Source organism: Melospiza georgiana, chromosome 15, assembly GCF_028018845.1.
Source record: "Melospiza georgiana isolate bMelGeo1 chromosome 15, bMelGeo1.pri, whole genome shotgun sequence".
In the NCBI taxonomy this organism is placed as follows: domain Eukaryota; kingdom Metazoa; phylum Chordata; class Aves; order Passeriformes; family Passerellidae; genus Melospiza; species Melospiza georgiana.
The window spans coordinates 683,890-824,837 of NC_080444.1; the positions used below are offsets into that span (position 1 = coordinate 683,890).

The following is a 140,948-nucleotide window of genomic DNA, read 5'->3' on the forward strand; positions in this document are numbered from 1 at the left end:
CTGGGCACAGCCCTGGCATCTGGATACAGCCCCTGGCACCTGGGCACAGCCCTGGCATCCTGGGCACTGCCATCCCCTCCTGCAGCTCCTCTGCATCACCAGGCTCTCCCATGTCCTGCTGTCCCCCTGTCCTGCTGTCTGTGGGCTCTATTGTCCATGGGTTTTGCTGTTCCCCTGTCCTGCTGTCTGTAGGTTCAGCTGTCCCCATGCCCCGCTGTCCCCCTGTCCTGCCTGTCCTGCTGTCCCCATGTCCTGCTCTCCATGGGTTCAGCTGTCCCCCTGTCCTGCTGTCCCCCTGTCCTGCTGTCCGTGGGCTCTGCTGCCCCTGAGCCAGCAGCAGGTGGGATGCGAGTCCTCAGATGCTTCCTGGCATTACTCATTCATTATTCATTGCCTTTTGGAGTTCCATGACTACAGAAAGAAACGAGAACTATTTGGAGGTTCTTCCTTTCTCGCTGTGTTACCAAAGATACCAGATTTTCTCTCAAGCACTCCAAACACATCGTCTCACATTTGCTTCCCAAATGAGCACCGACTGTAATCCCTCATCTTCTCATCCCTGATTTACTTGGGGTCCTAATATTTCACCTCCCTCTGCTATTGAATTCTCACCCCTTGTCATTGAGAGGAATAGTTCTGTTATTTGCTAATGGTGACTCATGTTGTACCTCATGAACTTTAACTGCTCTCAGGGTCATTCTCCTGACAAATTGCTCCAGGCTGTTGCAGTAATTATTTGTCCTTGGGAAGATGCATGTCCTGTATGGAAGGTACCCTAAGAATAAAACAATCTTCAGTATTAAAATGTCTGCTGTGCCACAGGGAGATTAAATGCTCATCCTTTTGACCCGTTCGTGGCAGTCCTTGAGAAGCAGAGACCCAGCACTAAACTGACTCCGTGAAAGGCTGGGAGAGAAGGTGTGTAATTAACATGAATGCATATAATTAGTTGTGCTACATTCCTATTTCCATTTCAGCTGTGTGTTTCAGATGTGACAGCGATCACCAAGGAAACTGAGACCTGCTGGTGCCTGTTCCGAGCCCAGCCAAGGCAGAGCTGCTCCTCTCTGGGCCAGGGCAGCTCAGATGCTCCCCCCCGGGCTTTGCCTGCTGCCTTTGCAGCCCCCGAGCCCCCTGGGATCAATGGGGACTCCCAGCACCTCCAGGCTGGCGCTGAACAGGCAGGGCAGGGATCCAGGTCCTCTCCTGGCCCAGGGACCTGCACGGGCTGAGGGTGTCCAGCACGGGGGAGCAGCTCTGCTGCTGCCTTGGGGGCTGCACAAGGGCTGGGGGGGACAGCAAACCCCACTTCCATCAAAAGCAGAGGGAAACTGAAGCAAAGTCACGGCCTGGGGTCTGGCCCAAGCTGGGCAGAGAAGGAGCTGTGCCCTGGCACATGCCAGCTCCTGCACCCCCAGGGAAGGAGCCAGAGCCTTCCCCTGCCTGTGCTGGCCAAGCCCTGGCCCCAGACAGCCCCAGCTCCCCCCTGACCCCCAAACCCCTCTGCTCTCCCATCTCTAACCCACACTGGTGCCTTTGCTGCTGCTGCTGCTGTGACAGATGCTGAGGGAGGCTGGCAGTGTTTCTGTGTGAAAAGCAGGACTGCTCTGCTGGCAGGCTGTTAAAGGAAAGATTTACTGTTATGAGGCTGGCTCCCCTCTGGGTCATTTCTGAGAGGGAATTGCTGGCTCTGTTGGCTGGGGACGCTCAGGGCTGCGTCCCTGCTCTGGCACAGAGGGATGGGGCAGCCTGGCATCAGTGCCACCCCATGGGAGCAGGGGGTGCCCTGTCCATCCCCCTCGTGCAGGCTGCTGCTTTCTGCAGTGCCTGCCCTCAGGGTTTGTGCTTTTCCTGCTGAGGCAGTGACAGGACAGCAGCTGCCAATCCAGGCCTCCTCCCCAGCGCTGGGTGAGCGAGAGGCTTTTTGTTCTTCAAAGGCACTTTGGGGATTGAATGATCTTGTTGGCTGTTAACAGAATTTACAGAGCTGTGCAGAGCCAGTTTCCAATAGTCATCTGCAGCGTGGCTCCCTCCTGTACCACATTCCTGATGTTCTCCATTGACAGGGATCAATAGAGCCTGTATGAGGAGACACATAAATAAATGTATATCTGGATAACGAGGGGTAAATGGCTCTTCAGAGCAAGTTGGCCTCATAAATTTCTACTTGTCTCTGCATTTTTCCATGTTTTGGCTAAATGCTCAGCTGTGCATGCCATCCCCCCACCCTGGATGGATCTGGACTCTCCAAGCTCTGCTCCATGTGCTTTCAGCGTTGTGCAGCGTCAGATGTTGCTCACAGCTGTACCAGCAATTACCTTTTATGCTCCTCTAAAGGCAGAGCACTCAGAGCAGCTCCGTGTGCAGAGGGGGCTGTGCTGGGGGGTTCCAGGGCCAGGGGGAGCTGGCTCTGCCCCGTGGGCGCTGCCAGCACCGGGCTGTGCCCAGGATTGATGAGCCCCATCCCTGCAGCCGCGTTATTCACACCAATCTGCCTTTCAGATCATCTTCAGAGACACTCCAGATTAAATTCTCGTCATTATCATGATAGAACTGGATGAATAAGTGGCACATCTGTTCATGAAGTGCTTTATTATCTGTTCTGATGAGGTTTTGGATGAATAGCAGGATGACTTAAACACGGAGCAGAGAAACGCACACAGGTTTATGCATCATCTTAAATTCATGGCCACTAGTGCCAACTCAAGGCATCTGATTTTATACAGAAGAGGTAATTATTAATTAGTGATTTGGGCCAATCTATCACGAGGGCCGGCCTAATGAAGTGACAAGAGGAGACAGAGCAAACCTGCCTGTGGAGCAGCACTAATGAAGCCCCACACATTGTTAAACTGGTTCTTGCTCCATCACCGCAAAGGAAAACTCCATAAATATTTTATAAACACTCCATGCTGGCCATGTAAAACCAAATTGCACCAATAAATCTATTTATCCAGAAGTTATCTCCTCATCTCTCCAGCTGCATTCCCTGCAAAGGAGGACACTGATCTGTCACAGAGACAGAAGGGCTGAGTGTTCCTCACCCCTCGGTGCAGGGCAGTGCCAGGGACACTCCTGAGCCCCAGAGCTCCACTCAGGATCCTGCTCCAGGCTGGTCTCACAGGCAGGCAGAGCCTCAGGGCCGAGGCTTTCAGCTGCAGCTCAGGCTCCTTTGTGCAGGGAGAATTTTCTCTTCCACACCATAAATTTTGCTGGAAGTCCTGAGGAAATGCCCCAGTCCCAGTGAAGGAAGCCTGCTGCACAGCTTGATGCCAGAATCCCAGGATGGTTTGGGTTGGAAGGACCTCAAAGCCCATCCAGTCCCACCCCATCCATGGCAGGGACACCTCCCACTGTCCCAGGTGCTCCCAGCCCTGCCCAGCCTGGCCCTGGGCACTGCCAGGGGCACCCACAGCTGCTCTGGGCACCTGTGCCAGGGAACAATTCCTAATTCCCACTATCCCACCCATCCCTGGCAGTGGGAGCCATTCCCTGTGTCCTGCATGTTAGAGTTAACAACCAGTGACTACAGAAATTGGCCCCAGCAGATGAGGCCAAACAAAGCCTCAGATTCCTGTACAATCTTTAAATCCTCATGTTGGGGATGTCTCCTGTTGTTGCCTGGATAGCAGGGGAACAATTAAGGGTTTTTGTCAGCTTTTATGGGAGAACAAATCTGTGACCCTGCCCTTGGAAAGCTGAAATGCCCAGGGCAGCACAGGGATGTGCCAAACACCAGGGGGAGGCTCCTTGTGCTTCTGCCAAGGCAAGTGCCCAGCAGGGAGGGGAAACTGCTGGGCTTCTGTGGGAGAGAAGAGAAGAGAAGAGAAGAGAAGAGAAGAGAAGAGAAGAGAAGAGAAGAGAAGAGAAGAGAAGAGAAGAGAAGAGAAGAGAAGAGAAGAGAAGAGAAGAGAAGAGAAGAGAAGAGAAGAGAAGAGAAGAGAAGAGAAGAGAAGAGAAGAGAAGAGAAGAGAAGAGAAGAGAAGAGAGAGAGAAGAGAAGAGAAGAGAAGAGAAGAGAAGAGAAGAGAAGAGAAGAGAAGAGAAGAGAAGAGAAGAGAAGAGAAGAGAAGAGAAGAGAAGAGAAGAGAAGAGAAGAGAAGAGAAGAGAAGAGAAGAGAAGAGAAGAGAAGAGAAGAGAGCAGGGAGTGGGTGTGGGGTGGGCTCTGCTGCACACACGGTGCCAGATTACTCATTTAATAGAGAAAAAAATATCATCTAATCCCATTTGATGGTCTTTTGTGGTCTAGAACTATGTGAAAATATTTAACTTCCGTCTGAAAATACATAAGGAAAGTTAATTTAATATATCACTTAAAGAACAGGTCATTGTACACTCAGCTCTCTGCCTTATTAAGGCATTAAGAGCTTAATTTTGGGCTTGAGCTGGGATCTGGGAGAGCAGAGCCATTCCCTGCCTCCAGGCTCAGCCTTGCAGAATCTCTCCATTAAAACATGTTAATATTTTATTAAAAAATATCAATTGAATATTGGCACTCTCTAAAACAGTGCAGAAAATGCAGCTTGACTTGCCCTAGACTGAACTCAGGCTATGCTGATGCCTACAGATTTGGAGATGCTTTTCTTTCCTTATTATTTTCCCAGATTTAGAAAAGGTCTTTCCTGCGGCTTTCTGAAGGAGGTAGGATTCAGAGCTGAATTGCTGTTGTAGGAATTTTAAATATTTGGGAAGTGCTCTGCACTGCTCGGTTCAGCCCATTGTTTTTGAGACCTGCCACGGTGGCAGATCCCGCACAGAACGTTTTTGTCTCCTTCTGAAGATAGCATCAATCACGTCTGCTCCTGACAAGCCCTGAGGAGAGGAACATTTATCAGCATCTATTAGAACAGTCTAAAAAAATTCCAGAAATGACATTTTGTAGCGAGGGTATGATCCGGTTGGAAAATAGCAGAAGCTCGATGCTTTCCCTCAAGAATTCTGTGCTGCCTCCTTATATAGCTGCTGTCATCACACCCTCCCCACACCTCACTCCTCCTGCCTCAGCAGCTCCTTTCTATTTATCCCTTCCCACGTCAGAGCAGGGAGGGCTCCAAATGGGCACCCAGAGCCCCCAGCCCTGGGGGCTGAGCAGGATTTGGGGCTGAGCCTGAAGCCAGCTCCGAGTGGGGCTGGGGGAGGATTTGGGGCTGAGCCTGGCTGCCAGGGTGCAGGGCCCTTGTCACAGACAACTTTTATGGAAAATCCTTTCCTTAGGGGTTTTCCTCCTGAGAAGCTGGGAGGCCTCAGGAACAAAATGCAAGCAATGGTTATCTGCTGCTGTGGGATGGAACAGGTGCATCTGGGATTGGGCTCATGGGGTTGTTTCTAATTAATGGCCAACCACAGTCAGCTGGCTCGGACAGAGAGTCCCCCTGGCTGCCCCAGGGCATTGTGCTGTCCCACAGCAGGGGAATTGTCCCCAGGAGCCAGCACAGCCCTGGGCACTGCTCTGCAGCACAGCCAGCTCTCCCCAGCACTGCCCAGGCCTGCATCTGCTCCAATTTGACACCACATGCATTTATCTGTAACAGTAAAATCAGCGGGGCCATTAAAGCAGATTATGTGCTAATAATTATGCAAATATTCCTTCAGTGAAACTATAAAAAATCTCATGAAGATTTAGCACATGGCTATTAGGGGAGAGGAATATGTGGCAAATGAAAATGAAGATTGTCATTAAGTTTAAGGAGTTCAGGGAGTTTTTGGCTATAATTTAAATCCACGCTTTGGGACATCTTTGGGTTTAACCTGGAGGAGATGATTATCCTGGCGGTGCTGAAACACAGCCGCAGGATGGAAACCTGCCCTTCCTAGCACAGAGAGCTCACCAGCTTTGTCCTCTTAGAAAAAGCTGAAGCACCGTGTTAGGGCATTGTAAAGAGCAGAATAAGGTTTGTGCTCCCACCAGGCAGCCCTGCAGGGAGCACCCTCACTGCTGTCCCAGGGCACAGGGCAGGGCTGGGGGACCCCAGGCTTGGCTGCTCCATGCCCGGGCTGAGCTGGGGCTGCAGGGACAGCAGGGAGCTGCCCAGGGGCCAGAGCATCCCTCTGGGGATGGAGGGATGAAATACGGGTGAGGAGCCCCCCAAAGGAGAGAATTCTGCTTCGTTTATTGAAGCTGGGCTCCCCATCCAGATAGAATTTGTCCTTTATAAAATTTAAACCCCCAGGGGCTCTGCAGGTGCAGCTACCACAGGGACAGGAGGGTCTCCAGAGCTGATGGATCTATCCAACTGAAAGTTAAAAAGCAATTTTGTCATTGTCCTTGGGCACAGTGATGGCAGAAACACAAAGAGCAGCCCCAGCAAAGCCCCAGGGCTGCTGCCAGGGCTCACAGTGAGGCAGAGAGGGGCTCATGGGCAGCAGGGGAGGCCCCAGGAGTAATGGCTCTAATGAATAATTACCCACATTTTATGATATTAAATTTTATGTTATTCTATTTCATATTAATACAGATATAGATATAGATACAGACTTGTTCTCTTGGCCTAATAATGAAAATAAACGCTTGCAGCCCCATGAGCAGAGCCATTGGTTTTAGCACTGAACTACCATTCCCAACACATTATGCTAAAATTGCACATATTTGATGCCTTTATTGGATTTCAAAAATAATTGGGGCAGCTTAATAACAACTTCAACAGCAGAGGCAAGCCCAGAGAGAAAGCAGAACTCACATTTTGGCTTCCAGGTGTCCAGCTGGGCCAGAGCAGGATGGAGCTCGGGGTGGGTGCCTGGAGCTGGGGGTTCCTGCTGGGGGCCAAGGGCACAGCTGGTGCCCCCAGCCATGGGCAGCCCTGCCCTGGCACTGCCCTGGCACTGCCCAGAGCTGGGAGCTGCTGCAAACCCTTCCCAGGCAGCTCAGGGGTTAAATCCCAAGCACAGTCTGCCAAATTCTCTCTGCTCTGGGTGGCAGCAGCTCCCTGGGCACAGAGGGCACAAGCACAGCTTTCCCAGGCCCAGTCCTGGGAAAGGAATGAGGAACAATTCTTATCTTCACTTGCTGCCCCCGTTGTTGTGAGCATGTGGAATGTGTTAGGGAGATTTGTTTACCAAAGGGTGATTCCTTGACTGGCCGCTGGTGATGGTGTTTGGATCCAAGGCCCAATTGGGTCCACCTGTGTGGGACTGCCTGTAAGGGTGATGGGTTTCTCATTAAGTACAGTATAATAAAGTGATTGCTCGGCCTTGGAATCATGGAGTCAGTGCTAATTATTGCTCCTTTGGCCATGCCTGGTTACAGCACTCACAGCCCCATTTCATGGGCAAATGACCACTCACAGGGTCACGGACATCACACCCCCTTCAGGCAGCACTAAGTCCCCAAACCAGGAACCTTTTGCTCTGGTAAAAACCCAATAAAGTCTGCTAAAGGGTTTGGATGTGGCAGCGTGGTGTGGCACGGGCACAGCTGCCCAGGGATTGGGGAAGAGGAGAAGATTTTTGTACATCCCGGCTGCTGCCTGCTGGCATCCCTGGGACAAAACAGCCCAAGAGCTGTGCCTTGTTTTCTCCTCCCATAAATTGGGCATAATAATAAAAACACATCTGGAAAGATGCAAAATTTATGCCAGGGAGAGGATGTTTATAGTATTAATGGTTTTAGTGATTTTTGTTAACGAGTCTCTGATGAACCCATTTTTCTCAAGCTTTTCTTTGGGAGGCAGCTCATTAAGATACAGTTTAATTGCTGCCAGTTTTGCTTTTCTTGCTGTGCTTTAAGAATCCTGAGCGTTTGGGGATTATTTTGGAGCCATTCATGATGTCTGTGCCATCCCAGCCCTGCTGGGTGATTCAGTGTCACCTCAGAGCTGGGGCAGTGCAGGGCACACCTGGGACGGTGACAAGCTTGGGGCTCCTCTTCCCATGGAGCTCAGGGCAGGATTTCCATCCCTTCCATTTCCATGATTTCCATTTCCATGATTTCCATTTCCATCTCCATTTCCATTTCCATTTCCATTTCCATTTCCATTTCCATTTCCATTTCCATTATTTCCATTTCCATCTCCATTATTTCCGTTTCCATTATTTCCATTTCCATTTCCATTGTCTCGGTTTGGGAGGAGGGTCCCCAGTGTGGCAGCGATGGCAGGGACAGGCTGGGAGCCCACAGCCCCTGTGCCAGGCCAGTCTCTATAAGTGCCCACCCAGACCACGCCAAACGCCAGTTTTGTCTTTGGTTGATTTTTATTTATCAATAAAACAATACTACAAAACATGGGAAACATCTGCATTAAGTACAGACTCGCTGATTCCGCGCCAGTTTTTAACCTGCTGTATTTACAGAGCTCTCCCTCCAGGGCACGGGCACAGGGGCAGGGCAGCCCTGGGGGAGAACCGGGGTGTACAGGGGGGTCCTGTGCTGGCCTGTGACCCCCAAACCCAGGGGTGAGCAGGGGGTACCCTGTGCCCCCCGAGCCCAGCCCCAGCCCCTCTCCTCGCACAGGTTTGCTCTGGCCCTGGCACGGCACAGAGGGGCGGCTGGAGGATGCTCTGCAGCCCAGCCTTGCCCTCCCACCCCTCCTGCCCGAGGGAGCACCTCCTATGCTCAGGTTTGGGGCATGGCAAGAGTTCAGCCCCACCCTGGCCAGCCCACTGTGACCTGCAGGGTCACCTCTCGCCCATCACTGTCACCTGCAGGTCACCCCTCACCTGTCACCGTGACCTGCAGGGTCACCTCTCACCCATCACTGTCACCTGCAGGTCACCCCTCACCTGTCACCGTGACCTGCAGGGTCCCCCCTCCCTGCCTCCCCTGCTGGCACGGCTCAGCATTGGGGTTAGGGGCTGTCCCTGGGGGGGTCTCTCCTCTGGAAAGGCTTTGGCCAAGCTCTGGGTTTGTCTCCTGTGGCAATGAGCAGGGCCAGCCCAGGCCTGTGCTGCCCACCCTGCTCCCAGCCAGAGATAAATACACTTGTGGGGAGATAGATAGATGGGTAAATAGATAGATATTTCTATATATAAGCTCTCTTAATTATATAGTTGTAAGGCAGATTAAAATCATTTTCTGGTATCACCTGGTACCAAAGGGAATCTCTCCTCCTTCCCGTGCACATCACCCCGTGCTGTGTGGGGGAGGTAATTACATCCTCAGTAATTATTGTGCAGGTGTTCCACCTCAGCACCCACTGCTCCTGCACATCTGCCCTGACACCAGGAGCAGCCGGTGCTCAGAACACCAAAATCCCCTTCTGCTGGGAACGCCAGTGCAGGTGAGCCCTGCTCAGCGCTGGGGGCTGTGCTGGCTGCAGCAGGGCTGTCACCAGCCAGGCCCCAGCACCAGGGCTGTGCCCTGCCCTGGGGGCTGCCAGGGGCAGGGATGGAGCCTGGGAGCCAGCCCGGGCAGGGGAGCAGGGTCCTGCAGCCCCCTGTGCCCAGGAACAGCAGCAGGGTGCCCTCAGCCCCCGCACCATCCCCGGCTCCAGACAGGGCTGCTTCACGGGGAGAAGCTCATCCCAGACTTGGGGGGCACCCCAGGGACACAGGGCACCCCTGCAGGTGCTGGCACAGGGCACAGGGCACAGGGCACAGGGCACAGGGCACAGGACAGGAATCCTGGCACCACCAGGCTTGTGGCACTGCCAGCACCAGACTGGGGACACAGGGGAGCCCAGTGAGCATCCCCTCAGCACTGAGAGACACAGCCCCAAAGCTCCTGCAAAGGCAGGCACTGCAGCACCCAAACCCCAGCCCGGGGAAGATCCAAACTGGGCGAGTGCTGCAGAGATGGAGCTTTCACCTCCTGCCAGGAAGGGGCCATTGCAAAGGGCTTCTTCCCAACCACAGCCTGGTACTGCAGATTAAAAACAGCAATAACCAACCCAGAAATAAACTGGGGAAAACCCCAGTGCTCAGGAGGGAGGACAACAAACAGCCAGCAGGGAGGGAAGTGGTTACAGGAGCCAGTGCTGAACCCCTGTGGGCAAAAAGGCCTGGATGTGTCGGTGGACGCACTTCTGTGAGTGTGAGTGTGTGTGTGTGACTGCTGAGGGGCACCAACACCTTTATTCTGGTCTGTGGGCACTCACTGTGAGCTGAGGGGCAAACAGAGCTCCCAGTACGGCACAATCACTGTGAACTGGAATGGCAAACAGAGCTCCCAGTACAGCACAATCACTGTGAACTGGAATGGCAAAGAGCAGCTCCCAGCACTGAGCATTCACTGTGAACTGGAATGGCAAAGAACACCACTGCTGTGTGCAGCTGTGATCCCCAGCACCCCAGAGCAGGGCTGAGCCCCCCATGCAGGGTCCCAGAGCCCCTGCCCAGGCTCTGCCAGCCCCAGCCCCAGCCCCAGCCCCTCAGCTGCCAGCCTCTGAAAATGGCATTTTCAGCACTTGTAGCACAGCAGGGGCTGTCACCACCCTGCTCAGGGCACAGCTCTGACTTCATTCCTCCCAGACCTCTCTGGCTCCTGGTGCTCCCGGCACCAGGGAAATACAGCAGGCTAAAAGCTACAGGATTTGTTTCACACACCACAGTAGAATCAGTTACCGAGTTATATTTGTCAGAGTCACAGTAGTTGATGCATATTTGCTATTCACAGACTGCAGAATATTGCCAAGAACCTCACTGGTGGGACTGACAACACGGATACATGCATTCAGGTGAGACCATTAGCAAGGATGTCTATACTGTATTAAGCACATTCATTTTTTTAAACACCTTCCAGTAAAATCGATTCCTTTAAATTTGCAGTTAAAACTTTTTTTTTGTTTCCACAATTACGCACAAAAGAACCTGTAAACAGTTTGACATTACACTTATGTACAAGTGAACCACGTTGGAGAGTCGAGAGGTAATTCGGTGGGTGCCACTTAACCTACATCAATGTGCAACAGGCTGACTGAGCCTCAGCAGAGTCATTTAGTGCTGAATGAGGTCCGAAAATGTAACGTGAGCAAGGCCCCGGGGACCCCAGGGCCCCCAAGCCCCCGTGCCTCCCTCTGGGCTGGGGATATTGCACTGGCAGCACCTCGCACAGCCCAGGGCAGGGCAGGGACACCCCCATGTCCCCATCAGCAGCACCCCGGGGCCAGCAGGGCGCTGCCCCTCTGCCTCCCCTCGGGCCTTTGCTCTGTGGAACTCTGGATCCGTGTTTGCTCGAGCATTGCTATAGTTTAAAATCTGCAATATCCTACTTAGAAACGGAGTTTTAGCTAAGTGACATCAATGCCAAGAAAAATAAAGAATGTCTTTTTATAATATAAATAATTTAAAAGTGCTTTTTCTTTTTTTTTTCTTTTTTTATTGTTCTTTTACTATTAATCTACAAAACCCCGCTGGGGCATAAACTATCCATAAGACTGGACAATTATTTTGTACCATGATACACATGGGGCCTTGTGCATAAAGTACTCTGGAAGTCGAGCCCATAGTGACAGGGCTGGGGGCTTGGGGAGGGGGCTGGGGGCTCCTCCAGCCTTGCCAGGGCTGGGAGAGCAGGGGGACACGGCTGAGGGGCTCAGGTACGTGATGGTCATTGCCAGGAAAAGCCAACCCTGCCCTCTCCTCCAGCCCACAGCCTGCAAGGGAAATCAGTGATGGACTCCCCAAGTGACCCACAGCCTTCTGCAGAGCCTGGGCAGCCCCTGTGCTGGGGGTGCAGGGGGCAGGGGGAAAGCCCTTGGTGCCCATGGTCTGTGAAATGGCATGTCCTGTGCCTCCCCTAGTGCTCTGAGTCCTGCTCAGGGGGCAAAGCCCCTGGGAATGGGGAATTCTGCCCTTGGGAGCTGAGCAGGGGTACCTGTGCAGCTGGGCATGGCACCAATGCCAGTGTGCATGGCACCAATGCCCGTGTGCATGGCACCAGTGCTGGGAGGGGATCTCAGGCTCATGGGGAGCTCACCCTCCTGCCCCCACCCTGCTGCCTGCAGGAGGTTCGGGTGCCCCTTCCTGAGCCACCACCCCCAGCCTGAGCCACAGGGCCACCAGGAGCAGCCTTTGCACCTGTCCTGCTGTGCCCCAGCCTCCCAGGGCTGCTCTGGGCAGAGCTGCTGACCCCTGCAGGGCTGTGAGAGCCCCCAGCACTGCCCAGGGCCCCCGTGTTCCACCTGCAGCCCCCCAGCCCCTCTGAGCAGCACAGACCCTGCCAGCACAGCCCCAGCTCTGCACAGAGCACTCCCAGAACAGCTGCCATGGGGTCACACCACAGGCAGGCCCCTCAGAGAGGCAGCAGAGCCCACACAAACACAAACACACACATGGGCAAAGCCCACACACACACATGGGCAAAGCCCACACAGCAGAGCACACACAAACACACATGGGCAGAGCCCACACAAACACACATGGGCAGAGCCCACACAGCAGAGCCCACACAAACACACAGAGCAGAGCCCACACACACACACACATGGGCAGAGCCCACACACACATGGGCAAAGCCCACACAGCAGAGCCCACACAAACACACATGGGCAGAGCCCACACAAACACACACATGGACAAAGCCCACACAAACACACACATGGGCAGAGCCCACACACACACAGCAGAGCCCACGCCTGGCACCTCCCCATCCAGGCTGGGTGCCCCTGCAGGCTGGGCCTGCCTGTGATCACTGAAGTTTAAGACCTTTATTTCTGTAGCACTGGAGAGCAATAACCATTCCATCTCAAAGTGGAGACGTGAAGGCCACATAAATCAAAGCCACTTGGGCGCTTTTCATTTGGTCTCATTTTCCCCCAGTGATTAATCATGGAGCAGTCCCGTGCCCCTGGGAACACACACACACACACACACACGTGCTCACATTCACACTCACACAGATAATCACTCACACACTCAGATACTCACACTCACAGTCACACACTCACACACTCACAGACACAAACTCTCACACAAACACTCACACACTCACTCACACTCACACCCACACACTCACAGACACAGAAACTCTCACACAAACACTCACACACTCACTCACACTCACACCCACACACTCACAGACACAGAAACTCTCACACAAACACTCACACACTCACTCACACTCACACCCACACACTCACAGAAACTCTCACACAAACACTCACACACTCACAGTCACACACTCACACACTCACAGACACAGAAACTCCCACACAAACACTCACACACTCACTCACACTCACACCCAACTCCTGCTCCTCCACCCTGCACACGCAGCCTGCAGCCCAGAGCTGGGATACTGAAAAGTGCCAGGGCAAGGTCTGCAGGGCCAGCAGGAGGTTTTAGCTGCAGTCTCCTGCCAAGGAACAGAGGTGGCCTGTCCTGAGCCCTGCTGAAATCCAGAGGATATCTCTATCTGTTCCTGGTTCCTGCTTGGTGCCACGGCAAGGGGCCAGGGGTGCCAGGGGAACAAGGTGCAGGAAATGTTGAGTGGGGAGAGAAACATGCTAGAAACTAACCATGAAATAACCAAGCAGGGCCAAATGTGTGGAGCTTGTCCAAATCACTGATTTCCCTGGGAAGTTGTGCCTTTTGAGCCTGTGAGTAGAGGGTGGCACCAGAGCCTGAATTCCAGAGGCAGGGCATGAGCCCTGAGCTGGCTCTGCAGCACAGGCCCAGGAGGGCTGAGTCTGTTCCGTGAGCATTTCCCAGGAGAGCCCTCCTGCAGCCCCCGCAGAGGGGACAGCCTGGCCAGGGACAGGGACAGCTGGCTCAGGGACAGCTCCTCCTGCGCCCACAGCATCCCACAGGGGACCCCAGCTGCCCGAGGCGCCCTGCTCTGCAGCCCCTGCAGGTGCACTGCTCTGAGGGCGCCCCAGCTGCCGCCGGCTCCTGCCTGCCCACCCTCTGCACACCTATTGCTTCCTTTTGTAGGGTGCACCCGACCCCAAACACGGCTGGGGGCTCCTGGAGACCCCAGGGTTCCCCGGCACCCCTGCCCAGCCCTGCAGGCTCCTCCTGGCTGGAGCTGCAGCAGGAGCACAGAAAGGACAGTGCAGGCAGCACTGCAGCTCCCACAGCAGTGTCTGGGGTGTGGGAGGGGAGCCTGGGACCTGCAGGACACTGACTGAGTCAGAGCTGAGTGATCTGTGCTACCAGCACTGCCCACACTTTATATTCATACATATATATATATATATATATATATATATATATATAAACTCTTCTTCCTGTGCCTTTAGAGAAGAAATGATCGATCCAAAATCCTGCAGCTGGTTTGTTCCCAGCTGTGGCCTCCCCAGCTGGAGTGCTGCAGTGTTCTGTCCCTCTCCATGGCAGCCCCAGCAGCCCGAGCCCCCTGCCCAGCCCTGTGCCAGCCCTGCCTGTGCCAGCCCTGCCTGTGCCAGCCCTGCCCCTCTGTGGCCAGCCTGTGCCCCCCTACCCTGGCCCTTCCCCGAGCTCAGAGCAGTGCAGGAGCAGCCCAGCCTTTCCCACAGCTCCGGGCACATGGGCACAGAGTGTGCCTTGCTGCAGTGCCGCCAGGGCCCTGGCAGGGCTGGCACCACAGGAGGGGCTGCAGGGAGCTCCTGCAGGGCTGTGCTGCCCCTGGCACTGCCCTGCTCCCCCCTGCAGTGCCAGCTCTGAGCCCCTGGGTGGGCTGGGGGGGTTCTGGGGCTGAGGGGCTGCAGTGCCCACTGTCCCTGCCAGCTGGGACAGCCCCTCCTGGCACGCAGCCCTGGCACCTGCGGGAGCCAGCACCCCCACGGCATCCCCACACAGCCCAGAGCCATCCCTGCAGCTTTCCACACCTGTAACAGCCAAGAGCCCTGGGGAACAGGGAGGGACACAGCATCCCAACCAGACAGAGGATTTCACTGATGGTAACACAAACCCTGCCAGCTGGGACAGCCCCTCCTGGCACACACAGCTGGCACCTGCAGGACCAGCATCCCCACACAGCCCAGAGCATCCCTGCAGCATTCCAGGGGGATCAGCACTCCTGTAACAGCCGAGAGCCCTGGGGAACAGGGAGGGACACAGCGTCCCAACCAGACAGAGGATTTCACTGATGGTAACACAAACCCAGAGACTGCACCCTGCTCTCCCCTGGGACACATTCACAGTGTCCCAGGGAGGGGAAGGACGGGCAGGGGGAGAGGAGAGAGACGGGGAGATGGATTCATACTGTTCAGCCCTCAGAGGCCTGGAGGAGAAACGGGACATCCACAGACTAAAAAAATGCTCTTTTCTGAGAAAGTGCAGTTATAAGGAGAGAGCCAGAAAGTCTTTAAGCAATATATATTGATATATATATACATATATATATACACAGAGATATATATACACACATATATATATGCACATATATAAATACACATGCTTAAACTGCGGGGCAGGGCTGGGCTCTGTGCTGTGCTCCTCCCTGCGGGCACACGGGGTCTGAGCAGGCTGCAGAGGGCACCGAGCCCTGCCCACCCTGCCCTGCCCTGCCCTGCTGGGGCCGCACCAGCGTGCCCTGGCTGTGCCATTAAGGTTTTCAGCTTGTGTAAGACTCGGAGTTTACAAACAAAAGCGTTTGTCATTGTGCTTCCAGGACTGCAGAGAGATCGCTCCCCTACCACTAGAAATGTTAAGGTGAAATAGGCAAGTTAGGCAGTACTAGAGATGGGTTTGGTTTTGGCGACCTAACGCACAGTTATTACTGGGAGTTCCTGTGCTGTCCCTCGGCTCTGGCTCCAGGTGCGGGGCCGTGCCTCTGGCCGCCCCGATCCTACAGGTGGTACTTGCGCAGCAGTTCCGATTGCCAGGGGTGCTTCCTCTCGGGAAACCTGTCTGGGATCTTGATCTTGAGGAAATCCTGGATGCATTTCTCCAGCTCCTCCTCGATGGAGAGCTTCTCCTTCACGGCCTTCTTCTTGCTGGCGTTGGACTCGCGGGAGCCGGAGGTGAGAGTCCGGAGCAGGTCGCTCTTCCTGCGGCTCTCGGCCTGCTGCAGCAGCTGCACCGGGCCCTTCTTGGCCCTGTCCAGAGTCTGGATGTTGGGCTGGCGCGTCACGGGCCCGCAGATGACGGTCTCCTGCGGGGAGCTGGCCTCGGACTGGCTGTCGCAGCTGGACGTGGACAGCTCGTTGCAGGACGTGCCGCTCTCGCCCTCCTTGTCGCCCTTGCCGTTCTTGCAGCAGCAGTCGCAGTGCGACGAGGACCAGCGGGAGGGCTCACCTGCAGGGCACAGACAGAGGGGTTAGGGCAGCTCCGGACCCCACACACCCCAGCACAGGCTGCTGAGAGCCCCCCCAGGCTGGCAGGGCAGCCAGGGCCACAGGCACCCGCACAGGGACCTTCCCTGGACATCAGCACACGGTGCTGGCACGGCTCCCCGGGAGCAGCAGCAGATCCCTGTTAGCCTGGAGCTCCCTAGGACCAGCACAGCAGATCCCTGTTAGCCTGGAGCTCCCCAGGAGCAGCACAGCAGATCCCTGTTAGCCTGGAGCTCCCCAGGAGCAGCACAGCAGATCCCTGTTAGCCTGGAGCTCCCCAGGAGCAGCAGCAGATCCCTGTTAGCCTGGAGCTTTCCCAGAAGCAGATCCCTGTTACCCTGGAGCTCCCTAGGACCAGATTTCTGTTACCCTGGAGCTCCCCAGGAGCAGATCCCTGTTAGTCTGGAGCTCCCTAGGACCAGATTTCTGTTACCCTGGAGCTCCCAGGAGCACCAGCAGCAGATCCCTGTTACAGCGGGTCCTTCCCTGGCAGAGCCCGGCAGGGAAGCCCAGCACAGTGACAATTGACAATTCCCATCCTGCAGTGCAGGGCTGAGACTGTTCTCCAGCTGGAGCCCTGCCCAGCCACAGCAGTCCATGGCCAGGGCAGAGCAGACAGAGGGCTCAGCTGTGGGACTCGGGTGATTTTTTGCTGCCCCAGAGCCCCATTGAAAAATGGGGAAAGGAAAGAAAAAGAGAAATAGACGTTGGTGCCAATTGAGAGCCCCTGAGGCTGGGGGGCAGAGCCTGGGGAAGGGGCTGTGGGCACTGGGAGCCCCCCTGGCACTGCCCTGCTCTCCTGTGCCTCCATCCTTGCCAGGAACACAGAGCACACAATTTACAGGAACAGGCAGAAAACCAGAAGCCAGGAAGCCTCCTCACCTCCTCCCTCCTCTTCCCTGTCAATGATGGAGGAGTCTCTCAGTCTGGAGCTGCAGGGCCACTCTCATTTGCAGACTCACTTCAAAGCTGCCCTGTGTCTCCTCTGAAAACAGTCAATAATGGCTAAACTGAGAGTTTTTATCCATTTCTAGGCTTGGACAAAGGCGTTATGAGCTGAGCTCCTGTAGAACCCTGACCCACGTGCCCTGAGAGCAGTTCCAGGAGCTGTGGGGATTGCAGCAGCTCCTCACTGCAGCTGGTACCCACATCCCACAGCAGTGGGACAGCTCTGAGGGCTTTGTTCCAGCCGAGGAACAGAGCTCAGGCTGTGCCTCGAGCACCCAAACCGACCCCAGATCCCCCTGCAGGGGCCCAGGGCACTGCTGGGATCGTCAGGGAGCTCTGCAAGCCTGCACACAGTGCCCAGGCCACGGACACCTTATCCCAGCTGGGACTCACAGGCTGTCACACCGTGGTGTGGGATGGAAGGGATGTTTGTGTCACTGCAGTGCCCCTGCCATGGGCACGGAGGGCACCCCCATGGGCAGGCACAGCTCCCAGGGATGGGACAGGAATGGGACAGGAATGGGACAGGAATGGGACAGGCACAGCTGCCCGGGATGGGACAGGAATGGGACAGGAACGGGACAGGAATGGGACAGGCACAGCTCCCGGGATGGGACAGGAATGGGACAGGAACGGGACAGGCACAGCTCCCAGGGGTGGGACAGGAATGGGACAGGAATGGGACAGGCACAGCTCCCAGGGGTGGGACAGGAATGGGACAGGCACAGCTCCCTGGGATGGGACAGGAACGGGACAGGAATGGGACAGGAATGGGACAGGAATGGGACAGGCACAGCTCCCGGGATGGGACAGGAATGGGACAGGAATGGGACAGGAATGGGACAGGAATGGGACAGGCACAGCTCTCAGGATGGGACAGGAATGGGACAGGCACAGCTCCCGGGATGGGACAGGAATGGGACAGGAATGGGACAGGAACGGGACAGGCACAGCTCCCGGGATGGGACAGGAATGGGACAGGAATGGGACAGGCACAGCTACCAGGAATGAGACAGGAATGGGACAGGAACGGGACAGGAATGGGACAGGAATGGGACAGGAACGGGACAGGAATGGGACAGGAATGGGACAGGAATGGGACAGGCACAGCTCCCGGGATGGGACAGGAACGGGACAGGCACAGCTCCCGGGATGGGACAGGAACGGGACAGGAATGGGACAGGAACGGGACAGGAATGGGACAGGAATTGGACAGGAACGGGACAGGAACGGGACAGGAATGGGACAGGAACACCTCCCAGGGCCGTGGGGCAGCAGAAGGGATGCCGCCGAGGTGGCAGCGGGGCACAGGGCCCCAGCAGCTGCCATCAGGCACAGCTACAGTGCAGACTTCATTAGCACAAAGCAAGGCTTTTATAAGTCAATTAAGCCCTATTAGATGCTAATTTCTCTTAATGAATATTCACCAACAGTGGGCACAGCACGGGGCGTGGTGGGAGACAGGAAGGATTTGCCCCAGTACCCGGCTCTGCTGGTGCCCAGGTGCCATGGCACAGGTGCCCCGATAACCAGCAGGTTGGTGCCGTGGCACGGGTGGGTGGCAGCTCCAGCAGGAGCCTCTGCTGCCCGCGGGTGCCCGGGATGCCAGGGCAGGGCCCGGCTGCAGCACACTCACACTCACACCTGCCCTCGGGGTGACAGCCGGGCCGAGGGCATTGAGGAGCCACCCGGAGCCATCCCCGTGCCCGCAGGAGGATGAGGAGGGGCCGAGCCCCAGCACCGCGGCAGCGAAGGAGCAGCGGCTGCCTTAACCACAGCTCCGTTAATTAATGTCTAAATGCTTTGAGATTCTTAGATAAAAGTGGCTAATTAATTCTGGCCTGGCTTTCCTGCTTCCCTCCCTGATCTCAGCGCGTTTCTCTCCCAGTGCCCTAATTATAATAATTATTATTAGAAGCTTCTGAAGCGGCAGCAGAGCCTCTGATGTATAATTGACACACGAGCCAGCAGCCACCCAGCTTTCCCCTTCTCCTCTGCTTTCCCAGGCAGGCTGCAAGGAGGGGAAGGGAAATCCCTGGGCAGGAGGACAGACAGACAGATGCTGTGGGAGCTGGGATGGCACCAGAGCGACAGAAACCAGGGAAGGGTTTCCATGGTGGGAGAGGACCAGGCGCTGCCCCAGCTCCCACACCTCTGGTCGGGGTTGGGGATGCTGGGCCCGGGATGGAGAGCCCGGCACAGGCAGGCCCGGGCCCAGGGCAGGGCTGGGGACGGTGCCACGGCTGGGAGGGGACAGGGTCCCAGGCAGCAGCTCAGACACGTCTGCTGCCCGTTTCTGAGGCACTCAGGGATATTTGCTGTATCCAGATGGTCATTTGCCTCCACGTGTGTGTCTGTACAACCTCCCAGCCTGTGATCATCCCTTGAGCCATTTCCCACTGTTCTCAATCCACTCTGGTCCATTTATGTTGTCCTCTTACCTTTTATCCCTGCTCCTTCTGCTTCAGGGCTTTGCTGTTGGTTTGATTTATTTCTGTTCACGCTCCTTTTCTCCTCCTGTGCCATGACCTTCCCCTCTGCTCTGGGTTCTGCCTCCTCCTCCTCCCTGTCTGTGCCCTGCCGGGGCTGATGGCAGCAGCTGGTGCCCGTTTGAGCAGCGAGTGCCCAGTGGGCAGGGTTGGCAGGGGGAGCTGACAAACCCCGGGCACCGAGGGCTCCAGGATCTGTCCTGGCAGCGGCACAGACACCCCGGGATTTATTTGCTTCTATTTGCTTTCAGGATCAAGCACCTGCAGTAAAATCTCAGTGAGAGACAATCCTGGGAAGGACTTGGCAGGGACATCGCTGGCCTGAGCCCTGCCAGGTTCAGAGGGAGCAGGGACAGGGGAGAGGGATCGGGAGGGAACTGGGGAGGGAGAACCAGGGAAGGAACAGGCAGAGCCTGTGGCTGTCCCAGCCCCTGAGGAACCTCACACAAATCTCACCCTTCTGGGGGCAGCTGGGGACACCTGCATGCTGCCATCGGATTTGAATTCAATTGGAATTGAAATTAAAATTTAACGTTTCCAGTTCAAAGTGTTTTCCATTTAAATATCCTGAGCTTGCCAGCCCAATATAAAGCCCAGAACTGCTCCCTGGTCTGTCTTGCTCTTGCACAGTGATTTCCAGCCAGGCCCCAGCACACACACACTTCCATCAGGAGGCTCCCAGCACATTGCCATTTCACTCCTGTAATCTTCCCTAAAACACTTGCTTCTGGAAGTGAACTGCTGTGAGAGTATCAAATTTGTTTGAAAATAAAAATAATTTCCCCAAATGGTGAAGAAAAAGAGACCTGGTGTTAAAATACCAGAAGGCATATCAAATGAGCCAAAATATTTATGTAGGGATCTTCTCAAAGTAACATGTGATGGAGTTAGAATTTGGAGAGAAGGAGCAGGCTGGAGTGTGAGCAGCAGGATGGGAGCACAGCAGGGTGGGAGCAGCTGCTGCTCATGGCTGGGGGCTGTGGGCACCCCAGGCTTCCAGAGAGCTCCTCGTGGTCAGCCCATCCCCTGGGCTGTGCAGGGAAAATTCTGGGCTCTGCTGGTGCCCCCGGGCTGGGATACCTGCACAGCACAGCCTGCCCTGTGAGCAGTGCCTGAGGAATCACCCAGGTGTGAGCAGTGCCTGAGGAATAACCCAGGTGTGAGCAGTGCCTGAGGAATAACCCAGGTGTGAGCAGGGCCTGAGGAATAACCCAGGTGAGAGCAGTGCCTGAATAACCCAGGTGTGAGCAGTGCCTGAGGAATCACCCAGGTGTGAGCAGGGCCTGAATAACCCAGGTGTGAGCAGTGCCTGAATAACCCAGGTGTGAGCAGTGCCTGAGGAATCACCCAGGTGTGAGCAGTGCCTGAATAACCCAGGTGTGAGCAGTGCCTGAATAACCCAGGTGAGAGCAGTGCCTGAATAACCCAGGTGACAGCAGTGCCTGAGGAATAACCCAGGTGTGAGCAGTGCCTGAATAACCCAGGTGTGAGCAGTGCCTGAGGAATAACCCAGGTGAGAGCAGTGCCTGAATAACCCAGGTGTGAGCAGTGCCTGAGGAATAACCCAGGTGAGAGCAGTGCCTGAATAACCCAGGTGTGAGCAGTGCCTGAGGAATAACCCAGGTGAGAGCAGTGCCTGAGGAATAACCCAGGTGACAGCAGTGCCTGAGGAATAACCCAGGTGTGAGCAGGACCTGCAGGAATAACCCAGGTGTGAGCAGTGCCTGGGGAATAACCCAGGTGTGAGCAGGACCTGAATAACCCAGGTGTGAGCAGTGCCTGAATAACCCAGGTGTGAGCAGTGCCTGAGGAATAACCCAGGTGTGAGCAGTGCCTGGGGAATAACCCAGGTGTGAGCAGTGCCTGAATAACCTAGGTGTGAGCAGTGCCTGAGGAATAACCCAGGTGTGAGCACTGCCTGAATAACCCAGGTGTGAGCAGTGCCTGAATAACCTAGGTGTGAGCAGTGCCTGAGGAATAACCCAGGTGAGAGCAGTGCCTGAATAACCCAGGTGTGAGCAGTGCCTGAGGAATAACCCAGGTGTGAGCAGTGCCTGAGGAATAACCCAGGTGAGAGCAGTGCCTGAATAACCCAGGTGTGAGCAGTGCCTGAGGAATCACCCAGGTGTGAGCAGGGCCTGAATAACCCAGGTGTGAGCAGTGCCTGAATAACCCAGGTGTGAGCAGTGCCTGAGGAATAACCCAGGTGAGAGCAGTGCCTGAATAACCCAGGTGTGAGCAGTGCCTGAGGAATAACCCAGGTGAGAGCAGTGCCTGAATAACCCAGGTGTGAGCAGTGCCTGAGGAATAACCCAGGTGAGAGCAGTGCCTGAGGAATAACCCAGGTGACAGCAGTGCCTGAGGAATAACCCAGGTGTGAGCAGGACCTGCAGGAATAACCCAGGTGTGAGCAGTGCCTGGGGAATAACCCAGGTGTGAGCAGGACCTGAATAACCCAGGTGAGAGCAGTGCCTGAATAACCCAGGTGAGAGCAGTGCCTGAATAACCCAGGTGTGAGCAGTGCCTGAGGAATAACCCAGGTGTGAGCAGTGCCTGGGGAATAACCCAGGTGTGAGCAGTGCCTGAATAACCTAGGTGTGAGCAGTGCCTGGGGAATAACCCAGGTGTGAGCAGTGCCTGAATAACCCAGGTGTGAGCAGTGCCTGGGGAATAACCCAGGTGAGAGCAGTGCCTGAATAACCCAGGTGTGAGCAGTGCCTGAGGAATAACCCAGGTGTGAGCAGTGCCTGAGGAGTAACCCAGGTGTGAGCAGTGCCTGAATAACCCAGGTGTGAGCAGTGCCTGAGGAATAACCCAGGTGTGAGCAGTGCCTGAATAACCCAGGTGTGAGCAGTGCCTGAGGAATAACCCAGGTGAGAGCAGTGCCTGAATAACCCAGGTGTGAGCAGTGCCTGAATAACCCAGGTGAGAGCAGTGCCTGAGGAATAACCCAGGTGTGAGCAGTGCCTGAATAACCCAGGTGTGAGCAGTGCCTGAATAACCCAGGTGTGAGCAGGACCTGCAGGAATAACCCAGGTGAGAGCAGTGCCTGAGGAATAACCCAGGTGTGAGCAGTGCCTGAATAACCCAGGTGTGAGCAGGACCTGCAGGAATAACCCAGGTGAGAGCAGTACCTGCAGGAATCACCCAGTGCTGCTGGCTCCCCTGCCTGGTGCTCCCCTTTCCCAGGATGTGAACAGAAACAATATTTAACCATCAGGACTGAGGCATTTCAGTGCATTTTCCTCTGGGAAAATGCTGTGATATGAAAACCTGGCACTTCAGCTTTCCCTGCCCACAGCATTTGCTCTCTCTGTTCTGCCAAGCAGCTCCAGCTTGGGTGAGTTTGGAGCACAGGGAACTCACAGCTGCCACTATTTGCATCTTCCTTGCCTCCTCAAATTTAAGACTTTCTGGGTATTTCTTGATTCATCCATGCCATATTAACCCAGCACCTTAACACAGACTTTCCTTTTGCTCTGTGCTACTTTCAGTTTCTGCTCAAGACCTTGAAAGTGAAGTTTGATGGAAAGGAAGCAGTCTGGGCTGAGGAGCAGGGGTTTCCCTGTCCTCCCCGGGTGACCCTGGCCCTGCAGGGGCACACACAGAGCCAAACCCAGGGAGGGATCAGGGTCACGGGCTGAACCTCTTATTAAAGGAGACACTCCACCCCTGCATTAACCGAAGCACAGGGAGGAGCACGGTGTTCTGGATGATCACAAACAGGTCCCTGAGGCTGCCCCAGCTCTGGAACTGCTGCCAGGAGCTTTGCAGCAATGCAGGGTGAGGGCAGAGGCAGCCCAGCCTGGCCAAGGGCACTGCCAGGGCTGGGAGCCCACAGTGCGTGGGCACTACAGGGATATTTCCACACCTGGGTGGAGCCCCCGGTTCACATGAAATGAGCCCCGTTTTGGACACCTGCTTTAATTAGCAAAGCCTGAGAGTTTGTTGTTCCTGCTTCTCGAAGACCTGCGTGAGAAACTGCTGACAGATGGCCGTGGTCATGTGGGAGCCAGAATTCTCGAATTTTTGGAAATTAGAGCTCATGAAGTCAGAAATGCTCTGGAGATCCGAAGCTATCATGTCAGCCTATGTTGTTCCAATTAATTGCAATCAATCGCTAATTGAGAGCTATTTTAGGACTTGTCATTACCCTGAACATAATGGAGAATAAATTGCATGTTCCCCTTTACCCCACCACAAATGACATCAGTGCAGGGAGATCTCAGCAAACAGGGGAGGAGGAGGAGCAGAGCCCTGATTTGCGATTTGCTCCCGTCCCCGGGCAGGTGAATGGCACAGCAGCTCTGGGCTCACAGGGGAAGGGATGGGATGGGATGGGATGGGGGCACAGGGGGTGAGGGATGGGATGGGGGCACAGGCAGTGAGGGATGGGATGGGATGGGATGGGATGGGATGGGATGGGGGCACAGGCAGCTCCTGGGCTCCCCCCAACACTCACTGAGATGGCAGCTCTGACACTGCTCTGTTTAATGAGCTGGAGCTCAGTTTTCTCCGGATCCCTCCCAAGCCAAGCTCTGGTTCCATGCCAGCCCTGGGGACAGAAGCAGTGCTGGGACGAGGGCAGCGCTTTGGTTTGGGTTACAGGGCCCCAGTCCTGACAGAGCTGTTCTGGTGTGAGTGCAATAAGCTCAGTTACAGGGCCCCAGTCCTGACAGAGCTGTTCTGGTGTGAGTGCAATAAGCTCAGTGAGTGCTCAGCAGCAGGCTGGGCTGTGCTGCAGAGCTGGGCAGGCAGCCCTGCAGGGACAGGGACAGGGACAGGGCTCAGGGACAGCCAGGCTGTCACTCAGTGTCACCCTGGCTCCTGACAGGCCAGTCCCCCATGGCACAGAGGGAAATCCCAGGCTGAGATAACCAGCTCTTCAGTGAGGAGTTTCTGCTAGCAGCCAGGCACTAAGGTGGGTTTTAACGCAGCTGCTGTTCTGCTGTCTTTGCATGGCATTTTATTCTGGATGCAGTTGGAACAAAGCCAGCTCTTCTTTTAAAAGGCCCAAGTGTTTCACTGTTTTGTGCCAATGATTTAACGCCATACTCTCTTCCCTTTCATCTCCCACCTGGTCCTCATCTCCTGTACAGATAAATCTGTGTCTCCTTGGCCCTGCTGTGGCCTCTGTGTGCCACCACCACATGGAGAAATTCACCCCTTTCACCTCTGGTCTGTTCTGTTCTTGCAGTTGCTCCAGTTTCTCCTCTCTCATCCTTTACTCTCAGTATCAAGTGATCTGCTATTCTTGGAGCATCCTCCCGTTGTCCCTTTGTCTCTGCTCCAGTGCTGTTCCCAAAAGTCACCCTGGCCAGGAGCTGCTCCCAGGGCTCCTTGGGCAGCCCTCCGGGGCTCTGCAGCTCCCTTCCCTTCCCTTCCCTTCCCTTCCCTTCCCTTCCCTTCCCTTCCCTTCCCTTCCCTTCCCTTCCCTTCCCTTCCCATCAATAATTGAGCTGTATAACAGGGCTAGCAATCAATAATTAAGCTTTATAGCAGGCAGCGAGCTGTTAAACACACAACTGAAGTGACTCTGCTGGAAAAGGCTGGAGGTGGGAGGAGTTTTGTTGAATTCAAAGCAAATATTGCTAAAGGTGAGTGAATGCAGCCCTGCTGCTCCCCCTGGCAGCTCAGGGGTGGCTGGGCTGTGTCCGGGGTAGGAGCCCCCAGAGGGGTCTGGGGTCTGCAGGGAGAGGAGCAGAGGGGTCTCCAATGAGAGGAGCCCCCAGAGGGGTCTGCAGGGACAGGAGCCCCCAGAGGGGTCTGGGGTCTGCAGGGACAGGAACCCCCATAGGGGTCTGCAGGGACAGGAACGCCCAGAGGGGTCTGGGGTCTGCAGGCCCCCCCGTCCCTGGCACTCCCACCCAGCTGGCACAGCCCAGTGCCCGTGCTGGGTGCCACGTGGAGGGTGGCAGAGGGGCACGCCAGCCCTGCCAGCTGTGCCAGGGGCACCCATGCCTGGAAGGGAGTCTGTCCCACCTGCCCTGGCCGAGCCCCGTGCGCAGCACCCGGGGCACACCTGCCCAGGTGACAGAGCCCTGCAGCCCCAGCCCACCCTGAGCTGCTGTTTCTGCCCTGCCTCCTTCGGCCCCGAGCTGGCACTGCCCCGGGCTGGCTGGCACTGCCCCGGGCTGGCTGGCAGGGCAGCTGCTCCCGGCTGGGCACAGGGACATGATGGATGTCCCCATCACAGAGGGACACGGACCGTGGCTGCTGCACCTGGGCACAGGGACGGGCGAGGGCAGCGGAGCAGCCGCGAACGGCTCTGCTGAGACGCCCAGCTGAAAGAGATGCCCATGAAAACAATTACCTTGGAGATTGCTGCCCTCTTCCCTGCCCAAAGCCGTTACCGATCTCCTAATTGGAGGCTGCTGTGAGGGAGCATCAGCCTCCTCCTCAGGCAGGGAGGGGTGGGACAGGGGAAAACTGCCCCAGGTGCCCCAGGGGAGGTTCAGGTTGCATTGCTGGGGGAATTTCCTTACTGAAAGACTGGCTAAGCGTTGGAGCAGGCTGTCCAGGGAACTGCTGGGGTCCCCATCCCTGGCAGTGTCCCAGGCCAGGCTGGATGGGGCTGGGAGCAACCTGGAATAGTGGAAAGTGTCCCTCCCCACGGCAGGGGTGGGAACGGATTGATATTTAAGGGCCCTTCCAACCCAAACTGTGCTGGGGTTCTGTGGTTCTGCAGGCAGGGGTGCCCAGCAGTGCCACGGGGCATTCCCAGTTGGTTTATCCCCTGGGATGACAGTGGCATTTCCCCCGGCCACAGGCACTGACAAACACCTCGGGCCTGGCTGCCTCTCCCCCAGCCCCAAACCAGCTGCACTTTCCTGATCAGCTCCTGAGGATGAGCCTGTGCTCTGGCAGAGGCAGCAGAGGGAACTGCTGTGGGCAGCGGTGCCAGCCTGGAGCAGCAGGGACATGGGGACAGTGGCTCTGCCCCTGCCCAGGCTGCCCGTGCCAGCTCCTTCTCCTCCTCCTGGCCCTGATCCTGGCCCTGATCCTGCCCCTGATCCTGGCCCTGATCCTGCTCCTTCTCTTGTCCCTGTCCCTGCCGTAGAACAAGGGAGGGCTGAGGGCCAGAGAAGCCTCTGGTGATGGATTCCCTGGAGCATGATGATAATCAGAGCTGCTGCTGCTGCTGGAGGAGGAAGGGAGGGATGCTCGGAGCCCTCGGAGCTCCACAGTGAGCTGGGCCCTGTGTCAGGAAGGGAGGGATGGTCGGAGCCCTTGGAGCTCCACAGTGAGCTGGGCTCTGTGTCAGGAAGGGAGGGATGCTCGGAGCTCCACGGTGAGCTGGGCCCTGTGTCAGGAAGGGAGGGATGCTCCTGGCAGAGGAGGTGGGGATGCTCTGAACCTTCTGTGGGAGCACAGGGGGAGCTGAGCTCTGTGCAGGGCTGGCACTTTCCTGGGACTATCAGATATCCCTTTCCACAGGGGCACAGGCTCCGTTTTTATGAGCTATTTAAGACACCCTTTCTGGAAGTTTTCTTATTTTTTCCCTGTCTGAAGCTCATAAACTGGGTTTCTGCTCTACAGAGATAAATTTGATTTATGTGAGAAACATTCCCAGGCACAGTGGGCTTTGCCTTAAACCCCGTATCTCGCTGTTCAGCGGTGCTGTGGCTTAGCTTGGTTTATTTTCTATCCTCTAAGTGGTGAATTGAACTTTCAGAAATGAATGGCTTGCTTTATCTGATTTAGCATCTTGAGCAAAGCACTTTTGCATCAAATAAACGCAGGCAGTGGGAGACCCTCCAGACACCACTTTATTCCAAACATTTTCAGTACCGCTTTCAAGACCAATTAAGTTTCCCATGCCTGGGCAATCCTAAATGCTCTGGGATCAGAAGCTTTTCCCTTCTCAGAGGGTTTGAGGGGATGAGGAGGGTGCTGAGCCAGGCAGGGGCAGCCCCAGGGTGCTGGGCAGGGGCTGAGGGCCCCCAGCTCCCTGAGCTCCCCTCGTGCAGCATCAGCCAAAAGCACCTGGGGCCTTCTGCCTGTGCAGGGCTGGGAAGGACAAACACAGAGGGCAGGTGAAGCTCAGGTGCCCCTTTGCTTCTGAATGAAAGGAGAAGGCAGGTGAGGCTGGGGTGACCCATTGCATCTGAATAAAAGCAGAGGGCAGGTGAAGCTCAGGTGCCCCTTTGCTTCTGAATGAAAGGAGAAGGCAGGTGAGGCTGGGGTGACCCATTGCATCTGAATAAAAGCAGAGGGCAGGTGAAGCTCAGGTGCCCCTTTGCTTTGAATTCACACAGGGCTGCAGGGAGGGGATGGGCAATTCCTGAACGTGGAACAGGGCTGGACACTTCCAGCCTCAGGGGTTCTGGGATTTGACTAAACAATGAAGGCAATTACAGAAGGTGGATTCACGGGTGCTGTCCAACACCACCAAGAAATGAGCTAATCACACCAATTGCTCCAGATATTTCCTTTCCCTCCTGCACCCTCCTGGGCCCTTTTGCCATCAAACCAGCCACAGAAATGAAGTCATTTGGTCAGGGAAGGAGCTTGTTAAGGAGTGAGGCAGCTCAAGAAAGCACAGAACCCCAGCAGGTCCTCCCAGCCCACGTCCTGACAGACAGACTGAGCCCCAAAGGGGCTTGCTCAGGCGGGGAAGGGTGAAACCCCAGCAGCCCGTGGTTTAAAAGCCCTCCCTCAAGCCAGCCCCAGCCATAAGGACATGGCCTAGAGCTCGTTTTTGGGAGTCATTTCTGGATGCTGACACTGGGAGCAGCTGCTCAGGTCTCACCCATTGCTTTATTTCAGCTTTATCTGGTGAGCACCAAATGCTGCAGCCCAGTTCCTCTGCTGGGGAAAGATGAATTGCACTGTAAACGCAGGCGTGCCCTGCTGGTCAAGAGGCTCGTTGTGGTGGTTTATGGTCACTATTTATTGACCAGGTCTGAGTCTGGCCCTCGGAGCTCTCAGAGCAGGCTGGAGCTGCAGGGGGACACGCTCAGCCCTGGGCGCAGGGTATAAAAGTGAGTATTGTATGTGCTGTCTCAGGAAGTGATGCTGTGTTAATTCTCTTAAGTAGTGTGTTAAATACACTTTTGGGTTATAACAAAATGTTAAAATTGAAACTGTGCTATGTAGGATACTTTTTCTAAAGAAAGGACTCACAGTGAGGCAGCAGCCACAGGACACCTGAATCTTTCAGAGAAAGAGAATTTATTGCCCCATTATCAGAAGAAATAAACTTCTTCCTGCCTCACTCAGCCCTGAAGAGCTGTCAGGATTCAGAGGAAGAAGCTGACACTGCCCAGACAGAATCCTGTGTTTGAATGGAATTTATACATCATGTATGAGGTGTATGAATATGCAACAGGTTATTGTTTTTAAGGGTAAATCTTCTGTTAATGTGAGGCCTTTTTTGGGGCTTGTGCTGCCCAGAAAAGGTACCTGGACATCCGTAACTCTATTGTCTCATATTGTCCTAATTCAAATTGTCCAAAATTTTTATTACTCTAATTATATTGCTATTTTTATAACCATTTTATTACTAATAAACGTTTACAATTTTAAAAACAAGTGATTGGTGTTTTTCTCAGGGCAGCTCAGCAGCTTTGTGTCAGGAGGAAGCACCTTTTGTGCCAGGTTAGGGTCTGAGGTCTGGGGTGCTCCTGGAGGGCCCGGCAGGGTTCATCTGCTGGCTGGGACTTTGTATTGTATTTCTCTCTCACGTTTGACCTATTGCCTTCAGAAAATGGAACAAACCCTTACTCAACGTGGGAGATTAATCTGTAACACAGAATATTTAATTAATAGAGTGAAATTTCATTTCATGGGTGCTTGCATTTGTGCTGTGATAAGCAGCGCCCGGAGATCGGGGATTCACAAAGGAGCCGTTGGTGTGCGTCGCAGTCAGGCACAGCAAACACCAAGGAGCGTTTTGGCACGGCCTGTAATGTTTGCTGTATTAGCCCTGTACATGAATCACTTACAGCTAAAGGTCTGTCTGGTTGCCATCACCAAATCAAAAGCCATTTGCTCTAGTTATGATATCACAGTGACAGCTTGGCTCGGGCAGCTCCCGCCCTGCCAGCTGAGGGATTTCACTGGGTTTGGGAGATTTCCCTTACATATTAAACCACAATGGAATTAAAAGCAGCATCAGCAGCGTCTGGGGCAGAGGCTCCTGTTTGGCTGGGGTCAGTCCCACTTTGGTGAGAGGGGCTGAGCTGAGCTGGCACCTTGGCACTGGCACAGCAGCCCTGGGCTGCCCTGTCCCCCCAGTACAGAGCTGGCACTGGTGGCCGGGGGTGCCAGGGGGTGCCAGGGGGTGCCAGGGGCCTGGGGCAGAGCAGGACCGGTGCCCAGGACCCTGCCAGCCCATGGGACAGCCCAGGGAGCTGCCCCACCTCGGCGTGTGCTGCCCTTCCCGCAGGGAGTTTGGTGTTAGGAAAGCATCACAGGTCCCAAAGCAGCAGAATCAGAGCCTCATTTACACATTAAGCCTTTTTATATCTCTCCTGCTGCACACAAGGGCCATAAAGCAAGCAGCAAAGTGATTTACTTGTGTTTCAAGGCCCCTTTACAGAGACAAAATGATTTATGGGGCCCCCGTGCACATGACCAAGAGGCCCTAAATATTTAACAGCTGTAAAAATCCTGCACAAGGCTGTGCATTACCCAGGCCTCCAAACAGATTAAGGTAACTTTGCATACACTGTGCCTGGTCAAATATTAATCACTGAATAATTTACCCCGTGAATTTATTTTGTTTTAAATCATTCCACAGATAAATTTGCCCGCTCCAGCGCAAATACATATTTATGATATGGTTATTGGTCTAATGTATGTTTTCTGGTATCCTCCTTTCAGGATATCCATAACAACAGTCGAATCCATCCCTGGGAAAGGAAGGCTGGAGAGCCCAGCAGAAGTTCCCTGTGCAGGGCTGCACTTGGCTGGAGCCGCTGCCTGCACCAGGGAAATGAGCACTTGGAGCCTCTTTAAATATTGATGGCGCGGCTGGAACGGTTATGAAAGCACTGGGGGAGCACTGGGGGGATGGAAAAGCCCCAACACGTGGAGAGGAGTGCACAGGGACCCCGGCAGGGCTGCCTGGGACACGATGGCACACACTGGCACACACTGTGCACCCTGAATGCCACCGGCACCCACTGCCCACCCTGAATGAGCCCCTGCCCCGGGCAAGGCCCAAAGGAGCCCCCAGCCCAAAGGAGCCCCCAGCCCAAAAGGAGCCCTGGCCTGAAGGAGCCCCCAGCCCAAAGGAGCCCCCAGCCCAAAAGGAGCCCTGGCCTGAAGGAGCCCTGGCCTGAAGGAGCCCTGGCCCCCTTCAGCTGCACCCCAGGGTGAGGGGAACGGTGCCATGGCAGTCAGGACAGGCACACCAGGGGTAGCCAAAGGCATTTGTGTGCCAGCACCCTGCAGCTGTGCACACCTGAGCCTCAGCCAGCCCCACACACTGAGTGCCCCAGCACACCTGAGCCCCAGCACACCTGAGTGCCCCAGCACACCTGAGTGCCCAGCACACCTGAGCCCAGCACACCTGAGCCCAGCACACCTGAGCCCCAGCCAGCCCCACACACTGAGTGCCCCAGCACACCTGAGTCCAGCACACCTGAGCCCCAGCACACCTGAGTGCCCCAGCACACCTGAGTGCCCCAGCACACCTGAGCCCAGCACACCTGAGCCCAACACACCTGAGTGCTCCAGCACACCTGAGCCTCAGCCAGCCCCACACACTGAGTGCCCCAGCACACCTGAGCCCCAGCACGAGAGCTTCACCCACATCCAAACCAAACAAAGGCCAGCCCAGAGCTCCCCTGGCTCCCAGGGCAGCAGAACCCCACAGTAACCTTTATTTAACTGATTTTAATTTCTGCATTACAAGCTGGCTGGCAGCACTGGATTTTCCCTTGGAGCAGGATTCTCCTCTCTCAGGGCCGCATTAAAGATGTCTCTGGGCCCCCAGGGACCCGGCCCAGAACTGCTGGGCTGTGCCCTGGCTCTGCAGGGGCAGGGGATTCCAGCCACCCTCAGACCAGAGGGGTCAGACGGGTCCCTCAGCACAGCAAAACCCCCTTGCAGTGAGTCCAGGCCCTGCATCCCCCGGGGACAGCCTGTGCTGCTCTGGAATTGCAATCCTCACTGGGACCTGCCCTGTCAGAGCCCTCCTGGCGCTCCCCAGCCCCACTCCCAGCCCAGGGACGCCCTGCTCTGCCCTCCCCACGGAGCCTGGGCTGCAGGGGCTGGATTTTCAGATGGAAATAAAGAACTTTAACTTTCCAGTAAACTGTGAGAGCTTTCCATCACAGCAAGGAGCCTGATGCTCTTTTAGGAGAATATAAACTTAATTTCAAAGCACCTGGGAAATGCCGTTAAGTGATTTATCCTGGATCTGATGGAACTGCAATTTGTTTCAAGGCCCAAACCAGCATTGAGGCAGTCCATGAGCTCAGCAGCACAACATCTGACACCGAGGGCTGTTGTAGCAGCAAGAAGGGTCAGTGTCCAGCTGGGCCAGTGTGGGGGTCAGGGCAGGGCCACAATCAGCTCCAAAGGCAGGGCCAGGTGAGCAGGACAAGAACATTCTGCTTGTTGGCTCTGCTGGCTTTCCTGGCTTCGGAAAGGGATGGATGGAGGAGGCAAGGCAGAGAAATGCTGCGGTGGAAGGGGTTTATTTATCCTCTGAAAGGAAACACAGACTGCCCAGGGCCGAGCAGCTCAATCAGGCGCTCGCTGGAGTGGCGGATTTACTGCTCGCCCAGCAAATGCATCTCAAAGCAGAGGCACAAACGGGGTGAGAGGATGGGCAGAGGCACCAGCAGAGCCTCAGCCGAGCCAGGAGAGGGCCCAGCCCTGCCCAGGCTGCTCCAGGCAGGCGCTGGCAGCCGGGGTTGGTTCAGTGGCAAGCTCCCAAGGTTTGCAGGTGCCCTGATGGGAGCTCGGCCCCTGCAGGCTCCAAACTGCTGCAATCACAGCAGACGAACCCCCAGCCCTCCCTCAGTGCCCACCCAGCAGGATCTGGGGGTTTCTGCTCCAGGCACACTCTGGAAGGCACAACGGGCCATGGTGTGTGCAACTCCTGGGATAATCAATGGCACTTGGGTCCTTACCAGCCATCATGTGCTCAGAAATCTGCACTTTTGTGATTAATGCATTGTTTCCTTGGCTCTCCTCTTGATTAACAGGAATCACAGAGAAACACGCACACATCCTATCATTACTGGCTCAGGAGCTCTGCAATTACAGATTTTAATTAATATCCTGGTTCATTTCAGGGGAACTCTGGCTTTAAGTCTACTTTATTGGGGACCCAATAGCAGCCCTGGCATAGATGGAGAGTTTTCCTCTGGCAGCCTGGGGAAAGGGCAAATGAGACAGGGCATTGCTCAGGATGACTTTGTCTTTTCCTCTGAAAAGTTATTTTCCAAACAAAACCTCTGGATCTGACCCAAGCCCAGTGGTGATCCATTTCCCATCCTCCTTTCTGCAGTGTCACAGATGTCCCTGGGCAGTTTTTGGGGAGCTCTCTGAGTCACTCTTCCAGGACACCTTGGGGAGATGCCAGCCCTGCCGCCACTGAGGTGTTTTAGCTGCTTTTCAGTTATGGGGCACGTGGGGCACAGGATCCCAGCATCCCTGGGGCTGGCAAAGCCCTCCCAGCCCATGGAGCCCCAGCTGTGCCTGATCCCTGTCACAGACATCCTTCATGAAAATCCTTTCCTTAGGATTGTTCCTCCTGAGAAGCTGGGAGGCCTCAGGAACAGAATGCAAACAATGGTTATCTGCTGCTGTGGGATGCAACAGGTGCATCTGGGATTGGTCTCATGTGGTTGTTTCTAATTAATGGCCAATCACAGTCAGCTGGCTCGGACACAGAGTCCCAGGCAGAAGCCTTTGTAATCATTTTTTGCTATTCTATTCTTAGCCAGCCTTGTGATGAAATCCTTTCTTCTATTCTTTTAGTATAGTTTTAATGTAATATATATCATAAAATAATAAATCAGCCTTCTGAACCATGCAGTCAGATGCTCATCTCTTCCCTCATCCTGAGACCCCTGTGAACAGTGTCCTGGATCCCTCCTGTCCCCAGAGCTCTGAGTGCCACCCCAGCCCCTCCTGGGGCACTCCAGGGCCGGGCACTGCCCCAAGCATGGGTCAGAGTGGGTCCCTGTGGCTCTGGCCCCGCTCTGGGCCTGGCACGGCATGGCGTGGCACTGCCCTGGCCACAGGGGAGCTGGAATTTCAGCTGGGCCTGGGGGGAGCTGGGTGAGGCTGCAGCTCCCGCTCCTGCAGGGGACACCATCTTTCCCCCTTGGATCATTCCCTTTTCCCTCATCCTTTCTCTCACATCTGCTCTGCCGTTTCCTTTGGGGCCGAGGCAGAGCCGCAGTGTTCCCTGCGCTCAGAACCAAAGCGGGGCTGGGACGTGCCCTGCAGGAGGGGATGCAGGCACAAGGAGGGCAAGGAGGGAACTGCTGTGGTTTTAAAACAGGGGAGCATTTCTGTGGGGAAATGGAAATTGCTTTCAGTCTTGCAATGTCTTTTTTTTGCCAAGGCTGCCCGTGTTAAAATGATGGATGGTGTTATCTGTGCACAATCTCCTGGCTGTGCTGGGGAAATGACCCAGTGCCCATTGCTGAGCCCCAGGGTGAGGGCTGCCAGTGCTGGGCATCCAATTTGTCCCGCTGCAAAGGGGGGCTCAGGGGAGCTGCATTTTAGGCATTGTGAGCTTCAGAGAGAGATTTTTATCCTCAATGAGAATGAGCCAAGCGGACACTGAAGCTACAAGTGACTTTATATCAGCATCCCCTTTGCCAGCAGCCTGGGGCATTCCCTGCCCCAGCCCCAGCCTGTGCCTGGCACACAGGGCAGGGCTCAGGGCAGCCCTGAGCCCTCTCTGGGGCTGTGCTGCTCCTCCTGCCCTCCCCGGGGTGCCCAGCACAGAGGTGCCCATTGCCCTGAGCCCTCCTGGTGCCAGGGCTGCTCCCTGCAGTGCCAGCTACAGCCCTGGCACCCCTGCAAACCCTGCATGTGCCACCCAGAGCCACAGCGAAACAGCCAAGAGCAGTGCCTTATGTAATGGCTTTGATCTGGGCTCTGGTGAGAGCCATGGAGCATAATTATATTCTTGCTTTAAAAAGAGGGAAGGAGAAAAAAAGGCTTTATTTTGATGTTTTAGTGTTTGCTTCCCAGCTATATGTGCTTTAAGGGAACTATGGTAATTTATCTTTCCAATTCCTGCTTTATACAGCTGAAAAAAGCAGGAATAGCTCCTGTATATTTGCATTTCATTTTTAGCTCAGGCGCCTCGATGAGGATTCAGTCAAACAAACCAGAGCAGTTTGCAGGAGAGCAGCTCAAGGAAACAAAACCTCCAGGGATGCTGAGAGAACCAGGCATCAAAATCAGGATCTGCCCCTCCATGGGGAGAGGAACAGCCCTTGGAGCAGGCTCCAGAGTGAGCTGAGCTCCTGCCACCAGCTCTGCAGGCCCCAAAGGGCTGGCTTGGAAGGGAGCTCAAGGCTCATGCAGTGCCACCCCTGCAGGGCCATGGGCAGGGACACCTTCCCCTGTCCCAGGGTGCCCCAAGCCCCAGCCAGCCCAGCCCTGAACAATCTGTGTGTGAAGCTTGCCTTGCTCTCCCTGCAAACCTCAGGAGAACCTCATCCGTGACAGTTCTTGGATGAGGGAAGAGATGAAAATGTTGACTCTATGTTCAGAAGGCTTGATTTGTTATTTTATGATATATATATTACATTATAACTAACTAAAAGAATAGAAGGAAAGGTTTCTTCTTAGAAGGCTAGCTAAGCTAAGAATAGAAAATAAAAGAATGAAAACAAAGGCAGCTGGCTCGGACAGAGAGAGAGAGCCAGCTGTGCCATGACTGGTCACTAAATCTAAACATCTACACCAGACCAATCCCAGATGCACCTGTTGCATTCCACAGCAGCAGATAACCATTGTTTGCATTTTGTTCCTGAGACCTCAGCTTCTCAGGAGGAAAATCCTAGAGAAAAGAATTTTCACAAAAGATGTCTGCGACACTCATCCGTCTGACATTGTTGAACACCCTCACACCCAGAGCACATTGCAGAGGTGTTGGGAAGGCTCAGGGCATCTCCAGGAAACCATGCAGGAGCTGTGTGTGTCAGCAGCACCCCCAGCTCACCCTCCTGCAGCTGGAACTGTGCCACTTCCTAAACAGAAAGGTAAAGCAACCCCAGCATTTCATTTTACTGAAAACAGCTCCATGGAACAAAACAAATCAGTCTTGCTTGGAAGCATGGTGGTTGTTCCTGGAGCAGCATGAGGTGAGTGACACAAACGGCTGTGAATGATTCTTTCCTGGAGCACCTGTGTGGCCATTTTCACCCGAGACGGGAGCAGCAGCAGCTCAGACTCAGGGTATTTCTGGTGAAATAACTCAGGAGCACTCCGAGCTAGAAATGACTCCAGCAGCTCCCCTTCAGCGACAGATTGCTTCCTAATGCACAGAATGCACATGCAGATGCTGTTCCTGCCACTCAACAAATGAGTGCACAACACATTTGGTTCTAGAGGAGCAGCATTTAATACAGCAGGGATAAAAGGGAACACAGTGCCTGACATCACCTGTGTGTGCCACGCCTGGGTTCGTGATTCCTGCGTGTGGCACCTCAAAGATGCTGCAGGGACAGCACAGAGCAGCCCTGGGGCTCCTCAGGCTGCCTGTGCTGGCTGGGAGGAGCAGGAGGAGCTGAGCAGCCACTGCCATGGGGTACCAGGGTTTGGCACTGCAGTCACCTTGGGGGCACTGTGTAGGGTGGGCTCACCCAGCACAGGCCCTGCCCAGCCTGGGAACTGGATCCACCTCCTTGCAGGTGACAGTGACACAGCTCCCACGCCTTAGGGTGTGCTGGCAGCTCAGTCCAATCACAGCTCTCCTCACACAGCCTCACCTTTCCCAGCTTGGTTAATTATAAACATCATATCCAGATTTTTATCTATTTGTCAGATTTCTGTACATAGAGTAACCTTATTTGCCTAGTCAGGATGGTGGGGGCACCAGAAAGTAAATACTTGATTAGTATTATCTGAACTTTAAATGTTATTCCCAGTAAAAATGTCAGCCTGAAAATCACTTAAGTCCCATGGAAGCAGATCCACAGTGGAGAAGAATTGGTTCATTTCTGGGGAAGTCAATGAAGTTAAACCAATTTCCACAGCTGCTAACACCACCCAGGCTGCTGAACAGCAGCAAATCCTCTGTGCTCCCTTCCCTGGCTTTCAGCAGCAGCACATTCCTGGTTTGAACAGAGAGAGCCCTGCTGAAACAGCTCCCGAGCTTCTGGCCTTGGGAGAAGGGAGCCAAAGGGATCCCATCCTTTGTGCTTTCACCCAAGGCAAAGCTGGGCTGTGGAGGCTCTGCTGGTCTGAGACCAGCTGCACTCCCAGAGTCAGGGAGGAATGCTCCTCACAGCCTGGGCACACTGAGCGGGGGGGATGCTCCTCACAGCCAAATCAACTGCCCTGGGTCTGTTCCCCCTGCCCTGAGCACACTGAGCAGGGAGGAATGCTCCTCACAGCCTGAGCACACTGAGCAGGGGGGATGCTCCTCACAGCCTGGGCACACTGAGCAGGGGGGATGCCCCTCACAGCCTGGGCACACTGAGCAGGGGGGATGCTCCTCACAGCCTGGGCACACTGAGCAGGGGGGATGCTCCTCACAGCCTGGGCACACTGAGCAGGGAGGGATGCTCCTCACAGCCTGAGCACACTGAGCAGGGGGGATGCCCCTCACAGCCTGGGCACACTGAGCAGGGGGGAATGCTCCTCACAGCCTGAGCACACTGAGCAGGGGGGATGCTCCTCATAGCCTGGGCACACTGAGCAGGGGGGATGCTCCTCACAGCCAAATCAACTGCCCTGGGTCTGTTCCCCCTGCCCTGAGCACACTGAGCAGGGAGGAATGCTCCTCACAGCCTGGGCACACTGAGCAGGGGGGATGCTCCTCACAGCCAAACTAAACTGCCCTCTGTCTGTTCCCCCTGCCCTGAGCACACTGAGCAGGGAGGATGCCCCTCATAGCCTGGGCACACCGCAGGGCTCTCCAGCAGGGAGGAATGCTCCTCACATCCACCCTAAACCTCCCCAGGGCAGCCCGAGGACATTTCCCCTTCCTCTGGCAGGATGCCCCATTTTAAACAAATGTGTGGATGCTGAGTGAGGAGCTGAGCTCCAGGAGTCCTTCCCAAGGCCATGGGGGGTTTGCCAGCCGGGGTTCTGTGAGGAAAGAGTCTGACAAAACTGCTTTTTGTCACTAATTCAATCCCACTAAAGCTCCCAGTTTTACGGCCCCCGAGGTGTCCCACACCAGTGACTCCTGCCAGTTCTGTGAGCCCACGTTGCAAACGCTGACAAGGTGATTTAGGGGCACTGGTGGATGCTCCCTGCCCCGATGAGCCGGGCACAGCCCCAGAGGAGGCACCAGGGGAGGGAAATCCCGGCTGCTCCCGGCCGGGCCCTTCCCACGCAGCTGCCCCAGGGCCCAGAGCCCAGGCTGGGCACAGGGCTGGGATGGAGCAGGACCAGAGCCTGGCAAACCCAGCCCAGCCCCTGCCCCCTCTGCTGCTCCTGAGCCCCTTCCCTCTATGCTCTCAGTGCTGCGCAGAACGTGGACGTACTGTACCATAAATATTTAATTACAGTTAACTAATGGAAACGCTGGAGTTAATCAAAACCTCAGGGTAACGTGCACAAACCCAGCAAGGGACCTTTCTACATGGAAATGAAAAAATAACACAGCAAATACTCTGGGCAGAACTTTTAATGCCGCTTAACTGAATTCATTCAGGTTAATTAAATCCTTTCCGAATCATCATTTGTTTCCTGTTTGTCACAGAACACATCACAATTGTGTCCCCCCTCCACTGCGGTTACCCAGCCTTGCCTCCTGTCGGAGCTGAGGCTTCCCAGGCTCCTGCAAACACAGGAGAGAGTTGGTGTCACCCTCCTGTCCCCCAGCAGTGAGACACTGATCTCAGCTTAGAGGAAAAAGAGCAAAAGTCCAACGAGCAGATTAAAGCTCAGTGAGAGACTGGGGCAGTTTTCCAGGGGAAACTGGATTTTTAAATTTCACTGTTAGGAAATGGGCCTAATTGTGGGAAAGAATAATTCAGCACTTGCTGGAGAGTATAGAGGGGAGTGGAGATGAGGATTTGTCACACTCCTCACACCGGGACATCACCTCTGCTCAGGAAATGGGAGATTTAAACCCAGTTTAAATTCTTCAGTGGGCTTCAGCACAGGTTAATGATGGCTCCTGAGATGACCTACATATTATTCATGAACTTCAAACTACTTTTAACTACTAAAAGTAATTTCTTGGACTTTGTTCAACATCAGACACACTCTGGTCTAGTTGACAAGGTGGTGATTGGTCAAAGGTTGGGTTTGATGATCTCGGAGGTCATTTCCAACCTTAATGGTTCTATACTCTCAAAATCTGAAGCAATTATCGACAGACACAGAACCAGAATCATTAGCACACCATTACCAATAAATGGGAGTCAGCAGCTTGAAGACATGAGGCAGCTGGATAGCAGAAACACGGAGCTGCAAAGCACAGCAAGTGCAGGGGCACCAGCCTGTTGTATTGCACTAAATTGTTTATTTAGTTATTGTTTTTAACTGGGATTCTTACACCAGCCCGAGGAGTGGCGAGGCTGCCCGGGCCGGGATGGTGTAAAACAGCAAAATACCAGAATGATGTAAAGCAGTCAAACCCAGAGATGATGTAAAACAGTCAAACCCAGGGATGGTGTCAAACAGTCAAACCCAGGGATGGTGTAAAGCAGTCAAACCCAGAGATGATGTAAAACAGTCAAACACAGGGATGGTGTCAAACAGTCAAACCCAGGGATGGTGTAAAGCAGTCAAACCCAGAGATGATGTAAAAGAGTCAAACACTGCAGTAGAACAGGGCCGGGGTCCCGCCGGGATGGAGCAGCCCCAGCCCGTGCGCACCGAACGCACGTGGAACACCAACTGAAGGGGAAATTAATAATTACCAGCTTCGGAGCAAATTCCCCGAACATGCAATTATTTCACCCCGAATCGCTGCTGAGCAATCAAAGGCAAGATGGAGAGCAAGGCAGTTAGCGAAGAATGGTGTAATGAAATAATTATTTCCGGTGTAATTGGCACGGGAAGAGCCGCGTGCGGGGCGGGCGAGGCGGAGCGGGGCCGGTGCCGCAGAGAGCGGCCCCAGAGCCCCGCAGCCCTGACCCGATCCCATTGCTACCGGATCCCCCCGCTCCCGCAGCCCTGACCCGATCCCATTGCTGCCCGATCCCACCGCTCCTGCAGCCCTGACCCGATCCCATTGCTGCCCGATCCCTCCGCTCCTGCAGCCCTGAGCCCGATCCCACCGCTCCTGCAGCCCTGACCCGATCCCATTGCTGCCCGACCCCACCGCTCCCCGATCCCACCGCTCCTGCAGCCCTGAGCCGATCCCACCGCTCCTGCAGCCCTGACCCGATCCCATTGCTACCCGATCCCCCCGCTCCTGCAGCCCTGAGCCCGATCCCACCGCTCCTGCAATCCTGAGCCCGATGCCATTGCTACCCGACCCCACCGCTCCTGCAGCCCTGACCCGATCCCACCGCTCCCGCACCGCTCCTGCAGCCCTGACCCTGTCACTTCTGCCACCTCAGCACCCAGGGCTCCCAGAGAACGCACGGATCGCAGCAGTGACCGGGCTCAGGGCACAGGGACAGGGGCTCAGAGCCACAATCCTCCCAGCACAGGGACAGGGGCTCAGAGCCACATCCCTGCTCAGCACAGGGACAGGGGCTCAGAGCCACATCCCTGCTCAGCACGGGGACAGGGGCTCAGAGCCACATCCCTGCTCAGCACAGGGACAGGGGCTCAGAGCCACATCCCTGCTCAGCACGGGGACAGGGGATCAGAGCCACATCCCTGCCAGCACAGGGACAGGGGCTCAGAGCCACATCCCTGCTCAGGGCACAGGGACAGGGGCTCAGAGCCACATCCCTGCTCAGGGCACAGGGACAGGGGCTCAGAGCCACATCCCTGCTCAGCACAGGGACAGGGGCTCAGAGCCACATCCCTGCTCAGCACGGGGACAGGGGCTCAGAGCCACATCCCTGCTCAGCACAGGGACAGGGGCTCAGAGCCACATCCCTGCTCAGCACGGGGACAGGGGATCAGAGCCACATCCCTGCCAGCACAGGGACAGGGGCTCAGAGCCACATCCCTGCCAGCACAGGGACAGGGTCCCACAGAGCCCCCAGTGCCAGCTCCTCACATCCTCAGCTCCTCAGCTCAGTCCTGGTGCTCCCCTATACACATATGCACTCAGCTCCTCTCCGAGGAGAACAGGGAGCCAAAGCCAGCAGGGGCTGGGGGCCCTGGGCAGTGCAGGGGGGCAGTGACTCCAGAAGGGAGCAGGGGCTGAGAGGCTCTGATCACCCAGGCACAGCTCAGTGCAGCTCACACAGTTTGTGGGGTTTTCCCTGCACGTGGGTAACTCCATACCAGCCCTTCTGTGGTTCCAGCACACCCCTCTCTGCAATAAACCACAGTGAAAGCAGGGACTGACTGCAGACCACAAATGCACCACCAGCTCTTCCTAAAGGCAGCTTTTGTTGGGCTTTGTTGGCCTGTGGAGCCACTTGTGCTAATGCTCCTTTCCCAGCTCCCCCATCCAGCCCCTGCCCTGCTCACAAACTGCTCGGAGCAGCAGCAGCAGCCTCGGGCTCTGCTCGTCATTCCCTGTCATGCAGCTCCTCTCACATGTTCTTTCTTGTGGTGAAAAGGGAAATAAAGAGGAGGCACTGAATGCAGAGCAATGCTCCATACTCCCCGCTTCCCCCATAAAGATCTTTTTTCCCCTCTGAGCTGGAAGGCACCGGTGCCCATTAAATGACAACGCTAAAAGGCTGCAGGAAATCAGGAGAAATACAATTGTACATGTGCTGGGAATGTCTGCACGGGCAGAGCTGCAGCTTCCAGAGCACCTGCACTAGGGGCCAGGTAAATCCCAGGGTTAAATCCTTGGGATATGAGCTCAGGGAAGGGACAGGCACAGGTATGGTCCACGGTGGGCACAGGGATGGCCCATGGTGGGCACAGGGATGGTCCATGGTGGGCACAGGGGACGTAGCAAGTGTGGGAAGAGCAGGCTAACATCCCATCCCTCAGAGTGCAGCGAAGGAGCAGAGCCCAGGATCCCACTCCAGGCCCAGCTCAGCACCCCCCCTTGTTGTGGTCACTGTTTCCAGCCAGAGAGAGCACTGCTGCAACCTGGAGGATCCTACAGCCCACACAGAGACAACCCTGCTACAACCTGGAGGATCCTATAGCCCACACAGAGACAACCCTGCTACAACCTGGAGGATCCTACAGCCCACACAGAGACAACCCTGCTACAACCTGGAGGATCCTCCAGCCCCCACATTGCCCACTGACCACCCCTGTCCCACAGAGCAGGGGGCATCACCAGCTGCTGGCTGATGCTGCAGGTCCTGTCCCAGGCACGGAGCCACGGGAGCTGAGGCCAAGGGAAGACATGAATGCTGTAATTGGAAGGTGCCTGGGAGTTGTCAGTGATATCAACAGAAAGGCAATTACTGTTTGAAAATTAATCTTTTTTTTTTTTTTGTTACCCTATTGTTATTCCATTTTAATGTCAGAATAAGCAAAACAGGAGATTACCGGTGTGCTCTCCCTGGAGGGAAAATGCAGTTAAAATGGAAATGAGCAGCAGGCTGGCAGCACCTGCTGCTGCCCAGGGACAGGTATCCCACACCAACTGCATGGCCAGGCTGAGCCCCTCCACCTGCATTCCTCTGCCCCCTCTTTTCCCAGCACATCCTGGCACGAAATCCCTGCTGAATCCATCACTTGGAGACCCCTCTCCCACAGCTTCCTCAGCTTTCTGTGCAGCTCTCACACTGGCTTGTTTGTCTCTGCTCCTCATTCGTCTCTGCGTAATTCCATCCCTCAGCACATCTTTAATTACCAGTTCTGTGCTGGTGACTCACAGGTGCCTCTCTCAGCTCCTGCCACCTCTCCTGCAGCCCCAGCCCCAAACCAGGGACCCTGCCAGCGCTGGAGCTCTGTCCTGCAGGGCTGGGGATGCTGCCCCTCTCTCTCTCCAGCTTCCCACAGTTCCTGTCCATTGGGTCACACCCTGATCACACACCAGCCCAGTCCCGTGGTTGGGATGGCCTGGCCTGGCTGCACCCACGCTGTGCCAGCTCTTTGGCCCATGGGTTCAAGGTGCCCTCTCTGCTGTTTCCTGGTAAACAAAATCCCATCTCCATAATGACTGAATTCTTCTCTTTGGCTGCTCCTCCTTCCTGACACTCACACACTGCCAGAAGGGCCTGGGAAGGGTCACAGCCCCAGGTGTCACCTCAGTGTCCCCGTGCAAAGCCTTTCTCTGCCTCCTCTTCCTCACAACCACAACTGCTTTAGTCCTGCCTCTCTCCTGAAGTGGGGTTACCACAGAATGCCAGCCTGGCTTGGGTTGGAGGGGACCCTAACCCCCATCCCACTCCAGCCCTGCCGTGGGCAGGGACACCTCCCACTGTCCCAGGCTGCTCCAGCCTGGCTCCGGACACTTGCAGGGCTGGGGCATCCCTGGTTGTTGCCCTGAGACCCCTGTGGGAGCGTGGTCCCCCCCGGCCTGTGGGAACAGCCCCGTCCTGGCCCCAGGGCAGCGACTGTGTGGGGAAGGAGCTGCAGCCCCTCCATGCCCGTCCCTGCCAGCCCCGGGGGTGGCTCTGGGCACAGCAGCCAAGGCATCCCACAGTCCTGGCTGTCACTACTACAGCAGCAGCGAGAGAAGTCACCGGCTCCAAGGCAACTCACTCATGACTCAAAACCCCGTGTGGGGGCGGTGGGGGTGGCTGGAATTCACATGGATGCCATGCAAGTAAGAGAAAAACTAAACTTTGGCTGCTTTAGCAAATCATACAGTTGGGGGACCAGCACCCAAAACCAAACAGAATAAAAAATGATGTTCTTGGTGCAGCAAAGGAGGCTGACACGAAATGAAGAGATGCCAGAAAACACGGGAGATGGAAAGCTGCACTGGCTGGCTGAGGAGGATGGGAGGGAGGAGCAAGGAAAACTGGGAACGGCAAAAGGGAATCATGAATGATGCCTGTTTCTTGTAAAAACAAATTTTAAAAAAATCCCTGACTTCCACGCCATAGCGATTTTGGGCTCGGCGCTGTAAACAGGCTCGGGAACACAGCAGATGCCTTTTCCTGCACTGCCCCCCGGCAGCACCTGCAGCCCCCGGAGCAGCGCTGCCCCGAGCGACGGTGGCAGAACAGATTGCTGGTGCCAGCCCTCGCCTTCCTCCGAGCTGGGACAATCGGGGACGTTCGATTGTTAGCGTGAGAGCGCCGTTAACGATGTGTTGATGAACACAAAGTTAATTTTCCGATACATTTCCTGCAAACTGTTTCCTCAGGAATTCTCCTCGGAGCGCGGAAAGCAGCTTGCAGGAGCTCCTGTTAGATATTGATTGCGGCTCGGGATCATTAGGAAATGTGCTCGGGCTGTGTTTGCTGGGCAGCTCCTGCAGGGGAGGGCACAGCGAGCCGGGGCTGTGCCATCCCTGCCGCCTTCCCCTGCCCCAGAAAGCTCCAGCGCAGCCCCAGGGGAGCGGCTCCCTGAGCCGGGTCACGCACAGAGCGGAAATTCAATGGGAAAATGGAAATATCTTTCACTGCACCGCAGGGGAGAGCGAGGGCAGGGGGAGCGGGCACGGGGAGAGGTGACTCTGGGACAAGGGGGCGCAGGGAGAGGGCGCAGGGAGCCGAGAGCTTGGAGGGCTCCTCCAGCCTCAGGGATTCCGGGATTCTTCCCCTTTTCCCAAGATCCCCACCTCACATGTACAATTCATTTTCATTTACAGTTCATGACCTGATCTTCCATTTTCCCCAACACTGGAGTATTTGCAGTCAAGGGTGGGGCAGAGACAAGGAACCCATGAGCGTCACCAGCTGAAACACTTGCCATTCTCTCTGATGGACCCCAGCTACAGGACACCTTGTCCTTGTGCATCACTCACATCTACTTGGGTATGACATCTGCTTTCATGTAATAAATGGTATGTGGGGGAGAGGAAACAACCAGATCCATTTTGTACTTTGGAATCCATTTTGCTTAGAAGATTAACTAAAACCACTATGAGTCCTTTTTAAAATAGTCATACTTTTAAAAATGGAAAAATTCCCACTTTTTCCTTTAAAATTAAAATTCACTGATGATACACACTCAGCAGTGAAACAGCTTAATTTTGCTCATCATCATCAAGAAGCTTTTGAGTGACAGAGTCAAGTTAAAAAGCCCTGATTAGCACATGAAATGACATAAAAGATCCAAACAAAAGCAGAGCTTCAGATCCCTCAAACACCCCAAATAAATAAAATGTTGGTGTTGGCAAAGCTTCTTTGTGGAATCTCCAATTCAGGAGAGAAAAGAATCCCCTTTTTCTCTCGGAGAAGCCTCAGGTGTGGCTACACACCAGCCAGCAATAAAACCTGGTTTGGCCAAGTGAGAGGAGTGAAGTGCAGTGTCCCCTGTGCCCTCAGCCTGGCCAGGATGATATAGCAAATAATTGCAACCACTGTGAGGAACCTGAGAGTCACCGGGGGCTGCTCCTCCGAGCCCTCCCTGTGCCAGTGCCTTTCCCAAATACAGGGCTCCCTTGTTCCTGGAGTACCTCAAGACCTTCCTGTCCTCCAAACAACATCAGCTGCGATTTTCAGACAAAGCAGCCACGTTCCAAAGGAAAGTCTGAGAGAAACAGGAGAAGGCCTGAGATGTAAGATGTGATATTTTCAGACAAAGCAGCCATGTTCCAAAGGAAAGTCTGAGAGGAGCAGGAGAAAAGCACAGAAATGCTTCAGTCACACCCTGAGTGTCACCCAGTGACCTCTGAGAGCCAGCCTGAGCGAAAACAGCCCAATAAATTCAGAGAGGGGAACAAAGAGTGGTGGAAAAGCACCTTCTGCTCCTCTTGAGGAGCGCCAGGAGCGCTGCAGAGCAGCAGCAGAAGGGCCTCATTCAGATTTAAAGATAGATAAAGCCTGAGGTTCCTAATGGATGATCACACTTTAAAAAAAAGCAGATCTGATGTGCTCAGCTGAGCTGCCTCCCCTGACACCCCGAGCTTTTAGAACTGGCCTCAGCCCATGCCCACTAAAGCTCCATCAAATAATTACCAGCACTTTGGCTGGGGCAGAGCTTTAACCTCACTGCATCATTTGAGGGAAAATTCAAAATCCAGTAACAGCTCCTTACTCATGGAGGGGTTTGGAATGGTCTGTGCTGCTGCCTCCCACACTGCCACTGTGTCTCCTGGATATTGATGAGCCCACAGAGCTCTGCCCTGGCTGTTCCTGGGGCACTGGCACATGGGTGGCATCCAAACCAGGCAGAGAGAGGAGCTGGTGGCTCAGAAATGCCAGCTGGGCACTGCCAGCTGGGCACTGCAGCAGCCTGGGAGCTGTGTGCCATGGGGACAGCTCTGTGCCACCCCCGTGGTGGGACAGAGGGCTCAGTGACCCTTGGAAAGCCAGGGCTGCCCCACCAGAGCTGCCCCCGTGCTGGTGGAAAGGCCACTGCTTTTCTGGAGACACGCGACATGCTCCCACTTTAATTTCAGCATGTGGAGCAAGCAATTGTTTGGATTTTAATATTGAGTCTACGTTTCACTGATTTGCATTTAAATGTGTTGTCAGAGAACTTCCAGAAGTCTTTAATAAGAAGGGCGATTTGCATTTTAATGTGCACTTAAAGAATTTGAAGAAGTCTTTTCATGTGAGCTGTGTTATCTGAGGAGCGTTCACAGCGGAGGGGAAGGAGAGATGCGAGTGCCAGCCTAACAAACCTGGTTCTGGGAGAGAGAGACAGCCCGGCCTGGCTGGAGTGTGAGCAAAGGGATGGTGCCAGTGCAGATGGGGCTGAGAGGGAGCCGGGGAGGGTCGGGATGGCTGGGGAGCAGCTCGGGGGCTCAGCACTGCTGCCAGGGCTCTGGGGACCCTGGGCTGGGACAGAGACCTGGGGGGCTCAGCTGGGTGACAGTGGCTCACGGGCAGGAACGGTGACAGTGGCTCACTGCCCAGGAATGGTGACAGTGGCTCAGGGGCAGGAATGGTGACAGTGGCTCAGGGGCAGGAACGGTGACAGTGGCTCACTGCCCAGGAATGGTGACAGTGGCTCACTGCCCAGGAATGGTGACAGTGGCTCAGGGGCAGGAATGGTGACAGTGGCTCACTGCCCAGGAATGGTGACAGTGGCTCAGGGGCAGGAATGGTGACAGTGGCTCACTGCCCAGGAATGGTGACAGTGGCTCAGGGGCAGGAATGGTGACAGTGGCTCACGGGCAGGAACGGTGACAGTGGCTCACGGGCAGGAATGGTGACAGTGGCTCACTGCCCAGGAATGGTGACAGTGGCTCACGGGCAGGAATGGTGACAGTGGCTCACTGCCCAGGAATGGTGACAGTGGCTCACGGGCAGGAATGGTGACAGTGGCTCACTGCCCGGGAATGGTGACAGTGGCTCAGGGGCAGGAATGGTGACAGTGGCTCAGGGGCAGGAATGGTGACAGTGGCTCACTGCCCAGGAATGGTGACAGTGGCTCACTGCCCAGGAATGGTGACAGTGGCTCAGGGGCAGGAATGGTGACAGTGGCTCACTGCCCAGGAATGGTGACAGTGGCTCAGGGGCAGGAATGGTGACAGTGGCTCAGGGGCAGGAATGGTGACAGTGGCTCACGGGCAGGAATGGTGACAGTGGCTCAGGGGCAGGAATGGTGACAGTGGCTCACGGGCAGGAATGGTGACAGTGGCTCACTGCCCAGGAATGGTGACAGTGGCTCACTGCCCAGGAATGGTGACAGTGGCTCAGGGGCAGGAATGGTGACAGTGGCTCACTGCCCAGGAATGGTGACAGTGGCTCAGGGGCAGGAATGGTGACAGTGGCTCACGGGCAGGAATGGTGACAGTGGCTCACTGCCCAGGAATGGTGACAGTGGCTCAGGGGCAGGAATGGTGACAGTGGCTCACTGCCCAGGAACGGTGACAGTGGCTCACGGGCAGGAATGGTGACAGTGGCTCACGGGCAGGAATGGTGACAGTGGCTCAGGGGCAGGAATGGTGACAGTGGCTCACGGGCAGGAATGGTGACAGTGGCTCACTGCCCAGGAATGGTGACAGTGGCTCAGGGGCAGGAATGGTGACAGTGGCTCACTGCCTGGGAATGGTGACAGTGGCTCAGGGGCAGGAATGGTGACAATGGCTCACGGGCAGGAATGGTGACAGTGGCTCACTGCCCAGGAATGGTGACAGTGGCTCACTGCCCAGGAATGGTGACAGTGGCTCAGGGGCAGGAATGGTGACAGTGGCTCACTGCCCAGGAATGGTGACAGTGGCTCACTGCCCGGAATGGTGACAATGGCTCACCAGCACTGCCCTGCAAGGTCAGGGACACTCAGCTTCTCTTCTCCAGCTCCTTTCCCTTGGGCTTTCTCAGGGAGCAATTGCATGTGCCTGCAGATTATCTTGACAGCAAATTGAATTTCTACACTGCTCTTTGTGCTCCCAGCTGAGAATCAAATGTCTTCAATCTGCAGAATAACTCAGATGATCATACAGTAAAATCATAAGGAAATAAAACTTGAAGTTATAGAATATCCTGAGTTGGAAGGGACCCACAAGGATCCTCAAAGCCCAGCTCCTGGCCCTGCACAGGACAACCACAGGAATGTATCTTGTGTGGCTCCAGGTTCTGAAAACAGGCCCTGGACCTACTCTCTACAAAAACCCTCCCAAGTTCAGTTAATCTTGAAGTAAACCAGGTCAAAAATCGCTGTATAAATACCAAGCAGCCAGAGGTGCCCATTCCAGGCAGGAGCAGAGTTCCAGGCCTGCCTCCCCTCCAAGGCAGCCCCTGTGCCCCCGGCTCTGTCCCCTGCTGAACAAACACACGGCTGAGCCATGCACAAAGATAAATCACCTGGGGAAACAAAGCCATTTATTGTTAGGAGATGAGTCCTTCACTTTCAGTTCACATAAAGTCACTGCACCCAGTGGCCCTGGCTGTGACCTCCTGGGGGTGCTGGCACTGCTGCCACCCCACCCTGGCACTGCCATGGGGCTGGGCAGGCCCTGGCATGGTCTCTGCACCCTCCCTGCCCTGCCTGGGCCTGGGTGAAGCAGCTCCCCCTGCCCTGTGCTCCACAGGGGGGGCTGACAGTTCAATCAGAGAGCCAGGAGGGCTGGAAAGACCATCCATCCAAGCTTTATAAATCCCAGAATGACAGAGTATTCTGTTGGAAGTGACCCACAGGGACCATGGGGTCCAGCCCCTGAGTGGGTGGCTCACACAGAGCCCACAGCCCTGGCACCATTAGCACCATGCCCACCTCAGCCAATGCCAGGGCTAAATGCAGATCTATAAATATATATAAATACACTGAAATATGTACCCACATGTCCAGCTGCTGCCCTCCCACGGAGCTCTGACCAGCCCATAGCCCACAGAGCAATGCAAAGTTGAAAAACTGCAATTAGCCAAGAGCAGACATATGCAGGGAGGCAGCACAGTAATTAGAGCGAGGCAAAGTGGGTATTCAGAGTTTCCATTCCATAAGACATAATTGGCCCATAAGTGAGAGTGTTTGTTTGTTTACTCAGAGCAGGGTCACCCACTGCTGGCACCAAACAAAGCTGTCACGGGCTTTACATGCAATAGGCTTCTGCTGCTTCAGCCAATTATTTTCTCACCAGAGATCAGAGCATCAATAAAGACTGACAAATAAACCAGTTCTGATCAGCTGAAATATTGGTTTTCTGGGGGTTTTGTTGTATTTTTACTGCAGTAAACAAAGCCAGTGTCACATCCACGCAGCACTGCCAGCTCCTGGGCTGCTGCTGAGCCTGGCCTGGGCTGAGCTTTGTCCCCATCCAGCTGCCAAAGCCAAGGGCATGGAGCAGAAACCACAGTGCCAAGACAGGTTTGTGCCACCCTGTATTTAACCAGCACTTCCAAACCAAGGAGAGCTTCCCCTGTAGCAGAAAGCAGAACTGTTTCTGGTGGCTCTGGGTGGTCACAGTGACACAGGTGTCCCTGTGTCATTTGGCACTTTGTTCTCAGGGTGTGCAACGCACACCAACCCAAACTCCAGCTCCAAAGGCTGAAACCCAATCTAGGTCCCACTGAAAGGATCTGAGCCCCGGTGGTGGATGGGCTCGGCAGGGCTGGCCCTGCAGCCACCCACAGGTTCATCCATTTCCCTCAGGACCTCGTGGCTGCAGCACATCAGCTCCAAGGGCTGTGGGCCAGGGCTCATCACGTGGAGCCAGCTGCTCTGGGGACATATGGGACACGTCCCTGTCCTGCAGAAGGAGCCTGCTCTGGGTGAGGTCGGATCCAGGTGGACGTGTTCAGAACAGCTCAGTAAAGACGTGACTCCTGTACATCCAAACAGCTTCTGGCAAACGGCGTCGCTCTGGATTTACCAGCTGGATGGCTCTGGAGTGGCTGTGTCCCTGTGCTGGCTGGCACACAGCAGGACAGAGCTGGCTGTGCCAGCCTGGGCAGCCAGAGCACTGCGGCACAGCCAGACCAGAGCAGGGCACAGAGCAGGGCTGGGCACACACAGAGTAGGGCACAGAGTAGGGCACAGCACACACAGCCCAGGGCAGGGCACAGAGCAGGGCATAGAGCAGGGCACAGAGCACAGAGCAGGGCACAGCACACACAGCCCAGGGCAGGGCAGGGTACAGAGCAGGGCACACAGCACAGAGCAGGGCACACAGCAGGGCACAGAGCAGGGCACACAGCACAGAGCAGGGCACAGCACACACAGCCCAGAGCAGGGCACAGAGCAGGGCACACAGCACAGAGCAGGGCACAGCACACACAGCCCAGGGCAGGGCACAGAGCAGGGCACAGAGCACAGAGCAGGGCACAGCACACACAGCCCAGGGCACAGCACACACAGCTCAGAGCAGGGCACAGAGCAGGGCACAGCACACACAGCCCAGGGCAGGGCAGGGTACAGAGCAGGGCACAGAGCAGGGCACAGAGCAGGGCACACAGCACAGCCCAGGGCACAGCACACACAGCCCAGGCCTCCCCATTTGCATTCCCAGTTGGGAGAAGCAGCTTTGGGTTGGAGCTGCAGCCCCAGGGCCCTGCTGGAACACAGGGACACAGGAATCGGGGGCACACCCCACCAACCCAGCCCCAGGGACAGGACACAGGGGGCACCCCCTTTGAACCCCTTTTTGGAAAGGCTCTTGGCACACCCCTGGCTCGGTCCTTCTCTCCGCACTGGGGCTCAGAGTGGGGCACACAGGGATCTGGCCCACTGCTCACAGCAGCACCAACAGATACAAGCCAAGGCCTTACACAAAGCTCAAAGGAAATACAATTTTCCCCCACGAAATGTTCTTTAAGGTTTATCTTAATCTCTTCTTTTCAGTCACTGCATCCCTTGGGAATAAGCACATTAAACCACTGATGATCTGTACAAGCAAGGAAAGGCATTACAGCGCCATTATCAATAAAAACCAATTTAAAATCCTCCCAATATTTGGAGAAGAGCTACGGCACAGTTGCAAACAAAATCTCTGATCACTTTTTCAAACAATATTTAATCTGTCCTATAGCCATGGTTTGCAAAAGCTGCATCTGCAAACAAAAATAGTATGGGACTGAGGCTGTCACTCCAGCTGAGCAAACACTTCCCAGTGCCTCTGATATTCCACTTATTATTCCATTTACTTGACTCACCAAAACATGCCGGTGGTTATTCCTCGCAGTGCAGAGAGCTGGCAAGGTCAGGTGCAGGAAATTTGGGTGCAGGAAATTTGGGTGCAGGAAATTTGGGTGCAGGAAGTTTGGGTGCAGGAAATTTGGGTACAGGAAATTTGGGCACAGGAAATTTGGGTGCAGGAAGTTTGGGCACAGGAAATTTGGGCGCAGGAAGTTTGGGTGCAGGAAGTTTGGGCACAGGAAATTTGGGTGCAGGAAGTTTGGGCGCAGGAAATTTGGGTACAGGAAATTTGGGTGCAGGAAATCTGGGTGCAGGAAGTTTGGGGGCAGGAAATTCTCCCTGGCCCCACCGGCCTGGGGGTCCCTGGGATGGAGAGACAGGATAAGTGTGCGGGCAGAGGGAGATCCCTCCCATCCTGCACCCACAGGGGCTCAGGGATTGAAGGCAAGGTTTCAAACACAGTGCAAAGTGCAGGAAATTGATATTGCAGAGCTCTCTAAGCCTCTGGCTCAGCAGCAGCATCAGGAACTTTCAAGCATTTCTGGCCCCCATGGGTACTGCAGCCCCGGGCAGAGCAGTGGCCATGCTCCCCAAAGCCCCTACCTCTCACCCCCAGCCCCTCAGCCCCTTCCCCTCAGCCCTGCCCTGCTCAGCTGCTCCAAGGGAACCCAAATTAGCTCCAGCACCTCTGGCTACGGCACGGCCTGCTCGGTCAATGTCATCTTACCCGGGATAATTACGGCAAATGCTCATTATCAGAAATAGGTGGGAGGGTGATTCTGTGTGCTCCAGGGGATCCCCAAAGCCCAGCCCATCAGCCTGGCTGGCCCAGCAAGAGGGGACGTGCCAGCCCTGGGGGGACAAGGCATCTCACAGCTTTGGAGATGTGGTCAAGCATCCCTGAGCCTCCCTGCAGCCCTCAGGCAGCTCCTGCACCCCCAAACCCTGCACATCTCAAACAGGAAAGCAGCAAGCCAGGGCCCTGAGCCAGGGGACATCAGGGGTCCCTGGGTGCCTCTGTCCCCCCAGTGCTTCATTCCCAGACCTGCTGCATTTGGAGGGTGGGAACAGAGGCACCAGAGCTCCGTGGGCTTTGGCAGGGAGAGCTGTGATTGCACATTTGCATGCGGGAGAGAGGATGAGTAATGGCAGCAGGCACGAGGGAGGAATAGCTGAACCTGGTTAGCCCACACCTGCACTGCTGCTCTGCCCTTGCCGTGTGTTTGTGGGCTCGCTGGGACCTTCCCTGCCAGGCTGGACACGGGAACTGCACCAAGGACAGGGAACAGACAAGGATTTATCTTTGCTGGCCCGGGCACTCGATCACAGCCAGACCTCAGCAATATGTTCCTTGTTAGGAGTGAGCTGGGCAGACACTTCCTCACTGCTTTAACCCTCGGGAAATGCTGTTTTCCCCAGTCTACAGATCTCAAACACCTCCAGCTTGTTCCAACCGCAGGGAGCTCTGGGGCTCTCCTGCTCTCTGTGCTGGGCTCTAAATCAAATACCAGCAGCAGCTGCAGCAGCTCCTGTGCCCAGCTGCACACAGCAAACCTCCTGCAGGAGCAGCTCCGTGTGCCAGGGCCCTCCTCACCCTCCCAGGAGGTGCCACCAGCAGGGACGGAGCCCAGCACAGCCCAGGCTGGCACAGGGAGCTCCTGGGCCCTCCCTGAGTGTGTGACAGAGCACAGGGGCACCAGGCTGGAAAATGAACACAGGTGCTGTGTGCCAAACACTGGGGCCTTCTCATGAAAATGAGCGCTGCGTGGTGGGTGTAAAATATTCAGGTGGGCATTAATAATTTGTAGCAGTACATGTATTTTCTTTCTATAAAAAAATGAAACAAGCTCATAAATTATGACAAAAATACAACCCCATGTTTCATGACAGGGTTCGATAATCCCAAATTTACTGGCATAAAGGTGGGGTCAGCCTGGGGTTATTCCAGGGAAACCAGGAGCAGAAGGCTGCCCTGCCTCAGGTGTGGGGTCAGGGCAGGGCTGGGATCAGGGTTAACCCTAACCCTAACCCTAACCCTGCCTCCCCATGAGCCTGGGCAGGGCTGAGCTGCCCTTGGGCACAGGGACAGTTCTTCCAGAGGAGATTAGGCTGAGCACATGGGAACCGTAAATAAAATCTAGAGAGAGCAGCTTTAGGCAGAAATTGGGCTATTTCAGTCTGGCATTCTGTGGAAAAGAGATTCTGAGACTTGTACATGAGCACAGACACAAACGCGCTCAGGGAAAGAAGAAATGACAAGCAGAGCAGTAACAACAATAGTCAGAGAGTAATTTGTTCTTAACCTGCTCAAAATAAAAATAACTGGTGAACAAGTTCACTCCTTGGACCATCTGCATCTCATAAACATAAGTTAGAATGCTGGCACCATCTGTTCCATTGGAATTTGAATGCCTCACCAATGTGCCAGCTCCCAGCCCTGCAGCAAGGACAGCAGCCCCCTCAGCACCAATCCTGTGCTGGGGCCTCCAGCAGGGATCAGCCCTTCCAAAGGAGGATCAGCCCTTCCAGAGGGATATCAGCCCTTCCAGAGGGATATCAGCCCTTCTAGAGGGATATCAGCCCTTCCAAAGGAGGGATCAGCCCTTCCAAAGGAGATCAGCCCTTCCAGAGGGGATCAGCCCTTCCAAAGGAGGATCGGCCCTTCCAAAGGGGATCAGCCCTTCCAGAGGGATATCAGCCCTTCCAAAGGGGATCAGCCCTTCCAGGAGAGCTCAGCCCTTCCAAAGGAGATCAGCCCTTCCAGAGGGATATCAGCCCTTCCAGAGGGATACCAGCCCTTCCAGAGGGATATCAGCCCTTCCAAAGGGGATCAGCCCTTCCAAAGGAGGATCAGCCCTTCCAGAGGGATATCAGCTCTTCTATAGGGATCAGCCCTTCCAAAGGGGATCAGCCCTTCCAGAGGGGGATCAGCCCTTCCAGAGGGATATCAGCCTTTCCAAAGGGGATCAGCCCTTCCAGAGGGATATCAGCCCTTCCAGCAGGGATCAGCCCTTCCAAAGGGGATCAGCCCTTCCAGAGGGATATCAGCCCTTCCAAAGGAGGATCAGCCCTTCTAGAGGAGGATCAGCCCTTCTAGAGAGATATCAGCCCTTCTATAGGAGGGATCAGCCCTTCCAAAGGGGATCAGCCCTTCCAGAGGGATATCAGCCCTTCCAGAGAGATATCAGCCCTTCCAAAGGGGATCAGCCCTTCTAGAGGAGGGATCAGCCCTTCCAGAGGGATATCAGCCCTTCCAGAGGGATATCAGCCCTTCCAGAGGGGATCAGCCCTTCCAGAGGAGGGATCAGCCCTTCCAGAGGGATATCAGCCCTTCCAGGAGAGCTCAGCCCTTCCAAAGGAGGGATCAGCCCTTCCAGAGGGATATCAGCCCTTCCAGAGGGATATCAGCCCTTCCAAAGGAGGGATATCAGCCCTTCCAAAGGAGGGATCAGCCCTTCCAAAGGGATATCAGCCCTTCCAGAGGGATATCAGCCCTTCCAAAGGAGGGATCAGCCCTTCCAAAGGGATATCAGCCCTTCCAGAGGGATATCAGCCCTTCCAGGAGAGCTCAGCCCTGCAGTGGGGCCCCCCAAGGAGCAGGTCCAGTCCCCTGGCACTCCCTGTGCCACTCTCACCTCCCTGACTCTGCCTGTGGTGACAAACAGATCTGAGACCCCAGCCTGAGCCAGAGTGGCTGCTGAATGAAATCAGGTATAAGTTTGGATTCAATGGCAGAAAATGTCCTGTGAAGTGTCTAAAAAAACCTACTTTGCTAAATGAGCCTAGCAAGATTTATCCCATCTTTTAATTAATCATTACTAGAGAGGTTGTTGAAAGTCTTTGCATATTTTTTATTGGTCCTAGTGGAAAGAAATCCATTTTAAAATGGAAATTAATATAATATCTGCATGGCCTTCTTCAGTGATTTTTTTTGGTTAGCAATATTGTAGAGTTACAAACCATACATCATGTCCTGTGCTGCTCAGAATCAATTTCTTCACAGAGGAAAACCAGAAATGTGCTCCCTCACCACTGCAGGATATAAAGTGAATGAAGCTGAGGGAGGGAAGAAAGGCAAAACACAACCAAGCAAGTAAATCTTACAGACGTAGCCCATATCCATTTTTTCCTGATCAATGGAACTCTGTAGGCATGTTCACAAAATTTAATTAAGTTCTGTTCCCCAAGAAATCTATGTGCAATGTTTCCCTGCAATTATTTATTTACTGTCTGCCATGTAGCTTTTAGCTTTCCTCAGGAGAGTGCTGGGTTTCTGCTGCATTTCCATCAGCACAGGCTGTTTCCAAAGGCTTTGGGGGAGGGTTTGCTCTTCTCTCGCTGCCCGTGGGTTGATTGTCTTTTTGCAGAGAAAATCTGCGAATGTTTTTAGGCATTCTGAAATTCTACTTCAGCACCACAGAGTCACAGAACCACGGGTGGTTTGGGCTGCAAGGGACCTTAAAGCCCAGCCAGTGCCACCCCTGCCATGGGCAGGCACTGGAAGGGCACAGCTGGGTGGCCCTGAGGGTTCCCTGGAGTTCTGATGGTGTTTGTACCGAAGCCAAGAGCAGAAGCAGGACAGGCAGTGCCCAGCTGCAGGCCAGGCTGCTGTGCTACAGCCAGGGGTGCTGTGGGGCTCTGCCTGTGCCAGCCAGGGTGGGCTGATCTGTCACCCTGCTTTCTTAAGATCTCGTAACCCTTCTGATGCTGACATTCTTGTAGTGAACTCTCTCACACACTTTCTGTAAATAACTCATTGCTTTGCATTCCTTTATAAAAGAGAAGAAAGTTGATGGGCTGTTGGTTTGACCAGTGTCATTGCAGAGGTGGCACTGTCACCCTCCAATCCGCTGCCACTCTTGGAAATCTATAAAGGTTGGAGTCAGGAAATAAACTTCCCTTTTTCTTCACCTTGAGAACAGCGGTGTGAGCTTGTGTTCTTTCGTGTCCTGTAGTGACACTGATCCCTGCAGGTTTTGTGGGGGCACAGACTCCAGGCCCTGTGCCCCTGTGCCAGGCCTGGGCTGATCCCTTCAGGTTTTGTGGGGGCACAGGCTCCAGGCTCTGTGCCCCTGTGCCAGCCAGGCCTGGGCTGATCCCTGCAGGTTTTGTGGGGGCATAGGCTCCAGGCCCTGTGCCCCTGTGCCAACCAAGCCTGGGCTGATCCCTGCAGGTTTTGTGAGGGCACAGACTCAGGCTCTGTGCCCCTGTGCCAGGCCTGGGCTGATCCCTGCAGGTTTTGTGGAGGCACAGACTCCAGGCCCTGTGCCCCTGTGCCATCCAGGCCTGGGCTGATCCCTGCAGGTTTTGTGGGGGCACAGACTCCAGGCCCTGTGCCCCTGTGCCAGCCAGGCCTGGGCTGATCCCTGCAAGTTTTGTGGAGGCACAGACTCAGGCTCTGTGCCCCTGTGCCAGGCCTGGGCTGATCCCTGCAGGTTTTGTGGAGGCACAGACTCCAGGCCCTGTGCCCCTGTGCCAGGCCTGAGCTGATCCCTGCAGGTTTTGTGGGGGCACAGACTCAGGCCCTGTGCCCTTGCAGTGGATCTGTGGGCCTGGCACAGCTGGCACTCCCTCCCAGGGATGGGAGCATCCCATGAAGGAGCAGAGCAGCCCCAGGCAGCCCTGAGCCCCTGCCTTATCTGCAGGAGCCCCAGAGGCTGTGCAGCTCTCAGGGAGAGGTGGGCAGATCTGTCATCCTCCCACACGTGCCACCTGCCTGTTCCAGCCTGCTGGGGACTCGTGGGCTGCTGCTGGAGGGAAGGGAGCAATTATTGACAGTTTCCAGTGGATTGGCTCCAGTCCTTCGGGCCTCGGCACAGCAAAGATTGTTTGGGCTTCGTAAACCCAGAAAACTCGTGTAAAGTGAGCACTGATGCTTCCTAGGAATGGAAATAAGATAGAGCAGGGTTTGATCCTCCCCACCAGTGACCTCCACCAGATCTGGGACCTGGGCTCTCCCCAGCCCTGCAGATGTCACTGAGTTGTGAAAGTTCTTCCCACACACCAAACTTGAACAAAATTTCACTCCCTCTGCATGAAATGGCACCTCTTGACTTCTGCCTTCACCTACAGGACTAAAGCAGCAGATCCTTTAATCAAGTCTTTACCAGTGAAAGCATTTTTATCAGCATCCTTATTTAAATATCCTTTGTTTAGGCAGGGGAAGGCACAGAAGGTTTCTGCCTGCAGCCCCTGCTCTGAGGGAAGGGAATGATTTAATCCTCACATAACACAAGTGCATTGACTTGAGAGAATAGAGGGTTTGTTCTCCTGAATGCTCCCAAATTAGTGAAATCAGGAATACCTGGAAACTGCTCTTCTCCCAGCTAGAAAGGAGAGGTTTTGCATGCTGGTAATTGTGGCTCTGCCAGGGAGAGTGGAGCCACCCATGGGCTGCACGTGGGCTGGGTTAAACAGTGCCCAGGGAGCTCCTCAGCCCTGGGGACAAAACCTCACCCTCTGGGAGGCTGTGGCTCTAGAGGGGATGGCAGGACTGAGACAAAGTCACCGTGGGCAGGGCTGGCAGGAGGGCTCACACAGAGCCCTGGGGTGGCAGCAGGGCCAGGGCAGTGCCCATCCCTGTGCTGGCACTGCTGGGGCACCCCCAGGGCTGGGGCAGGAGCATGGCCAGAGCTGGAAAGAGGCTGGAGAATCCCTGAGGGAGCTGGGAAGGGGCTCAGCCTGGAGCAGAGGAGGCTCAGGGGGCCCTTGTGGCTCTGCACAGCTCCTGACAGGAGGGGACAGCCAGGTGGGCATCCAGGATGAGAGGGAACGGCCTCAGGCTGGGCCAGGGCAGGCTCAGGGTGGGCACAGCAGGAATTTCCCCATGGAAAGGGGGCTCAGGGCAGGCTCAGGGTGGGCACAGCAGGAATTTCCCCATGGAAAGGGGCTCAGGCACTGGAAGTGCCCAGGGAGGGTTGGAATGCCCATCCCTGGAGGTGGCACTCGGGCCTCTGGGCTGGGCACAGGATGGGGATCAGGCACAGCTGGGACTCAGTGCTCTGGGAGGGCTTTTCCAGCCTCAGAATTCCAGGATTTGGGACTCTGTGTGTCACAGCCAAACTCCTGAGACAGAAGGAGCCCAACTTCCCAGAAGATTTCAGCCACATTTTCCTGACAGTGACCTCTCAAGGAAGCCCAGCTGCTCCTAAGCAAAGCACACTCAATCCATTCCCTGTGTCACAGTGAGAGATTCACCATGGCAGCCTTTCCAGTCAGGCAGCCCCCTCGGGAGCACACACTGAGCTGCACAGAGGCTGGGCCAGCTCTGCACGGGAGCTGCTGCAGCTCTGCTGGGCTCAGCACAGCTCCTGCCATTAACCCGGGCTCCTCAGAGCTGCTCTTCTGGCGCTAAAAACATCAACAACAAAGGGCACCGACAATGTAACAAATGGCATTATTTATGCATAAAATTAGCTTACCACTGACCACTGCTGGAGCATTAATTCAGAAAAAGAATTCCCTCGGCAGTTCCACAGGAGGGCAATGGTCATTTATTTTCCCCACAATTAGGCTGCAACACCAAACCAAAGGAAAAAGCACCAGGCAGCCTCTGGAGGCCCAGTTCCCTGCACTGACTGATGGTCAGGAGAGAAAACCAAAGAAAACCAAAGCCAACAGACTTTTAGAACGAGCAGTAACTCCTCAGATTCCTTGCTATTGATTTTGGCACAGTAGAACGAGGGGGTTTGAGATCTTCAGTGTTTCCCCTACACTCACAATGGCACTGTGGGAGAAAACTCTGTTCCAGCTGTCTATGAAAGCCCCATCACGGGTCCTGCTGGCAGATTTAGTGTAAGTGGCGGTCAAAAATCCCATTTTTATAGGAGCATCAAAGGGCAGGTTTGTAATAAGCCACGTTCACCTCCCAGCCTTGGGATCAGCTCCTGAGATCCTTCATAGGACCAGAGCTGGACTTGCCACCCCAGAGAAGGCTCTGGGCTCAGAGAAATCCAGCGCCATTCCCTTTGCGGGAGCACAAACACTCTCCCAAGCTCTCTGGTGGCGTGGTCTTTCCTCACTCAAGCCTTGCTTGGAGTTTTTTGCTTTGGAAATATTTAAAGTGCAAAATTCAGTCAAAATCAGCATGTTCCACTGGGTTCTATTTCAGCCTGATTTAATTCCACTGTAAAAATACACTGTGATTCAGATGGATGGGAATTCAATCTGAGGGGCTGAAATGAGTCTCCTCCAATATGCAGAGAGGATTTTTCTCTCTAAACTTGACTTTGAGGCCCTGGCCAGGCCTGAGGCCAGGAGGGCAGGGCTGGGTCTGTGCCCAGCTGCAGCCCCTGCCCAGACCCAGGGTGGTGGGAGCATCCCTCAGGCTGCTGCTCCCTCCACACCGCTCTAGGAACTCTCCCCAGAGCCCAGGATCGTTCTCCTCCTTGGGATTTAGGCTTTGGGGATGTTGTGCTCTCTTTCCAGCATCGCAGCAGCAGGATTTCCAGGATGGATTGCAAACCAGGATGGCCACAGCTCCCTCACTTTGTTTCTGCTAGAGGAATTTCTCAGCTGCCCTAACAGCTAATCAATGAGCTTCTGGAAATCATTAATCACGTCGTTAGGAGAGTCAGGGGCAGAGCAGGGAAATCTGTAACACAAGTGATGTATGAGCAGCTCCTGGATGGGAGGACATGAGTGAGAGTCGATAGAGGGGTCACCAGGGCACCCTCCAATTGACCAATTTACATTTGTGGGCATTTCTACTCAGCTTGGACCAGCTCAGCTACTGAAATGCAAAATAATTCTAACAGCTCAGACTTCTCTCTCTCCTTCAAACACTGTTAGACAGCTGACTTAGCAAGGTGCTTTGGGGAAACTCAGGGAAACAGCCCAGCCAGGGCTCTGCTGGGCATTCTCTACTCCATTCACTCAGGCCTGCTAGCAGAGATAAAGCCAAGGGACAATCACTCCAGGGGACTCCAGGAGCCACAGAACCACAGAACCATGGAATGGTGTGGGATGGAGCCCTGTCACCCCACGCCTGGGTAAAGCCCAGAGGGGCTGGGCAGGCTCAGTCAGGTCCATGAGCCACTCCAGGCTCCTGCAGAGAGCCAGGGAGGGACACACTGCCCCAGCATGAGCTCCTGCACACACCTGAGTGCTCAGGGCAGCCCCGGGTGAGGCCAGGAGTGTTCCAGTGTTCAGCACCTCCCAAACCATCCCCGCAGCGCCCTCCCTCACCGAGCACCTCTGCAGCTTCAGCTCCTCTATCCCTGGCCACTGGGAGCAGCATTAGGAGCCCTGATAATGGCAGCAACGTTTGAGTGTATTCCAGAATTGACTTGAGTGCATCTGAGAGTAGCAGAGGAATTGCTGCCACAGGATTCCTGGCTCTGGCCAGCTCAGGCAGCATTACGCCTCAGTGACAATTGAAGTGTCTCCACCAAGCCTAAAGCACTTTAATCTATTTTCTTCCTTCTTAAAAAAATACAATTTTGAGCAAAGAAGCTCAAAGAAAAAAAGGGTTTTTCTTTCTGTGTGCAAAGATGTAATTTTAGATTTTGCTTAGTGTCTGTGTATTTATTGTATGTGAGCCTTGAACTTGAAAAGCCGAAAAAAAAAAAAAAAAGAGGAGAAACTGAGAAAATATTGTGGTTACAAAATTAAACAAACCCAGGATGGCTGGACAGAAAAAACCCAACCTGCTGCAAGGAAGTGTTTGTGTGTGTGCACAATATGTTGTGGGATTTATGGAACGGCAAACGTCAGGTTTGTGTTTTCCCATTTGCACTGCTCACTCTCTGATTGTGCTTCGCTGAGACCCACAGGCACCTGCAGCGAGCTCTGGGGAGTCACAGCTCAGCGGGTGATGGGGCTGCAGAGAGGGGCTGGGGCAGCTGTTCTGAGCCTGGCCTGGCTTATGGGGCTGCCCAGCCCAGGAGTGCCATCTCTGGCACAGGGCAGGCATTCCCTGGCACCCAGGAGTGCCCTCCCTGGCACAGGACAGGGATTCTCTGTGCCCACAGACACCCCTGGCACAGGGCAGGCATTCCCTGGCACCCAGGAGTGCCCTCCCTGGCACAGGGCAGGCATTCCCTGTGCCCACAGACACCCCTGGCACAGGGCAGGCATTCCCTGGCACCCAGGAGTGCCCTCCCTGGCACAGGGCAGGCATTCCCTGTGCCCACAGACACCCCTGGCACAGGACAGGCATTCCCTGTGCCCACAGCTCTCCCTGGCACAGGGCAGGCATTCCCTGCGCCCACAGCTCTCACTGGCACAGGACAGGGATTCCCTGTGCCCACAGACATCCCTGGCACAGGGCAGGCATTCCCTGTGCCCACAGCTCTCCCTGGCAGAGGGCAGGCACTCCCCGTGCCCACAGCCCTCCCTGGCACAGGGCAGGCACTCCCCGTGCCCACAGCCCTCCCTGGCACAGGGCAGACATCCCCATGCCCACAGCTCTCCCTGGCACAGGACAGGGATTCCCTGTGCCCACAGACATCCCTGGCACAGGGCAGGCACTGCCCGTGCCCACAGCTCTCCCTGGCACAGGGCAGACATCCCCATGCCCACAGCCCTCCCTGGCACAGGGCAGACATCCCCATGCCCACAGCTCTCCCTGGCACAGGGCTGTTTCCAGGTCAGCAAACCCTGCCCAGCCTCCCAACAGGGCTGGGGACCCGGTGTGCTGCTCCTGGCCCACGGCCAGCCCAAGGCTGCACTTTCAAATACACGGATTTTTCTTTCCCCCCCTAAATGCCAGCTCTCCTTGGTTAATCTGTTAGTCATTACGGTCTTTTTCTGGATCACAGAGCAGCAGCACTGCCAGTGCCAGGGGAGGCTGTGCCTCCATCCCTCCCCACTGCCCTGTGGCAGCCCTGGTGGCTGGGCACAGTGAGGGTGTGCCCACGGCCATGCCCATGGCCAGGCCCTGGCTCTGTGGGGGTGTTTGCAGTGCCCCTGGCACAATGCCCTCCTGGCAGCTCCAGAAGGGAGGGAAAACACAAACTGCAGGCCACTCAACACGTCTGCAGGCAGGGCTGATTTATCTCACCAGCCACAAAGCCCCTTCCTTCCCCCAGTCATGGGACAGAGGGACAGAGGGACAGAGGGACAGAGGGACAGAGGGACAGAGAGACAGGGGGACTAAAGGACTGAGGGACGAGGCTCCTCCTTGGCAGCAGCCTGCCTGGCTGCTGTGCAGCTGCTGGGACAGGGGGCTGCTGCCGTGCCCAGGAGGTGCTTGGAGCAGGGCACAGATGTGGGCAGGAGCAGAGCAGTCGATGGGGGTCACAGCCACGGCTCAGGGGTGACCTGAGTTACCAGTGAGCACTGGGCAGAGCAGGCCAGACCCAAAGCCATCCTTGCTGCCTCCTCTACACCACTGTCTGTAGATGTCAGAACAAACTCTGAGCCCTAAATCCAACCAGCTCTTTTGTCAAGTTTTGCTTTGCTTACTCACTGAGCAGCAGATTCTTGGCCTAATCTGACAGTCAGATTTGACAAAACTGGTTTCCAAAAAATAACAGCATTTCTCATCTGTGGAGTAAGTCTAATCAACAACTCAGCAGGTTTTTCGATCTGCCCTGACAAACTGGGAGAGCAAAAAGCTTGGAGCAAGGTCCTTCAGCCATGAACAGACTGACAGACCTGGCTGGCTGCAGCCCCACCACCTGCAGGTGATCATCCTGGTGAGAGGGTTTGCTTTGGCAAGAGGAACCAGAGGCATCAATGATGACAATAATTACCTGGAAACAGAAACATCTCCTGTCAGCGGGGAAGAAGCTTGCATTATTCATTGGATTAGACTTCATTTTGCTCACTTTGGGGTCATTTTGATCTTCACTGATTTTAAACCAGACAGAAGCAGCTCCTGGATCATGTGACAGTATTGATTTACAGAGAACTGGGTGATGTTCCTCTCCCACATCTTGCCCATTTGACAGCACAGCTGTGGGTGTCACTGTGCAAAGGCTGCTCCGTTTTGTGAGTCAAATTTCTGCCACACAATGAATTTATGAGTCAGTGGTAGGCACATCAGGATGGGATCCTTTAGCTCAGCCACACATGCACGCTGACAGGCCCCAGCTGGCTGCAGCAATCCCAAATGGATCCTCTTGTAAAGCAGACACCAGGATTATCCCAGGGAACGGTGCCCAAAGGACAGGCCTTGGGAATATCACCTGACATTTCTCCTTCCTGCTGCCCGTCCCCAGCCAAGAGGATTCATCTCTTTATGCCAGGACACTCTGCAGCCTGCCTCACAAACATCTCTGCCCATCAGCCTCCTGCCAGCAGTGCAGGGCACTCCTGGCCAGCTCCTGCCCAGAGCAAGGGGGGCGCAGCATCCCCGGGGCCCTGGAGTGAGCAGAGCCTGCAGGAGCATCCTTCATCCATTCTGGGCTTTCAGAGCACCAGCAACGCCTCACCTTTTCCTCTGCACATCTGCACTGCCTGGGCTGCTCCCTGTGTGCAGCTGGGAAGGGGCCAGTGCAAGGAAAGGCTCCACCAAATGAGACCAACCATCCTGCCAGCCCTTGCCAGAGAGAGAGGGGGACATGGCTCGGGGTGCTGGGGCAATAGCCATGTGAGATGGGGCTGCCAGACAGATTTATGCCATGCCATGCCATGCCATGCCATCCCTGGCATGTCCCTGAGGCCCCAGCTGCCCCACAGGCACACACATCCTGTGTGTCACAGTGCTGCTGGCAGCAGCCTGGCTGTGCCCGCTGTGCCCACGGCCCAGGCTCTCTCAGCAAACAGCCCAGGGCTGGCAGTGCCAGGCTCACCCTGCAGGCTGGTTTGGAAAGCCTCCCCCACGGGGAGCTCTCTCCCCTACACCCCCCAAGAGCACGGCATGGCCCGAGGGACAGAGGGCCCTGCAATACTGACGTGCATTTCTCCCCAGCACACGCTGTACCCGTGTGAGAGCTGCTCAGCTCCCACCCCCTCCGCTCCATCTCAGTCACTTTCAGATGGATTTGAACATGAAAAATGCTCTTTATCTTTGTGCCAACCACAGGCATTTTCCTTCCCCGTGCTATTTGGAGCATACAATGTGTTCGGTGTATTGAAACACCATTCCTCCCTGAATTCTTGCTCCTTTGGAACTAATCATCCATTTCCAGCTGAGAATATTTCCTCCAACAGGCCTTTGACAGGAGTTCCTGAGCAGCCCTGCAAAGACCACCTCTGCCTGTGCCTTCCCAGTGGTGTCAGACACCCAGGTTGAGGCCCATTAAGCTGCTCACAGCAGCCTGATGATTAATGCTTACACAGACACAGCTGGCAACATCTAAAGAAGTAATTATGGCTAAGCAGCTGCAGAGGAGATGCCATGCTCCACTGCAAAGCCAGATGTCAATTTTATTGGTCCTCAAAGTTTCAGAGGAAAGGGCTTTGGGACAATGGGAACGGAATAATTTCAGGAGATGTGGAGAGAGAGCTCCTTTGCTCCAGGTGGAGCCTGCTGTGAGGGGCATCAGCTGCAGAGCCCCGATGTGGGGCCAGGGCAGATCCACAGCCAGAGCTCCATGGCACCAGCACCAGGCAGAACCGAACCGCCTGGACAAGAAAGGGTCATCTGGCACCACAGCCACAGCTTTGGCTTTTACCTGGGAAGGACACTGAAAAATCCCCCTCTGAATCTGTGGCAGTGTCAAAACCCCACAAAACCGATCAGAGACAAATCCAAACCCTGCTGAACTGAATAGGGATCTTTCCAGGAACTTCAATTGGATTGAACTGATGAGAGAAGACTTTGTGACACCTGCTATGGACTTTCATTCTCCAAAATTTCTATGGTACCTCTCCTCTTGGTCCCTACCCTGGCTGAAGTAATGCGGGAGCAGTGTGCAATCCTCTAAGGTAAAAATTTCAGAAATATGAAAATCAGGAGTCTGTTTTGCTAATTCAGGGAAAGCCTATGTTCATCCTCTCCTCAATTAGCAGAGATCATTGTGCCTATAAAGAACTTATATTTTTTCCTTATTTTAAATATAAACGCCAGCACAATTTTTCTAATCCATTCCTTTACCTACATTAATTCTCCTACTAGAACTTGTACAAGACACGGTAATTTCAAGCAGAAGCTTCTTAATAACACAAATCATCTATCCCTGTTGGAATATAAGCGGATCCATGACCTTAGAACTATTTTGCTAAGAAATCCAGCTAGAAAACTAGTTTTAAGTAAACCTACAGATGTCAAAAACCCAGATGGCTTTTCAGGATGCTAACTTAAGCTTCATTGCATAAGCAGATTAGGGCTGCCTGTTGAGCCCCACAGAAGAGTAGATGGCACAGAATCCACGGAATTACACCCAAACTGTTCACTTCCTGATGCATCTTCCATCGAAAACTTTGTCAGCTCCCCACACCAGGAGCCTGCTCACTGTGAGCACCACACCCGGGGTGGCAGCTCTGCATTCTCCCTCCATCTCTCTATCTATCTGTCCTTCTATCCCTCTGTCCCTCTCTCTATCCCTCTATCCCTCTATCCCTGTGTCTTTGTGTCCCTCAATCCCTCTATCCCTCTGTCCCTCTATCCCAAGGCCACTGGCCAAAGCAGCAGCTGGCTACACTGATGGATGGGGCAGTTGTTCCATCCTTCATCCTCCTCAAATGAAAATGGAGGAGCCTCATGAGCCTCTCAAAGGTTTCGGCACAGCAGATGTGCAATGATTTTGTGGTTCAGCCTCACGGGACCCAGATTAGCCCGCTGTTACCATTGGTAACCAGCCGTACCTGGCTATCAGGGGAAGTCAATGAGCCCGTGAGCGCTCCAGCTCGGGGCAGGAGCAGCGTGGCTCGGGGTGGCTGTGGGAAGCAGGGCACACGCTGCTCCTGGAGAGGACACCTGCCTTTCCATGGCGTGTTGTGTAACAGGGCCCAGCCCCTGCCCCTCTCTGCTCCGAGCCCTCATTCCAGAGCGCAGCAGCTGCTCCGAGAGGGCCCTGCTGAAATGCGGCCAGAGGGATGGAATTGTGCTTTCCCTCCCTGCGTGGAAGCGTGTCAGGGCTGCTGACAGATGGCTCGGCTGCCTGTGCCTGATGATTATCAAGCCTCTATTACCTTTGCAAAGCGAATCCCAGTCAAAGGTTTTCTGTAATGAATTTCGCTGTGTTTGCACCCTCGGTTTGTGTCCCACACATCCCGAAGCGTGTGAGGTGCTCGGGCGCTGATTTACAGTGCCAGAGGTGCCGCGTCCTGCGGGCACAGGCGCGGTGCTTTCGGCAGTCTGTGCTGCCACCTAGCCAGGCCCGGCCCGCCGAGCTGAGCCCCGCTCCACCTGCACAGCCCGCACGGAAAGGTGTCCCTGGACCTGAGCCCCAATTCATCTGCACAGCCCGCACGGAAAGGTGTCCCCGGACCTGAGCCCCGCTCCACCTGCACAGCCCGCACGGAAAGGTGTCCCTGGACCTGAGCCCCAATTCACCTGCACAGCCCGCACAGAAAGGTGTCCCCAAGTCTGAGCCCCAGTTCATCTGCACAGCCCGCACGGAAAGGTGTCCCCGGACCTGAGCCCCGCTGCACCTGCACAGCCCTCACGGAAAGGTGTCCCTGGACCTGAGCTCCAATTCATCTGCACAGCCCTCACGGAAAGGTGTCCCTGGACCTGAGCCCCGCTCCACCTGCACAGCCCTCACGGAAAGGTGTCCCTGGACCTGAGCTCCAATTCATCTGCACAGCCCTCACGGAAAGGTGTCCCTGGACCTGAGCCCCGCTGCACCTGTACAGCCCGCACAGAAAGGTGTCCCCGGACCTGAGCCCCGCTGCACCTGCACAGCCCGCACGGAAAGGTGTCCCTGGACCTGAGCCCCAATTCACCTGCACAGCCCACATGGAAAGGTGTCCCTGGACCTGAGCCCAGCTGCACCTGCACAGCCCTCACGGAAAGGTGTCCCTGGACCTGAGCCCCAATTCACCTGCACAGCCCACATGGAAAGGTGTCCCTGGACCTGAGCCCCAATTCACCTGCACAGCCCGCACGGAAAGGCGTCCCTGGACCTGAGCCCCGCTGCACCTGCTCAGACCACACAGAAAGGTGTCCCCGGACCTGAGCCCAGCTGCACCTGTACAGCCTGCACAGAAAGGTGTCCCCGGGTCTGAGCCCCAATTCACCTGCACAGCCCGCACGGAAAGGTGTCCCCGGACCTGAGCCCCGCTCCACCTGCACAGCCCGCACAGAAAGGTGTCCCCGGACCTGAGCCCTGCTGCACCTGCACAGCCCGCACGGAAAGGTGTCCCTGGACCTGAGCCCCAATTCACCTGCATAGCCCACACAGAAAGGTGTCCCCAGACCTGAGCCCCAGTTCACCTGCACAGCCCGCACGGAAAGGTGTCCCTGGACCTGAGCCCCAATTCACCTGCACAGCCCACATGGAAAGGTGTCCCTGGACCTGAGCCCCGCTGCACCTGCACAGCCCGCACAGAAAGGTGTCCCCGGGTCTGAGCCCAAATTCACCTGCACAGCCCTCACGGAAAGGTGTCCCTGGACCTGAGCCCCAATTCACCTGTACAGCCCTCACGGAAAGGTGTCCCCAGACCTGAGCCTCAATTCACCTGCACAGCCCGCACGGAAAGGTGTCCCCGGGTCTGAGCCCCAGTTCATCTATACAGCCCGCACAGAAAGGTGTCCCCAGACCTGAGCCCAGCCCGAGCCTGGCGGGCACGGCACGGCCCTCCCCGGCTGCGGAACGCTCCCCCCGCGAACGGCACGGAGCAGCCCGAGCTCTCCTTCTCCCCCTTCGGCCGGTACTTACGGTAGAAGACATATTCGGTGTAGCTGGACCAGACCTTGTCGTCTGTGTACTGGTTGACGAAGGAAGCCGTCACCGAGGAGTTACAGGCCACCATGTGGAATCCACACTCGGACAACATGTCAAAAGCCCTCTCCAGGTGCTTGAACTTGAGATAAAACCTGGAGGTGTACCTTTCTGGAGCCCTGTCCGGGTCTCTGCTTTCATTCAAACTTTCTCCAAAAACCTCTTTGACCAAAGAAATCCTTCCACAAACCAAAATCCTTGGGACCCTCCTGAATTTGGCATCTGCTTGGCTCTCCCTGCCAATGGTGCACGAGCCACGGTAGCCGATGGTGATGAATCCCCACTTGCGGTCGGGCGGCAGCAGTGAGGGGGGGCAGATTCTGGTGTCACTGCCCTGGGACACCTCTTCGTAGTCACTGTGGCAATAATCATCAGGGCTTTGCTTGCTGTCGTCGGGAGTCAGGAGCTTGACCAGGTCCGGGAGCTGGAAGTACTCAGCCTCCCTCCTGAGCCTTCCCTTCTCTGGGAAGTGGTCAGGCAGAACCACTTGCTTGTCCCTGAGATAGTCCAGAATATAGCGGAACAGGAAACCATCTCTGTCGATGAAGAATCTTCCCTTGGAGTCCTTGGCCAGATCGTTGGCCGTGTCTCTCTTTGGGGTGAACATTTTCCAGAGCAGGGAGTGAGGGGTGCCAACCAAGGTGGAGTGGCGAGTGAAGTAAACCTGGCCGCCCACGTTGAGCTCCACCACCTCGGGGAAGGAGGGCAGCCCTGGCCCCTGCTCCCGGGCAGGAAGGTAAGTCCTGCAGTTGCCACTTAGAGCCATTGTAGTTTAAACTGGAAATCAGCAGCACGGAGAAGCAGGACTGTCAATCACATCGGAGGGTAGAATAAAGCTCCCAACATTAAGAAGAAACAAGGGGGAAATGAAAATTGAGAAAATAAAAATAGCCAATAGGACTGTTTAAAAGAAAAATCTGAATTGTCCATGAGTGACAGTGTGGCAGAAGTGGTTTATACACAGAGCCACGGAGGCTGGAGGCTTGAGAGCAATCACCTCATGACAAGCAATCACATCATCAGATCTTCCAACAAAGCCATCAAAATCAAGGTCAAGCCAAGCCTATGGTCATTCACAGGTCTGTGAAAAGGGGAAGCAAAACAAGGCACAAATTACTCTTTAAGCATCACAGTTGCTGCAACAGAGCAAAGTAGAGCAGTTTGTAGAGCCAAGCTAAATCTGCTAAATAGGTCTCTTTATTTTGGCAAGTTCTACGCTTCTATTTCACAAGTATTCATCAATGGAAGGGCTACATATGACTCCACTGTTTAAAAGAAGCTGCAGACTTCATCTTTAAAGAAACATCTAAATTAGACATGCACATGAGGGAACAAGAACAGGGAGTCTTACCTTGGTAACAATTAACGCATAGCTCTTGTAAAGAAAACCAAAATGTCAAGACACTCAGAACACACATACAGGCACACAGGGTCCGGGTAGTGTGAATCCGATCCCAGCAAGGGACAGCAAAGGCAAGAGAAGTGCTCTTAGCAGCATCCACGGAGGTCTCAAGTGTTAAACCGAGTCACAGGGAAGTTAACCGTGGCGGGTGACGAGGAAACCAGTACATACAGCACGGCGGAAGAAAATAAATAAATAAACAAACAAGCAAACAAATAAATGAAATAATTCCCGAGCGGATGCGCCGGGCTGGGGGAGCGGGAGGGCAGCGGGGGCCGGCCCCGATGACTTGCAGAAAGCCCGCAGCCTGCGCTAGGCACTGCCGGGCTCCGGCGGCTCCCGCGGCGGCAGCGCGGCCGGCGGCTCCCCCATGGCCCTCGGGACCGCGGGCACCGCCGGGGCCGCCCCGCGCCGGCTCCGCTCCGCCCCGCTGCGCGCTCCGGGCTCCGCTCAGCGCTCAGCGGCGCGGGGCCGCCAGCGCGGGGGGCGATGCCGATTGCATCATCTTAAAGGAGTCGGGCCGGGATGGGCTCCGCGTCCCGCACCGGCACCGGCACCGGGCAGCGCCGCGAGCGGGCAGCGCCGGGCACGGGCACGGGCACGGGCACGGGCACGGGCGGGCAGCGCGGCGAGCGGGCAGCGCAGGGCAAGGCACGGGCGGGCACGGCAGGGCGCGCACAGCCCGGGCAGCACCGCGGACAGCGGCAGCACCGCGGACAGCGCCGGTCCCCGCCGGGCCGGGCCGGGCCGGGCCGGGCAGCGCCGCCGCTCACCGCCCGAGCTGCGCTGCAGTCCCTCCCGCTCCGTCCCCTCGGCCGGCAGCGCCCGTCCCCTGCCCGCCCCAACGTGCCTGTCCCGGCTCCGCGGGGGCTCCCGGTGCGCGGCCGCGGCTGCCGGCCAGGAGCGGGACTCGCTCCCGCTGCCGCCGCTGCTCGTCTCCCGGAGCCGGCGGGGAGGGGACCGGCCGCGGGGCGCGGGAGGAGGAGGAGGGACCGGGGGCGGCTCCGGCGGTGCGGAGGACCCGCTGTACTTGTGGGGCTCTCACGGGGAGAGCCGCGGGCGCGCCCGCACCGCCACCTCGCGTCCGTCCCCGCTGCTCGGCCCGGGCGCTGCGGGCACGGAGAGAGGAGCCGGCATCCCGGCGGCTCCCGAAACACAGCGGAGGAGCTGCGGGAGCGGAGAGAGGAGCCGGCATCCCGGCGGCACCCGAAACACAGCGGAGGAGCTGCGGGAGCGGAGAGAGGAGCCGGCATCCCGGCAGCACCCGAAACACAGCGGAGGAGCTGCGGGAGCGGCTCCCCCGAGCACCCCACACTGCCGGGCATCCGCGGGAATGGGGCAGCACAGCCCCCTGACAGCTCACACCACTTCTGGGCAAAAATACTCTTCTGGGAATAATAACACATGAGAAAAGAAAGCCTTTTACTCAAAGGTGGCTAAAAGCTTTAGAGTGAAGTCTCTCTCTGATGGAGTCACCATGCAGGGGTAGATTTTGCTGACTGCACTTAAGTTCACAGATTCACAGAATATTCTGAGTTGGAAGGGTCAAGGATCATGGAGTCCAGCTCTTAAGTAAATCCACACAGGAATCGAATCCATAACCTTGGTGTATTATCACCAGCTAAGGCTGCAAATAAGCATGGCCATAATTTAAAAACATGGCCGTAATTTAAAAGAAAATAGCCAAAAGAATAATTTTCAAGGCTAAGACAGAAAATCATTACTTGTGTACCTACAGACTTTTCAAATTAAATCTGAAAGCTGAACAGTTAATCAATTAATTGTTGATTTTTACCTCAATTCATTAATTCTGAAGCAACTGCTGCACTCCTGAACAAAATCTGTCTCTCAGTTCAGGACCCTTATTTTCAAACCAGCAGAATCTGGTGCCACTACAGAGTGTGCTGGTAGTGCCTCAGAAAAGCCCAAGTCCTGTGTCCTGCCCTTGTGGCTCTGCAGAGCAGCTGAAGCAGTGCGGGTCAAGGGCTCCACAACCCCTGCACAGAGGATTTAAAGGTGGCATGTGAGATCATGTTCACTTAAATGTCTTCATTACTTTTTTAAGAGCCTGGTGCAGTCGGTGCAGACAGGATTTAACACCTGTGTGACCAGCCAGAGGGATCGACAACTGCCTCTGGGAGTGTCAGTGCTGTCCCTGTTCACAGCAGGGAGAATTGCATCAGCTTTTGCAAACATTTCAGTTGGCCGTGCTAGTTCATATGCTGCAATCTAATTAAATTCCATTTTCATACTGGCAGGGCTTGAGGAATGCATTCCCTGTCCCCAGTAAGAGCTGATGGTGCTCAAACCGGCACGGCAGCGTTTGTGCTGTCCCTGTGACAACAAGCCACGGTCCGAGGCTGGGGATGGGGCTCAGCCCAGCACTGCTGGGGCCGGGACACCACAGCCCGTGGGATGTGCAGGTGCTCAGCGAGCAGGGACAGGAGATACCCACACCTGGCACTCCTGACAAGCTCTAACGAGCAGCAGGCACGGAGTCCCTGTGATTAGCCAGGAGAGACAGCTCTAAGCTCAAAGTCTTTTTGAAACATTATCATCAGAATTGCCCTTTGAAAAGAACAAAACCCATAGAATTTTAATCACAACAGCTTTAGAAATGCAACTGCACTTTTCAAATAGTAATGAAAGCAATTCAGCACCTGCTTTTATTTCTTCAATTGGGACGTTCCAATCATTTCACTGTAACACAATTTCCTTTGATGAAATGACTTCAGGAGTAAAAGCATCACGTAATGCTCCCCAGCTAAATACAAGCCATGGGCCAAATCCATCAAAATGCAGCTTGACAGAGTGAAACTTTAAAATCTGGGCCAAATACATGGTGACCTAAATGTAAAATATGTGTCAGGACCACACCGAGGAGCAACCACAGTTCTGATGGAAGAGAGAAGCAGTATCCATCAAAGGGAGGAGGATGAAGCACTTCTCACTTCTGACAGATGCCTTCATAACCTTCAGCACAGGCAAGGGAAAATTTAGCCTGAGCTTAAAGTGTATGTTCCAAAAGCCCCAGCATAGCTGTGCTGGAAGCCAATCCATGAATGCTGTGACATCATTCACAGGTCTGAGGTCATTTCTTATGACAAAGTGCTAAATTGGCATTTCAGGAAATCATGGAACAAGTGACTTTATTGAATTTGGTGGGTGTTAGAAATAGGTGTCTGAAAAGCAGCAGCAGTGAGGGCTAGAAAGGAAGGGCAGTGTTACCTGGGCTGGAGTAGCAGAGTGAGTGTGTGTGTATCACCTCCCATCTCCAGAGGAAACACACAGGCTGGAAATCCCAATCAAGTCGCCCACACATAGTGAGAAACATGGAAGCTGTTTATCAGCAACAACACAAGAGCTTTGAGGTGCCTGGAGAAGGAGCAACTGAAAGAAGCAGAAACTGAAGTAGTAATTCTGAGGAAAAAATACATTCAAGTTGGATTTTGAATAGAAGATTCCACCTAAAAAACCACTTGAGAACTTTCATCGCTCTGTGTGGTCTTTACACACAATAGTTAAAGTAAAAAAGGAAGAAAGAAGAACAGCACTTCCAGTTCCAGGCTTGCACTTTGATTCAGGAATAACTTCAAGGTGCCACCTAAGGATCCTCAGCCCTGTTCCCTGTAACATTCTGTGCTTCTCAGCAGGCTCGTGTCTGAGCACTGAGCCCAGCAATGTTTCCCAGGGCAGAACTCCATCAAGCCAGCAAGAAGAGGGCAGCTTCTGAGAAGGGTGGCATGGCAGAGGAACAAGGAATGTCTGCACTGGGTCTATCATGAGGGCCAGTGGTTTCCCTGAGAGGCAGAAACCGTGTCCTGCCCTGGTGCTCCCAGACAGGACTGCCAGTCCAGCCCCAACCCACGGCAAAGAGCAGAGCCTGGGAGGAGCCAGGCCCAGACTCCTGTGAGTTCCAGCCCCCTAACCCAGACACCTCTCCAGCAGGGCTGCATCCTTCCCATCAGCCAGCTCCAGAGCTGCCTGCAAGGCAAGCCAGGCAAGAACAAGTGCTACCGAGCTAAATCAGAGATTATCCCCTGATCCAGCAGTGTGAATTACACACAGTGAAATTCTCATCTGCTCAAATCCAGCAGTACGTGCGAATGGGAAGCCCTAACAAATCTTTCCCTTTGAAGAAAAAGCATAAAGCAACACTAAATGGCTGAGTGTTCCTGAGAAAGGATCTTCCAGCAAAGAGCGTGAGTGCCATGAAGGCGGGTTTGTTCACAGAGTAAAGCATTACGCAGATTTGCCCTTGATCTTTTATTCATAACTCAAGTGCATAATGTATTTCCATCCCAAACAAGCAAAGGGGAAAGCAGCTTTCCCAGCTGCTCAGGATGCGAGCACAGGCTGGGAGCAGGGCTCAAACGGAGACACGACATCGCTTTCTGCCACGGTGTATCACACAGAGAGGGGTCACAGCAACTCTTTACTCCTGCTGGCGAGCACCAGACCCACAGCACACGCACAGCACAAGGGCTGAGCCTTCCAAAAGCTGACAGTATGAGGGAATCATGTTCCAGTGATCTCCATATCAATCACTGCACATCGGGGAACATTCTGGAGAATAATTGATATATGTGTGCTGACAACTCCTCTGGAATTCCATGGCCACTGCTCAACAAAGCAATCTGCTGCACAAACAGCCCTGACCCTGCAAGAGAATCAGCACATACAGGCAGGCAGAGACCTCATGGACACATCAGCAACCGAGGACTAAAATCAAACAAAAATCGCTGTTTTGAGTCTCCCCTCTGCAAAGTGCTTCCTTCCTCCTTTTCAAGTTCTGCCATAAGAAGGCCTATTTCAGCAGATATCTTCCTCCTCTCCCTTTCCCCATCCTCCCATTCCTCCAGAGTTCTTTGAATAATACTTTTATTCTCAGTCTGATTCAAATTATTCTGTTATTAACACTGGTGTAATTAAAGTGTGTTTTTTAACATCACAGCTAAAACAACGCTTTGGTAGCATTATCATGACACCAGCACTGTGTAACCCGTGTACTAACCGAGTACTTTTAGGAGTACTTTTACTCTTTCCAGGTTGGAGCCATTTCAAGGTCTCCTGCAAATCCAAATTCCCTGTCCAGGTGGATTTCGAGGCCAGGTGGGGCCTGGAGCAATCTGGGCTATGGATAGGATGACTTTTAAGGTCATTTCCACCCCAAAGCAGTGTGGGATTCTGGCATTGCATGGTAGCCCCCGGTGCAGCTGGAGCTGGTGCCTGGGCAAAGGGATGGTGCCTGGTGTTTGGTGTTTGGAGTTTGGAGTTTGGTGCCTCCCCAGGCTGCAGTTCCAGGCAGTCCGTGGGCTGCCCTTCCCAAAGCATCGGGAAGGAGCAGCTGTGCAGCTGCAGTGCCTGCCCTCCCCAAAGCATCAGGAAGGAGCAGCTGTGCAGCTGCAGTGCCTGCCCTTCCCACAGCATCGGGAAGGAGCAGCTGTGCAGCTGCAGTGCCTGCCCTTCCCAAAGCATCGGGAAGGAGCAGCTGTGCAGCTGCAGTGCCTGCCCTTCCCAAAGCATCAGGAAGAGCCAGCTGTGCAGCTGCAGTGCCTGCCCTTCTCACACCATTGGGATGGAGCAGCTGTGCAGCTGCAGTGCCTGCCCTTCCCACAGCATCGGGAAGGAGCAGCTGTGCAGCTGCAGTGCCTGCCCTCCCCTTGACCCCACGGGCTGTGTCAGAGCACCCCCTGCCCCGGAGGGCTGGGAGTCCATCCTGTGTCTCCCTTCAGCAGTGCTGAGGTGCCTGGTGCAGGGAGAGCTCATCAATGAAAGCTCAACCTAAGCTGTCAGGAAATTCTAACAATCTAAGCAAACCCAAACAGGTTTCTCGGCAGAGAGCGCTTCCCCAGCAGGTCCCAGCTGCACAGCCCAGCGCCTGGGGTTTGTGTCTCATTTGCCTGCCCAGTGAGCTGCAGCGAGGCACGCAGCTCAGCCCAGGGGCGCGAAGCCGCAGCCATCAGGTGCAGCCCGCACACTGTGCAGCTCTCGCATGAACGCTGCCATCGTCTCAGCCTCCAAACACTCATTCTCCCAAAGCGTAAATTTGCATGAAGCAGCTTACGGCACAGTTACTGATCTCTGTTTTCCGTGGCTGCAATTCTCCTCTGTACTCCATTCATCTCTACAAAGTGACACATTTCCTGGGAGCCTGTTCTCGCCAGTGCCATGGACTCTGCACCGTCGGATCTGCTTTGCAGGTGAGGCTTGGAACAGGGCAGTGATTTAAATACAGCCATTTCACCGGCAGAATAGTACATACACAAGTTTGTACCAAAATGACTGTAACTGTGTCCTGAGCCAAAATGAATTTTAAAAACCAAAGGAAAAACCTACACATACTTAAACCAGGAACATTGCCTGCATAATGTCGTGTGCCCCACGGCTGGTGCTCGGCTCCAGGAGGCTGCCAGAGCTCAGAGCACATCATGCATGGGATGGAAATGGTTCTGGTGCAGTTCTGAGCCTCACCAGCGAGGTGTGAAACAGGGATAAAGCAGCAGCCCTGACTGAGCTCATTGGGAAGTTTCAGCTGCATTTCCCCAGCCAGGGTTTTCTGACTGCCGCCTCAAAGCCCACCCAAGCCACAAAGCAGGGCTGCTCCTCCCTGTGCTCAGCTCCGGGACATGAGAGAGGTAATAAAAATAAATTCTAGTTAACAGGTTTCTAAAGGCTGCTGAAATCCTTTTCCCCAGCCCTGTTTATAAGCAGTGAGTGACCCTAAAAGGAGCTTCTCCACATGAGAGCGTGTTCACAGTGCCAGGCATGTCAGCTCCCTCAGTGGCCCCGCATTCCCAGGTCCGCCAGCTCATTTGGGAGGGATGGGCCAACAGCCGGGCTGTGATACAGGAAGACTCACAGCTCTAGCAAAGCTATTTTCGTGTGGTACAGGAAAATATTTCTTGTGGATTTATGAAAGGGAGTGAAGCCGCTGCACCGGAGCCACACCGACCCCGTGTGGCTGAGCCTGGGCTCCAGGGAGCGCCGGGCTGAGGGAAGGCGGGGCCGGGGCGGGGCCGGGGCGGGGCCGGGGCCGAGGCGGGGCCGGGGCCGAGGCGGGGCCGGGGCCGGGGCGGGGCCGGGGCGGGGCCGGGGCGGGGCCGGGGCCGGGGCGGGGCCGGGGCCGAGGCGGGGCCGGGGCCGGGGCGGGGCCGGGGCGGGGCCGGGGCGGGGCCGGGGCCGGGGTGGGGCCAGGGCCGAGGCGGGGCCGGGGCTGAGGGAGGACCGGGCCGGGGCCGTCCCGTCCCGCGCGTGCGCGGAGCGGCGCGCGGTGTCCCGGAAGTGGAGGCGCGGCCGTGACACGTCGCAGGGGCCGCGGCGGCGGGAGCGGGGCCGGGCCGGGGCCGCAGGTGAGGCCGGGACCCGGGCAGGGAGCGGGGCCCGGGCAGGGAGCGCGGGGCATGGACGGCCCGGGGCCCAGGGAACGGGGCGCGGGGCGCAGCGCGAGGTCCCGGGCCCGCGGCGGGGCCGAGCGGCGGGAGGGACAGCGGGCAGCGCCGCGCGGGGCCGCTCGGGCCGGCCGCAACCCGCCTCGCCGGTCTCTTGCAGAGGGGGCGATGTCCGGGTTCGACGGCTTCAACACCGAATTCTTCCAGACCAGTTACAGCATCGAGGACCAGGCGCAGCCCTACGACTACAGCGGGCGGCCGTACAGCAAGTAACTCGTGTGCCCTGCCGGGCGCGGCATCCCGGGGCTCGGCTTGGGGCACCCCGACCTTATCCCGTCCCCCCCTGCCATGGCAGGCACCCCTCCTGCTGTCCCAGACTGCTCCAAGCCCTGTCCAGCCTGGCCTTGGGCACTGCCAGGGATCCAGGGGCAGCCGCAGCTGCTCTGGGCACCCTGTGCCAGGGCCTGCCACCCTCCCAGGGAGCAGTTCTTTCCCAATATCCCATCCAGCCCTGCCCTCTGGTACTGGGGAGCCATTCCCCTTGTCCTGGCACTCCAGGCCCTTGTTCAAAGTCCCTCTCCAGCTCTCCTCTAGGCTTCCTTAGGGTACTTCTGGGACAATCTGTGTCTCCAGGAAAGTTTTAGCACTTCAGCCAGCTGCTGGTTTCTGGAAATGAGTCCCGGTTGTTCTGTTGGATGGAGAGCTGAACTCTCTGTAAATGGAGATCTGAAGGAATTTTGTGTTCAATTCTCTGCCTGGTAGATTTAGAGCAAGTGTTAGAAGATTAAAGGACAAGCCCAATGAACAGTTTTAATTATATGAGTGATCTGCATGTCCTTGGGAGAAGAAATACTGTTCTTCTGCAGCCACTCACTTGGGAACTAGGAATTAGTGTCACCTTAGTGTGCCTGCAGTGTCCTGTTGGCTCCCAGGCTGCAGCAGAGAGGTGTGGAGGGTGTTCCTGGGGCAGGGGGATCCTGGCAGCCCCGTGTGAGCATCCAGCCTCGGGCTGAGGGCTTTGGTCCCTCCGTGTGATCCCTGAGATGGGTGAGCAGGTCAGTGCCTTTTGTGACCTGAACAAATGTGCCCCTGTGCTGGACTCTGCTGACACGAGGAGTTCTGCATTTTCCTTCTGTTTCCTAGTTAAAGATTTTGGAAGTGTTTATGGAAATCTCTGTGGTGAGACTTGGGATAGATTAGCGGCAGGAATACCTGAAGAGTTGTTTAGGGCAGAGGGTGGCTTTGATTGGGGTTTTTTGTGGAGGACCTATGGGACCACGTTGTGGAACTTTTGAACAGAGATGGAAGGGTTGGCTGTGACGTACTGACTGGAAGAAGCTTTGCCTTGCAGGAGGTGTTTGAGCAGCAGCCCTGGGTGTCCCTAACGTGGGGTTGTGCTTTGCAGGCCCTATGGAGGCTACGAGTACCCCCAGCAGGCTGGCTTTGTGCCCCACGACATGATGCAGCAGCCCTACACGGGGCAGATCTACCAGCCCACGCAGGGCTACACCCCAGCCTCAGCACAGTCTTTTTATGGAAGCAACTTTGAGGACGAGCCTCCGCTATTAGAAGGTATAACTTTGCTGTGGCCTAAATCCAGAACTCCTCCTAGTTTGGGGGTAAGTTGGTAGCAGTGTGTGCATTCCCTGCTGCTGCGACTGCTCGGTGCGTTTGTAATTCTCATTGAATTTTTTTAACCTGTATTTTGGCATGTGAAATCCTTGTTCTTGTGTGAACTTCTGCAGTTGGGAATTTGTGCTTTCTTGCTTCACACCAGATTAAATCATTTAACTGGGAGACCTGACTTTGTGGCAAAACACTCAATAGTCCTCACGTTGCAAATAATAATTGTAACTGCCCACTTTGTAAAGTAAGTGCCTGCAGGTGCTGTGAGTTGATTCTTGGTTAGAATGGGAATGTTTCATTGCTAACAAGGAGTGCTAAACACTGCAGAAATGCCTGTGTGGAGTACAGCCTGTGCAGAGTGCCAGGCTGGATATTCAGCTAAGGCTGGCTTGCTGGGATCAGATTCCAGCTTATTTCTGTTATTTTTCACTTCCCAGCGACTGAATAAACTGTTCCTGTTACAGGGTGGAGAGACAGGCATCTGTCACACCTGTCACCTGTCCCCTGGCATGATACCTTCCACCCCTTGGGCTTTTTGATTAATTTATTTGCATCAATAAAACAGGATCAGGGAACTGGGCTGAAAGCACCTCTGTGAACCCAGAGCTCTGTGCTTGGGCTCTTCCCTGCTCCTTCAGAAACCTGGGCCCTTCCTGGCACCTGAGACTGGGCCTGTGTGCAGGCAGCAGGAGGAGAGAGGGGAGGGCTCAATGCCCTGGTGCCCACCATGGATCTGGGGGAGATGGCAACTGGAGAGGCAGGGAACACAAAGAGGGGAGCAAGTGTGGCAGCCAGGAAGGGAGGAAATGAAATCCGTGTTGTGTTCCCTTGCAGAATTGGGGATCAATTTCGACCACATCTGGCAGAAAACACTAACGGTGCTGCACCCCCTGAAGGTGGCTGATGGCACCATCATGAACGAGACGGACCTGGCGGGGCCCATGGTGTTCTGCCTGGCCTTTGGGGCCACCCTGCTGCTGGTGAGGCACTGCCACGGGGCTGCTGGGCACAGCTCTGCTGGGAAGGGCTCCTGGGGCTGGGCACGGGCCAGGAAAGCTCCTCCTGCCCATGCAGTGTCCTGAGTGGGAAGGGACCCCCAGGGATCATCACAGGCCAGCTCCTCGCCCTGCGCAGCACAGAAATTTGTGTGTGCATGGGAGAGGTGCTGGGGCCTCACACTGCTGGGGTGGGTGAGCTCTGTCACACCAGGTGGGATTTCAGTGTCAGCTCCCTCTGGAGCAAACCTGCTCCCACACTGCTTGTGTTGCTCCATGGGGTTGGCACTGCTGGAGTCTGGTCAGTTTTTCTAACTGAGCTTAATTGGAATAATTGTGCTTTAATGGCTCAAAGCTGACAGCAAACAGTGTTCCTTGGCATTGAAAGCTTCAGGGGTTTTAATCTGTTCTAGCTTTAAATGCTTCAGGCACTGCTTGTCATTTCTGCCTGAAATTTCACATTGCTGTGACAGTTAAAACACACTCTGGTACCAAGGGGCCTTCAAGCCTACTTTAATAAGTAACTTCTATTTATGGAAAGTAGGCCAGTCAAATTAATGAACATGTTTAGAATAGATACGTTTCAATTTTCTTTTCCTAAAAATTTATTTCTCCTGTGTGCTTTTTAAAAAAATCCATGGAATGTTGTGGAAGGAAGTGGGCTGAGCCTGGCTCAGAGGTTGCACAGTTGTGCTTGTTTCCTGTGCTGCTTGGGAAGGAGGAGAGCTGGGTCTAAGCACATCCAGTGAGAAGTTGTTGGAGGGGGACACTGGAAGCTGCACAGCCCCCTGTCCTGCAGGGTGCCTCGGGCAGGTGCTGGAGGGGAGGCAGCAGTCTCAGCCTGGGAAAACCAGGAGATGCCCTGAATGCATGGACATAAGCCACATGTGCGTCCCCTGTGCTTCTGAACAAGCAAATTTGGGTTTGGCTTTTTAAAATCTCCCTCAGCTAATCCCAAGTTCACACGCAGTGCTTGGCAGCTCAGCCTCAGCTGTTCCTGGGATTTTTAAAATAGTTCTCTTTGTGCCATAACTTTGTGCATTCTACCACAAATTAAAGGGCTTCAGCTCTGGGTTTGTCAAGACGTTCCTGAATTACAGTTTTGTTGTTTTTACATACCAGTTCTGTAGAGATCATTATTGCAAATAATCAGTCAGCATGAGAAGTCCTTGATAAACCCTAAACAGTTCCTGGGCTGAGATCAGGGAACAATAACGAGATCAGAACCTGTTCATTAAGGTCCACAGAGTCAGGAGGAATTCCAGGCTCCTGGAGCATGAGATGTCTGGGACTGTGGGGGGAAACACTCCCTGTGGGATGGGAGTGAGGGAGCTGGGGCTGGGGAGCAGTGCCTGTGCCCACCCCTGCTGCGTTCCAGGGTGGGTGGGTCTGGTTCCAGGGTTCCCTGGGCCGGTTCCGTCCTGACCCCAGTCCTGTGCTGGGTCCGTCCCGACCCCATCCTGACCCCAGTCCTGTGCTGGGTCCGTCCCGACCCCATCCCAAACCCCGTCCTGTGCTGACCCCGTGCTGACCCGGAGCTGTGCCCGTGCAGGCTGGCAAGATCCAGTTCGGGTACGTGTACGGGATCAGCGCCATCGGCTGCCTGGGCATGTTCTGCCTGCTGAACCTGATGAGCATCACCGGCGTGTCCTTCGGCTGCGTGGCCAGCGTGCTGGGCTACTGCCTGCTGCCCATGATCCTGCTCTCCTCCTTCGCCATCGTCTTCTCTCTGCAGTAAGTGCTGCCGTGTGCCCCTGGGCGCAGGGCCCTGCTGCCACGGGAGGCAATCTCTGCCAGGGGTTGGCAGCTCAGTGCTGCAGCTGTGTGTCGTTTGAGTGTGGCAGGAATCTTCAGCAAGGGCAAGAATTAATTATCAATGCCTTCAGGTATTTACTGGGGGAAGGGGGTGAATCCTGCCTTGACCTCTAAGTCATTAAATAGCTTTTCAATACCTAGGCTCCAAGAGCAAGCTCAGGTTTGTTTTCAGCCAGCTCTGAATCTGACAGGTCTCAGCACCTGTAAAGTCTGAAAATAATTGTTATTGAAGACACAAATTAGGATTATACAAATACAAGAAAATGAGAGTGATTTGTCTTGGCTTTGCAAATTTAGGCACTGAAAAGAAACAGCTTGGCACAGTTGTTGTACTCAGTGCTTTGAAATTTTCATATGCATAGAGTTAATTTTGAGGGGGCTTTCTACCGTCATAACTGACTGATACTCTTCTAAAATTCTAGAATCCCAGAATGGTTTGGGTTGGGAAAGCCCATCCAGTGCCACCCCTGCCATGGCAGGGACACCTCCCACCGTCCCAGGTGCTCCAAGCCCTGCCCAGCTTGGCCTTGGGCACTGCCAGGGATGCAGGGGCAGCCCCAGCTGCTCTGGGCACCCTGTGCCAGGGCTTTCCCAGTGCTTTTAGTGGGAATATTTCATTTAATGCCAAATGCTGAAATTCATCCCAGAACCTACACAAGGTGTTGGCTGAGTCCAGGTGTGACTCCTGCAGGTGGACATTCCCAGGGCTCACAGGAATTGTGTTCTTTCTGCCTTTGCAGGGGGATGATGGGGATTATTCTCACGGCTGGAATTATTGGCTGGTGCAGCTTTTCTGCTTCCAAGATCTTTATCTCTGCCTTAGCCATGGAGGGCCAGCAGCTGCTCGTGGCCTACCCCTGCGCGTTGCTGTACGGAGTCTTCGCCCTCATCTCCGTCTTCTGAACAGACTCTGGGGGCCAAAAGGAAAATCCCAGCGTGGAACGTGGACTTGGACCAGAAACAGCTGCAAACAACTGTCTCGTGTTGCTATCATGAAACTTAGACCTGTTTGAATCACCTGGAACAATGGAAAATGTCTCGTGTTCACTTTTTTAGGACCTTGAATACTGTTTTCAACGACCTGGAGATTCCAGAGCTTTAATACGTGTTCATGCTTATCAAGTTCCTGTGATTTCTTTCCCATTCCTAGATATTTAGAAAAAGTAACTTTCAGTTGTTTATTTGAGGGTTGTGATTTTTGTTCGTTTTGTTTTGTTTTGTTTTGTAGGGGAGGGCGAAGGGTTGCAGTTGCAAATTGGTAGATTTTTATCCAAAACAGTTAAAGGAGCTGCCATGGAATTGGGGGACTCTGGATAAATCTGCAGGAAAGAGGAACCTGTTTCCTGACCCCTCTCACCAAAAATGCACAAATGAACAAAAGTAATTAGAGTATTTCCTGTATTTTAACCAATATCCTCCTAAGCTCTCCAGTCTCAATTATTTGTTCATTTGCTGTGAGAGTATTTCAGGATTTAAGATACTTAAATTATGAAGTAGAAAACAGATGCTTAAAAGTGAAAGGGATCTATGATTCTGTCACACTTGAAACATGACCACATTGGGATGTCTGTAGCTTTATGTTAACTGGGGTTTCTGAAGGACGTGGGCAGAGGTTCCTTCCCTCATGGTGCATATTCTGCTGGGTAGATGAAGAGGAATCTCTCTCACAGTGCTTCCAAGGAAAACACCATTTGGAAAACGTTATGCTTGTCAGTATTGTAGTTATTGTAAAATAATTTAAGGCATATTGATTAAATTTTCCTTAAATTTTGAAAAAGGTGTTTGATTTTCCTAACCTTTATTTTTGATGTTCGCTTACTAAAATAGAGACTTTCTTGTTGAAACAAAATCGCATTTAAAATTGAATTCATTGGGTGGCTTTGGTGTTTGCTACAGTGAGTGAAGAGCAGGAGGGAGCTCCTGTCCTGTGTCTGTGCAGTTCAATAGCATTGATTGCCAATGAGCCTAATTAAACACAGTTCTAGGGCACAGAAGAGCTCCCTCAGCTGCTTGAGCAAGTCAGGTTCTAGCACTCTAATACTGTACTTTGAGAACAGCTAATTCAGCTTAGCCTGCACATTCCAGAGGGAAAGTTCTTACAGCCTTGCAGTGATTCCATAGGTGCCTTCCAGGGTGATCACCTGGGTAATAAAATACTATAAATAATGTTTTCTTTCACCACAGCATGAGCAGACTTCAGTGCACAGGAAGAACAACGCAGTGTTGCCCTGGCAATAGAGCTGCTGAGTTTGGAGGAACCATAGGAAAAGGGATTTATTTAGATTTAAATGTTCACAAAGTCAGCAGTGGAGGACACTGCACGTTCTCCTCCAGCAGTGAGGGCTGACCCAGGAGTTTCCTCTCACAGAATTTAGCAGTTTGTAACTGAATTTCTAAGTGGTCTCTGGGGAGCAGAGAGAAGCAGATGAGGGCAGGAGGTCAAACACTTGACTTCGTGGAGGACTTGATAAAAACCAGTTATGTCTGGAGTGGTTGTCTTAAAGATCCCAAACTTCTGGTTCAGTAATTAATGTGATTGCCTCGACTCTTTATTGCCTTTCCAAAATCAATCCCATCGATTTTCCGTAATGAAGTTTTGTCCTAGTTCTTGCTTCAATTTTAGTTACATTTCAGATGATTCAGTCTCCCAGTCCCATAGAAAGGCAAGAGTGGAAGCTGGAGCTTCCACTCTTGGCAGTGGCTGTGTTTTTCAGGTCCCCTGTGCTGTAGGGCAGCTGCTGCCCCTGGTTCCGTTCGGCTCCGTTCGGTTCCGTTCGGTTCCGTTCGGTTCCGTTCGGTTCTGTTCTTGTCCCAAATTCCCAGGCCCATCCCGTGCCAGCCTGCGTTGTTAACGTGCTGCTGTGTCTGTCACCGCCGTGGGTGTGGATCTGCGGAGGGCCGGCTGCAGGGACAGCACAGCGCAGTTCCCCGGGGCTCTGTGTGCTGGCACCGGGCTGGCACCGTGCCCTGTGGGCGAGGGCTGGGCTGGCACGGCCGGGAGGGGTCACCTGCAGCTGCTGTCACCCGGGGCCGGCCCTGCCAGCAGCAGCGTTCAGGCTTGGTACCGGGTTTGGGGACTGCGGTGGCGACAGAGCTGCCCGAGCCTTGGCCCCACGGCCCGGCTGCTGCCCGGACACGGGGCAAAGCGAGAGCGGCTGGGCCGGGCCGTGCGGAGCCGGGCGCTGCTGTTTGCAGCCTCTCCACTGGGTGGGTCTGCAGCACTCCCGATGTGCTCCGAGCCGGCACAGAGCCCTGGCATGGCTGGGGAAAACCTTCCCGGCCCATCAGCCCCAGCAGTGCCCGACCCGCGGCACAGAGCTCTGGCACCGCTGGAAAAGCCCTTCCAGCCCATGGAGCCCCAGCTGTGCCCGACCCCATTGCAGAACCCCGGCACAGGGCCCTGGCATCGCTGGGAAAACCCTCCCAGCACATCCAGCCCCAGCTTTGGGCCTGACCCCCGCCTTGTCCCGGCCCAGAGCAGCGGGCACCACGGCCAGGAATTCCTTGGGCACTCCAGGGATGGGGATCCAAACCCGCTGCCGGTGTTGACACACTGTCCCTGCAGAAATCCCTGCTGGATGCAGGTCCGGGCAGTGCTGTGCAAACACCCGAGCACCACGGTCCCACTGCGGCACCCAAAGCTGCTGCTGGGCTGCAGCAAGACCTGGGGAGCCTTTCCCTCCTCCTGCCCTCCCTGCTGGTGTCCCACATCAGCAGCAGTGACATTCCCCGTGGTCACAGCCCTGATCCAGGGGCTCTCTGTCCCTGGCAGGGGAAGGGATCCATTCCAGCCATGATGGGGATGCTGCAGGGCCAGGACCCCTCCCCATTCATGGGGAACCTTTGCTGTGTTTCATTCCTTGGGTAACAGGGAATTTCAGCACCTTCAGTCAGAATGCACTGATGCATTCACATGTCTGCACAGTCAAGATGACAATTCCAACACCATGGGGTAGTTTATTTCCATTCATTTATTTAATTATCTGCTTTAAATATCAAAGTCTGTGTGTGGGTTTTGTTGGTTTTTAATTGCACGGGCCTCTCCTCATTTCACTTCTTCATCCCTGGTGATTTCCCTGTCATTGCTGGATACACCATCAGAATTAAGTTTCCAGTGTGCCTATTGACAAAAGAGAAGATAATAATTACAAATGATTGATCAGTGCAAGCCCACATCATTGGATTAATTCTTCCCTCCTTCCCACCACTGTTAATTCAGAATAAATTTGTAGCAATCAAGAGATCTTCACTCGTGTGCTGATGATCTTCATGTTCTGCCTGAGCTTTAATTGAGCTTAAAAGGCCTAATTCTGCCTCAATTCTATTCTTAGTGCTGTTTCAGACCTGATGTAGAGTTTGAATTTGAAGATGATCCTCCTGCCTACACCTAGCTGGGGTTAGTTCCCCCCCCAGTCAGTGTTTCCATTAATTCCCCCATTCCTGGGTGGGGTGGGAGGATGTGGGGTGGCTGTGCTGGGATGGAGCCCACGGATGGAATGGGATGGGATTGCATCCCCCACTCCTCAGACCCACTGCAGGACACAGGGGCTTGGCCAGAGCGTGCCAGGGGGACACAAAGCCCCAGGGCTGGCACAGGGGCTTGGCCAGAGCGTGCCAGGGGGACACAAAGCCCCAGGGCTGGCACAGGGGCCCGAGGGAGTCCTCAGTGAGCCCGGGGAGCTGTGGGGGTCACCCAGAGCGCAGAGGCAGGCTCCCGTTGGGGAACAGCAGGGTTTGCCATCAGCTCTCTCCCTGCTTCTGCCTCTGCACATTCCCTGTTTGCTGCCTGGATTGCTGAGCAGGGGATGGAATAACCACGGGCTCCCTTTCTTGGACCCCCATTATTTCAAACACAGGCACAATCCTAGACCCCAGAGGAAAGGCAGCAAACCGAGTTTTGGACCTGTAAAGCACTGGCAGCAGCAAGATAACACCCATTAAAGCCATCAGGCTGGAGCTCTGAAACCTCTGCAGTTTACCCAGTAATTTGTCTGGAAGGCTGTTCTGAGGGAGCTTTTTCCATGGAAACCTGCAGTGTGATCCCCCAAACAACCCCGAGCGCTCTGCCGGTGTCGGGCTTGTGTTTAGATCCCAGCCAGCTCTGCTGGCCTGGTTGCCATGGCCCCGTTGTCTCCCCAGCCCCGCTGGATGGAGCCCTGCAGGGAGCTGGGGCTGGGCAGTGCCCGTTCTGGGGGGATTGGGCTGGGCAGGGGTGGGCTGCGGCTGCTGCGGGTGCAGGAACGCTGCCAGCCCGTGCCCAGCCCGTGCCCAGCCCGTGCCAGCCCGTGCCAGTCCATGCCCAGCCCCTGCAGCCCCTCAGACACTGACCCCTCTCCCTGCAGAGCAGCTCACAAAGGTGTTGGTTAATTATTGTTATAATTTCTGCACGGCAGAGGGAGGACAGGGGCACAGAGAAGGGGAATGTTTGTTGGGAGCTCACAGAGCAGGACCCTGGCCCGGGCCCCCAGGTCTGCTGGGAAACAACCCCAGCACAACAGCAGAGTGTCTTTGCCTTGTGCTCATCAATCCTGCTCTCACAATGCACCTGCATCATCCTCTGAACCAGGAGCTCCTGACTGCTTTGTTATTGCTGTGGTTCTCGATACTCCTCACCGCTCCCAGGCTTTATCTCAGCACATCTCCAAGGGATTCCCTGCTCAGGCACAGATCCCTAGGGCACATGTCCATATGTGAGTAACTCACCCCAGGCTTTACAGAGGGCTCCTTCCTCACCCTAAAGCCACGGTGCCAGCTGGGCACCCCCTGTGCCCGAGCAGGGGAGCCTTGGGCACCCCTGCGGGCAGGAGGGGGCACGGGCTGGCAGCAGGGACAGCCCGGGCACTGTGGATGGCAGCGGCGGGGTCACGGCTCCGAGCAGCCCTGCAGGGGCACGGACCGGCCAGGGCCACCAAGGCTGGGGACAGAGCTGGGAGGGCGGCTCTGGGCGCCACTAGATGGCAACCGGCTCCTTGCGATGGGGCATGGCAGCCCGAGCGTGCCCGGGGGATGCGGGATGCTGCGGGGGGATGCGGGTGCCATCGCTCCCGGCTGCGGGATGCTGCGGGCTGGCACAGCAGCTGGCACAGCAGCGGGACCCGGTGCCCGGCAGGAGCTGGTCCCAGCCTGGCAAACCCAGCCGGGGCTGGGGCTGCTCTTGGATACGCCTTGGTGATGTGTTTGAGACATCTAACGTGTCAGAGCACAAGAGAGAAACCTTGCCTGCCTTTGATCTGTGAACTATCCAGAGCTTGCCCCCAATGCACAGAACGCTCAGAATGACCAGGTCAATGCACAGAACTCTCAGAATGACCAGGCTGGAGTTGGAAGAGACCTTCAGGATCCCCAAGCCCAGCCCACGGCCCAGCAGCTCAGCTGGTGCAGGGGCTCATTGTGAGGAGAAGGAAGGAAAGGTCGGGGGTTCTGTTCCCAGGCTCTGCGCCTGCTGAGCAAGCCCACGAGGCCTCTGGGTGCCCTGCAGCCCGCCCAGTGCCACCCCAGGTGCCACCCGGGGCACAGGACATGTGTGCGCCCCGCTCCTCCTCATCCTCCCCACAGAGGCTCCCAATCCTCTGCAGCCACGCTAAAATAACCAGAAAGGGGTGGGGAGAATAATGGGTTCTGGCCAAGTGCCACTTCCCTTAGCAGGGAAAAGTTACTGGCTGTTCTAGTGACCTCCACAGTCATTTAACCAGCTACACTTAATTATGCTGAGTAATAGAAAAAAATTCCTTAATTCTGCAAGCAAATTCCTCCTTGGTCGATGGAAACCAGAAATCCAGCGGAGCAGGAAAATGCCTCTGCCTGACAGCGCTGCCTTATAATCTATTTTTAACTGAATTTCTCCATCTCCTTTGTAAAGAAATAACACTTCTTCATTGCCTCTGGCCATAATTAATGTGCCGTAACTCAAGTCCAAGAGACATATAAAACCAGACTTTAAACAGAGCATTAGCTTTCAAGCAGAGCAAATAATTCTGGAGAAAATAGTGTTTTCTGTACTTAAAACTTTCCCCCTGGTTTTCATTAAGGCCCTTCAGCTGCTCAAACACGGAACGTGCTTCCCCAGCCCCGTGCTGGTCTGAGCACGTCCCTGCCCAGGGCTGAGGGATCGTCCCCGCTGCAGGGGCAGCCAGGGGGGCTCACCTGCTGCCCTGCCCTGCCCTGCCCTGTGGGGCTGGGAGGGAGCACTGCCATTGTCACTGCAGAGAGGGGACAAGCAGGGAACGAGGAGCACTGCCATTGTCACTGTGGAGAGGGGACAAGCAGGGAACGAGGGGCACTGCCATTGTCACTGCAGAGAGGGGACACAAGCAGGGAACGAGGGGCACTGCCATTGTCACTGCAGAGAGGGGACAAGCAGGGAACGAGGAGCACTGCCATTGTCACTGCAGAGAGGGGACAAGCAGGGAACGAGGAGCACTGCCATCCTCACTGCAGAGAGGGGTCTCAGCAGGGAATGAACCCTTGGAGGGGTTTGAAGGCCGTGCTCAGTGACCACGGGGCTGAGCTGGGCCCAGCACCCCCAGCTCCCTGCTCTCAGTCACCAGTGACAGGCGGCTCCTGGGAGCCAGGTCCTGCTGGAGCAGGAGAAAAGCACCCCAGATGCAGCACGTTTTGAAGAAGACCCCCAGATCCAGCACACTTTGAAGGAGCCCCTCGTGTCCAGCACATTCTGCAGGAGCCCCCATGCCCAGCCCAAACTGAAGGAGCCCCTCAGACGCAGCCCATTCAGAAGCAGCGACAGCTCCCGTGCAGGACTAACCCCAAGGAGCTCTCAGGGGTGCTGGCAGCAGCAGCCCCAGCCAATGCCATCCCTGCGGGCACCCCTGAGCCCTGGGTGCCACAGCAGCACCACGTTCACTGCCCAGGTTTGCATCCTAAAGGTGCCAGGGGATGGGGTGAGGCCTGGAGCCAAAGTGCCCACAGGTGTGCCCAATGTGCCCAAAGTGCCCACAGGTGTTCCCCATGTGCTTGATTCTCACAGGTGTGCCCAATGTGCCCATTCCCACAGGTGTGCCCAATGTGCCCAAAGTGCCCACAGGTGTTCCCAATGCACTTGATTTGCCCATCCCCACAGGTGTGCCCAATGTGCCCATTCCCACTGGTGTGCCCAAAGTGCCCACAGGTGTTGCCCATGTGCTTGATTTGCCCATCCCCACAGGTGTTCCCAATGTGCTTGATTCCCACAGGTGTTCCCAATGTGCCCACTCCCACAGGTGTGCCCAATGTGCCCATTCCCACAGGTGTTCCCAATGTGCCCACTCCCACAGGTGTGCCCAATGTGCCCATTCCCACAGGTGTGCCCAATGTGCCCACTCCCACAGGTGCCCCTGCCCCGTGCCCCCTCTCCCTCTCCTGTTCCCCAGTGCAGCCAGAGGGGCTCTGGCTGTTCTCTGAGGGTCCCTTTGCTGGCAGGGAGGGCCCTGGCTGCAGGTAAGGGCTGTGCTGGGCTGTGGGGGGCTCCAGGGGGCTGTGCAGTGACGGCTGCAGCGAGACAGAGCTGCTGGGGCTGTTTGTCTGTCTGTGTTCCCCATGTGCCTGGCCCCTGGCCCTGCTCTGAGTGACCCAGTGCTGGTGCTGGGGGTGCCCTGGGATGGGGAACCCCCTCCCCTGGGGCTGGGCAGGTGGTCAGGGCTCTGCTGCACACCACGAGGGAGCCCAGACCCATTTCAGGATGTGCTATGTGGTAAAATAAGTTGTTATGGCAACTCAAATTCTAAAAATAGACCAAGGAGAAAAAGATGATGTACATAAAAATGACCCCATTTCATTTTAATTATGAGGGTTTTAAGTGCCTTCTGTGTGAGGAATTGTGAAGTGTCTGTGAGAGTTTTGCTGCAGCTCTGGGCCTGGAAGGGTCGGGCACTGTGGGGATGCTCCAGAGCCCCCGGGCAGCAGCTCTGGCCAGGCTGGGGCTGAGCAGAGAGAGGCTCAGACTGTGGGGGGTCCTGCCCAGAGGCTGAATGTCCCAGTCCTGAAACTCCATCTGGGGGAAAGCTTCATCTTTGGGCTGAGTTAACAATCCTCCTGAGCAAACCCTGCTGGTGGAAGCTGTTCCATGGCCTGGATTCTGTTACCCCGAGCAGCTGTGGTGCCCCTGCATCCCTGGCAGTGCCCAGGGCCAGGCGGGGAGCCCCTGGGACAGTGGAGGTGTCCCTGCCACGGCAGGGGTGGCACTGGAGGGGCTTGGAGTCCCTTCCCACCCAAGCCAGTCTGGATTCTCTGATCTGCAAGTGCTGGGGCAGGACCTGGCTGTGGGCTGGTGCCTGTGTAGGCAAAGGGTGACAATCAATCATCTTTTGGCATCGTGGCTTCACAGGGAGCCTGCAGCCAGGGTTTGAGCTGCTCTGATGTGCCCCTGGCTGCCCTCGCTTTGTCCCTTTGTCACCCAGCTCAGGAGCTTTGACCCCTTTGCTTTTCCCACTCGTTCTGTGCTGGGAAAGGCAATGCTTGAGCCTGAGTCTGTTCTCTTAAAAACAACGGCAGTGGCACCCAGTGCCATCCTGGGGCTCACCCAGTGCTGCAAAACCTCCAGAGGGTGCCCAGGGCCGGCCCCTGGCGTGCAGGGAGCAGTGAACTCCAGGCACTCTGGGAGGGAGGAGAGCTTTGTGTCAAAAGCCAAGCTGAGCTGCAGTCCTCCCATGAACTGTGGCTGGACTGCCCTGGAGCTGCCAGGGCTGGCAGGGAGGGCTCTGGGCTGGGTCTGGGCACTGCCAGCTCCAGGGGCAGGACGGGCTCTGGGCTGGGTCTGGCACTGCCAGGGCTGTCAGCGCCAGGGCAGTACGGGCTCCCATCCTCACCCAGAGGGCAGAGCTGGGTCTGGCACTGCCAGCCCTGCCAGCTCCAGGGCAGGACGGGCTCCCATGCTCACCCAGGGACACAGGGCAGGGTCGGTGCCGTCCCTGCTGCCCCCTCCCTGCCCTGCACAGCTGGGGGAGCCCTGCACCCTCTGAACACAAACATCTGGCGAGGAAACCTCCCTGGGCACCGAGGGGAGCCGCGAGTGTCAGCTGCACGGCTGTGTGTACCAAATCGGTTTAATTAAATAACGATAATGTAAATAGAGATCTGCGTCGGCCCCGTGTGCCACAGCTGAGGGAGCTGCCAAGGAGCAGGAGCTCCCTGCCTGCTGCTCCACAGGAACAAACTGCCCGGCCGGGCTGAGCCCTCCCTGTGTGTGCAGACACAGAAATGGGGGTGTGTGTGTGCTGTAATTCCTCAGGTGCTGTAAACTTCGTGCCTCTTCCAAATATTTGAGCGCTCCTGTGACCTTCTAAGCAAAACAGGCAGAGTAAACTGTATGCAATCTATATGTGCAGGGGCTGTCAGGGAGAGCTAACATTTACCCACAGCTGGGGCTGTTTATACTGCAGCTGCATGAAAAATGGCAAAGCCAGAGAGAGAGGCTGCTCGGCCAGGAGGCCCGGGGGCTTCGGGGAGGGGATGGGCTGGGATAGGGACAGGATGGCCCAGGGAGTTTGGGGGTGATGGCCCGGGATGGGGAGAAACTGGCCTAGGAAAACAGGGAATGGGTAGGAATGCTGCAGCTTTCCAAGCCCTGGTCTCAGTGCAGTGCATGGAAGTGCTGGGCTCACTGGAATCTGCTCCCCCTGGACAGGAGAACTGATTCCTTCCCCTCCCTCAGCTGTCAATGTACACATCTTGTCCTTTCTTACACATCTAACATCCAATTTACTGCCTGTAAAGTGTCCTGGATCAGGCACCACCTCTGGCACTGCACAGGGGCAGAGCCACATCCAACCCAGGTCAGGGAGAGCCCCAGAGCTCCTGGGGGCTCCCACAGAGCCCCCTCTGCCCCGGGGGCAGGGGGCACCCAAAATGCCCCTCGGGCAGCGCTTGGGACACAAAACTCCAATGTCACGCTTTTCCTTTTGACTCAGCACTGGGGAATTGCCAGGGGCTCACCCTGGGGAGCCACGCTGGCCTTGCCTGAGCTGCCCAGTAAGCAGCACTGGGAGCACTGGGGGGCTTGGTGGCCACAGCATCAGCCCAGCCCTGGGGGCTCCTGAGGGACAGCACACGGGAGGGGAGCTTGGGTGGGCACAGCCCCATCTCTAGGGTGGGCACAGCTCTGGGACCATCCTCCCCAATTCCCTGGGCCGTCCAGCTCTTTCTTCCCCTCCTTGTGCTCCAGGCCCCCTTTGAGCTGCAATCCCTGCGGATTTGGAGGTTCAGGGAGCTCCAGGCCCCCTCTGAGCTGCAATCCCTGCGGATACGGAGGTTCAGGTGCAGTGAGGAGCTGTACCCTGGTGCCCTGTGATGCCAGGGAAGCAGCCTGCCTGGAGTGCAGCTGCCAGCAGTGCTGGCCAGCACGGTGCTGAAATTAAGGACAAATAGGCAGGAGTACATTTTGTGCATGTAGTGTCTGCTGTTGACTCAATATTTCAGCCAAACATATTTACCTGAATATTCATAGTCACTCAGAGGTGCCTGCATCTCCTGAGCTCAGCTAATCATTTGCATTCTGGCAGTGGCCCTGCTTTGCTGCAGCCCCCAGCACTGTTCACAGGGTCCCTTTGGCTTCCAAAGGCCCAAACAGCAGCACGCCTGCCCCAGCCCCAGCAGCCTGGCTGAGCCTCCCCTTTCCCAGGGCAGGGCCCAGATCCCACCTGGAGCTCCTGCGGGGTCAGGCCAGGAGCTGGCAGCGGGAGCTGGGACAGGGGCACCAAGGGCAGGGCTGGCACTGGGCTCCCCTGGGAGGGCCCATCAGGAGCTGATGGTGCTGCTGGCCCTCGGTGCCACCGCAGCCCTGGGGCTCCCGGGGGCTGGGGCAGCTCAGAGAGCCAGAGCCAGTGGGGCTCTGCAGGGACACACACAGCCCCAGGGCTCACTGCGGTGCTTTGTGCTGGGAAGGGAGCTCGGCTTCTTCAGAAAGCAGGAGGGAAAGTTAGAAATGAAAAACAAAGATAACAGAAACCTTTCCCCCTCAAGTGAGCTTTTCCATTTTCTCCACTAAGGAACAGGAGGATGAGGATGTAGTCAGGTGGGGCTTGGCCTCTTCCCCAAGGCCAGCAGGGACAGGAGGACAGGGAACGGCCTCAGGCTGGGCCAGGGCAGGCTCAGGGTGGGCACAGCAGGAATTTCCCCATGGAAAGGGGGCTCAGGGCAGGCTCAGGGTGGGCACAGCAGGAATTTCCCCATGGAAAGGGGGCTCAGGCACTGGCACTGCCCAGGGAGGGTTGGATCCCCATCCCTGGAGTGTCCCTGGAGGTGGCACTCGGGGCCCTGGGGGCAGTGTGGGGATGGGCACAGGTTGGGTGTGATGCTCCTGGAGCTGCTTTCCAGCCCTGGGGATCTGGGATCCTGCTGTGTGCCCGGGCACAGCTCTGAGGGTGCATTCCTGCCCTGCAGCCCTGTGTGTGCTGCAGGCACAGCCGCCCCTGGCAGGGTGGCACACCCAGCCCTGGGTCCCTGCTCTGTGTCCTGTGCACTGCACAGCTCAAGAGAATCCCTGAGAAGCCCGCAGGAAAGCCGGGCTTGGGCTTTCTCCTGCAGTGATGTGGGATATGGCCGGAGGTGCGGGGTGTGGGGAGGGAAAAGGAGCATCATCTCCTCTCCGTTGGCATGAATCACCCGTGTACCAGCACTGCGTTCTTCCTGCCCAGGCTGTGCCACCAAGGCAGATTTCCTTGGCTCACGACTGGGCTTCCAGGTGTGTGCCCAGCATTTCCTAGAATTTAAACCCAAGGCTGATGAGCTGTCAAATAAACAATAATGCTGCTGTTTTAAACCTCTGTTCAGTGCTTGAATAGGGGCTGATTTCCACTGGTGCTGCTGACTCCAATCATCCCAGCTGGACCTCAGGCCCTCCCAAACCTCAAAATTAGAGATAAAATTTTCATTCTTCCACCTATAGTTAAAAGCTGTGAAAATCTTTGTGATTTCTGTCACTAATGACACTTTAACTATTGGATTTTTTACTTTTTTTAATAGCTGGGGAGTCCATTTTTAAATCCTTGCCTTTTCAATAGCTTCATTGCAGTAATTGCCCAGGAAAATCGTGTTGTAGTCGATACCAAAGTGCTCCGGAGCAGAGAGGGAACAGAGTGTCTGTGCCCTGGCTCTCAGCAGCTCCCCAAGGGCGGCCCAGCCCTGCCAGGCTGGCTGTGCCCAGCTGGCGCTGCTGGTGGCCCTGGCTGTGCCCAGGTGCCAGCTGGGCTGTGGGGAGGCCATGCCAGCGCCCAGCACACCCCTCAGGCTGTGCCCAGCAGCCCAGACCCTGCCAGGGGCTCAGAGACCCTGGCATCTCGGGTTTTGTTGTTCATTGCTGCCCCGAGATGTGCAGGGTGTCTCTGCTCTGGCCTGCGCGGCTGAAGAACGAGTCTGGGCTCTTCACTTTTTGGTCTTGGGGTTGTTTATTAATTCTTATCTATAAAATTTTCTTTCTGCCCAGCCCAGATCTGCTCAGCAGGGCAGCCACAGGCACTCTGTGTTGTCCTTTTATACTACAAACTGTGTATAACATATTTACACTTAATTCCCAATACCCATCACCTGTGTTAGACAGTGCACCTCTACTCCAAACAATCCCAAAGTGCCAACAGCACTGCAGAAAATGGAGAACAAGGAGAAGAAAGGCTGGACACGCCCAGATTCCTCCATCTTGTCCCCATAATCCCCGCACCAAAAATCCTAAAATCTACTTTTCTACTTTTTCACCCTGTGATCATTTTGTTATTACACTGTTCAAACCTCTGTGACAATCAGGTCCTAATACAAAGCTGGTAACTTGCTCCAGGGGTCAAAATCACATCCCCAGGTGCTGTGGGCTGTGTGCCAGGGTCTCCGAGCCCCCCCAACGGGGTCCTGGGCAACTCTGGACACCTGGAGGGGTGTCCTGAGTCCTGACACTGACTCAGAGCCCAGAATGCTCCTGTGGGTTTGATCATGACCCATGGAGCAAATTACCAACCTTAGATGAGGAACTGCAAGCCATGGCAAATTAAGCAGAATGGTATCACAGGGTGGAAAAGTAGATTTTGGGGTGTTTGGAATGGAGGGTCAGGGGGCAAGATGGAGGGATCTGGGCATGTCCAGCCTTTCTCCTTCTTCTTCTTGGCCTCCATCTCCTGCTGTGATGGTGGCACTGACAGATTGGTTTAGAGCAGAAGCTCACTGTCTAACATAGGTGATAGGTATTGGGAAGTAATTGAAACAGTGTACAGGTAGTTTTTAGTATAACAAGATAACAGAACCATAGGGCAGGCAGAGTGCCTGGAACTGTCCTGCTGAGTGGACCTCCACGGGGCAGGAGAAAGAATTTTATAGATAAAATACAATAAACAACCTTGAGAGCGAGAAATGAAGAGCCCTGACTCTTTCTTCAAGGGCCGGGCTGGGAAAAGAGACTTTGTGACACATCTGGGGGTCACTGTGAGCAGCAGAGCCCCCGCCCCTGTGGGCAGGTCCCTGCTGTGGAGGCAAAGCCCCTGAGCCAGGGCAGGGGCTGGCTGTGGTTGGGCACTGGGATTGGCAAATGGGCAAATACTTCCCTCCTGTGCACACTGAGCAGCTGTGATGAGCTCCTGTTAAACCCTGGCCACTCTGGTGAGGCCCTGGGTTGATCTCCATGTACAACCCATTCCCCAGCTCTGCTCTGAATGAGCTTAAACATTTGGTGAGGTCTTCAACTGCAAATATCTAATTTCTTATTCAATATTCAGAATTCCAAATGAAATAAATGATCTGTTTACATGCATCAGTCAGACCATCTGGTTCCATAGGAGAATTCAACAAAGAATCCATTAATTGTCACACATGTTTATTCATCATTCTTAATTCATAATTCTTATAAATAATTAAATCAGAAAATCTTCTGCAAATAAACAAGCCCAGTGATTATTTTGAAGCTCCGACTTCCATACCTAAAAGAAAACAAAATTAATAGCTCATGTGAACATCCAAGAAAAGGAAAACATTCAATTTGGTGAGTACATAAAGCGCTAGGATTTTCTGCAACCAGCTCATCCCTTTCATCTTGCATTTAAAACCATAATTACCACTGCCAGCAGAACATGGAGAAGGCAGCAGAGGGAGAAAACAAAGTATGGAGAGAAGTGGGAAAGGAAATGATGTGAGAGCACCAAGAAAAGACAATTTGTGTTCCTCTGCCTGGGCTCTCTCTCCCCATCTCTACCTCTGGGTATTTATAACCCTCTGCTGGGTTGGGAAAAGAATGAGCACAAATGTCCTCTGCTAGAGACCTGGGGGATTAAAAATAGAGGGATGGTCGTGGTCTTTGGAGGAGATTTTGAGGCACATCTGCACAGTGTCCCTGCATCCCTACAGCCTCTGCATCTGGGCCTTTCCCTGCCACTCCAAGCATTATTTCTGGAAATAAAGAGTCCTTGGGCACAAAGTGCTTTCACTGTGAGTGACTTCAAGCTGGAAAATGTGATTCATTGGAGCTAAAATGTAATTTTCAGAGTAGTCATCTCTCTCAGCTTATCTTTGGGGAAAGAGACATCCTGGTGTGCCGGGGTGAAAGGCTGGGACCTGCTCTGCTGTACACAGAGTGTTTTATTACTTTCACATCTCCTATTTTAACTTCATTGTCTGACACAGCCATTACCTCTTCAAGGACAGGGTTTTTAAAGGTATTGGGAGTCTTGCACCTGGAGAATGCTGCAATGTCAGGCACAAAGGCACCTAATGCATCTCTGCCTCTCCTGCCAGTGACACGGCCGGGGCCATTGTGGCCTCTTGGTCTGGCTCAATTCTCCTGCCAGCCTGCTGCAGGTTCAGAAACTGGGGTCTTTATTCCCACAGCCAAGAGGGGCACAAAACTGGTGATGGTTAATGGCTGTGCTGCTCTGCTTTAATAACCTGAATGAGCACAGTGCCACACGGGTGTGACTGGAGGGGTCTAATTCTCACTAACCAATCTAGTAAATATACAAATTCTGTAGCATTTACATACAGCCTATAAGAATCATTACATCACTATCCTGTGTTACATTTTAAACCCTAAAATCTCCTCTTTGGGCCCTTCTGCCAAGCTGTAGGGTCTGCTCTGAGCCTTGGGCCTGTCTGCAAGCAGAGGGTGTTGTTCCATCAAAAGGGGATCACCTTCAGCAGCCACACCATTGTTTTCCAGGTGTTCAGTAACTGAGGGATCTCAAAGCTTGCTTTCATTTCAATCTCGCTTAGAGTTTCTATATTCTCAAAATCTTTTGCCAGACAATCATATTGATAAGGCTTTCCTGTTTCACCTTCCCCAACACCAGGGCTGTCCCGCTCCCCAAGAGCCGGCAGTGATGTTGGCCTACCGATCATCATCCTCCTCCTCCTCCTCCTCGTTCTCCTCCTCCTCCTCCTGCTGCTCCTGCTGCTCCCGCAGCCCGGCTGTGGCTGAGCCACTCGGGGTTCCTGTGCTATCATCCTGCTCTCGGGGTGACTCATCCCGGGGCTATGTCGGCTCTTTACTCACCCTGCTGTTACTGGAAAGTTCTTTCTGCAGAGGCCGGGGATATAAAACTGAAAGCATTCTGGTTGTAAAGTGCCTCAGATAACACAGAGCCCGCTGTCAAAGCAGGGCCTGCCTGTGCAACAGCAATTCCACAACTGCAGCGAGTGCTGAACTCCTCCTGCTCCCATGTCGGTGCTCTTGGTACTGCCAAAACTGAGATTGCCACCACAGAGGAGAGGGGAGGCTGCCTTCTCCTCACATCCAGTTCCTTTCCAGTTGAAAAACAGACTTTTAGTGTGCTACTGCTGGGAGGTTTGGGTGCTTTCTCCAAGATAATGACAATCCCAGAATTTCAGGGATGTGGGTGGTTGTAAACTCTCCCTTGAAATGTGCCATAAAGCAGCAAAGGGAGCCAGAATTCACATTATTTCCTTGTTACACCCTACAGGAGCTGTCATCCAAGGGGTATGTGGCTGTTGAATTAAAGTTTAGCTGAAGAGATTTCAGCAGTGCTGGGGGTTTCTTTTTGTGGCTTTTGCATTGATTTTTCTCTTTTACCCCATTATGTTTCTGAGCTTTCCATCTTTGGCTGGCTGCACCCTCCTCCTCACGGACCCAGCTCCAAATGGGGCATTTTCCTTTAAGAAGGATTTCCCTGAGGAGCAGGTTTCTCTCTCAGGATTCCCCGACTGTACTTTTAATGTCTGGAGTGTTTTCCTTCTCCCTGCGAGCTCCTGGCAGAGCGAGCAGCTCTAAAACACAAATATTTATGGACGAGGCAGCGTTCGGATTAGGGAATGAAGACTCTGGATCGGCTGCTTTGCTTATCTGCTTCAGAGAAAGGCTCTGAGGAGCCCTGGGCATGCTCTGGGACACCAAGCCAGCCTTGGTCCCTAAAGAGCAGCCCAGAGGCACAGAGGCTCGTTTCTCAGGAGGAATTTCTCCATGGCAGGGAGTGTCAGGCACTGGGGCTGCCCAGGAGGGTTGGATGCCATCCCTGGAGATGGCACCCAGAGCTCCGGGCTGGGCACGGGCACAGCTGGGGCTGGTGGGCAGGCAGGGCTGTTCCAGCCCCAGGGGCTCTGGGATTCAGGGATTTCACAGCTTCCTGCAGAGATGCAGCATTTGGCACCATTTCCCAGCTGCTTGGCAACGTGGGCGACGAGGTTATTAGCGCAGGGAATGGTGAGGGAGTGATGGATTGAGGAGCTCTGGGCACAGCTGGGCACTGGGCACAGCAGGGCAATGGTGCTGCATCCCACCAGGGCCCAGCCAAAGCCTCTGGGCTTTAGGAGCTGATTTCTGCTTTTTCCCTGGGTAAACAGAGAGCCCAAGCGGGCTCTGCCAGCCCAGCACCTTTCAGGCACAGTTAAATTAACTTTTAGAGAAATAATAAAAATAATGGCCCAGCCTAATGAATGCCTGAGGAATTCTATAGAAGGCCTTGTGACACCTGCATTAATAGCAAATGAGTTCATTGTGATTAATGTTATTAAAATAAATGTCATGGCGGTGAATAATGGCCTGGCCATTATTTTAAAGTGTTGCCACTGGATCTCTAAAAGCTCATGAGTCAACCCTGGAGAAGGAATTCTGCACTTTCATGTCTAAAACTGTGGGGAATTCAAACCTTTCTGCAGAAACAGCCCCAGAAGCCCCCGAGAGAGCTCTGTGAAGGACAGAGTGGGCCCTGGCTGGGGCTGCTTCTGCTGGGCCTCTGAGGTGGGGTGGGAGCGTTCCTCACCTGGGAATTTCTTGGTGCCTGAGGATGATGCTGAAATTCTCTGTGCTGGGTTGTGTTTGGGCTTTTATCCAGCCAGATTTGTTTTATTCTGCTGTTTTTAGAGGGGGATTTGTATTCTTGGCTTTCAATACAAACATCACAAACTTGTCCTTTCAAAAAAGAAAAGGCTAAGAATGAGAATATTTATATTAGTGACAGGTACAAGTAACTATTTTCAGTGGGTTTTACCTATGTAAATCTTCTCAGCAACTTGTGAAGCTTTGGAGAGATGTTCTTTAGACTCCTGATTAAAATCTCAGCTGGAATAAAATATTTAGCAAAAAGCCGTTTCTCTACTCTTCAATTGCTCCTTAATTAATCATCTTTGTTAACTGGCTAGAAGACATCCTGCTTCATTTTTCCTTTTTGGCTTAGGATAATGTATGCAAATTAATTTGGTGTTGTATAATCCAATCATAAAACACCCCAAACAACCTTGGTGCCACTGGTGTGTGCTGTCAGCAGGACAAAGGGAGCAGTGCTGGTCCTGGTGCTGGGGACAGTGACAGGCAGAGGGGTGGCACTGGGCTGGGACAGAGGGGCCTTAAACTGTGCAATGAAACCAATGAAACATGAGGAAAAATATTGATGAATTAATTGATTGATTGATTGATTGATTGATGGATGGATGGATGGATTGGTATCTGACCCCAGGCATTGCCAAAGCAGCACAGCAAAGTTTCTGAGGTGTGTTTTGCCAGGCAGTTAAAATCACCAGGGGTGCAAGGAAGGTAATGGGGGGAAATCTCTGTAATTCTATAATTATTTTTGAAGCAATGCATGTGCCCAGTCACAGAACTATTTTAGGTGCAGTGATGTAAGGTCCAATTAGCAGAATGACATTGGGAAGAGGTGTAAATCTCCAGGGTTAACACTTTATTGCTGCTGCTGCTGCAGGGCCAGAGGCAGGGCTGGTCTGGGCTTTGTTCCCTGCAGGACCTCGAGGTGGACGTGGTGGGGCTGAGCTGACAATTGGCCCTGATGCTCTCCAAGGTCTTTTCCAACCTTGCCAATCCTGGATCCTGTCTCAGGACTACAGAAGGTCATTCCCAGCAATCCCAGTTCAGAGGTGCCCACAAACCCCGCAGAGGTTGGGAGTGGGAAACCAGGACAGGATGAGGATGGAGCCCAACGTTGCTTTAACATCCAAACACACATGTGCACTTTGTTGTTGCTAGGGCCTCCAACCTCCTAATTTCTGAGGAGGTGTTTAATTTATTTTCCTTTTAAATGAAGGCTGTAATGGGAATGAGTCATGCAGCCCTGTTTACCACGGGGCTTTGCTCTGGGCCGTGTTCTGGGGATGTCTGAGCTGTTACTGGTGGTGAGGGGATGCTGTCCCTGCTCTCACTGCTCTCACTGCTGTCACTGCTCTTTGGGACAGGGTGCTGTGAGGCAGCCTGAGCAAACCAATTGATTTCTGTGCACAGCACAGGAGGAGTCCCAGCCTGAGCTGCTGTGTGAGAGCAGCAGGATGAGCCCAGGCTGGCCTGGGGCTGCGATGCAGGGATGTGTTTGCTGCCAGATCTGAGTCTCAGCTCCTCTCCTCCTGCTCCCTCGGCTCTGCAGGAACGTTCAGCACAGCTCGAGGATGTGGCACCCCCCTGCTGTTGCTGCTAGGGTGTCCTGGTGCTGCAGAGGGGCCGTGCAGATGCAGCCAGCTGTGTGCGTGCCGTGCCCCGGCCGCGCTGGGAGCCAGGACAGCACAGGAACAAACCCTCACGTTCCTGGGGCAGGGCCAGGAGCAGAGGTTGATAATTTAATCTGTGGGCTCACAGCTTGAGAGCCTGCACAAACATCCCCCTCCCTGCACACAGGACGGATCACGCTGCCATGGGTGCTGGGAGAGCCCAGGGAATAAATGGGCTCCCTGCAGTTATTAAATGTGATGGTTGGCATTCAAACCCAGGTCAAGTATCTCATTCTTCAGCTTCAGCATTGTAGTAAATATCCCCAGTTATTTCTGATTTATGCAGCTGCCATAAGCACTCCTGCCCATGGGAACGTGCAGGAGTCACACCGAGCCCTTTGGCCAGAGCCATGGAGCTTTTGATGGAACACCAGGTCCCTTTGTGCCTCCTCTGGGAGCCATTTGTCAGCAGACCTGTGTGAGGGTGCCAAGCCAGGGCTGGCAGGGCTGGTGGCAGGAGGTGACACCCCAGTGACCCCCAGTGTCCCCTGCCTGCCCTGCTGTGTGCCTGGGGACAGGGGGCAAAGGAAAGGGCTCCTTTCAGCCCAAATACAGCAGGGACAGAGCTGCTCTCTGCACAGCTGCACCTTGCAGGGAAATGCGCAGGAAACCTTGCAGGGGCACAGCTGCACCTTGCAGGGAGTACAAATGCACCTTGCACAGGGCCAGAGCTGCACCTTGCAGGGGCAGCAGGAGGTGCCTGCAGGGCTGTGCCCAGGACCTGCTCCTGCCCTGAGTCCTCTGCTGGAATCAGATCAAACAAAGTTTTCCTGCCTTAACCCAGGGTATAAAATCTGGGGCTGCTTTTGTGCGTTCAGGGCTGCCTGGCTGCCTTTACATGGGTTTCTTTACAGTTTCTGGTCACGCAAGGAGCTGCATCATTTCCAGGCAGGATTGGCAGGAATGCGGCTCCGCCGCTGCCGAGCAGCTGGAGGACATCCTTAAATACAGCAGGATCCTCCCCACGAGCTGCTTCACGTTCTCATGAGGGCTGGGAGACAGAGAGAAATCATTTCTGACCCTGTGACCCTGCTGGCAAGCAGGGACAGCTCCCTGCTGGGCCTGGACAGGTTCCTTCAATGTCTCTGGACCTTGGGAGCATCCCTCCCTCCCTCCTTCCCTCCTGTGCACATGGCTGAGTACAAAGGGAATTCATTTCCCCTCACAGCTCCATCTCCAGGCTCTGGCTTTCATCTTCTCTTCACAGGCTGCTCCTGCAAGAGGCAGAGTGCTCTGCCCCCCCAGAGTCCCCCCAAAGGCACCCCCGGTGCTGCCTGCCAAGCCTGGAGCTGGCACAGCGGGACACGCGGTGGCATTCACCGGGAGCAGCTGGTTCTGAGCTGCCACCTCCCAGCTCCCAGGCGTCCTCAGCCAGGAAAGGGCATTTCCATGGCTCAGGGCAGTGCCCTGCACAGTGCTGGCCCAGGCCTGCTCCTGGGCACCTCTGGGCTGCTGTGAGCCCAAGAGCCCCCTCACCTGGGGTTCCCTCAGCCCCAGCTGGGCAGGGGGAGATGATGGGGTGCACTGAGAGCAGCTCTGGGGAGGTTTTGGTTGCCCCAGCCCCGATGTGTCCTCCTGGTTCATCGGTGCTGGCTTTAGAGCTGCTCTTGTAGGGAACAAAGGGATTTCCTCTGCAGCCTGGGCAGCACACAGAGCACAGCCCCTGGGATCCCTTCATTTGCTCGCAGCTGCCTTAAGGTGCTTTTTCAGAGGCAGTTTTGGGACTGTATTCCCCTTTTCAGGGCCCCCAAACTGGATGTGTCTAACCTCATATTCCAGCTATTGAACATTTAAAGGGTGCACAAAGACACTTTACAGGGGCAGAATGAGAGGAGACATTAACAAATCCATCCCCCAATGTTCTCCAAAGTGTGTCAAACTGTGGGAGCAGCTCTGCACGGGCTCAGCTCTCAGCTCTGCTACTGACAGGAGATAATGAAGAAATCATTGAGCTCCAGGTGGAAATTGAGGAAGGGGAATATTCTGCTGTAAGAGCTGGAAGTTAAAGATAAGCAAAACTAACTTTGAAATGAAGGTGTCCAGGCAGAATGAAGGCAAAAGCAGAGTGAGAAAAGGCTCCCACTCCAACAGCATGTGCAGCTTTGGGGCTGGTTTGACTAAATTGAGTTGAACAGGCTCTTCCAGACTCAGTAATTCAACACAGGCTGCTGCTGGTGCTCGGTAAGAATCCTGCCCTGAGCTGAGTAGGATGGGGATGCAGGGAAGGTGTGGAATGAATCACTCTGTATGCTGCACGTGGATAAGCAAAGAACAGCAGGGCTGGGAGGGCCTGGGTGAGGCACACCTGCTCATCCCCTGCTCATCCCCTGCTCCTCCTGTGCCCCAGCCAGCTCCTGGGACACCAGCAGGGCTGGATCTGGGCACGGGCAGCTCCTGGTGCCTCCTTCCTAAAACACTTCTGCTCCCAGAGCAGCCAGAGACCTTCCTCACGCCTCATCTTTACCAAATTCAGTCAAGGATGGACGGCAAGTGTTCTGCTGCTCGCAAACCCTTTCACATACCTCTCCTTTTAGCTCTGCAGGGCTCTTAATGAAGTGCAATAGCGGAGTTCAAGCTTTTTGGAGGAGGTTTGGAGGGGCTGCTGCCAGCACGGAGCGCTCGCAGCGTGTGAGTTCGGCGATGCTGGGATCACATCTCTGAGGAGCTGCCCCAACAGCTGGGGGGGCACAGGGAGCTCTGCTCCCCCAGCACAGCCCCTGGGGGCTGGCGATCAGGAAAGGCTCTGATTTCCCCAGGGTGCTGGCACTGCCCAGGCTGCCCAGGGATGGGCACAGCCTCAGGCTGCCAGAGCTCCAGGAGCCTTTGTGCACCAGGGATGCACAGGGTGGAATTTGGGGGTCTGGGCAGGGCAGGGGCTGCACTGGGGGATCCTGGAGGTCCCTTGCAGCCCCTGTGATCCCCAGGGCTGAGCAGGGCACAGCCCAGGAGGGCTGGGACAGCCCCGCAGCTGCCACGGCCCCACTGTGGTTTGGCTGCTGCTGGGCTGTCTAGACAAGCCTTGGAGAGGGCCCTGCTCTGGTTCCTATTTGATTGAGACAGGCTTTTCATCTCTAATGTAAACATGCCCCAATAACAGAACTCTGCCGTGGCATTTCTTGTACAAAAGCCCCTTTTTTGGAAGGAGCCATTGGATGAATGCAGTTCCATTCCCCACTCCGGATATAATTTCATCTTTCCCATTTAGGCATTAGGTTTCCTGAAAAAAAAAGAAAAAAAAGGGTGAGGTGGAAATGCTGAGCCCCTCAGAAAGTGCTGGTGGGTAGCAGAGAGCTGCAGCTGTGCAAACACAGGGCTGTGCCTGGAGAAAGGGAACTGAGACCCACCTGGTGCCATCCACAGAGCAGCCCTGGGTCTGCCCTCGGGGGCACCAGAGAGCCCTGCAGGAGGGAGGGAGGGACGGACGGACGGACGGGTGGATGATGGATGGATGGATGGATGGATGGATGGATGGATGGATGGATGGATGGATGGATGATGGATGGATGGATGGATGGATGGATGGATGGATGGATGGATGGATGGATGGGTGGATGGATGGATGGATGGATGGATGATGGATGGATGATGGATGGATGATGGATGGATGATGGACGGATGGATGGATGGATGATGGATGGATGGATGGATGGATGGATGGATGGATGGATGGATGATGGATGGATGGATGGATGGATGGATGGATGGATGGATGATGGATGGATGGATGGATCCATGAATGGATGGATGGATGATGGATGGATGGATGGATGGATGGATGGATGGATGGATGGATGGATCCATGAATGGATGGGTGGATCCATGGATGATGGATGGATGGATGGATGGATGGATGGATGGATGGATGGATGGATGGAGGATGGATGATGGATGGATGGATGATGGATGGATGGATGGATGGATGGATGGATGGATGGATGGATGGATGATGGATGGATGGATGGATGGATGGATGGATGGATGGAGGATGGATGGATGATGGATGGATGATGGATGGATGATGGATGGATGGATGATGGATGGATGGATGGATGGATGGATGGATGGATGGATGGATGGAGGATGGATGGATGGATGGATGGATGGATGGATGGATGGATGATGGATGGATGATGGATGGATGATGGATGGATGATGGATGGATGATGGATGGATGGATGATGGATGGATGGATGATGGATGGATGATGGATGGATGGATGGATGGATGGATGGATGGATGATGGATGGATGGATGGATGGATGGATGGATGGATGGATGGATGGATGGATCCATGAATGGATGGATGAATGGATGGATGGATGGATGATGGATGGATGGATGGATGGATGGATGGATGGATGGATGGATGGATGGATGGATGATGGATGGATGATATTTATCCAACCTAGAATACAGAAAGAATTCTGTGAGATAGCTATAAATCCAAACAGAAAGACTTTTGTTGAGCAAGAAAGAGGAATTAAGGTTATGAAAGATCAGAATGAAAATTTTAAAACGTCTGTGGCATCACTGCAGGACAAGGAGCTGCTTCTTGGCTTCCTCACTCATAACTCAGAAATTGGTTTGAGGATTGAGATGCAGCACAACAGCAAATTTGCTGCAGGTGCTGTTTGTAAAAGCAACATTTAGTTACACAATTATTGGATCTTACCTGAAAGGGCTTTTACAGTATTTGTTACCCAGTCCTACCTGTAACAGTGTTGTCAATGTGCTTAAATATCTTTTTCCATTAGATTACCCATGTTCATGTCAACAAACCCCAGAAATTGAAATTATTCATTGCACAGAATCCCAGGATGGTTTGGGTGGGGAGGGAGCTCAGAGCCCAGCCAGTGCCACCCCTGCCATGGCAGGGACACCTCCCTCTGTCCCAGGTGCCCCAACCGGGCCTTGGGCACTGCCAGGGCTCCAGGAGCAGCCACAGCTGGACAGAACAAGAACAGTTCATCTGTTTCTGGCCACTCACGAGAAAGGATTTCAAGTAATAATAATAATAATAATAATAATAGTAATAATAATGATGATGGTGGTGATGATGCAAAGCATTTCTCATCAGCAGGGCAGGAAATGGAGCTGTGTTCTGTCAACAGCAGCAATGCTCCAAGTGAGGAAATAACTCCCCAAGTGCCCCTGGGCTCTGAGCTTAATCCCTGTATTTGTATCAGGTTTAATAAGGAGATTTATATTGGGCACCAAATGTTAAAATTACCTAAACTTGAAAGGCCTGCCTATGAAATGAGTTGGAACAGATTCTCCGTGGAAGTTACTGCAGTGCCAATAAGGATTAATTAAAACTCAAATGTTCTTCATTGTGTGTTAATTGAGGAATTGTTATTCAGTCAACCTTCTTGGTTTTTCTCTGTGTTAAATAATCATGGCAGTATTTCACCTAGTCTCACTGTTTATTTAACCAATTAATTAAGGGAGGGGATATTCTGCATTTATTAGTATTTTAATTGGAGAATTTTATTCCCGGTGGCCTAAACATCTACATATGCTCAGGTTTGGTGTTTAGCTTTTTTATCTTTTAAATGACCAGTGTTCCTGGTTGTACACACGGCAGACTGGAGGGAAAAAGCTTTCAAGTGCTCTGCACAATTGAACTTCATTAGAGCAGGCAAAGCAGGGGCCAGGTTTCCATCTCAGCTGTGCTCATGTCAGACAGAGTAATTCCCCACTAAATAATGGATTTGCTTTGAGCTGGTGCTGGTGTGGAGAGGAGGGTTTGGCCTCTGTCACTTAAATAATTAGAGTGCACGCTGTGTAATGCTGTTTAGCAGTTCAAAGCATTTTATTTAATGATTATTAATTTATACAAGGTCACTTCATAATGTATTCACAGTTTAGTTGGGGCTACAAAATTCAAAGCTCCACAGAGAGCTCTCTTGTATGCAAAACGTGAGAGAATCCGCACCTTAGAGGGATAAAATTCCCAGGTTTGTGGGGTTTTTCCTGTGTGACCCCGCTCTAAGTGGCATCACCACTTGCACTGCATCCCTGGCAGTGCCCAGGGCCAGGCTGGACACTGGGGCTGGGACCCCTGGGACAGGGGACGGTGTCCCTGCCATGGCAGGGCTGGCACTGGGAGGGCTTTGGGGTCCTTCCAACCCAAACCAGTCTGGGATTCTGGGATGTTATCAAAAAACAAAAAAATCCCAACCTGTGGGGTCCTGCAAAATCACAGATATTTGCAAATCTGAAACGAATCCAAGTCCTTCCACATTCCTGTCTCCTTCCTTGCCTGCCTCTGCTGGGAGGCAGAAGGCAGCAGAGCCCAGCCCAGCTCCTGCTGACACTCCTTATTCTTTGTGCTCTTCCTTCCATTGCCAGCTGCACTCACCCCACAAACACATTTCTCCTCCTGACTTCACCGGGCCTCTTTATTTCACTGGGGAGATCAAGGCAGAGATATTACAAATAGAGTAAACCTTATCTTGCACAGGACAATATGAAAAACACAAAAGCATGTCCAGTATCTCTTTGTTTCTCCCCACCAATGCTGAGTGATTTATAGCCTCAATTCTTATTTCCCTGACGTGTGAAGTGGCTTTAGATTAAAAATTTGGCAAAACAAATGTATTTTTTCTGTAAAGTTAAAGATTGATGCAGATTTTTTAAAGCCCATGTTCCACTCGTAGCGCCTGGTTTAACAACTGGGATGCAGTTCCATTAGAAAATCTGAGCCAGCCCCTGAGTGAGGCAGCCCTGAGGCGAGTGCTCAGCTCCCTCTGGATTTGCTGCCTTGGGAGTGCTTGGTAGAAGCCAGATCAGTGTGATAAATGCAAAAATTCAGATGAGAGGCGCTGCCCTGGTGGCATCCCAGGGGGAGGATGGCACTAGAGGTGCTGTCCAGGGCAGGAGATGGCACTGATGGGATTCTCCTCCCCTCAGCAGAGGGGTCAGGGCAGCCTTTCCCAGCCTGTCCCAGCTGGATCTCTGTGGAAAGCTTGTTCCTTTCCCCCCTGGCTGATGAGTGCCCACCCAGCAGCTCTGCAGTGTGAAAAATGTCTGCAATAATGCCGAGGGGGGCTCGTGCCAGGCAGGGGAAGCCAAGGGGCAGAACAGACCTGGTGACAGACCAGGCAAAGGAGCAGAGAACAATTCCTGACAAAATCTGGGAGTGCTTGGCTCTGCTCTGCTGCTCATGGCACCGTGGGGAGTCAAGAGCTGACACTGAGCCCTGGCAGAGAACCAGAGCTGAGCATCAGGGTGGGTCAGAATTGGAGGTTTTAAAAGAAAAGGAAGAAATAAATCCTGTTCTATCCATCTCTCGGTGCCCATCCATCCAGATCTGCTCCTTGGAGACCACTCTCACTGCCTGGGTAATGGCTTTCCCTAAAAAACCCTCTTCCATGGAAACACTGCCAAAACAAGGACAAGTTTTGGGTCCATCAACCTTGACAATGTCCTCTGACATTATTAGCTGGATTCGTCAGCTATTAATGACAGCAAGATATAGAGAATATACTCTGGTAGCACTGGGGAAGACTTTCAATTCTCTCCCAGCTCTATTTATTCATTTAGGCTAAATGGAGTTATTAAAGGTCATGACTTCATTTCAGAGTATCAGGTGAAAATACTTCCCAGTGTGACAAATAGAGGACGCCACTTGCAATAAAATTAACTACTATCTATCAACTTTGATTTTAAAATATACTTCCTCAAAGTTTTACTTGTATGAACTCAGTGCAGGTGGGGCCTGGAGAAGTGAATTAGTGCTTAGTGCCCAAAGGAGAGGAGTGGATGGCAGTAATGAATTCAGGGACTTTGGGTTTTCAGCAAAGGGCAATGAGATTTCCTCAGCCCTGAGTGACAGGGAAAACCTGGAGCACAAACCCCCTGTGCAGAGGCTTTCACAGGAGGCTGTGATTTCATTTCTGCTCTGAGATTTCACTGTGAAACATCATTGAGGGAACCTCCTGTGCCCTTCAGCTCCCTCAGGAGGGTCTGCCCTGGCTGCCCTTCCCTGTGGTGTCCTTGCCAGGGCTGGGCATGGGGCACTGCAGGGCAGGGCACACACACAGGGTTAAAGTTGATCCAAGCTGATCAGGGCACACTCAGGGTGATGTTAAAGTTGATCCAAGCTCTTCAGGGCACACACACACACACAGTGATGTTAAAGTCTGATCCAAGCTGTTTTCCCCCAGCAGGAACCTGGGAAGCCATCTGCAGCCCTGACTGCTGCCAGAGCAGGGGTCACCTCTGCTGGCCTCAAAGGAGCTCCCAGCACCTGAATGCAGCCCTAAACCCAGCCAGAGTGGTGCTGCTGCCCTGGTGAAGAGCCCAAATGCAGCCATAATTGCAGTCAGAGTGATGCTGCTGCCCTGGTGAAGACCCCAGCACCCAAACGAAACCCTAAATCCAGCCAGGCTGCTGCCAGGACTCCCAAAAGGAGATGGAGCAAGAACAGAGGGCTTGGTGTGCTGGCCTTGCCAGGACAGAGCTGGCCTCGGTGAGGATGATCTGCACAGGAGGAAATAACCCCTGTGGCCAGGAGGAGATGGAACAGCTGCAGCAGGACCCTGGCAGCACCGAGCTCGTGGGTTTCACAGGATCCCTGAGGGATGGCAGACGGTGTGCCTCCAGGTGCGATCAGGCAGTCAGGTAGGATTGATCTTAGTCCTGTTTTTGTGCTGAAAAGTGGATGAAGAACACAAAATGCTCCTGGGTCGCAGCTGGGTGAGGGTCACTCCTCACAGCACCTTGGAGGGCTGGGAGAGCAGCCCAGGCTGGCAGGAGCAGCATTCCAGGGTGGCCACGTGCTGCGCTGCCCGCGGCTCCCAGGGGCATCGCTGGCATGAATCCCTGCCAACCTGACCTGCACAGCCCCAGGATCCCCCTCTGCTGCTGTGAAAGCTCCAAACCTTCCCTGAAGAGTTTTGCTCGGGTTGTGTGAGAAAACCCTGGGTCCCCCAAAGGGAATGTGGAAGGATTGTGGTTTAACTCCAGTTCCTGCCCTGCTCAGGTGGTGCAGGTTGGACTGCAGGGTCCCCACCCCAGGCAGGCTCCTCCAGGGCTCACCCACTGCCCTCGGAGCTGCACAGCAAGAGTGTCTGTGTAAAACTGCTCTGAGAACACCCAGGCATGTGGGCAAAGCCAGATGTTGTGTGTGCTGCATCAGATTGGGATAAAAGGTGCTTTAGACACAAAACAGGTCTGAGATGAGCAGAATGCCAGAATAGCACAAAGGGCCCTTTGTGAACCCTTATCCAGCAGGCTGGGGCTCTGTGCACCTCCATTGTGCTGGAGCTTGTGTTCAGTTCTCCAAACACTGCCGTACAGAAATCAAGCTGGAATCAACCAGATCATCCTCCTGTAGCTGCTGCTCCCCACGGGGCATCCTCAGTTACTGAAGCAAGGAATTAATTGGGGAGGGGGCTGAGGGCTGGGGCTGTGCCTGGGCACCACGGGCACCTCACTGGGCAAGGCTGGTCAAAACCAAAAGCCTAGCAAGGGCGTCCTGCCAACAATGTCCTACCCACTGCTGGCAAAACCAGGCTCCCTCTGTTAGGAATGATTTGTTTAAATCCAGTAATATCCAGATGTTTACCTGGAAATAAGGCTGAAAGTGAAAAGGGAGGAGTAACAAATATGTGGGGGTTTTCAGTAATTTCTCTGGCACAATAGGCAGTAACGTGTAAGGAAAAATGAACTGAAAAGAAAATCTGGGGCAATTGATTTTTACCCCAGAAAAAGTGGGAGCTGCTATTTCTAGAGAAAACCCCAAAAGTTCAGGCTGAACTTGGCATTTTGAGATTTTTGTTCCGTGTGAGACTTTGAGGAGTAATTATTGCAAAGGCAGCGGTGGCATTACTGCACCACTGCTCCGAGGTCAGAATGCTTCATCAGATTAAGGGATCACAGGACTTCCAGAAGATTGGTTGGGGTCAGGTCAGAGGTTTAGTGATTGGATTTTATTTCAGGGATTGCTAAAATGAACCAAGAAGTGCTGGTGCTCCTGCACGGGGCAGCACTGGGATTTGTGGGGCTGCACAGATCCCACCTTGGGGTGTCCCACAGGGCCCTGGAGCCAGGGGGCACAGCCAGGGATGGCGGGGCTCCGGGGGGACAACTGGGACCCGTCTGGATCCTGCTCCATCCAAGGACAAGCGGGTGGCACCAACCCGAGTGGGTGAGAGGGCAGAGCCCCGGGGGGAACCGACTGCTCCTCATTCGGGGATTACTCTCCAATTCCCGCTTTCGCGTTCGGCCACGTAGTCCCTAATTAAAGTCAATAAGCGCATGAAAGGCGCGTTGAAAGGTGTGTGAGCGGCTGCCAAGGGGACGTGTGAGATCAGGGGCAGCAGTGCGAGCGCGCCGTGCTGGCATTCCTGTGGCTCCCCTGTGCACAGACTGGTTCGGGCAGTCGGGAGAGGAAACGGCCCGAGAGGGGCCGGGAGTGTGGGAAAATCCCCCAGAGGGGCCTGGGCCGGGCTGGGCCGAGCTGTGCTGGGCTGTGCTGTGCCGGGCTGTGCTGGGCTGTGCCGGGCTGTGCCGGGCTGGGCTGGGCTGTGCCATGCTGGGCTTTGCCGGGCTGAGCTGGGCCGGGTTTTGCTGTGCTGTGCTGGGCTGGGCTGGGCCGAGCTGGGCTGGGCTTTGCTGTGCTGGGCTGGGCCGGGTTTTGCTGTGCTGTGCTGGGCTGTGCCGGGCTGAGCTGGGCTGTGCCGGGCTGTGCCATGCTGGGCTGGGCCGAGCTGTGCTGTGCTGCGCCGGGCTGTGCTGGGCTGCTGTGCCCCGGGAGAGCCCAGGCGGAGGGCAGGGAGCTGCAGGGCAGTGCAGGGCAGTGCAGTGAGGTGCCAGCATTGGCGCTGCCTGTGCCCAGCTGTGCAGGGACAGGTCTGCCCCGCTGGGGCTGCAGGAATGCTGCCTGCCCTGCACCACTGTGCCGCACGGTAATTTACCTGTAATTTACGGCTTTTGGACAAAACCCAGAGAGGAAGAAAATGGCCCTTGGGACTGAAATGGCAAAGCAATAAGAAGGGGTGGATGTGTGGGGCTGAAAGCTCCGTGACAGATCTGCAGAGAAATGAGCACTGACCCGGGTCAGTAAATCCCTGCCAGCCCAAGGGAGCTGAGCTCAGCCCAGCCCAGCAGGAAGGACTCTGGGCCGAGCCGAGCTTAGTCCCAGCCCTGCAGGAGGAACTCTGAGCCGAGCTCAGTCCCAGCTCAGTAATGAGAGCTCTGAGCCGAGCCCAGCTCAGTAAGGAAAGCTCTGAGCCCAGTCCCAGCCCTGTAAGGAGAGCTCTGAGCTCAGTCCCAGCTCAGTAAGGAGAGCTCTGAGCTCAGTCCCAGCTCAGTAAGGAAAGCTCTGAGCTCCATCCCAGCTCAGTAAGGAGAGCTCTGAGCCCAGTCCCAGCCCTGTAAGGAGAGCTCTGAGCCCAGTCCCAGCTCAGTAAGGAGAGCTCTGAGCCCAGTCCCAGTTCTGTAAGGAGAGCTCTGAGCCCAGTCCCAGCTCTATAAGGAGAGCCCTGAGCCCAGTCCCAGCTCTGTAAGGAGAGCTCTGAGCCCAGTCCCAGCTCTATAAGGAGAGCCCTGAGCTCAGTGCCAGCTCAGTAAGGAGAGCTCTGAGCCCAGTCCCAGCTCAGTAAGGAGAGCTCTGAGCCCAGTCCCAGCTCTGTAAGGAGAGCTCTGAGCTGAGCTCCATCCCAGCTCAGTAAGGAGAGCCCTGAGCTGAGCCCAGCTCAGTAAGGAGAGCCCTGAGCCCAGTCCCAGCTCTATAAGGAGAGCCCTGAGCCCAGTCCCAGCCCTGTAAGGAGAGCCCTGAGCCCAGTCCCAGCTCAGTAAGGAGAGCTCTGAGCCCAGTCCCAGCTCAGTAAGGAGAGCTCTGAGCCGAGCTCCGTAAGGAGAGCCCTGAGCCCAGTCCCAGCTCTGTAAGGAGAGCTCTGAGCTGAGCTCAGTCCCAGCTCTGTAAGAAGAGCTCTGAGCCCAGTCCCAGCTCTGTAAGGAGAGCTCTGAGCCCAGTCCCAGCTCAGTAAGGAGAGCCCTGAGCTCAGTCCCAGCTCTGTAAGGAGAGCTCTGAGCTGAGCCCAGCTCTGTAAGGAGAGCTCTGAGCCCAGTCCCAGCTCTGTAAGGAGAGCTCTGAGCTGAGCTCAGTCCCAGCCCTGTAAGGAGAGCTCTGAGCCCAGTCCCAGCCCTGTAAGGAGAGCTCTGAGCCCAGTCCCAGCTCTGTAAGGAGAGCCCTGAGCTCAGTCCCGGCCTGGCAGGAGGCAGAGAGGGGCCGTGGCACCAGACAGGGACCGGGATCTGTGTCTGCAGAATTCCCAGAACTTTCTCCCCATGGTTTCTGTTGTGCTCGTGGTTGCCGGGCTGGGGAGCAGCTCAGGCTTGGCAGATCTCAGGAGCTGTCATCTCACTTTCAAGTGCTTCAGTGCTTTGTAATCTTGGCAGAAGGAAGGTGCTGAAGGGGGTCTGTTCTTAAGTTTCCAATTCCTGCCTTTCCAGTGTCAATTAAACAAGAAAATCTCCTGCAAGCCTCTTCTTGTCGGATTCTTCAGTCCTATTTCGAGATCAAATAGGCTTTAAAACAGGTCTGGATAAGCTCACAGACTTAATCTGCTCGGGAGGAACAGATTGGGCAAGAGCCCGACGTGACAGCGGCTCCTGCAGATCACAGGTGCCTGCTCTGCCTGCAAGGGCCTCCTGCTCCTCCTGGACATCCTGGCCTTTCTGGGCTTTCTGGTCATTCTGGGGCTGGCCTGGGTCCGCCCTGCTCCTCCTGGACATCCTGGGCTGGCCTGGGACCCCCTGCTCTGGCTGGAGGGACTCCAGCACAGCTCCTGCCCCCTGAAGGCAATGCTTTCATGAAACACTTTGCTTTTCTCTGCTAATACTTGAGAGGCATCGGCATTATTGAGGCTAATTAGAATTCAGAGGGAACTGATTGTTCACCAGAGAGGGGGGAAAATGTTCCGTGGAGCCCTGGGTTTGGTGGAACTATTGCACATAATTAAGCAATTCCACATCTTGGCATTTTATTGCTCTTGTTATCGTTGCGCTTGGTTAATAAGTTTTTAATTGCAAATCATCTCTGTGACACAAATTACGCTGTGTTTACTGATCAGCAAAAACGCCATGAGAACCATCCTGGGGCCAAGCCTTGCAGGGCATTGCTGCCAGGCCCCTCTCTGGCATGCTGTGGCACCAAAGAAATCCATTGCCAGTCCCAGGTGTTGTGAGCAGCTCAGATCCGGGCTGAAAAGGCTTCCAGGGGCAGGGGTTTGTCTGTGTGCTTAGATCTGGGTTTATCTGTGTGCTCCAGATGTTCTGTTGTATCCTGCCCTGCTGTGTGTGCCTCAGACTGGGGAGAGGTGGCTCCTCATGCCGCTGTTCAGGAGTTAAAGTCACAATTGCCTGTGCAGAATTCATGTCAGCCTGAGCAACTGCCATGTACCCTGAAATTGGTATTATTTGTTTGTCTGCAATGGAGTGTCCAGGCTGAACTGCTGGAAAACATCTGCTTTGTGCTGACAAGGAAAAGCTCAAAAAGCTGAGTGGGAAAGATCCTTCCTTGCTCTTAAAATCCCCAACTATCCCCTCCAGGACAAATGGACAAGCCTGGATTAATTTTAAGTCATTTCTTTTATAATATGTGAAGGAAATATGTGGAAACCTATTCACTCTCAGGTAGGAAGTTTCTATTCAAGAGAAAAAACCCGTTTGGGACTTAAGCTAGCAATTATTTTCAGTTTTATAAAAGGGGGATAAAACTTTCAGAAAACCACAATGAGGCTTGTATTTGTTTTAGAGAAGGATTTAGCTTTTGAGATTTAAGAAAAAAAGATGCAGAAATCTATTTGGAAGTGGTTTACTTCCAGAGTTTACATGGATTTAGCCCATCAATCAGCACCTGAAATGAAAGAGAATTACAACGTTTGATGTCAAATGAAGTATTTAATTCAAATTATAGTAAAACCCATTACTCAGCAGTGGTGAGAATTCCAAAGGCAGGAGAGCAGAGGGGTCCCTGTGTGACTGCCCAGGTTTGGGGGTCCCTGGGGGTCCCTGTGTGTGATTGCCCAGGTTTGGGGGTCCCTGGGGGTCCCTGTGTGTGACTGCCCAGGCTTGGGGGTCCCTGGGGGTCCCCGTGTGACTGCCCAGGTTTGGGGGTCCCTGGGGGTCCCCGTGTGTGATTGCCCAGGTTTGGGGGTCCCTGTGTGTGACTGCCCAGGTTTGGGGGTCTCTGGGGGTCCCTGTGTGTGACTGCCCAGGCTTGGGGGTCCCTGGGGGTCCCCGTGTGTGACTGCCTGGGTTGGGGGTCCCTGGGGGTCCCCGTGTGTGACTGCCTGGGTTGGGGGTCCCTGGGGGTCCCCGTGTGTGACTGCCCAGGTTTGGGGGTCCCTGGGGGTCCCTGTGTGTGACTGCCCAGGTTTGGGGGTCCCTGGGGGTCCCTGCCCCAGCCCCAGGTGCCCGGGTTAATTGGCAGCTCTCATTAGCTGGGAGCAGCAGCCCAGGCTGGGGTTCCTCTGATCCCAGAGCTGACAGTGCAAGGAGAGAGACCTGGATTTCTGTGGGTTTCTGTCCCGAGCTGTTGATTTTTCGTGAGATCTGGAGCAAACATTTATCCCTCCTGGATAAGTGACTGCAGCTGTAAAATGTTAAACATCACTCCAGGAGCCCTGGACAGGAGTTTGGTGGCTCTTCTCCAGGTTCATCTGCCTCTGCTGCTGGTGCCTTGGTTAAACGGGGCACCCTGTGTCACCTGGGGCTCCCCTTGAGCTTGTGCCTCACCTTTGCAGCCTTTGGAAGCAAATGAAATCACTCCAGTTTAGGTAACCTACACGCACCAGGGAGGGCTCCTCAAGGCACCTCTGCCTTTGTGTCACCCCAAATTCCCCCTGGGTCCCTGCACCAAGGGGTTTCCCTGGCCAGGGCTGAAAACATCCCCTTGGGAAATGTCATTTCCCAAAGCTGTGTGCATGTAAACCGAGCACAGACTGCTCCAAAACCTAATTGTAATTATTGAACAGCAAGGGCAACAACATGAGCACAGATACAGTCTCACCTCACCTAGAAATAAATAATGTCTCTGGGTCCTCAGGCTGGAATATTCCCCGTGGGTAATTCCTTTGAAATCCAGACTTTGAAATCCCAGCCACAGCCTGGGAGAAGAGCTCATGGCAGGTACAGACAGCCAGCTTAGCTTTCCTAGAAGGCAAAATAACTGCAAAGAGCAGCTGCAGGGTTTGGGTCCGTTTAACTGGGTGTGTTAATGGCACCAGCAGTGAGAACAGGGCTGAGTGTGGGGTGATGAGGAGGGAGAGCCCCCAAACCATCACCATGTGCCCCAAGGGACCCTGAGCAGGGGCACTGTGAGAGCTGCCAGCACTGGCAGTGACACATCAGGAACTGTGTGTGCAACAGGAGAGGAACTGCCCACAGCCCATCTGAGAGCACAGGGAATAAAACACTGAAAACCTCCAGAGTCAGCACTGGGGAACGGGGCTGCTCACAGAAATCTTGTATTGAGGCAGAATTCATGAATATATGGGAGAGGAGAGGAGAGGAGAGGAGAGGAGAGGAGAGGAGAGGAGAGGAGAGGAGAGGAGAGGAGAGGAGAGGAGAGGAGAGGAGAGGAGAGGAGAGGAGAGGAGAGGAGAGGAGAGGAGAGGAGAGGAGAGGAGAGGAGAGGAGAGGAGAGGAGAGGAGAGGAGAGGAGAGGAGAGGAGAGGAGAGGAGAGGAGAGGAGAGGAGAGGAGAGGAGAGGAGAGGAGAGGAGAGGAGAGGAGAGGAGAGGAGAGGAGAGGAGAGGAGAGGAGAGGAGAGGAGAGGAGAGGAGAGGAGAGGAGAGGAGAGGAGAGGAGAGGAGAGGAGAGGAGAGGAGAGGAGAGGAGGATCAGTGTCTTTCCCTGGGGCTGTGTTGTACCCCTGGAGTACAATAATGTGACTCCTGCAAACATCTCCGTGCACTGGCAGCTCAGCTGAAAAGCAGAGTAGCAGAAAAAGCTCCTGCAAGGCACCTCTCCTCGGGGAAGGCCAGAGTGTGCATTTCCCAGCATGAATGGCAGCGTTATTTGCCTGTGTTAACACAGACAGCAGTTGTTGTTGGCACGGGGCTTGTTGTAGTTGCTGCAGGATTTTCCTCGCCGCCCTTGATGGATTGTCAGCTGGGAGCAGGGAACAGAACAGACACTTGAGCATGCAGCTTGGCAGCTGGGGTGCTCAGAGCAGAGCTCCTGGAGCAGGTTTGGGGTTTCTGTCAGTGGTTCTGTGTGGGACCCTCTGCCCAGGGCTGGGTGAGCCCCCAGGGCTGGCGGGGTCCCAGCTCCCCACAGGGAGTGTGTTTCTCCTGCAGCCAGGGGAAGGCTCCCACTCTGGCTGCTGTATTTGGATGCTGTATTTTCCCTGGATCGATTGCCTTGCCAAGGCATGGAAATTTCAGAATGTTTCACCACGATGCAGTTGAAAGGAAAACGTTTTCTGCCTGCTCAGGCACAAGGATACAGGTACAGGCTGTTTCTTCAAGGAATGTTCTGGACTGAAATATTGAGTGAGTGCAGGCTCCCAGAGCCTCCCAGTGCTCAGGCTCTGGATTTCTTTGAATCTGCAGAGTTTTTCTGCCCAGTCCAACTGTGAATGGAGCAGCACAAACAGATGGTTCTGTGTGTGAATCAGAGCAATGCAGAATCTTGCTCCATGCAGAGAGGAGAAGAGCTAACTTCAAATGGAAGTTAATAGCGAGGATACGTGGAAAGAATTCATTAATTGGTATTTAATGATGCATTAGTATTTATTTAAATTTTTGCATAGGGATTGTAGCCATAAACTGGAGCTTTAAATAACTGTGCTGTAACGAGAAGTGGAAGCAAAGCAGCAGCAGAGAGATTAAAAAATTAATGCCGTGCAAAAGGAAATGAGTTCACCTGAGCAAGTCTGTTAAATAAAATATTTTCTGTTATTTTTCATGCACTAGCACCTTATCTCCATCCAGGGCATGTAGTCATTGTGATAATGGAGGCTGCTGCCATTTCTCACCACGGGGAGCTGCACTTCTGTCCCTGCTGCTCCTGAGAGAGCAGGCTGGGGAGAAAGCCCTGTCCTGTTTCATTTGTGCACACCCAGCCTGCTTTCCTCCCTGATTTCCCAGCTCGTGGCACTCGGCCTGTTTAAGCATTAAACAATCAGGAAGGTCTTGGAATGCCCTCAGGCTCCTTCCCCCCAGTCCCTCCTGTCCCTGTGCCTGGGCCACCCGCTCTGGGACGGCTCAGAGGTGTCCCTGATTTCAGTGAATGGACACCAGGAGCTCCACCAGAGGTGGGAACACTCTGATCAAACCCAGCCTGAGCATGAAATGCAAAATCTTCATTAACTTTCAAAGGAGTGAAACCATTTTTTTCAACTTCTCTCACAAAATTATGAGGCTGCAGCTTCAAAGGCAGTTCCTGGAGCTGGATGGTGCCCGTGCAGGATTCAGTGAGAATGAGATGCAGATGTACCTCGTGTTCACCACAGGCTGCGGCTCTGAGAGCCTGGCAGGGCAGGTGACAAACCCAGGACAGAGCCTCGGTGGCACGGTCCCTTCTCCCCCAGCACTGTGCCTGTCCCGTGGGATGGGGATGCCCTTCTGCGCCCTCTGCACCCCGGCGAGGGTGAGGGATGGCTTTGGGTGCTGTAAATGAGGCTGCACCACGTGGGGCTGCACAGAGCAGCGCATTAGATCATCCCTCCTTCTGCAGAATTGATGCTGTGCCCATTTATCACCTCCCACATTCACACTCAGCTCATCCCATTTGCCTTTTCTTATTCTTCAGATGTGCATTTTGCACCATTCAGGAGATGCAGTGCTGGGGGAAATGAATAAACATTTCAGTGAATCCCAGGGGTTTCACTGGCAGCCCTGAGCCCAGGGGGTGGGAGAGCAGCAGGAGCAGGGGCTCAAAGCCTCTGTGAATTGACATCTCTGGAGCTGGACGTGCTCCATTCTCCTCCTGCCTGAGAGTGCAGGGATTTCTCTGCAGAAACCAATGGAGCTTGGTCAAAGTAAAAATGGAAACAGCCTGTCTGAGTTATAAATGGCACTTGCTGCCAGGAGGATGGAAACCATGAGGAGAGAAGCTCCTGCCATGGGGAGCCAGGAGAGAGGAGCCTGTGGAGTGAGAATGGGGAGCAGCCACGGCTCTGCTATGGCACAGATTTGATCTCTGGGATGTTTATTGAACAATAATCCATTTCTGATCATTTCTCAGATCCCAGCAGGGTTTGTGGAGAATTCCCTTTCCAGCCCTGCACACTGGGTGCTCCTAGCCCAGAGAGGGGACAATGAACACAGGGCAGGGCAGGGCAGGGGACACTCCCTGGGGTGCCCTGAGCAGCTGACCTGGCCTGGGGGTGTTCTGGTGCTCAGGGGAGAGGCTGGGTGCTGGGGCTGGGTGCCCTCTCCTGAGGATGGCACCGTGGTGGGCAGGGATGGAGGACACGTCCCAGGGCAGCAGGACCAAGCTGCTCCTTCCTCCTCCTCTTCTTCCTCCCCCTGCTCTGAGGGTAAAATAACTGGGGTGGCAGCTCTGTTTGGTTTTGTCCCCCCTCCTAGTGAGCTGTTATTTCTAATTGTGGCCCTCAAAGAGTACCAGGAAAAGAGCGGGGTTTGTTTTGTCTGAGTGAAACAATGCCAGTCCCGTTCCTGCTCTGGCCTTGGGGCAGGTGAGGTCCTGCTCTGACGGGTCCCTGTGCCCCTCCAGGGGCTGTGCTTTTGCTGCTCTCCTGGATCATTTCCCTGGGTGCCTTTCCCAGACTGGGAATCCCTCCCTGCTGCCCTGGGACTGTGCCTGCCCTCCCAGCAGGGAAAAGCCCCAGAACCAGGGCCAAGGCACACACAGGGCCATCGGTGGGGAAACTGAGTGTGTGAGAGGCACCTCAGCTCTGCTGGAGCCATAGTGCACTGAACAGGACGTAAAAATGCATTTCATGAAAGGATTCCCAGTAATTCTGACTTTTGCTCTGTGTGTTCAGAGCTGGAGGGTTACAATGGGCACAGCCTGTGCTGTCAGAGGTGACTGTGATGAAGGTTTGCCCATTTTGTTGCTGGATCCTTGGGTTGGAAAGGGACTTTCTGAAGGTGTTTTTGGTCCTTTGGGAAGAGGGGAAGGGAATTTGATGTTCCTGTGGAGCTGGCAGGGAGGAGGCTGGAACTCACTTCTAAAAACTCTCCAAGCTGCAGGACTTCCACCCTTCATGCTCCTGAGCACGTGTCTTGTCTTCATTAGCCCCAGATAAATGGCAAAGCGGGGTTCCTGGGATTGTTGGACAGCTGCAGCCTCCAGGGCTCTGAGGGCTCTGCAGGGCTGCACCCTCCTGGGGTGCTCCGGTCCCAGACCAGGGGCTGCAATACTGAAACCCAGTGAAACAGAGAGCTGTGACCACTGCAGGAAATAACATTTTGCTGTAATGTACCTAAGTACAGGTATGGGGGAGTGCAATGGGATGATCTTTAAGGTCCCCTCCAGCCCAAACCCTTTGGGATTCATTGGGGAACCTTTGAAGGGATGGTGCCGTCCCCAGTGAGGTCCCGGCTGTGGCTGGAGCCCTGCTGGGCTGCACTGGTGGAACTGCAGTGAGGCAGGCTGTGCAGTGCTGGGCCCTGTGAGGTGTGAGGAGCCTCTGCTGCAGCAGCAGCTCCGAGCAGCAGCCTCTGCAGGAGGGTTTATTTGAAGTTTAGAGGTGGTTTGGTGTGCCCACATGAGGGGCAGTGATGCTGGTATATTTGTATCCGTGTGGGATGGCTCCTGTTTTTAAAAATGCTGACATTTCCACGGCTCCAGAACACTCAGCAAATGGAAACTCCATTGCCAGGGCTGACTGGAATCAGTACTGGGCTGTGACCAGACATTTGCCTGCTACAGAAGCATGTTTTGCCCAGCCTGCAATGAAAACCCTTGCAAATGGCCCAGATATGGTTATCAGGCATGAAAACAGAGCAAGAAGCTGCTAAGATAAAATTGACCTGAGGGGGCCCACAAAACTGTTCTGTTTGGGAAAAAAAGGCCACCGTTGCATCATGCTGTGGCAGTAAAAGTGGCATTTTCAGCAACAGCTCTGAGCTGTGTCCCCCTCTCTGAAGGGAGCAGAGCTGCCCAGTGTGCAGAGCCTGCCTGCAGAGCCCAGCACGGTTGTTGTTCAGAGCTCTGGTTAATGCAGAGCTGTTAATTGTCTGACCATTAAATTACTTGGCTTCTACTTAGTCCCCACTGGGGACTAATTTTAAATTCAATTAGCACAGAATTTAAGGGATATAGTTGAGGGATTCCAGAAAGCTGTGGAGATATGAAATCGTGTTTGATAAGATGCAGCCGGGAAAGGGAAGCTTTTAATCTCCATTTCAAGCTTTTAAACCAGGAGAAACTCCAAAAGAGAAATTAAATTCTCTTTGAATACGTGCGCACAAGTGACATTCCTTTGTGTTAACGTGCTGTAATTTCTACCTATTTTGTTCTTTCTGTCCGACTATTGATCAGCCAGCATGTGAACAACCAGGGAAGCCTTTGGGAGCTGGAGTCACAGGGGAGTATTTGTGAGCTCAGGTGTTGTTGGATTCTCTAGGTGCTGGCTGAGACTTCAAAGTGTCAAACACCACGCCAGGCTTTTCACTGCATCTGAAGCAAGAGGGATGAGAAATGGGAAATCCCACTTGGGGCTTGGATGTCTGTGGGGCTGTGTGTGTTGTGGGCGCTCTCCATGGGGCTGTGGGATCTGTGCTGCCCATGGGGCTGTGTGTGCTGTGGTCTCCATGGGGCTGTGTGTGCTGTGCTCTCCATGGGGCTGTGGGATCTGTCCGAAGGGCTGCGGGCGCTGCCCATGGGGCTGTGGGTGCTCTCCATGGGGCTGTGGGATCTGTCCGAAGGGCTGTGGGATCTGTCCGAAGGGCTGTGGGTGCTCTCCATGGGGCTGTGGGTGCTCTCCATGGGGCTGTGTGTGTTGTGCTCTCCATGGGGCTGTGTGTGCTGTGCTCTCCATGGGGCTGTGGGTGTTGTGTTCTCCATGGGGCTGTGGGTGCTCTCCATGGGGCTGTGGCATCTGTCCAAAGGGCTGTGGGATCTGTCCAAAGGGCTGTGGGTGCTCTCCATGGGGCTGTGGGTGCTGTGCTCTCCATGGGGCTGTGTGTGTTGTACTCTCCATGGGGCTGTGGGTGCTCTCCATGGGGCTGTGGGTGCTGTGCTCTCCATGGGGCTGTGGGATCTGTCCAAAGGGCTGTGGGATCTGTCCAAAGGGCTGCGGGCGCTGTCCAAAGGGCTGTGGGTGCTCTCCATGGGGTTGTGGGTGCTCTCCATGAGGCTGTGGGTGCTCTCCATGGGGCTGTGGGTGCTGTGCTCTCCATGGGGCTGTGGGTGCTCTCCATGGGGCTGTGGGTGCTCTCCATGGGGCTGTGTGTGCTGTGCTCTCCATGGGGCTGTGGGATCTGTCCGAAGGGCTGTGGGTGCTCTCCATGGGGCTGTGGGTGCTCTCCATGGGGCTGTGTGTGCTGTGCTCTCCATGTTGCTGTGGGATCTGTCCGAAGGGCTGCGGGCGCTGTCCATGGGGCTCTCGGTGCCCAGGTTCAGCAGAGCTCCACGTGTGCCCTGCACAGGGACTCAGTCCCTGCCCTCTGCTCCTGCAGGACACAGAATATTCCCATTTTGGGGTAAATGTTGGCAGAGACAGAGGCACTGCTGGGAATGGTGTGGTGGGAGCCCGAGGCTCTGCTGGGGTGGAGCCTGTGCCCAGTGCAGCTCCCAGCCTGGGCAAGCAGCAGGGACAGGTCCCTGCCCTGTGCCAGGGCCAGCTCCTCACAGGTGTCCCTGATTCTCCTTTATTCTCTTGCCTTTATTCTCCTTAACTCCTCTCCATTCCATTTCACTCGTGCTGTCCACTTTCTTTTCTCTTTTGATGTCTGTGTATATTTTTGGGAATATAGCCCTATATAAAAATAGTTCCAATTAAAAAGAATAGTTTTTAATAGTACATTAAAAAAAATCAAAAACCAAAGCACAGAATAATTACAATTCAATTTAAAACTTTTTAAAGGATGGCAAGTTTATTTTTCTTCACTTTTCTGGCACAAATCCATTCGGAAACAGAGCCTGACAACCCATCTTAATTTTGGGTAATTACATTTTTGCGATTTCTAATTTGCTAATCTATAGTAATTCTCCTGTGATTTTTAAAAGGCAGAAGGGGGAGTATGGAAAGCTGATTTCTGATCAGAGTTCTCCCTGCTATAATTAACTCCATCTAAAAACCCATAATTGATGCCTGTATAGCTCCCCAATAGCATCCCTGGGACTGGAACAGGCTGCATTGTAAACTGTGCCTGTGCTCTGCAGAGATTGATTTGCAGCCACCACCAATCTGTTGCTAAGCACTGGGTGACGGCACACGCCGAAGTCCTCAAGGACAATACAGAACAGCCAGAATGTTTTTCTCAGTATCAAACCATTTTCCCCCTGTCTCCTGAAATATTGCATCAGTTGCTCCTTAATCAAAGCATAAAAAATGTTGCCAAGGCAATGCCAGGGCCGGGAGCTGCACATGAGGGGCTCTCAGCAGAGCAGCAGGGCCAGGGGTGCTGGAACCGGAGCTGGGCTCAGTCAGGGATGGAGGGATGGAGGGATGGAGGGATGGAGGGATGGAGATGGGCTCTGGGGGCTTCACTTCTTCAGCTGAGGGTGGGCACCAAGAGCAGGAGGCCAGGCAGGTTCCTTTGGAAAGAAACAGGCAGGATCCTTTGGAAAAGCCCTTTAGGTTCCTTTGGAAGCCAGGTAGTTTCCTTGGGAAGGAGCAGGCAGGTTCATTTAGAAGCCAGGCAGGTTCCTTTGGCGGGAGTGTCTGTGCTCAGCAGCAATATCCATCCAAAACAGCCCAGAAACAGAGAATTCTTCCCCAATCCTGCTGTTCCTTTGGGAGCATGGGGGACAGACAGTGGGAATGTGCATCTGCAGCAGAGACGTGATTCTTGCACGCCAAAAACCCAAATCCCTGTGCCCATCCATCTGTGCATTTTCCTTATGTACAGATGCCAATTGAAAAGCCATCCTTAAAAAGAGATCCTAAGCCATCAGGTCAGGAAAGGCTCCAAATGCTGAACTCTCTGCTTGCCTGTTCTACTTTGTTATGAGATTTTAATGAAAAGGCAGAGAAGAATGCCAGCTGAGCTGGCACAGCTGACATTTTGATAACCTCGTCAATAAAAGTTATTTTATTTTAAGCAGCTGCAGAACTTTGCCTTATTGTTTAGCTGTCTGTTCATTCTATTCCTGTCTTGTTGATAACAGTAAAAGGATGATGAGTAACGGTGGCAATCAATAGAAAGGCATGTTTCTTCCTCCATGGTCATGAACCCAACTCTTCAAATTGCATCTTCAGATTCCAGGGTCTCTATTTCATCATAAATAGATACACAGGGGGAAAAAACATCTGAGTTTCTAGATGGTTTTATGAATGTTTGTTCCCAGGTTTTCACTCTTGTGCACCAACTTGAATTCTTTCAAAAGCCAAGCACAATGTTTGTTCCAGGTGCAGGACAAGCTTTCAGGCTGCATGACAAACATCTGACAGGCAGGTGAGCACGGAGTGACCTCCCAGCAGTGCTGCAGCCCAGCCAGCCCTGCTCCTCCCTGGCCTCTCCTCCAGGAGAGCTCCGCGTGAATCTGGGGTTGAAACTATCGCGGCTGCAAAAGTCAAAATGAAACCAAATGCTGTTCTCATCAACACCTAATGGAAGTCTGGGTGTTGAGGGTGTGAAACTGCAGCTGGGAGCACAGAAATGGAGGTTCCTGAGCCACCAGCAGCTCCCAGCTTGGGGCAGCTCTTCCATGGCTGTGCATGGTTAGTTGTGTTTTGTGGCTTTACACATGGAAGGCATCACACCAGAACAAAATCGGAATTATTGCTTTAAAGTGTTACCTTCTGCCTTCTGAAATAATTTTAGTAAAGTTTAAAGGCCCAGCAGCAGGATCGGGATGGATAAATAATGCAGGGCCTGGCCCATCCTGGTGGGAATGGGAGCACAGGGTCCAGGCTGGGAGCTGGGGCTGGCAGCAGCAAACGGGGAACAGCTGGGAATGTTCCTTTCAAATGGTTCTTCCCAAATCCCTCTGTGCCCCTGAGCCCTGCCCTCCCCAGGAACAGACCCAGGAACAGACCCAGGAACAGACCCAGGAACAGACCCAGGCTCCCCTTGGAGCCACAGCTGGGCAGGCAGGGGGGGCAGCAGGGCTGAGACCCTCGGTGGGCAGCACCAGCTCTGGGCACAGCTGGGTAAATAACTGAGTGAGGGCACACCTGGGGTAAATAACTGAGTGAGGGCACAATGGGCACAGCTGGGTAAATAACTGAGTGAGGGCACACCTGGGGCACAGCTGGGGTAAATAACTGAGTGAGGGCAGTTCTGGGCACAGCTGGGGTAAATAACTGAGTGAGGGCAGTTCTGGGCACACCTGGGGCACATCCTTGAGCCAGGGCACACCTGGGGTAAATCCCTGAGCCAGGGCACACTGGACACATCTGGGGCACTTTCCTGAGTGAGATTAGTTCTGGGCACACCTGGGGCACATCCCTGAGTGAGGTCACACTGGGCACACCTGGGGCACATCCCTGAGCCAGGGCAGTTCTGCGCACACCTGGGGCACATCCCTGAGCCATTCTGGGCACAGCCAGCCAGGCTGAGGCACAGAAGGCTCTGGGCTGCCCTGCTGCTGCCCTGGTGCTGCCCTGTGGCTCTGGGGGCAGCTCCCAGGTCCTGTGGTGGCACAGGAGCTCCAGCCCCACCATGGTCCCTCCTTCAGCCCAGCTCTTCCCCTTTGGGGGACCACGCTTCCCCGTGGGCCGCTGCAAAGGATGGTTTCTGAGAAGAGATGATCACAGTGCATCTCCACAGGAACATCATCGTTCAGCTCATCCTTGGGAGAATTTTTTGTCCCTGTTTGTGTGTAATTAGAAATTGAAAATACAGGCAGAAGGCTTGTTGTACACAAATTGACGTGCTCAGCTCCAGGAGCACATTTGAGTAGAACAAAAGGGACTGAAAAGAGTAAAACCATTCACCTTGTGTGGAATAAGGGCAGAATGTACTCAGTGAGAGGGAGAACCAACCAAACCAAACCAATGGGAAAGAAACCAACTGTTCCAACCTACACTGCCGGGTCCTTTGGAATTTAACAACTGGAAAGTGTCTTCTAGAACTAACCTATGGAACTTGATCTCTGTTGCTCCAATTTTTCCAATTTAGTCTATTTTCCTCCTCCTGTAATACCAGCATAATATTTTTTCCCTATTTTTATTTCCTTGAGTTAATTCTGAGTATTTTTCCGTGGTTATTTAATATTTGCTATTCAGACTGTGACAGTTCTGCCTGTAGTTGAAAAAACTCATGTTGTGTTGCCAAAAGCAGCAAGAGAAGCCAGGCTGCTTGTGTTAATATTTGCATTTGAAAGTGCAAAACTGAATTTTCTCTAGCACCAGACACTTCTCTCCTGGTAAAAGTGCTGGAGAAAAACATTTGCTGGGTAGAGGGAAAGATGCAAAAAATACTTATGGAAAATACCACTTATTGAATGATATTTTCAAAATAGAGGGTCCTTGGAAATGTCAGCAATGTGTGGAGCAGCAGTTGTGGTTCTGTCCCCTAGAACAGTTTCCTATTTGCCTTTAATGCCACATTCAGCCCTTGGGAAGGAAATCCCCAGCTCCATAATGGCTTTGGGGACTCTGGGAGCCCACGTTGGTTGGGTTTGGGGTTTGGTTCCAGCCTTGCTGAGGGATGATGAGTTTGGACGTTTCACCCTCAGCCCCTCAGTGGCCTCCCCAGCCCATCCCACACTGGCCAAGGGGCTCTGCTGTGCTCTCTGTTCAGGGCCCAGGTGTGCTCCTGGGGCTGGCCAGGGTGTCCCTGCACACAAACAGCAGCCCCGGATTGATGGAGAGCACCAGATCCTCCCCAGCCCGTCTCCAAACCCATCATCATTGGCCCCAAGTGTTTCTCACTGGGACTGGTAACATAATAATTGTTGCATGATTTGCTGAAATCCGTGTTCTTTTTTAAAGATGTCATTTATTTGACAAATGCTTCTTTGCACGCTGTCACAATAACGAGAAGAAGAGACTTGCAGGGTGAAACTGTGCTCTGAGCAGCATTGATTTAGTGATTAGTGTCATGTTCGTCTTGGATTTTGTAATTCAGACTCATTAACCTGAAAACATTCTTGCAATTTTCTTCTCCTAGACTGGTTTGAAAGTACAAAAGCAGCCTCTATTCATTTCCAAGGAATCCAAGAGCAACTGTCTCTTGTAAGGCGCTGAACAAGGAGGGGGCAGGCTGAGAGGCACAAAATGGTATTTAAAGCATTACTTTCAGCATTTGGTTCAAATCCTGATCAAAATAGTATTTAGCTGCTTTGCTTCGGTAGTTTGAACAAATGAGACTAAATCATGTGTTGGGGGAAGCCCAGCCCCTCTGTCCTGCCCTGGCAGAGCTGGGGTCCCACTGGGACCTTCCCAGTCCCCAGGCTGGGGGGAAACTGCTCTGTGCTTCCCAGGGAGCAGAAATTCCCTTTGCTCTATCCCACCCCCTCTTTGGGGCCAGCTCATAGGCCTGTCTGTGCAAACAGAAACCCAGAACATTCCAGAGTGTGGAATGGAGCCCTTCCATTGTCACTTGTAAGCACTTTGGCTCCCTGGACCCTCAGCTCAGTGCTGGCATCAGTGGTGCAGCTCCCTGGTTCTGCACCGAGCAGCTGTGAACGCTTTTCCTGATGGAACAGTTTCCTACCAATGCAATCTGTAATTTGTGTATGCAGATCCCTTTTAATAGAATCAGGCTCTTTATTGAAGCGAGCAGATCTGATGAAACATCCCATTTCAGCGAGGGCAGTTTAGGCCAGACAGCAGGAAAACCTTGCTAATGATTAAAATGGTGAGGCAGGGCCTGGGCTGCCAGCAGAGCTTAAGGAAACTCCATCATGGGAAGTCTTTAAGAATAATTTTGGCAGTTATTATCAGGAATGATTTAACTATAATTGATCTTGACTTGGAGCAAGAGAATGGACTGCATGACTTCTTCTTTCTTGTTTTGCATGATTTCCAAGAAATTCTCAAAAAATAGAGTTGCATTTAGATGGTTCAGTATTTCCAAATGTTCCTTCCCCTCTTTCTAGGGGAATTTTTTACTACATTGCAACTGAGCGTGCAAATAGTTGGACACAATTTGTAATTTCGCACATGTCAAGGTCTGAACCTCTTGGAGATGTAGCTCCACCTCTCTAAACATTTAAATATTTAAGTATTTAAATATTTTTCCCTCTCCTGTGTCTTGGTGGGTTTGTTGTGCTGCAAAGAGTGGCCTGGAGTTGGTGTTTCCCCAGAGACGCCAAACGTGGGGATGGGGGTGGAAGGAGGAGCTGCAGCCCCCGGGCAGAGCCAGCCAAACCCTTCAGTCCCACAAATGAGAGTTGGAACAGAGAGGGCTTCAAGCAAATACTGCTTAGGTTAGGTCAAAGGAAGAGCTGAGCATTCAGAAAATGACTCAGTGAGCAGCGAGGAGGGGGCTCTCCTTGAGCTCTTGTCTCAGGGCTGCTTCATTAACTCCTCAAGTGAAGTGACTAACAGCACAACTGATGCACAGTGCTGATAATGGGCTTGACCTTAAAAACCTCCATGGAACGTATCATTTGCTCATTTTCTAATTTAACAAAGCAATTATATTAGTCACTCTTTACATCTGCTTCCCCAGGCTCTATGGAGATAGATGGTTATAGTTATAGATATAGATATAGATATAGATATAGATATAGATATAGATATAGATATAGATATAGGTATAGATATAGATATAGATATAGATATAGATATAGATATAGATATAGATATAGATATAGATGAGATATAGATATAGGTATAGATATAGATATAGATATAGATATAGATATAGATATAGATATAGATATAGATATAGATACAGATACAGATACAGATATAGATTAGATGTAGATGTAGATGTAGATGTAGATGTAGATGTAGATGTAGATGTAGATGTAGATGTAGATGTGGATGTAGATGTAGATGTGGATGTAGATGTAGATGTAGATGTAGATGTAGATGTAGATGTAGATGTAGATGTAGATGTAGATGTAGATGTGGATGTGGATGTAGATGTGGATGTGGATGTGGATGAAGATGTGGATGTAGATGTGGATGTGGATGTAGATGTGGATGTAGATGTAGATGTAGATGTAGATGTAGATGTAGATGTAGATGTAGATGTAGATGTAGATGTAGATATAGATTAGATCAGATGTAGATGTAGATGTAGATGTAGATGTAGATGTAGATGTAGATGTGGATGAAGATGTGGATGTAGATGTAGATGTAGATGTGGATGTAGATGTAGATGTAGATGTCACATTTCCCATGTTCAGAATGGGTGTTTCAGCCTTGTGTATGAAGCTGTTGCACGCTGCTGGGGCTGACTGCAGGATGGCAGAGGACACCCAGCAGTCTGGAACAGCTCCTCACACCCAAAGCCGCAGGCACAGGGCCTGAAGTGGTGGCAGTGGCCAGATAACCTCAGATCACAGCTGTGTGTCATCTCTCACACATTCTGTGACTCCTTTCAGACATCCCACTTCATTCAAGCTGCAATACTGCAGTGGCAGCAATCTGCAGCCCTGACAGCAGATACCCCAGTTCACATTCCCTGACAGAGGAGTTGCTTTCCAAATCCCTGTGACTTTGCAAGTTGGAATTAGAATATTTAGGCAAACCGCACAAGTGATTTTGGCTTCGGGACGTGCAGAACTTGCCTGGTGAGCTTTAGCCAAATAAAACCACTCTGAGTTTTATTTCCCGGCAGCTTTTCCAGGCGAGGATGCTTTTCAGAAAATGAAACCCATTGAGCCAGGCCAGGCCAAGCAGAGAGGGAAGGGTGTGTAAAGGTTATAGCCAGTAACACTGGGAGGGTTCTGCTCCACTCCTCTGTGGCTGCACTGAGCCCAGCAGAACCCAGCCCTGAGAGCTCATTCCCACCTCAGACTGCCCCAGTCCTGACAGGCTGTGAAACACCTGAATGAGGTAAAATGTTCTGTACAAAACCATTGTGTCCTCTTTAGTGAATGGTTGTGCCCAGTTATTGCCAGAAAAGCTTTGTGCCCCTTTCCTTCTTTTTAGAGTGAACACAAAAAGGAAAAGGGGACTGGACATTTCAGCACCCTTTCCCATTGCCAGGGGAAGAAGCAGGGGTGACCAAGGCCAGGTCAGTGCCCTGCCTCTCTGAGATGGGCTCAGGCACTCACATATGGGGACAGAAACGATGGAAGCAGGAGTGAGGGGATTGAAACCTGCCCTGACTCACACTGCTGATGGATTCTCAGCCCTGGTGTCCCAGCACTGTGTGTTTCCCCCTGGAATCCATCATTCCCTGTGTGTGTGACCTCTCAGCCCCCAGCTGTGGCAGTAGTTGTGCTCTCTGGACCCATAGGTGAGAAATGGGCCAAGGAAGAGAGAAAGAATTAAAGGACAGGAGTCTGTGCTCATTCAGTGAGCACACAAAGGAGTGAGACCCTACAGAACCATGGGCTGAGCTCCCGAGGGCCCTGCTCCATCCTGCTCTGAGGGATCAGGCCCTGCAGGGCACAGGGATCAGGGCACAGGGATCAGGGCACAGGGATCAGGCCCTGCAGGGCACAGGGATCAGGGCACGAGGGATCAGGGCACAGGGATCAGGGCACAGGGATCAGGCCCTGCAGGGCACAGGGATCAGGGCACAGGGATCAGGCCCTGCAGGGCACAGGGATCAGGGCAGAGGGATGAGGGATCAGCCCCTGCAGGGCACAGGGATCAGGGCACAGGGATCAGGACAGAGGGATCAGGGCACAGGGATCAGCCCCTGCAGGGCACAGGGATCACGACAGAGGGATCAGGGCACAGGGATCAGGGCACAGGGATCAGGCCCTGCAGGGCACAGGGATCAGGGCACAGGGATCAGGGCACAGGGATCAGGGCACAGGGATCAGGGCAGAGGGATCAGCCCCTGCAGGGCACAGGGATCAGGGCACAGGGATCAGCCCCTGCAGGGCACAGGGATGAGGGCACAGGGATCAGGGCAGAGGGATCAGGGCACAGGGATCAGCCCCTGCAGGGCACAGGGATCAGAGCACAGGGATCAGGGCACAGGGATCAGGCCCTGCAGGGCACAGGGATCAGGGCACAGGGATCAGCCCCTGCAGGCTTTGCCCAAAGTCCTGCCCTGCAGGTCTGTCCAGCATCCCCTTGGGACACTGAGCTGCAGGGGCAGAGGGGAGGCTGTGCAGAAGTGCTGAGCTGTTCTTCCCCGTCCTGGGCTCAGAGCTGCCCAGGCAGGCAGCATCCTGCAGGAATTCTCTCCTCTATGGCTGAGCTTGGCTGAAAACTTCACGAGCTGAGCGGAGTTTGGGTTGGTGATCATATCCAAAGTGGGAGATGTTTTGCCAGGGGGTTGCTATGAAAATTGCTCCCAGCTCCATTGACTGCCTGGGCTGCCTCTGCAGCATCAATTCTATCCCTGGCTGACACCTTGGATTTTGGAATTGTCTCCATTTTCCAGAGAAAAGTATGTACATCAGCTATTTTTGGATGGCGTATATTTAATCTCCTGCAAGAAATGGAGCAAGTCTCTTGTTCCTTATTTCCAGAGCCATTACATTTCTCTCGGTGACAGCTCCAAGGGGCAGAAACCCTTATCCTGGCCAATGCCTTCATGTGGGTGATGCAAGGGCACTGAACCAAAGATTCCCGGTGTGCCCCTGTGGGGTGAACCCTGGGCAGCACCACGCAGGTGAGGCAGCTCCTCCTCAGCCTGGAGAAGGGCAGTGTTCCAGAGGAGCCAGGCTCTGGGTGGTTCTGGGCCTGCCTGGGAGCCAGTTCCAAATGCCACAGGCTGTTCATCATCTGCCCTGGCCATTCCTTCCCTTCATGCCCAGCTGAGGATAAGCTGTGCTCCCTGCACCATGCACAGTGTTTGGGCTCTGTGCTGGAGTGAGGAATGAGCTGTTATCTGTGCCAGCCCTGGGGAGAAATGCGGGACAGCCCCGGGGCTGCCGACGGAAACAAGCTGTGGAAGATGTGACTGCTCTAATGGCAAACGCAGAGCAGAGGCTCTCACCGAGGGCTGCTCCTTGCCCAGGGCTCTGAGCAGCTCCAGAGGGGCTCAGGGACATCCTGGGGGCTCTCTGGGCTGTCCCTGCTTCTGTTCATGTGTGACAGGGGAGCTGGGCCGAGGAAATCAGGGAAGGGTCAGTGCTGCCCGGGCTGGGGGGATCACAGAGCCCCCCAAAGCTCTGCCTGTGCTGCCCAGGCTGGGGGGATCACAGAGCCCCCAAAGCTCTGCTGTGCCCATGGAGGGGCTGGGGGGATCACAGAGCCCCCCAAAGCTCTGCCCATGGAGGGGCTGGGGGGATCACAGAGCCCCCAAAGCTCTGCCTGTGCTGCTCAGGGCTGGGGGAATCACAGAGCCCCCAGAGCTCTGCCCGTGCTGCCTCTCCTGCTGTGCCTGGCACAGAGTGAGGTGACTCCTAGGAAGGTGACCCAGCAGTGGGACAGGGCTGTCTGGGAGTTTTGATATTGAATCTTTTCCCAAAGGATGGAAAAGCACACCAAGGCATGCTGTGGCATCCCTAAGGAGGTGCCATCACCTGTTCAGAGCTGTGTTCTGATGGGGACTCACAGGAGGGGACACCAGCACTGCAATGAGGAGGGCTTGGATAAACATTTAAACTGCTAAATCCAGCCCAGCTGGCAGAGGGGAAAGTGCTGATAAATGGATTCTGTTTCTAACAGGACAGGTGTTCCTGCAAGGAACGTGGAGCTGGACTCCTTATGGGTCCCTTTCAACTCCAGATATTCCACTGTTTTTCCTTCTGCCTGATCTCCGGTTTGCTCTAGGTGCACCTGACTGGGTAAAAGCTCCCCAGATCCGTCAGGCTGCCGTTTCCCTGGTGTTTGCCAGCCCAGCTGGCACAGCGCGAGGCTGGCCCACGTTGTGTCTGTGAGGAGCAGCTGCTGGGCACACGCGGGCAGAGCCCTCTCTCTGCTCACCCATAACACTTTCCTGTGCTCTGAGGGCACAAGTTCAGCGCTTTGGCCGTGACAGCTTTGCAAACTGTGCTGCTGAAGCTGCTCACCTCTCACCTGCCAAGCTCCCAGCGTTGGGCCAGGAGCCTTGCCAGCCCCTAGGACAGGGTGAGATTTGTGCCCAATGCCAGCCCTTGTTTGCAGGGCTGGGCTCCATTCTCTGGGATTTCTGTCACTGAAAGGCACAAAAAAATTATTTCATGCCAAGAGATGATTCTGAAGTCTCAGAGGAACAAAAGTTAATGGTCTGAATTTGTAATTTCCTCTCACGTAAAAAGCTACAGCTTATATGAACAATTTACAACAAAAGGAGAAAAGCATCACACACAAACTCTTATAAAAGACCCAGAACACCCAGAATTCGGACCTGAGTAAATTTTTGTTAATTTTACTCACATAGCTTCTCCTGTGGCCTCACTGCGGCTGTACCAAAGTGGTGGTGTTGAGGCTGGAGCAGATCCTGCTCCGAGAATCAGTCAGGTCACAGACACTTTCATTGTTGCCTTGCTGAAGAGCCATGGGAGGGTTTCACGGCCCGTCTGATCCTCAAGTGAAGAATTTTGGCCCAGAAATGAATGTTAAGTAGGAGAAAAGGCTCTCTGGAACAGGGATCATCTCCACAGGAAGGGAGGTCTGACCCTGCTTGGCTCGTGCCTCTGACAGTGAAATCTGGGGATGCAGAGGAGCACAGGGCCCAGCACGGGGGAATCACTGCATGGAGAGGGGCTGCAGGGGAATCACTGCATGGACAGGGATTGCAGGGAACTAGGGATGGAAATCCCTGCCTGGACAGGGGCTGCAGGGAGCTGGGGAATCAATCCCTGCATGGACAGGGGCTGCAGAGGATGGAGAATCAATCCCTGCATGGACAGGGGCTGCAGGGAGCTGGGGAATCAATCCCTGCATGGACAGGGGCTGCAGGGAGCTGGGGAATCAATCCCTGCATGGACAGGGGCTGCAGAGGATGGAGAAGGGCTGCAGGGGATGGAGAATCAATCCCTGCCCGGACAGGGGTGCAGGGAGCTGGAGAATCAATCCCTGCATGGACAGGGGCTGCAGAGGATGGAGAATCAATCCCTGCCCCGACAGGGCTGCAGGGCAGTAGAGCAGCAGCTCCTGCATTGCCCTGCTGGGTCACAGGGATGGGGCTGCTCCTCCCCGTGCACAGAAGGGTTTGTCCAAGGCAGCACCTGGAATGCGTGGCCACGGTTCCATCCTCTGGAACTGCTGCAATTCACACACAAAGGTCAAATTAACAGCACCAACATCTCCCAGCCTCTGCTTTGACTTAATTAAAAGGAATCAGATACTAATTAGCATTCTTAATCGGGCTTGTCAATCCCAAATGAGCCCAATGGAAACCAATAAAATCTCGGTTCTGGCCTTCATTACCAGAATGAGAAGCTGTTTATTTTTCTTACAAAATAAAGCAGCCTCTCAGAATTTCCATCTGTCTTTGCTGGAAGGAAGAGCTGTCTGAGAATCCCCCCAATGGTTTTGGGAGCCTTTAGGTGTTTTATCCTCAAGAGTCTGAACTGGTACTTCTGGGTGCTTTTGGGGTTTGCTTTCCCATCCTATTTTATTAGCCAATACATTTTTCATATCTTTGCTGAAAAATTACTTCACAAGTGACTTCCTTGTCATTTTTGACATTGAACAGTATTTATTTTTCAGGAAAAGCTGTTCTGCTTGTCCAGACAATGTTGAGGGTTCTTAAACAGATGTTTTATTCCCAAATAAATGCTTGTGTGGCATAGCATAAGCTGTGCAACTACAGGACAGAGCTTCCCTTGTGTAAATATTAATCTTTAGTTGTGACAGATGTCTTTTGTGACAGCAAAGCCAAACCCTGAGCCAGCTGTCTGTGTCCTGAGCACCACTGGCCACTCAGGTGTGCTCAGGTGTGTCTGGGGCAGCTGGAAACACCTCCCTTAGGTCCCCTGAGGAGACAAAGCTCTGGATAAGCCATTTGTCACTGGGTGCTGCAATCCTACAGTGCAAGAAGCTACAGCTGGGGATGGACCTGGGATCATGTGCAGGTGGATCTGGGTGATGTGCAGATGGATTTGGGGTCTGGGATCATGTGCAGGTGGATCTGGGATCGTGTGCAGATGGATTTGGGGTCTGGGATCATATGCAGGTGGATCTGGGGTGATGTGCAGATGGATTTGGGGTCTGGGATCATGTGCAGGTGGATCTGGGATCATGTGCAGATGGATTTGGGGTCTGGGATCATGTGCAGGTGGATCTGGGATCATGTGCAGGTGGATCTGGGATCATGTGCAGATGGATCTGGGGTGATGAGTGATTGCCAGAGCTCAGGGGACAAAGCCAAGCTCCTCACTGCTCCCCATGGACAGCCTGGAGCTGCTGGAAGGGGTGACCCTTTCCCTCCACCCTCCAGCTACATCTGCAAGTATTGAGGAGTAAGAGAAGAGGAAAAGTAAACTGCCTGCTGAATAATGATTTCTGTTCACCCTTTCTGGTTCAGACTCACACTTGAGGCTCAGCTGGGCTCAGCCTGACCCATGGGCACCCCAGGCACCCCCAGAACCCTGGGGCAGGCCCTGGGCCAGCCCGGCACAGGGAGGGTGGCCAGGCTCTCTCACCAGCAGCGCTGGCCTAGCAGGAGCAGGGGGGTTGAAAATATGGAAGAAGAAATTGACTTTTATTTTCCTTGGAATCCTCTAAGTGTCTTTGACAACCGTGGCCATAAAGTTGTTTATACTAGCAGAGGTACCAATAGATGAAGGATGGAAATGTTGCCCCAGTGTAAACACAGGCTGGGCTGGGCTGAGACCCTCTCCACATCCATGGGATGCTGCCATGCTCCTGACATATGGTAATGCTTTCCCCAGTCATCTCCTGCAGAAGCAGTTCTGGGCCAACCACTCATACACTCAAATTCCATAAAATATCTAGCAGAGTTTATAAAGTTATTAGAACAGAAATGGCTTTGGAGCTCTCGTTTCAGTGTACAGTGTGCAGCTTCAGCAGAAGAAATCTGTAAACAGCTATTTTAGCTGACTACAAAACTCTCTTTAATATTTGCTCTGACAGTCTCCGTGGTGGAGCTCAGCCAATGTCTTTATGCAGCTCCATGCCTGAAGGTTTCTGCTCCAGCTTTGCAGCTGAATGTTTTCCTGTGTGATGGACACTGATTCCAAACCCTCCCCAGCCCTCACATCCAAGACAGTTTGTGTTGTGAGCTGTAATTTCAGTGCAGAGGCAGATTCCACACAGATTTAATGTCAGTGTTTCACATGAGGAGCAGAGCTTGGAGAGTGACAGAAGAACAGAATCAGGTCCCCCAGGGGTCGGTTAAAGAGTAATAAATAACATTGATGTGCATCCTCAAAATAATTATGTCTGCTAAAACAAACTGAAACACTGTGCCAGAATCTCTATGGCACTTAAAATTCAACATTAAAATTGCTTTCTGCAGTTGTTGCCTGGACACCCAGCACTGGATCAAGCCTGGGTAGAAGTCAAATGGAAACAGCTTTGTTTGGCTCTGAGTGCTTGTTACTGCCTCCCAAACCCAGGGATGCTTCAGCAGAGAGACACAAACAATTCCCCAGTAACTGGCTGGTCGATGCAGAGCTAATCAATGCAATTAGCTGAACTGGCTGAGTGATTGGCCTCGGCTTTGAGCAGACCCCTGTCACAAGCTGTGTTTGCAGCCCTCTGCCATCAGCAAACTCGTAACACCCACAGCTCTTGCCCATCCTTTGATGCCAGTATTAAATTACCTCCTCTTCCATCTGCACAAGCCAGGCCGATACAAAATGATGTGAGAAGTGTGCAAAGAAATAGGTTTTTAAAGGTAATTTAAACAGGGTACCCTGTGAAAGGCCTAAGGAAATGCTACTGAGCACTGGGGAGCAGTGGTGTGATAATGGAATAGAGGCAACATTATGGAAATTGCTGTTCATTGAGCATTTATTCTGAATATAAGCCAGCACTCTGCCCATCTGCAGGAGGTGTAAAGCAGAGTTCAGAGTGGCTGGGGCACCTGCACTGCTCCTGTTGCTTTAGTGACTGATGGTGAATTTAGACCGAGGCTGGAATTTCAAAAGGGCTCTCTTCCATTTGCCTGTTTATATTTAGTGTATGTCTAAATAGAGAAGCAATCAAATGATGAGATTAACACAAATTTTGGTGCACTTTTACTGATTGCCACTGTATGACCTTCTAATTATCCTGTGCCTCCAGCTTAGGCACCCTGAAAAGCCCATGATTGTATTAATGGGGATCCTTCTCCTTTCAGAACATCGTTCCCTGAGCTCCTTCAGTTTCCTCCCAGTTCTGCAGCCCCTGGGGCTTGGCAGCCTTTGGTGCTCAGTGCCAATAAAGGTGACAGGAGTGGCAGCAAGGGCACTGCATGGAAATGATGGCCTGGGGAGGAGGACTCTCAGGGAAATCACACATCCCTCTGTGCAGAGCCTGTAGGAATCAGGAGGGAATAAAAAACCCCAATTATATGATGAATTCTCAGCTCTGCAACTCAAATGTCAGTAGCTGCACTTTGACTGCAAACACCAAGCTGCTTTAGGTGGAGGTTTTGCCTCCACGCTGTTGTGGACCAGCTGCAATTTTGGGCATTTGGACTTGACAGATGAAGGGCTCAGGTGAGCCCAGGGTGCCTGGGCTGGCCCAGGGGGTGGCACAGAGCTGAGGGCTTGGCAAGGGTGTCAGGAGAATGGGGCTCCAGGGGGTTCTTCCCTGGCATGACTGAATGCAGTTTATGTTCAGTGAATATCTTCGTGTGTTTTATCCCAGCCTCTGTAACCAAACCTCAACACGACCTTGCCCAAGAACATGTCTTTTGGTTTGGTTCCTAATTTTAACTCCTAGATAAAGCTGAAGAGGTTTGGCTTTTAGCACTGCTCCTCATTCCGAGCTGGCATCTGACCTGGGTGAGTGAGAGCGGCCTGGCTGCTCTCCAGGAGCTCCCTGATCCGGGCCAAGCTGAAACATCTGATTATTATTATGTGCCCTTATTGACACACTGCTTAGAGAGCCCCTGAACTGAATTGGAAGAGACAGTTTTAATATCCTCTGCAGGAGAATTTTCCAGGAACAGAGAGAGGTGTGTGTTTGGGCAGTGAGGGCTCTGCACATCACCTGGCAGGAGGCTCCCAGAGCCCTCCTGCCAAGCAAGGCCAAGCCCGGCTGGGCAGCCCTGGCTGAGGAGGGGGCTCCATCCTCCTCGCCATAACCTGGGGTAACTTGGGCTCCTGGCATGGCTGGCAGCAGCCCGGGCTCCTGCTCCTGCCCTCTGACCTGCCTGTGTGCCCCTCTGGCCCTGGCACGGGGCTGGAGGCACCAGCAGCCAGTTCTGTGTGCAGTATGAAACACAGCTTGTGGTTCCAGACATCTGAGCTGGAAATGTATTAACTTATGAGATTCTGGCTTTCATAAGTCTGAGGGTTTCTGATGTTTTGGGACTGTTGTCATCTTGATTTATTTTCTGGGCTTGAAAAGCTTGAACTTGGATATCCATCTTTAGGTCTGTGCCTGTCTGCTCAGCACTTCCCTGAGCTGCTCTGGTATTTCATCTTCCACGAGGATTACTCTGCTGGAGTAAATGTAAGGATGGCAAAACCCTCTGGAGGCAGTTTGGGCTGGTTTATTTAGAAAGAAAAATGTGGTGGATTTTCAAAAACGCTGCCGTGGGAAAGAAGGGAGCGGTGTGTGTTTTGGCAGTCTGTGCTCAGGTGATCTGAGGGCTGTGATCAATACCCTGCTCCCGTGGTGTGCTGCTCCCACTGGAGCCTGCCTTGCTGGCACCTGGATGTGGGAAACCAGCACTGGAGCTGAGCTGGTTTGCAAAGGGGGAGAGATCCCTGCCCTCCATTGCCACAGGATTTCATCTGGAAAAGCAGGGAGGGGGCATGAGGGGGGCACGGCCCTGCTGGGGAACAGTCTGCAGCTGGGCATAGCCCTGTGCAGCCTCAGCTCTGCTTCCCAGCCCTGCCCAGGGCACACAGAACGTTCTGGAAGTGCTGGGCTGGGGCTCAGGGAAGGTTCTGGAAGCACTTGGTTGTGGCAGACAGAAGGTTCTGGAAGTGCTGGCCATGGCAGACAGAAGGTTCTGGAAGCTCTGGCCATGAGGGCTGACCCAGTGTGGCTGGACTGTGGCGGAGGGAAGGAAGGTTCTGGAAGCTCTGGCCAGGGCACACAGAAGGTTCTGGAAGTGCTGGCCATGGCAGACAGAAGGTTCTGGAAGCGCTGGCCATGGCAGACAGAAGGTTCTGGAAGCTCTGGCCATGAGGGCTGACCCAGCGTGGCCGGGCTGTGGCTGCCGTCACTCTCAGGGCACGTTTTAAACCCAGACTTTGGGACCTGGTTTGGAATTTTTGCAACTGTCAGATTTGCTTTAATCCCCGTCCTCTTTGACCAACAAAGACTGTAGAGAAAAATTTATTTCCTTGTCTTTTTCTCCGCAATGTGTTTGATGGTGCTCCAGCACCAAGTGATTCAGACAGGCCAGGCCGAGGGGGGAAGGAGCCAGATCTCCCTTCCTGTCTTTGCAGGAGCGTTTGGGGTCAGCTCTTGAGCTGTGCAGAAATGCAGCTCAGGAACACTGCCGGGCTCCTGCGCCAGGAGAGCTTTGTGGCAGTCACTTCAGAGAGCCGGGGGAACTTTTCTGTGAGATAAATCACCAGCATGGCTTTGACAGCAAATATCCATCTTCAGCCCAGAGCACTTAATGGCCATGAGCTAATCTTCGTCATAAATACCAGTTCCAATTTTGCTTCAAACAGGTGGAATGTCAAATGGTGAGTGTTGGCCAGCTGAAATTAGTTTGATCTTGATCAGAACTACAGTGGGAGCTCTGGCTGTGAGGGCAAACACAAAGATTAAGTGTCACCCTGCAGAAAAATGATGGATTTGCTGCAGGGGAAGAAAGAAACCAAACTCCTCATTTCCAAGACCCCTTGTTGGAATTACTCCAAGCAGACTTTGCCTGCTCTGTGCTCAAAGGTTCTGACCAGTTGAAGCAGAGATGTGAATTTTAGACAGATGAGAGAGGGATTTGCAGCTCTGGGGATGCAGACTGGGTGCCCAGCTCCTCACCCCAGCCTTGGTGCTGCCCTTGGCTCTGTGGGCACGGGCCTGGCAGGGACTGTCTGGGGGTGCTCAGTGCCACCAACATCACCCCTGCTCCCACCTCACAGCAGGGCACACAACTCCTGCCTGCCCCTCGGGCAGCCCCCGGGCTGCTGCCTCAGTTTCCCTGCTGTGCCAGCTGTCCCTGCCTCAGTTTCCCTGCTGTGGAGGTTGGGGCAGCTCTGCATGGATCCAGCTCCAGCATGGAGCAGGCAGAGGTGCCCATGGTGCCCTCGGTGCCCACGGGGGACAGGGGGAGTCCCCAGGCTGGGCTGGGCACAGGCAGTTCTGCCATGGGGACACAAAGCCCCAGTGCCCAGCCCTGCCCTGCCCGAGGGTGCCCACAGCTGTGGAGGTGCTGCAGCTCCTCCAGCCCAGCCCAGCTTTGTGCCATTGCATTTTTATATCCTTTCCCCCAGTTCCCTGTGAACTCCTCCCAAATTAACCGGCTCTGTGTTTCCAGCCTTTCACCAGCTAGCAGAG

The 140,948-nt window shown here is 54.1% G+C and overlaps 2 protein-coding genes across 3 annotated transcripts; one reads left to right on the plus strand and one right to left on the minus strand.

Annotated features, from left to right (window-relative positions):
- Positions 1-14,065: 14,065 nt before the first annotated feature.
- KCTD16 (potassium channel tetramerization domain containing 16) lies at positions 14,066-69,903 on the minus strand. 2 transcript variants are annotated; one of them, XM_058034815.1, is made up of 3 exons: positions 69,551-69,903; positions 68,068-69,211; positions 14,066-16,089 (listed from the first exon to the last, which is right to left on the minus strand). In XM_058034815.1, the coding sequence occupies exons 2-3, from the start codon at positions 68,894-68,896 to the stop codon at positions 15,641-15,643; spliced, it is 1,278 nt and encodes a 425-aa protein (XP_057890798.1). In that variant the 5' UTR covers positions 68,897-69,211; positions 69,551-69,903; the 3' UTR covers positions 14,066-15,640. The 2 variants fall into 2 exon arrangements, with proteins under 2 accessions (XP_057890798.1, XP_057890797.1); XM_058034814.1 differs by having other exon boundaries at positions 69,482-69,903.
- Positions 69,904-76,802: 6,899 nt separating this feature from the next.
- Positions 76,803-83,136, plus strand: YIPF5 (Yip1 domain family member 5). Its single transcript, XM_058034752.1, has 6 exons — positions 76,803-76,884; positions 77,084-77,192; positions 78,329-78,495; positions 79,384-79,529; positions 81,097-81,278; positions 82,100-83,136. Exons 2-6 carry the CDS (start codon positions 77,092-77,094, stop codon positions 82,260-82,262), a joined length of 759 nt encoding a protein of 252 aa, XP_057890735.1. The 5' UTR covers positions 76,803-76,884; positions 77,084-77,091; the 3' UTR covers positions 82,263-83,136.
- Positions 83,137-140,948: the final 57,812 nt, after the last annotated feature.

What these genes read in the sequence shown, in the direction of transcription:
- KCTD16 (XM_058034815.1), bottom strand. Translation starts at nt 68,896, where the DNA reads ATGGCTCTAAGTGGCAACTGCAGGACTTACCTTCCTGCCCGGGAGCAG. An exon ending in CACCGAATATGTCTTCTACC is followed by an intron (nt 16,090 to 68,067) that starts GTAAGTACCGGC and finishes TGTGCCCTGCAG; the next exon opens with GTGAGCCCTCCCGCTGGTCC.
- YIPF5 (XM_058034752.1), top strand. Translation starts at nt 77,092, where the DNA reads ATGTCCGGGTTCGACGGCTTCAACACCGAATTCTTCCAGACCAGTTAC. An exon ending in CGAGCCTCCGCTATTAGAAG is followed by an intron (nt 78,496 to 79,383) that starts GTATAACTTTGC and finishes GTTCCCTTGCAG; the next exon opens with AATTGGGGATCAATTTCGAC. An exon ending in GCCATCGTCTTCTCTCTGCA is followed by an intron (nt 81,279 to 82,099) that starts GTAAGTGCTGCC and finishes CTGCCTTTGCAG; the next exon opens with GGGGATGATGGGGATTATTC.